Raw genomic sequence first — 144,179 nt, forward strand, 5'->3', positions numbered from 1 at the left:
GGCAAAAGCACTTTTTTGTTATATAACACAACCACTCTTGGCCTGTGGGGCCAAGGAAATGATACTGCTTTGTTAACAACAATATAGTTAACACTATAAATTTTTTATGAGTAAAAAGCATTAGTACACAATGAAATACTCTCTTTCTTCATCAAGTGTAGTGGTTCTATTCCCACTGAATCCTCTGCTCAGCTCCAGATATGATCCTTTTATCATATGTTTCTTTTCATTGTATTTTCTCCTGTACAGTTCATTCATTTCTGGAAGGTGGATGGAAAACACCAACTTCCTTTCTTCTCACTTCAGAGGTGCCTCATGCTGCTTTTCCTCTTATGCTGATCAGCTCCAGAAATAACCCTGCAGAGGCATTGCTTGGCTTTGATTCCAGAAATCCCTCTTCCTTCTCCACCCTGTCCTTTCTGGTTTCTCTACCTTCTTCTCTCCACAGACATCTGTACTAAACCAGTTTGTTTCCTTTCCTTATCTGCAGTTATTCTGATTACATAAACATCACCTTGCACTCCTTTTTTCCTTCTCAACTTTGAGATTACTTCCCCCCATCCTGTCATGAGCCAAGTTTGCAGCTTGCTTTGTTCTCCACAGTTATTGGAAGCAAATGCTCCCCTGTTGTATATTTTAGCCTGCCAGTTAAGAGTGGCTTAACACTTTTCTTTACTCATTGTTATTTAACCAAAAGTCTTAGTGAGTGATGGGAAGAAAATGGTAGGTATTTAAAATGTCTTTTATAGGCTTGACTGCTTTCCAAGACCTGCAGTTTAAAATGAGAAGCCCGTCAGAGAAGAAAAAAACTACTTCCAGAAAGTTCTTAAAAATCAAATTGTAACAGTTTTTAGAAGTTTAGTTTTGTTCATAGCAGAGATCTTTCAAAAGGTGACTATGGAAAAGCCTAAGGTTCATGTAAGCCCAAGGCATCAAGCAGAAAATACAAAGAGAAGTTTTCACACAGAAAATACAAAGAGAAGTAGAAAGCTGGAAGCACTGTATACATTAATGTTGAAGAGTTTAGTGCTTATGAGAGAAAATGGAGTGAGTATTTGATGATGCATGAATGTTGTTGATGCATGAATGTTGCTGACATAATTTCCATCAGCAACAGCTCATGAAACACAGTTGCATAGGAGTTCAGTTACCTTTCCTGTATCAGAAGATACTGGAATACAAGGAATTATTGGGTCACACAGTTCATAGGCAGACATGGACAAGCAAAAAGCAGAGAGAAAATCTGTGGCCACTTATATAAGCCCAAATATTCCCATTTTTCAAATTACTGTATAAATGAATATAATATAAATTTTGCTCACTTTAATTTATGCATTGTCTTCTATTTGCCTAATGTTTAGGCTTCACAGTGTGTTAAAAGTCATGGAATAAATTGTGGCTTGTATGTGGCAAAGAAGAGTATATTTAGTATATACATTCAAGAAAACAATAGTCACTAATGAGATGATATATAGCTGATTATTTTGTGTGTGTGAATTTAATAAAGCAGCATGAACTATGCAGATGACGAGATGTAATGTCCTTCAATATTATTCTTTTATAGCACTTGAATATTTTGTGTTCCACTGTCTGTATCTGAAAGAATCACTGCCTTCCATAATGGTGGGGAAATGCTTAACTTGACAAAACCTAATATTTGATTGACAAAACCTAAGGATTTTTCTTGAAGCCTTCTACCAGTCATGGTGCAATTAATCTATTTGACACAGATTAATCAGAAATCAGTGATTTATGTATTATTGCCTGTCTCAATGAAACCAAGTCACCTCCGTTGCTTAACAGAATCTCCTCTTCAAATTAAATGAAATGCTCAACAGGTCAAAGAAAAAAGCAACTAACAAGCCAAATCTTTGATTAAATTGGCTTATTTAGCACTGCTAAGTTATCAGTTAAAAAATTGGAAGTGGTCTATTTCAATTAGATAATTTCAAACCCAGCTGGTACAGCATAGGCACAGCTGATACAGCTTGTCTGCAAACATCCACAGGTCAAAGCACAGGGCTCTGACCCCTAAGTGGGGTCTGTTTGGCTCATTCAGGTTGTGTGTAGCTCAGTGATTTTAGGCAGCTTCTGAGGCTTACAGGAACTCTGTGGGCAGCCTGATCATCTGTGCAGGGTGTGCTGTGTGTGTGTGTCAAGCAGAGCACTCATCCTTGCAAGCACAGGTTTTTGTTTGGTTGCCCAGTGAATGAAGCTCATGGTGCTGAGTCATGTGGCAGGAGAATGAAGGCAGTGAAAGTGTGGCAGGAGAATGGAGGCAGTGAAAGTGTGGCACTGTCACCGGGATGGCTGCCAGGGAGTGATGAGGGGTGTTCCCAGCAGTCCTCCTCCAAGTACAGAGCAGGGACCAGAGCTGTGAACTCCCTCCCTGCCCCCCAGCCCTGAAGTCTGTCCCCCATCCCTCTGCAGCTGCTCAGGGAGTGACCAGAGGTGGTTGGTACCTGTGGTGCTGTAGCCTTGAGGGGAGAGGACCTTTAGGAAAGCCTCATTCCTTAGCTGTGAGATTGGACAAATCTGTAAATGTTACCATGTAGCCTATACAGCTTTATATAAACTAGACACTGGCAATTTAGCTACATACTTACACAATAAAAAAAAGGGAGATATTGTGCCTTTTATATTATTCAAGTTACTCCTTCAAGGAGATGAATAGGATGCTGGAGGGTGAAGGTCATTCACATTATAAGAAATGAAAAGCAGATTTCATTCAAGTTTCCTGGTGCAGCCAAGTTAACAGTATAGCACTCTGCTTGTTTACATTGAACAAGTTGGGAAAAAATCAAATAAAAGCTCATTTTGACAGAAGGGTTGTATGTTTTCTGGAAATGGGGAACACAGAGAAAAATCCTGCATAGAAACAGGACCTATGTCTTTTTCCTGCTTTATTACTGAATGGACACATACCAGGGAATTTGCATGAAACATGGTAAGAAGCTAAATGTCACTTGCTAGATCAATTTCAGAACAGTCTGGAATTGGAAATATACAAGACAGTGAAATATACAAGACAGAAAATATGTGGGTAATACTGTAGGGCTGAAATAAACATAACGTAGAATAGAATAATTTTACTATAGCACCAACATTTTTAATACCAATGTGGATAAAAAACCTTTGTCATTAAGGTCTGAAATTTGTGCATACTAACCCATTTATATACATGACATTAAGCTCAAGGAGAACTTCTGCCAGACTTTGATCTGTTGACTTTTTTTTCAGTATGCAAGAGAGAGGGCTGGATGAAGTCAAGCTGAAGCAAATGTCTAATAGCCACACAACAGCCAATGTCCCTGGAATGGTCTACAGTCCAATTTTGAGTCTGAGCATCCTGCAGCTGCTACTGCCTGCTCGGTTTTCAGCACAGCTCATATGGCACACCAGAGACACTGACTCAGCATGATTTTACAGACATGGGCAATATGATGTGGATGAGCTTTGCTGGACAGCGAAAGATGCTATGTGAAATAAATGCTGTGCCGAGGTATACATTTGAGTATGCTTATTACATTAACCTTGTAATTGTGCCAGCTGAAAAAAATGCATTGGATACTTCTGGATAAGATTTGGATTTGTAAATCTAGTGCACATAAATTGTGAGAACCTAATTAGGCGATAGGATTCCACTCACTGTGGGTGAGCTGCAGGTATTTTTAAAGAGCTCAGTAAAATACCCACAGATGCATGACACAGTCAGACTGTTCATTCCCCTCTAGATGGAAACGCCCTGAACTATGAAACTGCTATCACTTTCATTTTGAGGCTGTTTGGTATGAATGCCAACACAATTCACCTCTAGGAGCTTTTTCTTTATCTGCTATCTTGCCATCCCATAAAATATCATGGCAAAAGGAGAAACAAGGCATCTGACCTATGGCATCAAATACAGAATAATGAGCTGAGAAGCCCAGGGAAATCTAGTCTTTGTTCTGCCTATACCAGACTCCTCAATGATTTCATACGGAACCATCTGCCTTTTGGATTTTTCTGGCTTTTTGGATAAATATTATCTCAGTTTACCTCAGCAATATGGTATGTAGCTTAAGTTTCCCCTATTTTCAAATGCTGTCAGGGATTTGAATGCTGGTGCTGTGCAATTCAAAAGAAAGGAGAACATCATTTTGTATAGCAACTTCCAGACGGGCCATTTTCTAGAAACAATCTGATTTCTACATAAGTAAAGAAAAATAGAAAAGTTAGAGAAAATAACTATGAGAAACATGCAGAGCAACAATAACACAGTGGATTCCTGCTGAGAACGAGAGACTTTTGAAAGATTCAGGGCTATGGCTAGAGGCCCCATCCAGATGGGAGACCTCACCTGCACATCTTTTACAGAGGCTGGGGCCTGGGCGTGACCAACCTTCACTATCAGAAGCAAAACAACTAGAACTGCAAGGTTTTTAGCATATCATTACGAATTCAAACCCGGGCCTATTCTGATGGAAAATCTTCCTTAGGAATGTGAATTGTTTTGGGCAAAATAATCAGCCTTCTTTCCTGGCAGGGATACGATTTGCATCAAAAATTAGTGTCATCCGCCCACTCAGTTTCCAGCTCAAAGCCAGGCATTTCATTAGCGAAGTGAGAACAGAGATGCCTGGCTGGAGCAGCTTCGGCAAACAAACCTGCAAGTACCCCAGGAAGGTGGGACAACTGTGTGCGCCCGCCGGCACGAGGGTCGCGAGCACCACACAGGGCCAGAGGACATCTCATTCCTGCCTGGGAAAAGGAAAAACGTGCAAGGGCAAACGACCCAGCCCACACAGCGGGATGGGCCCCTCTTTCCCGGGATGGAGGCCTCGGAAGCTGCGTGCAGAGCCCGCGTGCGTTGTGTGTGCAAGAGCCGAGCGTGTTGTTGGCCTGAGTGCAGAGGTGTGTGGGGAGGAGCTGTGCCTGTGCAGCGCTGCAGCAGGCGGGCAGCGCCACGCGTGTGCCCCTGCGAGCCCGGGGAACAGGCACGAGTGGCCGGGCACCTCCAGGGCGCCCTGAGCGCCCACAGCTGCCAGCGCACAGGGCATGGGCAGGGCGAGTGTGCCGAGCCTTCACGGGCGAGCAGGCGTGAGGGGAGCTGTGCGAGCACCGGGTGTGTGCTGTGGAAAGGCAAACGCGAGGAGTGTGTGCCCACATAAGGAACAGGTGTGCGTGGAGACACGGCGCCTCAGGAGGAGCGTGTGTATGAAGGGGGCACGCGGAGAAGGGGTTCGTGTCGAGGAGGCGGTGTCTGTGTCTCTGGGTGTCTGTGTCTCTGGGTGTCTGTGTCTCTGGGTGTCTGCGTCGGGACCTCCCTGCCCTCACGCCCGCCGTCTCCCCGCGCTGGCGGCGGCCCGGGGCGGGGCCGCTGACGCACTGCGGCTGCAGCGGGCGGGCCCGGCGGGGCGGGCGGCCGGTGACCGGGGCCGTGGCTCGGCCCGCCGGTGGCTGACTGACAGCGATCCCTGCCCAGGCTCTGGAGGGGCCGGGCCGGAGCGGGGCGGGGGGAAGGAGGAGCGGTGCGAACCGCCCTGCATTGCCGCGGCTCCTACCTATTCATTCAGTCACCTAAAATGGCTGGAGTGAGGAGGTGGCGGAGCAGGAGGAGGAGGTGAGGGGGAGCCGAAGCAGTGCCCCCACCTCCTCCGCGGCCCGGCGGAGCTCCCGGCGCGGCTGCGGCCGCCCCTCGCCCTTGGCACCATGTCGGGCGGCCCGGACGAGAGCTCGGTGCGGGTGGCGGTCAGGTAAGCGGCGCTGCTGCGGGCCGGGGGCGGGCGGCGGGGCCGTTCCCAGCGCCCACCCGGCCGGGGACGGCAGCCCGGCACATCTTCCCTGCGGAGAGGGGGTCGCCTCCCCTCGGCCCCTGCGGAGCCGCTTTTTCCGCACAGCAGTAGGAGATAGCCAAAGGAGAGGGGAACCCCCCCACCATTCTGAGGTCTTTCTCAGTCATTTCTCTCTAATTTTGAGCAGTGACCCTAAAAATACTCCCAACTAATTATAGCCCGGTGCTGGTAGTGCTTACTCATGGAAGCAGAGCAGCCCCTGGACTGTGGCGATGCTGTTTGCATCACGGAGCTTTAGGAGACAGGCTGGTATTTTTAGAAGGATAAAGGCTTTTATCCCGCGGAGGCTGTGTCTAACCTCACATACCAAAGGGATGGACTCCCATAGGGCTGCTCGCACTACATAGGAATTAGGTGTATGTAGAAGTCGTGATGGGAGGGGAGCTTAAATAATTTTATAACATCAGTTAATTCAAATTGCTCTTTAGTCAGAGATAAAAATCTGCTATTCATCAGTGAGGTCTTGGCTCTTCTCGGTTTTCTACGTGAAAATACTATTTTATTGTTTGAAGAGCTTCCAATTTAGCCCGTGGATGCTTCACTTTTCAAGATGTCTTTACATGATTGAAGCATGAGGAGAAATAGATGTATATGTGCATGTATCTATGTCTGTTTATGTATAGGTACATCAATATTTGGGGTTTAATTGTGATACTGTCTGTTGATTTATTTCTTTGATTTTAAGAAGTTTCTTTATGCTGGCACACTTGAGTATTACAACACAAGAAATCAGACCTTAGGGGAAGGTCTGTTTGACTCAGTGGGTCCTTGGACAGTTTTGCATTAGAGAATTCAAGGGTTATTCGGGAAGATGAAGAAGGTGATTTATTAGCTTTGTTTTGTTTTCTCTGAAGGATGCAGAAATAAGCGATGTTACTGCGTGCTATTGTTGATACATGGAGTTGGGGGAGCGGTGCAATAACATTTTCAGTAAACAGAGAAGCACCACCCCTGCCTGGTAACGTGGTGTGTATGCTGCAGTTGTTCATTAAAGTCTGATTGCAGCAGCATTTTCTGTTGGGAGAGATGCTTTTGTGAGTGCTATCTGTTGAAGCATTTTTCACATAATGTTCAGGGAGGTACTAGTCTAAAGCATAATTAGGCTGTATTTTTAAAAAGGAAAATATGAGATAGGTGTGATCCTAAAAACAGGGTGTGTTACAGGTTTACAGACTGCTCTCTCATTTGAAGAAAGTATTAAATATGTTCTGAGCCAAAAGAAATAGTGATGTAGAAGTTCATTTACAAATGCAGAGGTTTGTTGCAGTTTGGAATTAAATAAAAAACCTACTGGTGGAGATACATTTGTAATTGGGGGTGTGTTGAATAGATTAGGAATAATATATGGTAAAGAATTTGTAGAAGTAAATTAAAGTCACCCAGCTGTAGTTTTTGACAACAAATCCCTAATGTTATAAGGTATATTTCTGCAGTATAATTGTCTAACTAAAATTTTGTGCCTGAGTGCAGTTCACCAATAATGAAGGATTGCATTTTTCGTCCTGTCTGCTTTCTTCCTTTTGGCAAATTAACTATTCATGTACAAGATTTTCCCCTCTCTGTTTAGCATTTACGAACAAAAGCATGCACAATAATTGTTTTTGCACCAGTAGCTCTTTGTAGGTGGTTTTCTTTTATTTCTGATTGTGTATTTTGTGCAGTCCTATAATTCAGCTGATTTTGCATCTCAGTGTGTATTGGTGCCATGCTGTACCATGCATTATAAGGATTATATTCTGTTTCCTTGTTGGTTTTGCTCTTCAGCTCTTTTTGGCAACTTGAGCTCAGTTCAGTAATGCTCTCCACTGTTGTGATGAATTAGTTGTTGTGTTTTGTATGTATGCTTCTGAGCAAGGCTCTCTCTACAGCTGGACCAGCTTTTAGTTTGCAACCCTCATGGTTGCAAGATATACTGCAAAGGCATGAATTTGCTTAGACTTTAAACATAGGTTACAGAGTAGACATCACTGAAATTGTTTAGCAAATTGTTTTTCCAGAACCTGGTTGTCTCACCTAATTGTATCCAACAGGAATGAAAAATACTTCATTCTTTCCAATTAGCACCAGCTTTAAGCTATCATCTTGTATGCTAATTGCTCTCCATTTTCTTCAGTGTAATCATGGGTTTGTGACTGATGAGCTCCGGTTTAGTGAAGCATGAAAGCTGGAAATAGTTTGGCAGATAATCCAGTAACTAATGTTAAATTCCCCAATTAAGAAAATATTTTTCTCTAGTCACTCACCACTGAAAGACTTGTGGACTTTGTGGATGATGGTGTGCAGCTTTGGCAAAGAGCTTTGCTCTCTGTGTGACTGTGTGTAGTGTCTGTTTTCACATAAAGTCAGAGAGCCCCCATGATCGAAGGCAGTCATCTGATTAGAGAACTTTCTTTTAAATGTGAAAAATGATCATTTTTGTAAGTCTAAAATTTGTCTTCCTTTTTAAGTGTCTTTTCAGCATATGAAGACTAACTTTTGACAAGAAGGCTATGAAATGTTATCAACATCATAAGCAACATTTTCAAGTTCACAACATGATGTAGATTATAGTTTCTAACTCTTGTCTCTTGCAACTTTAGTTGTGTCCACCAGCAAAATGCAGTGTGTAGGCTTGTGGTGTGTTGGGTAGATGAAGTTCTCACCTAAGATTCAGATCCTCAACAGCCAGTGGTCTAGCTCTGTTACTGCACTTCAGAGCTGTTGTGTGACCCATGGAAGGGGCTGGATGGGGTCACCCAAGAAGTGTGCAGTTACTTTTACCCTTTTACCAATCAGACCTGAGCTGGGTTGCAGGAATTGAAATGGCTCCAACAGTTAGTGCCTGTCCTTGCTCCATGTGCCTTGGGGCTATTTTAGGATGTTCTAGCAGTGGTGATCTAAGAAATCAAAGTTGCATTTCAGTCCTTTGCATTTTTGAATACACATTAAACAAAAGAACTTCTGGAGAACAATAATGTTTGGATAGGTCTGAGAAGAAGTCTTGTATGGAGGACTGTACCTGATAAAGCATGGAAGGGTGTCTGTTGTGTTTTCTCCATAACAGGATCCAAATAACAGTGCAGAGCATTGAAGGAAATATCTGTCTTCTAGCCCTTCAAAGGTGAAAGATGGCCTTGATCCACTGGGAGTTGGTGGAGGCCCTGGATGTACAGATAATAAGCTTCAGTGTTGATTTGTTAGGGATGCTATATTAAAACAGAAGAAGAAAATAAGTCCAGTGTGAAAAGATGAATTGCTGAACAAGCTGACCACTAGTTAAGAGAAGATGGTCACTCTGACATGCTTGGGTGACACCTCAGGGGGAGTGGGCAATAAAAGAGCTTCCACTACCGGTTGGTGAAGCTGCAGAGCTTTGGCATTGGGCATGTTCTCGTGAAAGATGGAGCCCAGTTGAAACTGTGTTAATGGGCAGAAGACAGAGAAGCTTCAGAGGATGGTGTTTTATGATCAGGCATGTTTAATATTTGTAAAGAACAGAGTAGTTAAAGTTTCCACTTCTCATCATCCTAGGTACGCTGTGTGTATCTCCCCTCTTCCCTGCTTTGGTAGGAGTGCCTCACTGGCGCTGCTTCATCTGCTGCGATTGACATCTGCTTTGTTTCATCCCTCAAATGAAGAGCAGGAGTCTTGATGCATTCCTCCTCAAGTGTGTAGAGAGGCTCTGGGATCTGGGTACCCAGTTCTGCCTTGAGATGTCTAAAAAATTTATTTTTCATACCCACCTTGGGTGTCTGCAATATGTTCTGACACTGCTTCACAAAAGTGAAATGTTGATTTGTTTGCCAAGTATGGAAACTGTGTGCAAAATGTAATGGGTCTACAGGTAAATGTTTTTAGTAACAGTAGAAGTAATAAGTGCAGCTGATGAATTAAAATCACACAGCTTCTGTTTCTGCTTTTCCAAAAGGGAGATGAAGTAAGCTGGAAAAACACATTGGTTACTAATTCAGTTTAGTGGAGAGTAGAGCTTTTTACAACTAAAGCTTACTTTATGCGGCATGGCATTAGGATACAGTGTTGACTTTTGATTACACAAGTAGAATATGTTCATCCATTGCAAATTTAGCTTCCCATTGCAAAGCTTTGGTATGAAATTCTTTTCATACCCCCAGCTGTTGAACTGTGTGATCAGTTGGTTGTCCTATGTAGGGTTTTTTCCTACTTCACTAGTTTCTGTGTGTTTTTTTCCTCCCCATATGGAATCTGCTCTTTGTTGTCATGCCTCCCTCTACCTTTTCACATTTTTGCATCATTCTTCTTTTAAAGCACTTTCTTTTTAAGCTTTTATAGTGAGGCTGTTTTCCTCTGTGCTAGGTCCAACTATTGTTAGATACACTAGGAAAGAAGGAACAGAGTGAAAGGAACCTGTCCTTTTTAGACAAGTGTGTTTTGAAGCACTTTACTGGCAGCTGAGATTGATTTTCTTTCTTGGACTGTTGTTGTGCAAGCAGTTACAGATGTGTTTAAGCTTCCCACCATGAACAGAACCTCAGATGCTAGATGAATGGATATGCATGCTGTGGTATATATTTTAAGCTCTGGAGATACTAATTTCATGCTTCCTATACAGTGCTAAGCATTCTCATAAATCATTCTGTAACTAGATAAGCAACAGCAATAGACTACAGTACTATCCCTTGGTTCCTTAGAATGGACCAAGCTTTTTATCTTAATAGACAGTAATTATTTCCCATCTGTAATCAGCTGTTAAAGTTTTTTTGGGGAAAATATGTAACTGTGTTAATGAAGTTCAGCAGTCTGTGAGTACACAAGAATGCCCCACATAATAAAAGAGAAATTGTCAGCAGCGTTAAATAGCAAGCTGTTGGGAAATAACTCTTCTGCATGGAATCTGTTAATGGAAAGTTCCTGTTTCATATCTTTTTGTTAGTTTTGATGTTTTTCTTTGCTCTCTGACTTACACAAACATCCCCTTGTCCTTCTCTGAAACTTTACCCCGTTGGTATGTTTTGCATTTTAGCTGAAGAAAAGACATGGCACCATCTGCTGCTGAATTAATTCTGGTTTCATAATATCTGACTTGATCATCCGTTACTGATATTGCTTGGGGCAGGCTGAAATCTGTGATCTTGCTTTCTAGGAAATAAACTTCCCTTTTCACCACGCGTATTGTAAACACAAACTCATTCTTGGATGGAGGGGAAAGAAATCCTACTTGGACCTTTCCCTTAGTGCCATGTATTCCTTGCCAAAAGATGGGTATCTTGAATTTAGGAAGAAGAAATAGCAGTGGTTGGTGTACCTCAGCAGTCTGCTCATGCTTTTGGATGAATTGTATTTTTAACTTGTCACTTCACAAAGTTTGTAGAAGACTTGGGAGTTTACTTTGGTTTGAAAAACCATCAAGTTAGTCACTAATTTCCATTTCATGGTGTGTTCTTTACTACTTATGATCTGTTGGCCTAGACATTCCTTTATTGCTGAACTCCAGGCTTCACGTTTTCAGGTTTACTGTGTGACATCTGTAAATTCTTCTGTAGTAGTTGAATGACCCTTGTGCATGGGATCAAGAGAGTCCCGCTCCCTCCCTCTGCTTTTTCTGCTTTCCCTTGATTTGCTTTACGCCTTTTATAGGTTGCCCTTGCTGCCCACTCAGAGATGGCTGTTGGAATTCCTGCTTTCATGTTAGGTTGCTTGACTACTGCTGCCAAAATCAAGCAACTTTCGGTGCTTTTTTTATTTAAAAAAAATACAGCAGAATACTAAATATCTGTGGTGGCTAGAGAATTTTTTGTTGTGCTAATATTATTTCCATGTAAAACACTTTTGAGAAGTGTTGAACTGTGAACAAGAAAGTTTAATTAGAAATCAAACCAAATCTGAACAAGTCTAGCAAGAGTAACTACATGAGCTGTGCCTTTTTATTATGCTCTCTTTCTCTTCTCTTGAATAGTTTTAAATTTTTTTTCATTTTCTTCCTATTCTTCCTTGTTTTGTGTGTGTGTGGTTTTTTTTGTTTTTTTTTTTTTTTTGGGGGGGGGGGGTGGGTTTTTTTTTTTTAGTTCTGTCTTAATTTCCACTTTTCCCTTGTGAAATATATCTGATCCAGTGTAAGGGGAGAAATGCTGCCTTATTTTTCAAAAATGGTCTTGTTTGATGTGTTTATTACAGCAACAAGATACACATGGAGAATATTGAAAAAATAAGGTTAGTGTCACAGTGAGTTTGATGCACAGAGAAACAAAACATTCAAAATGTATTCTAAAATGTGAAAACCTACTGATTCAGATCTCATGATTGATTAGCATAAAATATTTCCTGAATACAATCTGAATGGAAATAAAGAGTGAGGAGCGAGTGCCATCTGTTCCTTTATTCTAGTAGTAGCCTCAGCAGATTTGGTAGAGTTGGCCACTGCTGGAATAGTTATTTTTCTGTGTAAAGAAATTTTTTTTCTTTAAATCAGCTGTCAAATGGAGGTTGGGACAGTGCACCCTTTAAGCATCTTTACAACTTTAAGTCTACCTAACAAAAATGTATGACTTATCCCTTGAGCCTGTTTGCTCTGGAGCTTCAACACAGAAAGCTGAGGGCAACAGGACCTTAGTAAAAGGTTATAATTGTTTGACTATACACAGCAATTTATAGGCATTCAAATTGAACAGTGCACTTCCATTGTTGAATTTAAAAATGGACTAAAGGATTTGTTGTCTAGGTAATTTAGTGTCTCACTGTTGGCTCTTGCATTTATGCTGCTGTAGGAACTCTGCATGGTTCAGTTGGTTAGCAAATAACTGTCTCTTGGCAGGACATTTTAGATTTAATGCAATCTTTCCATAGTAGCTCTCAAATACTCCAGGTTTCCTGAACTGCTTCCTCTTGGATATTGTAGCTTTGAAGGATACTTATTTTCCTTTCCCTTTATGTTCAGCATAACTGATCCTGTAAAAGCATGAGTAAAGCAGTATTTTCAATGTGAGTGAGAGTTACAGGACTGCAGCATGCTGTAGCATTACCAGTTCAACTACCAGAGCTGGACACATGGAATGTTATTGATAATAGGACTAGAGAGAAAATGTTTCCCTTTTGTGAGACATCTCAAAGTCTGACACTTTATATTTTCTGCCATGTTCTCTTTTGATAATGGAAGAGTTTGATCAAACAAGTTTCTCTGTTTACTGGGTATAATCACATCTGGGGCCTTGAAAAAAGGTATTCCACATCTTGAGTCAATTCTCCAACCTCTTGGTTATTGTCTTTAAGTGGTGTATTTTTTCAATGAGCTGTTTTTTCCTTCCATTTATGATTATGTTAGTTATCCTTTGTCTAATACTGCTAAAACAAATTTAAGGTGATATATTAAGCTGGGAAGCTGCTTAGCTGTGAAGTACTAATGTCAGTCAAGAAACTATATTAAATACAGGATTTGTTAGCAATGTTGTTTAAGAAGTTATGCAAATCATCAATAATAGGCTCAAGGTACAAAAGAAGAGTTTATCCTCTAGAAATACATTGCAAATGATGAAATGCAGTCTTGTATAATTTTAGGGTCACTAGCAGGTTTGCTAGGAAATTTCTCATGCATAGTAAAACATCTAATATTGCATAAAATGTAGAAAGTGGCGTATCTGGGTTCCTTTAAGTATGTGGTACCATGTTGTCTGTGAGACTTCTTGGAATAAAGTGATAGAAAGGTAGACTTAAGATGTGTGTGTATATATTTTATTTAAAATACTTACCTAATTAACTTTGTTTTTCAAAGACAGTAATCCTTAGCATTCATTTTGTTGAACGTTTTTTCCTTGAGCATGGGACTAATTGGGAGATGAGTCCAGAGACCTTTTGTGTCATTCTGAGTAGCTCATTATCCCAAGGTCCTAGAGTTGCTAATCACTCTCTGTGGTATTGATTTACCAACTGCAGCAGTGCCTCTGTCTTATTTTGTCCTTGATTCTGTCGTAGGACACCCATCCCTGTGTACCCATCTCCACCTGTATGAGGATACAAGAAGGGTATGAGTGCAGATAGTAGGATTTGTCTTTTTTTTTTAATGTTCTTTTCCTGCTTTTCCTTCCCCATGCTCCCCTGGCACTTTGCTTATTGTCATCTTAGAATCATGTCATAAGATCCTCAGGCCAAAGACATAGCTTCAAAGTAAACATGATATAAATAATACATGATGTAATATCATGAGAAAACCAACTCTGCTAAAACACCTGAGTTAGACATTACCTTCTATGAAAAGTCTTACTGTTAAAAATTCTATATACGGCTTTGTTTCTCCCTTTCCTCTTCACTCATTTCTGTGAAGAGTAAAAAAAATTATGCCTGTACCAGACACTTTGATCTGGAGGAAGTAGCTGACTACTTTCTTTTTTTTTTACCTACTAAGCAAACAATATATTGCTTCAGTTGTCACTCTGCATAAGTTGCCCAAGGTAAGGTTTATTTCATTCCCTAGTCTCAAATGCATTCTTTTTGAAGTCTAATCTTTAAGGACATGTGAAATAATAATTTTTAAACTCTCTCTCTGTAATGTAAAGCCTTTGAATTTTTCCTTAAAATTATTATCCATACATATTACTTTGTAGACTATAGATGTTAATACCATCTATATATCTGTATTTATTTCTTTAGTTAAAAAATATCATGCATGTGAATTACTGGTATATTTGGGAAAGGCTGATGTCTTTAGGAGCAAGCTATTTGAAATGCATTAAAGACCAGAAAAATATTTTTGTCAGGCTAAGGATGGCTAAGTGCATATTTTCTAGAGGTGATTGAAACGAGAAGGATTCTACTTGTAAGTGTTTGAAGAGGCTGTAGATCAGAGGGAAGGCCACCTGTTCAATCTATATCACTTAGAGTGCAGCTTATGCTTCTGTCTAATCTGATCAGCCAGCCCATCACTCAGGAACAATAAAATTGCCATTCTGATCTTTACAAGCAGAACTCCTGAGTTCAGCAAAAGTGGATTGGTGTTCAGTAAACTCTAAAAATGAGATGAGAGATAGGACTGAATTGGTATTTGCAAGCAAACTATTTGACAGTTAAACCTTAGTATAATTAATGTTCTTTTTTAGTTTTTGTACTCCTAAAAGGGTTTTGTTTGAATTGGGGCTGAATTGAATTTGCTCTTGGGGGTTGTGTCTGTGGGGTTCTTTAATATTTGTTTGTTTGATTCATTGTTTCAGTTTTTTTGTTTTATGGATGTCTTTTTTATTTGTTTGCCCTCTTTCTTTCTTTGTCTTCCTCACACAGTCTTCAAAGTGATCTACATTGGCAGGTCAACCCACTGTCTTGGCTCTGCATTTTAAAATGTTGCTGTAGATCTATTTCATTGTTGTTGTTTGCAAAGCTTGTAGAAACAGATGGACTTTCATTCTCTAAATGTCAACAAGTGTAGTCCTGGTAGGCCCTGAAGAGGAGTCATAGGCTTGTCAAGGTTGGAAGGGACCTCCAAGAAACATTGCACAGCTGAGATTTTCAAATGCTGAGATTTTCAAATGCTGAGATTTTCAGATTTTCAAATTAGCTTTGTTGTGTGCTTGCAGCCCCCAGAACAGGGCTGGTCCCTGCCAGCTGGCCCCTGCTCCTGTTGATTTCCAGCTCTCAGGATGCTGAGTGTGGAAATGCCTCCTTGGGAAGAGGGAACTTGCATAGAATGTTGTTGACCTACATCTTGGAAGATACTTGATTAAAAACAAAGGGCTGATGCACTCTCTGCTGCTGGTGTAGGCAAATGTTTGAAGAATACACACATTATTCATGAGTGTGGAACAGCAGGGGTGTAGTGTAGCAAAAGAAGAAACTCAGTGTATGTAGAACCTGGAGTCTTTACAAAGGAGCTAAGAAATCATTTTTTGTTCAGTGCTGCTGATGTCTAGTGGTAGGTTCTGGGTCCTGCTGCTCACAAAAAATGTGGACTGACTAAGAGGAATTGAAAAGAGGCAGGAAAGGGCTCTTTGCCTAGAAAACATGTCTGGTTCCATGTGAGATATGAGGAGTGAAGATTTCTAAGAGTTGCATCCTAAAATACCAAGAGTCAAGTATGGAGTGGAAAGGAATAAAATGTTCTTTATGCTCAAGGTGAAGTTGATAAAACGTATTAGATTGAAATTTCAGTAAGAAAAGTAAAAGAGAGGAGAAAATATTTATCCATTGTAAGGATGGATATTGTGGAATGAACAGGGAGGGAAATAAACCTGTGCTTTGTCTATGGAGATGTGAAATTGTCCCTACAGGAAACTCTTCAAAACAGTTCAGACTGGTTACTGCCAGGATAATGATTTTGGATTAATTGGTTAATATTTAAATTAAACACTTAATTAAATATTGAATTAATTAATTGGTTAATTAATTAATACTTTAGCCCAGAAAGGTAGAGTGGGTGAATAAACTCTGACATTCCCAGGTTTTTTTCCACCCCAGTTGTCTGTAATTCTGTGAAGCTGCATGTGGGGTGCCAGGACCTGAATTCAGTACAATTGAATGATCCCATTCAAATGTCAGAATGTGTTCACAGAGGTGTGACAATGTCCACATGAACAGTAAAGCCTACTGTTGGAAGGGTAAGCCTAGATTAATCCAAGTTTGAAGGGACCTCAGGAGGTCATCTGATCCAGCCTCCCCCTCAAAGCATTGTCAAAACTAAATTCAGGTGAGGTTTTGCAAGGCTCTGTCTAAAGTCAGGTCTAGGAAAAACCTCTGAGATAGAGATGCATCAGTGTCTCTGGGCAACCAGTACTTGACTGTTCCAATTTTTGATGGTCAGATTTCCTTGCTGAGCTGGGAAATATCTTGCTTGGTTTTGTGACCAGTGCCTCTTCCCACTGTGAACCTCAGAAAGGAGCCTGGGCCTTTTGTCTTTGTAACCTTCTCTTCTGCACTGACAGAGAGGAGACAGGGCCTGGAAGCCAAGAAGACACTGAAGGGCTCTATGCCTCTGATCTGTTGGAAAGGGGAGATGTGGGGGACACCTTCAGCAAAGGGGGTGCAGCCTCTTCTCCAGCTGAGTTCTGAATATGGTAGATCAGATTCTTGGGGGACTGACAGTCATGCAGTGGTGCTGGTGATAGGGCTGCTGTTAGGAGATAATGTGTTGTAAGCATACACAGGGTGAAGTACTGGAGGCTTTTGTTGTTTGTTTGCATGGTTGCTGTACTCTTTCTGTGGAAAGTCTGTTCTTTCTCCTCATATGACCCACCACTACCTTTTTGAAGACTGTTTCATGGTAAATGTGATATTTCAGCTGTGAAAGCATTTGGAGTGTGATTCAGGTTGGGCTAACAGTCTTTTTTTCCCAGCAGGTATATATGGTACTCACCTGTCTGCATTTTCTCTGCCACAGTTTAAGCTTACTCATTATTTTGACTGAAGTGAGTGATGGGAATAATTACACTCCATCATTGTTTAATTCTTGGCTTTTCAGATGTGCTCTTCTCATAGAATAGTCTCTTTCCCTGTCCTGAGACAGTTAATGTTTCATTCTTTCAGTTCTTCTGGCTTGTTCAGACAGTATCTTCTGTATGGCAGAAAGAAATGTGTACAATAGTCAGTGATTTATCCCATGAAGCATGTGATATTGTTGTGAATACAACCCAAAGGACTGACTACCTTTCCAAATAATTTCTTTGGAAATTATTTTTAATTTGTGCATTATCAGTTTTTGTCTTGTGTATGAAGAATGGATTTTTTGACTTGATTTATTTTTAGATTTGTGTATTCATAAAATGCATGTGGAGTGCTGGGCAAAGTTCACATTCAGTTTGGTTTGTATTGCTGGATATCTGCCTAGTATGTGTAAGAGCTGTCTGGTTGAAGTTCAATCTGTTTAAAACAGAGGAATGTATTGGTAGACTGAATAAAATGTTTCAAAGCTCACATCTGTGTCTCTTGAATTTATATGCTTTTGATTTCTCAGATTGTAGCTAGGAAATGCTACTGACTTCCAAGTTTTACCAGATATGTCAAGGAAATATAACTGATTGTAGTCTAGCTGGGCAGCTAACTGCTCCTTTTATATGTGTATTCTTTAATTTATACATGCAGTTTTCACCTTAAGAAGACTTCCTTTGTTCAAGACTCTGTCCAGGGAATATCCAGTGGGACAGAATGCTTGCCATGTACTGCACTGCTGTAATAGTTGCTCTCCTGTTTTGCCACTTCCTTGGTGTAGAGTGGGATGGTCTCTCCAGCACAGCAAATGTGTATGAGGTCCTCTCCTTTGCTCGCAAGTAACTTGAATTGGCATCATGTTATTTTTCTGTTCTGATAATTAAGAAATAAAATGTAGGAGATACTTTTGTGTTCAAGGGGTCTCTCTGTGCTGCAGCTGTTACCAGTGGTGGGAATCCTCTGGATACACTCCTGTGTGTCAGGGTGGGTGCTGCCATAGAGCTTTTATGGATCCTTGCTTCTGTGTGCCAGGCTGAGCTAATCCATGGTTTGAGGACACGGGCCACTTCACTTCCAAGACTGGAAATAATTAAATCATCTGTGTGACTTGTTTTAGATATTTTTCTTCAGCACAGGGTTAAGATACACAGAGTTGGAGGTCCACTGCTGTTTATAGGGCCAGCTGTGGTGTTGGAGTAACAATGAGCCTGTGCCTGTCTTCTGAGTGTTCATTCAGTGCTGAGGAGACTCTTGTTGCTTATTGATCTGGGTATGATTGGAGCACAAGTGTATGGTATGTCTTCAGTTACTTTGGAAATAGCTGAGAAGTTCTGTTTCCAAAAGAAACAGACATTCAAAATTCTCCCTTGAGTCTTCCACAGCTAGATAGGGATGCCAAGATAGTGTAGAGCCATGGACTTCCAGTTTCATTGTGAAATAGGAAAGGTTCAAAGGCAGCCAGAAATTGTTTAATCTAATGCATAAGTCTTTCTGGATATCCTTGTTATGTGCTATTGCACACTTGATTTGCTCAGTTCAGAGTGATTGTGACTGATTCAATAATTAGAGGAGAGCTGCAGATGACACAAGGGACTGTCTTGTGGGGTGTAGGGCTTTTTCTTTTAAAAAGGAAAAAGCTATTTTTTGGCCTATTTTTTTTCACATTTGAGACTTGGTCTAGTTAGTTTAAATTGTTAGCTAAGGTAGGTAACAAAGGACTACATATACCAGATTTCATTGTGGTGTGGGTTTTTGGTTTTTTTTTGAAGCCTCAGCAAGAATTGCTAGAGGTACTGAAGTTGTTTCTGCTTTGTCAGCAAGTTTTAGGTGGAGTGTCACTGTTGGACTATTTTTCAGCTGTTGAGTCTTTGTGTTGTTCCATTTTTGCTGCTGTTGCAAGACTCCTCTGCCAACACCTCTCTGCCAACACTGCTGCTGCAGATCAGAGATAAACAACTTAATGCATTGCAATGGCTGCCAGGGAACAGAGGGCTGCAGTCTTGTTTCTCTGAACTGAAAACTCTGTGATACCTGGAGATGAGGATGGCAGTATGGGAATGATAGAAAAGATTGTATAAATTTTTTGTCCATTCTGACACTTAACGACATATTGTGTAACCCCAGTCAACTGGATTTGATTGAGAATCTAATTTTGTGTTCTGTTAAAAACATGATTGTATTCGAAATAAAAGCAGTCCTGACCTCAAATGCCAAGTCAAAGAAATTCTCTCCTTTCATTTGTACTAGGTAATCCTGCGTCCTGTCCTGGATCTTTCTCACAGTTTCAATTTATCTTGTTCCCATTCTGCAGCCACTGATCCTTAGTTCAGTGGTCTAGAAATGGTTAACTCTCATGGTGAGTTGGGAAATAAGCTATTTGTAGTTTTTTATGCCTTACTAATTATTCATGTGATTGAGCTTACGTAAGGGCTGCATTACAGTTGCACTTCATTTGATGACAGAGTTCTGTATTTCTGTGTAAACAAAAGTCAAGTGATAAGGCATGGGCAGTCAAAGTCTATAGTTGAAACCAGGGAGAAAACAAACTTTTCTGGGAGGATCTTAAGGTCATGCTATCTGCTTAGCTGTCATGTTTCTTAAAAAAAACTCCACAAACAATAACAAAAAACTTCCATAAAAACCCAGTCCTGACAGTATTTTATTTAAAAAGCTTTTTTTAAAAGCTGAAAGAGCCTTCTTTGCTATCTTTCTTGCCTTAGCCTTTCTTCAGATTCTGTGGTGAAATCCCTTAAACATACAATTAACAGTTTGGATAGCATGATGTAGCAAAATATTAAAATTTTAAACAGCACAGAGTTTTCTCTCTCTGATACAAATTGTAAAAGCAGGCTGCCTTAGAAAAAGTTTGAAGTACCTGTTTTGGAGAAACCTGTAAATTCCTGGGAAAAAAGTATTGATCTATTGACCTAAGACTTTTTTAATGCTGACACATTCTGTAGAACGCCAGTTACCTTAACAAGTTTTCAACTTTTCTTTCTAAATATCTGGTAGCATAGCATATGCTGGAGTAAATGGCCTTTTATCTCTTTTCCCCATCCTTTAAATATTGTCTGTAGTACTAAGAAAAAATTCTTTTAAGTGGAAACACTAGAGCTTTGTTACTGTGGAATGATCTTTCCCCTCTTTCCCTTTTTTGCTGTAAAAGCAGGGATGGTAAGTGGTTGAAGCTGAGTGCAGCCATGGAGTAGAAGTCAGAGGTGTGGGAGGCTGCTGCCTGATTCATAGCAGTTGGCAATGCAGAGTTTGTAGCTTGTGCTAATATCCAATCTTCTGGTGCTGGTGAGGAAAACTACCTGAAACAGCTGTAAAGTTATGGATTTTTATAGAGATATATCTGTCTGTAGCTTTTAACAAATGTGTGACCCATTATGAAAGCTTTATATAAGCCTCAGTGTAATACCCTCCCTGGCCTTGAGACACTACCAGTATGCCATTTACACACCATTTTGTATGAACTCAGAGCTTTCCATTTCCTGGTGAAGTTCCTTCTTAGCTCCTGGAAAACCTTGTGAGCACTCCCTTTGTGCACTATCCTCTTAGGTCTCATTTAAGCCAAAGAAGCTCCTCTGTTGTCTGATGTTAAGGGCTTGGAGGAATGAGATGCTTGGTCACATATTTTGTGGCAGGTCTGTAACCATCTGGTTTACAGATCAGGACTACAGTGAGACAATTACCATAAACTTAAATTTCTAAGGCAATTTGAAACAGTTAATATATGAATACTTAATTTGAAAGCATCTGTGCTACCTCCAGTGTAAGAGGGTCTATGAACTCTGATGCAGACAAACCACAAGTCATTTGCATTGATGATTTCTGAGAGCAGCTGGGAAATGCCTGATTTAGAAGTATTAGTTGCCAAGAAGAGCTAATTTAATTGAGTCAAGGCAAAAGAAGTGGGTTTTGACCTTGAAGCAGCTTGTCAGGACAGACTTTACCTTATGTCCCCAAGGAGCTGGTGCCAAGCATTCAGCAGACAGAAATGATCCCAGGATCAGGTGTTTCTGCTTTGTGTGCATTGAACCTGAGGGAGACCGGCAGGGCAGTGCCCAGGCCAGCAGCTGCACACAGCAGAGAATTGTTCCAGAAATGGAGTCAGAGCCTCCCAGGCCTGTGATGTAAAATGGAGATAGTTGCTTTCAATTTGTGTGAGCCACCTTGCTGCATGATTTTTTTTTTTTTTTTTTGGTGGTTGTTTTGTTTGTTTTTGTGAAGTTACTTTACAAATCCAACCAGAAATCCAAACTATTAATGTAATCTTATCAGGAAACCTGAGCTGTAATGAAAAATTGAGCCTACAGCTAGGACATGAAGCAGAAAGTGTTTAGCCTTGCTGTTAGGCCAGCATAGATAATGGTTGTCTAAAGCAGATAGAAGTAGGAAGGAAGTAATTGGTTCTTTATAAACTTTATTCAGAGAGTATGCCATGAGTCTTGTGCAGTTTACATTGTGCTTCATGACTGGGGTGCACTTGTTTCATGGATGTGCTCTGTCCTGGAGCTATTATTTTGGTGAAATGTACCAGTATTAATACTAGTGGTAATTCCAAACTGTAAGCTTGCTAATGCAGCAAGGTCTGCATGCCAGTAGCAATTAAACCAAGAGAATGACTGTATTTCCACAGTGATTTCCACACTGAATTTGTTTAGCCTAGGCAACAAAGAGCTCCTACCTGCCCTGGTGTGGAAGATAATCAGTTACAAAATCACACAGGCTTTTTCTATTTTATATATTTTCAAAAGTGAAGAATATGAAACCAGCCCATGCTTTTCTGATGAGGTAGCAAAGCATTCTCTTTCCCTTTCTCTTAGGTTAAAACCTCCAGTGATATATTGGATATTGTAGTCACTATTTATATAGTGTCACATAAGCCCTTCTGAACTCAATGAAAGGCTGAGCATGTGAAATGGCAGCAGCTCAGCCCTAAGCACAAGTGTTGTTGCAGGGGAGACCTCTCTTTCTTCTAGCTTTGGGATGTGAATTTTTGTGTGAAACTGGCTTTCCTGTGAGGTTCCAGTGGATTTCTTGCTCAGAGGATGTTGAATTAGGCCCTGATAGAGCAGTACCAACTCCAAACTTATTTCAACAGTCACCTGTGATAAATCCCATTCTTTTGACTTCTTGTGTTACTCAAGCTCCAATTATTTCAGCTTTCCACTGGTATTCCATATAAATGTTAAATAGTGTCTTGCTAAATTTTTTTTCCCTGTCCCCTCTCTACCACATCTGAAAGTCAGCCTGCATTTAGCTGAACAAAGGATTATGGCCTGTAGATAACCCAAAGTTTGCACCTGGTTGAAACTTCATGGAGAGTGTTGTTAAGAATGAGTACCAAGAAACTTGCAGACTTCTCAGCTTTGGTGGGGATTGAGGAAGGGTGGGGGAGAGTTTGGGGATTGACAGTTTATATTTATTAAATGCTTCATAATGCTTCAGTTTATGCCTGAAACCAGCATTGTAGTGATCAATCTGTTTGAGGCATGGCTCAGTGTGGGGAAAATGCTACCTACTGACCCTTTAGTGTAGTTTCCTGTATTGTCCTGATTCTAACTAAATGTTTCAAGCCAAGAAAGAACAGCAAGGTAGTCAGATTTAGAATACAGCTTAATACAGTGTCATTACATAGGAAGAGAAGGATGGAAAAATCATCTCTGTTTGATGCTGTTACTGCTGATGCAAATGATTTTGCAGCCTTGAAAATAGAATGAATAGACAAAAAGAAAATAATTAAATTTGAGGATTGACATTCAGACATAAAACAACATGTAGCTGAAGCAGCGTGACTGGAGAAGGTGGATAACATTGTTTCTTTCTGTTTTGCAAGTTTGAAAACAGACAGTACTAAATAAAGCTAGTGAGTTATTTTTCCTTACTCCAGAGTTAGGATTTACCAGCTCAGAGCTTTCAGTCACTGCTTGAACAGTCTACCTTCTGTTTTGTAACAGAGCAACTTCTGTTCATTAGAAACAGTCAACAACAAATATGAAGAAATTTTCTGCAGTTTGCTTTGGGACTTGGTGTATCGGGTGTTATGGATACAACGTGGGTTTTTGTGTTGATGTTGGTTTTTTTTTTTTTTTTTTGGAAGGCGTGGCAGAAAAGTCATACAGTGGTTTTTGTTCCAGGAATGTTGCTTTGAAAGTTAACAGAGTGAAGGCACTATTCAGCACAGATTATTGAAACACTGTTTTTAGCTGTCTTGTCCCATTGTTAAGTCTCTGGTTATTTTAGTAGTGTTAGCTAAGCAGTCATTTCAGTAATGATTAATGACAACTTGTAATTTTTTTTTAAACTGACCTGACCCTCCTGTTCTTTTGTTTTATTATTTAACTGTAATTACTTCTGAAGTGGGTTGTAGCTTTACCTATAGGTATGTTGGTAACTCTGTTTGTTTTGAGTTGGTGAAATGTAATTATTGGACTTGTGGCTCAGAGGTGTAAAGCAACCAGCTGCCCTAAACTTGAGAATATGCAACTGGGAAGACAGTGTTTCTGTATGGAGGGGAAAAAATGAAAACAATTTTCAGAGCTACAGTAATCTTGCCATGAACATGTAGTGATTTGTGTGCTATAGCTATAAGAGCTGGGAACATAAGTGAATATCTGTGGGTGTTTAAAAAGGAAAGGGAAATCTAGGTAAGGGAGGCAATTAAGAGTTCTTTGCTGCAGACATAGCAACCTTATAACTTCGTTTAAAAATAACAGAGTACCTATTTTTAAAAACTAGGCTGCTTGGAAGAAGTAGTGAACTTCTAGAACAAACATACATTTAACTGAAGAGTAAGAAGTTAAATGAAGCCTAGTTTTGGCATGACTGACAACATTTTTGGTCATCTGGATAGCCTTGCATTGCATCAGTTCATTACATCTATTAAAAAAATTATTTTTCTATTGTGAATAAACACTTTTCCCCCCCTTGCTTATTTCTGAATATATTTGTGGTACTTATCAATGCTTTTAAGAAATCAAGGATAAGTTGTAATGTGAGGAAATTCCCAAATGCATGTTCTTATTCTTAAAATATGTCACTTAATTGCGTTAAATAAATAACTTCAAAATACAATTATTTTACTTTGCAGATAAATCTTTTTGTATGTGAGGGTGTGCAAAAATAATGTTACTGCTCTGCAAGATGGAATTTTCAACTTTGGAACCAGAAATCCACTGTAATTTCTGTGCCTTTATGTTGGGCATTTTTGGGTCATTTGCTGATGTCATGATGCTGCTGGCAATGTTTTTGAAACCAGCTGTCTCACAGAATTGTGCTTTTAGTAAAGTTTGACTCTGGTAGTTAAACATTAGTTACAAGTGTGCTTTCTGAAAAGAGCTGACCCCAGCCCCATTTCTGTTGACTGATGCTCTTTTTACAGGTTTAGTGTATTTGTATATGTTGGGCTGATTGGTTGCTGGCATACAAGAGGTATCCAAATTATCTCAAAATCCCTGTAGCTGTATCTCAAATCCCTGAGCTGGAAATGTGACTGAATTTTGGTTTGGATGTACTCAAGACAGTGGTTTTGTGGTTTTTGTGGTTTAGTGTTGTTTGATGGTGTTGTGCATGTTTGTTGTTGAATTTTTTTGGCTTTGTTTAGGTTTTTGTTTGTTTTGTTTTTAATTCTCCCCCCTTTTTCCTGCTGGACCTAAATAAATGTTATTCTGTAGCTTGGAAGGCAGCAGCAACTACAGTGGTTTGGGTGGTTGGATACCCTAAATTCACCATGTTACTCTTGACAGTACAGTACTTTGTCAGCTGAATTCTGACACTAGCATTTCTAGAAGCAAAGTGTCTCTGAGGTTCTGGAAGCACTTGTTATCCTGGCTCAGGGATACTAGGCTGCTGGGCTATGCACTCTTCAAAAAGGCTTCCTTAAACTTCTGTTTTTTAAATTTTTTTCATCTGAATTTACTCATAATGGTATTTGTTTAGCACATGTAAGCTCTGTTAAGCATTCAGTCATGCTGTAGAAAGTTGCTACAGGAAGTGTATTCCCTTTCCTGCTGCTGCCCTTGTTACATAATTAGTACCAGGCTCTGGTAAGCTTTACCCAGCAGTGACTCAGCCACTCCTCACAGCTGGGAGCCCCAGAGCAGGAACGATGAGGCTGCTGAGTTTCATGCTAAAGCTATATTTTGGAGGGAAAAAACCTCCATAATATGCAAAAGAAATATAGGGTTTCATTTTCTTTGGTATGTAGAGTTGCTTTCTTCATGAATCCTTACCCTCAGAAGGATATGCTTGCTGTCTTAATTGGCCTCCTGTATCCATGAGGGGCATAGTTGTAGACACTGATCTGTGGACACACGAAAAGACCTTTATTTTCCCTTTTCTCTTGAATTTGTGACCTCTATGTTCTTTAAATGTTGTAATCATCAGGTACTATTGCCATAAATTTTTCATAATAGTAATCTGTACTAGTCTTCATTATTGTAAGTGCTAGTGATTGATGTGAAATTGATTGATTTCACCACCAGTGAAATGAGATGGTGTTCCATACCTCTGTGCATGAGATTTATAGTCATAAAAGCTGAAATATATTTTTCAATAGAAGCCTTTAATTTACAAGAATCAAGTGCAGTCATTGTAAGAGGGACAGATTTAATATGCAATTTAAAGGCAGTTCTGTCCTTAATGTGCTTTGTGGATATTGAACTTGGTATATAAATATATGTAGAGCACAGCCATCAAATTACAGACTGGTTGAACCCTCTGGTAAACCACAGCTTTAGTGATAAGGAGCAGCCATCCAAATCCATAGCCACAGATGGTTCTGCTTCCCTGAGTAAATGTTTTAGTTACAATTTCCCTTGATTATGTATTTGTTTTGTGGGTTCAGAAGACATTTCTTTGACTCCTGATTGGCCTTTTGGAAATGTTAGCTTCCCAGACTACCTGGGGAAACCTGTTGTTCATGTCTGAACCAAGTATTTGGGATGTCTCTGCTGTTCTGCCAACTGTGGGTGATGTCCACAAATGCAGTGTAAGGAGACAAAAAGCTGAAAGTGTACACAGGGCTTTCTAAGACTGAAAGCTGCCTCTCAAATCAAAACTGAAATGACCTAGCACCTTCTGGAGTTCCTTTTTTCCCCTCTTATTTAAAGGTGATAAGGATTCTCAGGGATTTTATTTTCAGAGTTAATCCTTAGAGGAGAGGTGGCTAGTGAGTGACCTTTATTTCAGTGTATGTCCACATGTTCTGTACAGCATGGTGACCAGAGCTTGAGCTAATGCCAGTCACACTGTAGTGCAGCTGAGTGCTGTGTTTCCTTGTGCAGCAGAAATACTTATTTTTGCTTCTTACTCTCGAGAATGAATTGTTCCTGCTCCCTGATGGGGAAAGGCAGTTGCTTGGGGCTAATCAGCTACGTGGAGATCAGGTGATTGTAGTCCCTTTCAGCACCAGAGTGCATTTGACCCTTTCAGCACCAAAGCATGTTTGACCCGTGATTGCTGTGACCGAGGTCTCTATTCTGTCACTTCATTGTATGATATGATACAGGTGTGTCTGCATTCCTGTGTGGTACAAAATTAATTTGGAGTTTTACTTTTAGGAAGGTATAACTCCTTCTTTCATTTCTTGCTCATAAACCACACATACTTCAAGTCTTAGCTCATAAGTTATACTTTGCTGCATTTGCTTAGCTCTCATTTTATCTAAGATATTGTGTTATTTTTCTTCTAACTTTTTGAGACAGGTGACACATATAACAATAGATGTTAAGAAAACCAAGGCAAGTAGCACAACAGAACAATTGAAAAAAACTGTTTGCCTTTGGAAAAGGCACTTCTGTTTGGCTTTACTCAAACTGCACTTGGATCTGGAGGTGTGCCAGTCCTGTGCTTGGCAGGCATGTGGAAGCTTATGGTAGTGCAGCTTTTCCATCAGAGATGACCTTGTCTTGGACTAGAAATAACCCAGGCCAGTGCAAACCCTGCAATACAGTTCTGCCTTCTCTCTCTCTTAAAAGCCAAATTTTTCTCAAACGTTGTGGATTTCTTTGCTCACTAGAGAGTAAATTAGTTCACAGTAAAACCGCATGAAGAAGGTTTGTGTGAATGCGTGCATTCATGTTATCAAGAAAGATGCTGGAGGTCTTCTAGGTCTTCTGGAGGATCTGCTAGCCCTGCTGTGGGGGTGGTGTGAGGAAAGAAGCATGCAGAGCAGTAGGAATTATGTGAGAGCAAGCCTGGGTGTTTCCCTTCTGCATTTTCTTTTTCTGGCAAAAGTGTGGGGCTGTGCCTGCCAGTCTGGGGATGCCATCTGTGTTGCACAGCCTGCGCGGCTGTTACAGAATTGCACAGGAATTAATCTGAAATCACACTGCTGAGCTGTGTCCTGGCCATGGTGGCTGCCTGGAGATACAGCTGTGTGGCTCTTCAGGAACCAAGGCAAGCAGCAGCCTGTGGAACTGCCTCAGCCTGGCACTGCCAATGTCATCTCCTGCATGAACAGCTAATGGCTATGGGAGCTGACCCGACCCAAGCTACTGAAAAGGGTAATTGTTTCATGAAATTAAATTTGTGTGTAAAAATAAAAAAAAATTATTGAAGAGGTAGAGTTTGAGCGTATGAGAGAAGTGGACAAATCTAATTATTGCAGTGGTATATTTCCTCAATTTAATTTTGTTCTGGTTTTCCATGTGTTGCTTTCTCATTAAATGCAAACTGGAAGTGACAGTTTGCAGCACTGGAACAAAATATTTTCTGCAGATGTTTTTGAATAGATTTTTTTTTTTTGCTTGCATTACAGTAAGTTAGCTGTTGAAAATGTTATACCTCAGAGTCATTTGGTAATTTAGTGGCTGGGTGTTTTAAGTTAAGGCTTAACTGTTGTATTTAATGGCTACACATTTTGAAGGGATGCTAATACCTTTTTATCAGTATCTTAATAGGACTTTGGAGCAAAATCTGGACCCGTGTAGATCCTGCATAAGCTTTTGTCACTGTCCTTACTGCATTTATTTAAAGTATCCTTAACTGTTCCAGGAGGTTTTATTTCTGGTATTGCCAATTGTACAGTTGCCATTGTACCGAAATGCCTTTAGACACCAAGTTTTCAGGTATATCAAGTAGGTAAGTGTTAGTGCATGTGTAAAACATCTGCCTCCCTTGTACTTGCCAGGAGGTGTTTAGGCTGAGAACACCTGGGCTCTGGGCACACAACTGCTGGCAGCCCTGGGCTCAGATGGGGCCGTGGCAGCTTTAGAGGAGCAGTGATGGGAGCAGTGCCCCAATGTTAGGTGAGAGTGATGGAGCTGCAATCACAGCGAGGCAGTGCTGCTTGCCCTGGCTGGTGACTGCTGTGTGCCTGGGCCCCTGGCACAGGGGGAACCAGCTTCCTGGGGTGAGAGATGGCCCATGGCAGGGGGAAGGACTTGGCCATGTGGAGGGTGGCTGAGCTGCTGAGCCGTGTCTCATGTGGTCACTGTAATCTGCAATTGCGTGTCCATTTTCCCATCTTGACACCAGTACATGTAATACCAGTGATTGATAGCATTACTAGGGGGTTATACCATTAGTGATGCCACTATTCAGAAACTCTATGTAGGTGACAGTTGCTGGTACAAGCCTAAAGATTTGTTCCTGCATCCTTTTTGCTGTGTTAACAGGAGATAAACCTGGAGTTTCTCATATGCCAGATCTTTTTGTATCCTTAAAGCTTGTTGAGAGATGCAGTTGAGATGAGTGCATTCAGACATTATAGTTGTGGTCTCATTTGAAAGTGTTGCAAATCGCAGAGCAAGATTCCAGTGTGTACAAGCAAAAATACTGAAAAGTTTATGCAAGCCTAAATATCACCTGTCTTAGAGATTGAAACCTGCTTAGCTTTCTTTACTCCCTGCTTGCTCTGAAGGGAATTTAATGGGAGTGATTTGATGAGTGTAACTTTAAGGGAGTAGTAAGGTGAGGGAATTCTGTTGCTGAAGTAAGAGTTGGAAGCTGTTTTCTTCTGGGTTTGGGCAGTTTTTGTCTGTTTCCCAGTTCATATTGCCTGCTATGCTTATACTAAGTACTTCATTAGCTGTTTCTGGATTTATTGTTTCATATACCCACATGTGAAACTTAATTGTGTAAAATTGAATAGGCTTAGTGTAGTAAGACAAGTATTGGACAACCTTGGGTTTGCAGGTTAACTTGTTTCCTGCTCAGCCTAGCACGTGGTTTGAATTTATGCTTTTCTGAGCAAGGTGAAAACAGCCCTTGCCCCACAGAGCCTTTTTAATGAAAAAGAGCTTTACATGGGGCTTCAGAATAATCTTTTCATTCCAACACACAGCTTCTGGACAGTCATTGCAGTCTGAAAGATTAACCTATGATTATTTTTTTCTGCTTTGCTTTCTGTAAAACAGAATAATTTGATTCTTTTCCCTTTTTAGATTAGTCATAGAAGTTCTTGTGTGCTTACTGCTATTAGAGGTGCTGAGAAGGCATATGGTAAACATTATGATTATTATGCTTTGTTAGAGCTTACAGTTCTTCTCATGGAGATGCAAATTGAAAAAATCTCTGGTCTTGTTTAGTATATGAAATAAGATTAAGGGGTGACGTGTTCATAGATGGTTAGATATTGCTTGGGTAAAATTAAATAATGGAGAGGTTTTTAAGTAAACAGGCAGAGAGGTAAAAGTGTTTAGTAGTGAAAAGGGATGTGTGTGTATGCATATATATATCCTTATATATGCATGTAGTTATTTATGTAAATAATATGTATTTATATTTAGATCACTGGGACAATTTTTCATTCCTAGAAGTAAATTTAGGATGCTTTTCAAAGAGATATTATGATATTATCTAATTTAAGCAGGAATCAATTCTGTAAAGTCTGATGTCTTGCATAACACAGGTCTGATGATGGCTGTAGTCCCTGAACTGTATTATCTGAGCCTGTTGTAGCTGACAAGACTTTTAGCAGAGACATTGTGCCTCAGCTCTACTGAGGGATTAGTTCCAGTACAATACAGTGCATTACTGTGCAACTGCTGGCTGTTTTAGCGCTCCCTAATTTGACAACTTGTCCCAGTGTGCTGAGGCAGGAGAGATTTAGGGGATTAAGTTTCATGTGTGTGGCCTGGAGGTGCTGCAAAGTACACGTAAACAAGAATTGGGTGTGTTCATGCTTTGGAAAGGAGCAGAGGGAAGGATGGAAAGCAAAATGTTGTTTGGGAAGTTGCCACATCTAAGGAGATGTGATTGGAAATAGGTAGAAAACGCCCAATTGTCTGCAATTAAGAGAGTAGCCTGAAAAACAGGTGGGGTAGGGCCATATAGAGGACAAAATGGGTGAAGTCAAATTGGTCCTGGAGAAAAATCTCAGTGGCAGACTGCCAGACCACAGGCTGGGCAAGGAGAGATGACCAGAATGAACTCTTTCACATTTTTAAAGTGTGGGCGCTGCCTGCTCTGCTGACAGAAGTGACCACATTAAGATGTGAGAGTGGAAAATGTTTGACTGTAAGCAGAAAGGAAAAAATCACTTTCCGAATTCATGTGTGGGATGGAGAAGGAGGAGATGTTCCTATAGGCAGTGCTGGAACTGAATCTGACTTGCATGAGGACTTCTGTTTGCTGGACCACACATTCAGTGTAAATAGTAAGACAGTCTTGAGGTTTGGGTGATGCACTCACATTGTTTGTAAGTGGTCAGAAATCAGGTTGCAGGGGAGGAATCTCTTGCTTACTCATTGAGAACATCACATTAGATTCATGGCAAACTGTTCTGGTTTGAAAGCAAAACCAGTGGGAGACTCCAAGTCAGAAATACAGTTTATTAGGAAAAGGGAAAAAAACCAAATACATGCAATAATACAAAAGACAAACCACTGGCAGAGTCAGAATACAGCCTGACACCCTGCTAGTTAGGGTGGTGGCAGCAGTCCAGGTGAAATGCTCTTGTTGAAGTGGTGATCCTGTGGAAACGATCTGGTAGCTCTTGTCCTCTGGAAACCAGTGGGTAAGCAGAGCCATTCCTCTGAGAAGCCAGTGGAAAGGCTGCTTGTTGTGTCCCAAATCCCAGATTATATCCAGGTGGGGATGCTTAGCTCCTCCCCCCTGGGTGGAGCATCTCACAATGGGCTGATAGAATTCTGAGTCAGTGCTGGTGGGTCCATTAAACAGAAATGGCTCTCAGAGGGAGTTATCCCTGAGTCATGTGGAAAAGGCATCCATGGGCCCATTAACAGGAGATAAGGAAAAAACAATGCTCCTCCTGGTTTCATCAGCTCTTGAGGATGGGAATAGAATACAGCTTTTTTTGTAGGACACCTACACAGGTGTCCAAGGACCTAGGACACAAACTTAGCAAGAGAGCTGTATAGATTTCAGAGCATGAAGTATCCCTTGAGGAAGACCTCAGGATGGGTGATGAAGGTTTCTTGTCTGCACATCTCTCTTGGGGGGAGATGTCATTCAAACCTGATGCAGTCATGATCTGTCTCTGCTACCTCTCAACTCCATAGCAGAGTGGGACATTGTGTAAGAGCAGTGACAGAATGAGAAGGGAGTCTGTCTTTGGTGTGAAGCTTCCCTGCTGTGGGCGAGTCTTGCTTTGTTTTTCCTTTGTGCTGCCTAAGTGCTGGTGAAATGCTGCTTCTCTCCTAGCACTGCCTTCAGATTTAGTGGCAATTTAGGGAGGAAGGACACCATCATCACTGCTGGATCTCTGAGTGTTGTGTTCCAACCAGGGGAAGTGGCTGAGCTGGTAAGAAGCTGCTAGCAGTGCCACAGATGCCCCTCAGCCCAGCTGTGGGCTGGTTGTGCTGGGCTGATGTGTGCAGTTTGCTGTTGAGCAGCAGAGCTCTGGGAGGAGCTGCCCGGCTGCAGGCAGGACCTGGCCCTGGCCAGGAGGATTCTCATGGGAAGTCTCTGCTGGGCGACAGTGAAACTGCTCGCCTTACAGTCCTGTCATCACTGGAATAAATATCATGCAAATCATTGATATTTTAGGCATGCTGTTCCTTTTCATGGTCAGTCAGCCTTTGCTTAGTTGTAGAAAGGAGAAATTTATTCGGCACCTGTCATAATTGCATCAGTTTGTCAGTGTAGAAAATTAATTTTCTTTCAAGTGTAGAATAAAAACATGAAGAAAAAACTTCTTAAAAAAAAACTTGTTGACTTCATTCTGCAAGTTGTTGCTAAAAGCCATTTTGGAACTGGGGACAAGGTGTGTTTTTGGGATGCACTAAAGCTTGCTTGATGTTGAAAATGTTTCCCATCTAGATTTCTAGAAGAGATCTTCCCAGGCTTTTTTGCTCTGGAAGGTAATGAGAGATGCCTCTGGACCTTTATGAGCCCTCAGAGTTCATTCTTGTAAGGACAATTAATGGCCTCTCTGCTAGTGCACTGGATTAGTGAAAGAATAAGAGTGCTTAGTCTGAAAAAGGAGCTTGCCCTCTGACTGACTTCACAGCAGTAGAAGAAGGCAGCAGAATAACCTACTGAGTAGGCATTTTCAAACTATTGTTTTAGACAGCAAGCTGCAGTGTTTTATTTGCTTGACCTTCCAGTTGTGTAGAATGCTTTTAGAAAAGGCATATGAATAATTTTTCTTTGAAGACTTTCTCTACTTAGAAATAAAAGCTATTTTATTACCAAAATTTCCTTAATTTAGAAGGAAGTAAATGTATTACAAGCTTCTGTACTTATTTATGAGATTCTGTGTTCAGTCAACACAGGTACAAGTGGATCAAGTTGGTTGTTATTGAAGGAGCTATGTAAATCCTGTATTACTTTTAGCATTCTTATTTCATTTAAAGAAAAAAACTAACTCCTTATGATGTTGTTAGAGAGAAAATTTGACCTATATTATATACTTTGTGTCCTTAAATGCAAGTACTAGTTGTAGAATATTTATGCCTGTTTTGCACATCATATAATCTTTTTTAATGATGTTTTTCAAAGGTTTATTTAATTTTTCACTTTACATGAGAGGGTAACCTGACAAGGGTGGTACCTCCCGATCATTAATGAAGTTTCTATACTGGAACTAATATGCACAAACCTTGAAGATAAATTAAGGTTAATCTCCAGTGTCACATGTGGGATATAATGAAACCCTCAGAATGAAAAATCTGAAAAATGCTCTTGACGGCAGTGTACATCCCTCAATGAAAAATTCAGAATCTGCAGTAAAGAGTAGACACATCATGCTCTGTGAGATTAAAAAAAAATCTTTTTTTCAAGCAGGATGTTTCTAATTTCATCTAACATGTACATAATTAGTCTGCAACAGTCCACTCATTTGTTTTGGAGACAAGCTCTCTCTGTATCAGCAGGTGCTGGCACAGGAGTAGATCAGCAGGTAGCTTTGGGCCCTTATGCTCCCATTAGAACTTGGAACAAGTTTTGTGTGTTTGGAGTTGAGCATTTTGGCTTTGTTTCCTTTGAAGGGGGTGTAAATTGTGCACACCGAAACTGCTCTGTGATCCAAACCAACATGTGATACCTAAAAATGTTGGGGAATTTGCTTCAAGGCAGCACAGCTACTCTAAATAGAGAACTAATGTCCCTTAAAACATGGAATATGAGATGAATATGTGCCTTTAAGTATACTCTCTGCATGCAGATCTTTGAGATCTTCTGTGTAAGTGAAAGTAGCCACTCTGAAGCTTTATATAATTGGAAGATGAGTATAAAACATTCCATGTTTCTGTTTGTATGTAGCTGTACTGCATCTTTTTATCACTCTTATTAGCCTTCTTTGTCGCATCTTTTTAGCTGCATGCTGCACATGTTTTGGTGTGGATTTTGTGTGTTTGGGTTTGGTTTGTGTTGGGTTTTTTTTGGTGCTGCTTTGGGAACTTGGAAATATCTTTTTGAAAAGGTAGCTTTGTAAGCAAATTATTAGTTACTTGCAGCTAAGAACAGTGTGCTAAGTGAGCCAGACTTTTTCTTCTCAATAGTTAATCATTAAGCCCATGGAATCACAAGCTTCTGCAGTCATTATTAGTTGTAAGGCCAGTGCATTAATTCAGTTTTGATGAGGCTGAAAGTGTTAAGAATGCAGAGGAATCAATAAAATGATAGAATATAAGAAGTTCAAGCTATATTCCACAAGTTGTTTTGTAAAATACGAAACTGAAAAAACTGAAATAAAAGCTGAAATTTGCCTTAGAGAGGAATAATGAGGAATGAGACACTCTTACCTTTAGAACTTGTTAAATATTGTTCTTTTTCTGTTGTCTGAAGGTATACTTCACTGAAACCAAGCATTTCAGAGAAGTGTTCTGGCTGTACAAGTTCCTTTTCTGACAAAAGGAAAGAAGCAATGTAGCCATTTCCTTGCTGCCATTGCTCTCACAGCAAGGAGGCTTTCATTTAAGATGATATCACAGAATATTCTGAATTGGTAGGGACCCATAAGGATCTTCAAGTCCAACTCTTGAGTGGATGGCCCATATAGAAACTGAAGCCACAATTTTGGCATCACTAGCACCAGGCTCTAAGCAACTGAGCTAGGTGTTGGTGGGTCCTTGCTCCCAAATTGCTATTTAAGCTGCCCTGTATTCCTTTTCCACATTTAACTTGTTTGTGAAAAAAGTCAAATGACTGTTTTTACAATGAAAGCATGCAGAAGTTTGATAAAACTGGAAAGCTTGATTTCCAAGTCTGAAACAACACAGAAAAGTGACTCTTCAGTAATGCATAATAAACATACAGAAACATTTGGGGTTCTAGGCAGGTCATCAGCTTGAAGTAGGTGAACCTTCAGAAAAGATGGTGTCATTTGCATGAGCAGTTTATGGCTGGGGTTCTGATACAGTCAGTACTGTGGCTCAGACAACCAAAATCCTTCTGGCTTGGTGAAGAAAAATTCACCCTTCTCAGTCATTGAGGAATTCTCAGATCCCTTCTTTTTATTCTGTATTCCTCCTCTTTTTGATTATGAAAATTTCTAATAGTTCTTTTTATCTCTTCCAAAACAGAATTAGACCACAGTTAGCCAAAGAGAAGATTGAAGGATGCCATATCTGTACATCTGTCACACCTGGTGAACCTCAAGTGTTCTTGGGAAAAGATAAGGCCTTCACTTTTGATTATGTCTTTAACATTGACTCACAGCAAGAAGAGATCTATGTACAGTGCATAGAAAAGCTGATTGAAGGTTGCTTTGAAGGCTATAATGCCACTGTCTTTGCTTATGGCCAGGTAAACTTCACAATGTTATTTTAAAGCATTTATTTTGGAATAAACAATTTTTTGAAACTGATTATTCTCTTAAATTAGTGCATTTCTGCATGCATTAATCTGGTTTTAGCACCTTGGGTTTATTTTCAATGAGTTACCCACTGGGAGAGTGTTGAGTTTATATAAATTCTGTTCAGACTGGCAGTTGAAACACAGAATATATATAGGCCACAGATCTGAATTTAATAGTAATACTGAAAATAGGATCAGTCCATATAATTCCTGAATTCACCTCAATGCAGCATTACAAATTATTGACCTACTGACTTGCACTATAGAGATGGGTTGTACTGAGATTCTTCTCTGAGCAACTTTTCAACCCACTGCATTTTTAGAGACTTTTGGGAATAGGAGCTTTTTAAAAATAGATCCTGGAGAACTTCAGGCCACATTGTTTGCTTGTGGGCAAATTGTAGAGATCAGATTCCAAAGTCAGAGAACTTTTCATCAAGAACACACCCTCTTAGTACACTGGGCACAAAGCTGAGCACAATGCAGACAGTGTGTTACTGTCTTCCAAATATTCCTTTACAAGTTGATTGCATAAAATGTAGTCTTGAATGCTGAATTTCTCCTGTTAGGTGTTGCATCTCAAGTTAGCCGGGTGAAGTCTATTCCTAGTCAAACAAAGCAGTTTGCAGATCCAGTTTAGCAGATTATGTTCAGCTGTGTGATCCTATCTTTGTCTTAGACTTGACCCATTAATTAAGAAAACACTACACTACCTTGACTTCTATTGGACTTCGCATTTAATTAAATTATCTTCCTAGTGAAGACAGAGCTTGTATTCTTTAGTATAAAGTGAGAACAATGGGAATATAATACCTGAGATATTCAGACATCTTAATTAAGGGAGTCATTTGATCTCTTTCAGTAAAGAATTGCAAATGCTGCTTTTACCTTCAAAATACATGTTTCAGTTAACAGCCTTGGTTGGAAACATTAACTCATCTTTTGACCTACAGGAGACAGCTCAGGGCTGATGTGAGCTGGGTAGGCAGAGTTTCTAGGGGAAGGGTTATGAAAGATTGAACTGCCCTCTGCCTGCTTGTATGTGATCTCTGGATAAACAGTAGAGTTTGTCCAATTCTTCTGTTTATCCATTTTTCAAAGTGACCTGTTGTGTGTGTTAATATTATAAAGATGGCAGGTTGAACACTAGTGAACAGTAGTGTTCAGAAACTGTACTTCTGTGATCATTTCATACTATTAACATGTTCTAGTGACTACTTCTTTTTCAAATTAGACAGGTGCTGGCAAAACATACACCATGGGCACTGGATTTGATGTCAACATAACAGAAGAGGAGCAAGGCATTATATCACGTGCTGTTAAACACCTTTTCAGATGTATTGAAGAAAAAAAACAAGGTGCTATTAAGCAAGGACTTCCACCTCCAGATTTTAAAGTGAATGCACAGTTCTTAGAGGTAAATATGATCCACATTTGTGGATGTAACTTTATGTGGATTTTCTGGTAGATTTTTTTTTTTTTTAAGAAAACCAATTAAATATTTTTTCTAGTTGCTTCCTTTAAATTTTCTTATATCCCAGGATGTTTTGAATTAATATACAAGGTTTCAAAAGGAAAATTGATGGGATTTGCTTCAACTCTTCAATTTATGAAAAAGTCTTTTTTTATCTTATCTCACTCCAATTATTTTACTGCTTCCCTTCATAGTGTTATTTTGAAGCAGAAATATTTGTTTGTCATCATTTATCCCTTTCTGATTGTAGGTCCTCTTGGTAATTCTTGACAAAACTTTAAAACAAGGAATTAGAAAGGCCCCTCTAATTGTATGGCTTCGAGTAGTAACCATGCTTTGCCTGCTTTTGTCACTTTGCCATAGATTTCTTTAGCTTTCAAAATCTGCTCCGAAGACTTTCTTTCACCAAAGAAGAAACCTAGCATGAAAATACTTCTTTCTGCAATTCCCACTGGTTTAGGATTGGTTTCAGTGTCATGGTTCCCTTCTTTCTTAGACCCAGAGTAAAAAAAAAAACCCTGATCAGTACTGTGGCAGAACTGCTCCCCTTGTACTTTCTTGTAGACACAGTTACTGGTAAGGGGCCATAACATCTGTGATCTTTGTGACCTGCAGCAGCTGTTGCTTTATGCCTTGTAGGGTTCATACTGTGCCTCCTGGCTGTGGAAGTGCTCTTTAAATGGATTGATTTGGGTGTAACGTATTTACATTTACTACCAACCTGAAAAATCTGATACTTCAGGCACACAGAGAGGCAGAATGTATTTTAGGAAGAGCAGGTGTAAATTTGTTTTGCTTACTTCAGTGTGTACAACTTTATCTACTTGGGGGTAGAAACCCCCACTTCAATATTACCCATGAGAAAAGCTATTAGTTTACTTCAGCAGCAATAAAACCAAGTCATTAGTTGGTCATTAAAAAACTAGTCATTAACAAGCTGGCATTAGTTTTGTATCAGTCTAGGTTTGTCGTTGCTACCCTTATGCAGAACCTTTTGTTGCTCTGGCTAATATTTGCCCAGAGAGAGTTGGCTTGAGCATGTGCTGTGGGAATGCTCCACTCTGTGCACCAGGGAGCTGCAGCTTTGCTTAGGCAGCTGCAACATGAGTAGCATAAGGAGCAGTAACCAGTGTGGTTTCTGAATTTATTGTGTTTTTTGACAAAACATTACAAATATGATTGAGTCCCAAAACACAGGGCAGTGATTAAATATTACGGTGAGAATGGTATGAAGAATTGCAGCCATTGCAGTGTATTTCAGCTGAAATGTACATACTGAAACATGTCTTGTTTATCTATTTAGAGAAAGGTTAAAGGATATATGTAATAATTTCTCCCTTAAAAAAAAGTCATTTTAGTTGGTAGTTTTTTTTCTTTCACTAAAACTTTCCAGAAGGAACTTTTTCTGCTTAGTTTGATATTATACACTATTCTTGTGTCAAAAAGTATCCTCTTCCTCCCATCCTGTCTACCATTAGAGCTGGGTTGCATAAACAATAATTTAGTCGTTGAGCAAGTTGAAACAAGATGGTATTTTTGGAATAACTTTGAAGTCTTACAGCTGGATAACTGTTGGGAACAGTGACTTCTGTTTGCTACTTTCTTGCCTTTCTTTAGTTGGCTGCAGTCTGCCTCCTTTAACTCCTTGCTTTCCTGCTTTTTCAAAAGACAAGCATATGCAGTCCCATCCAATTACAGGTGCATTATCAGGATCTGCTCCAAATTATGGCATCAGTTTGTTTGAATTTATGAAGGTAAAACTTTAGTAAGAAGATTGCTACATAGACTATCTATGCCTAATAATTAAATATAATTCCTTTTTTACTATGTAAAGGATTAAAAGCATCACATTCACAGATGCTGAGTTTTTTCTTCTCAGGGATGACTTTTTGCTTTTGAGAGGAGAAAGTCACTTAGTTTCAGTACTATGACAAAGTACCTTGTGTGAATACAGATCTGTTGTAGTGGTTCTTTGACTGTTGCCTAGGGATTTTGATCAGGAATTGAATTAGTCCTGGCTGAGCTTTGCTGACATGAATTAGTATAACTAAATTAGAGACACTTGATATGTTCCAGGGTACACAGGCAGAGACTTCAGCCATGAAATTCAGTGGGATAGTGTTTTTTTCTGGGTGGGTTGTCTGGATTTTTTTTCCCCTGATATCTTCAATCTAAACACTGCATAAAGTTGAGGATATTCTTATGGAGTACAAAAGCCCTGCTCAAGCAGCCATGCCATAGTATTTTTGGGCTGATGCTTGGTGTCTTTAAGAAGCAGCTTGCACAAAAACTATTATTATATGTCAAATTCCTTCCTGTCCAGGAAGATTTATCTAAATGAGAGCCATAGAAATATGAAGGTGTGAGAGAGGAGATGAGGAAAGGTGCAATGGCAGGGAGAGCAAGTGGAGTGAGTTGGAAGTGTTTGGGGCAGGGTGCAGCCAGCTGAATCCACAAAATAAAAGCCCAGGGTTAAATCTGAAGACAGCAGGTGCCTGCCACAGACACCACTCGTGTTTTGCTGGCACCAAATTCCTCCTCTTCCCTAGTCCCACCAAAGAATTTTATCTCAGATCTGGCAATGTGTAGGAATTTACGTGTCTTTGGGTGGCATAATAGAAAGTTGTGCAGGTCACCTAATTTGCAGCTGCTCTGTTACCTATTGTCCTTGTAAGTTTGGATGTTTCACATCTTTTGGGAGCTGAGACATTTGGATTTTTACAACTTTTGGTACGTGCCATGCACAGATTTGTTAGTCATTGGAGGAATTTCTGAAAATGATGTATTTTTTTGCCTTTTTCTTCTCCTCAGCTTTACAATGAAGAAATTCTTGATCTGTTTGATACCACACGTGATATTGATGCGAAGAATAAAAAATCAAATATTAAAATACATGAAGATTCAGCGGGAGGAATTTATACAGTGGGCGTTACAACCCGAACTGTGAATGGAGAATCTGAGGTGATAACTGGAAATAAATGACACTGTAACATGCCAAGTAGATTCTAAAAATGTCTGTATGCTTTGATGACTGTTTAAAAATAGAGGTCATGCTAGTTTATATCTGTCTCCTGGGCAATTAAAGTGTAAAAGCTAGCTAAAATTTTTATTTTCTTAATTCTTTTTAGACTTAAATCTGATATATTTGACACTAAGTGCATATGCCTTTCATTTAAAGCTAGGAACAGGTTTTTGTTCATAATATAGTTCTGCTGGGAGAATTTTGACATTATATTTAAATCTGATCTCCTGAATCTTATGTATGTTATTTTTTTATTTGAGAGGAAAGCATTGCATTTGGCTGATGTGAAATAAACACTATTCACGTATACTGCAAATCTGAATACAAATATTATTGTACTTTTTTTTGTACAGGTGATTGAAGATAGGTATGTTACTACTAGGGTACAGTAAAGAGGGGAATACAAAGATTTAAGTATTTTACAGAAATCACAAAAAATACTTTTAGTTTGCTTATTAAGGATCTTTGTCCTTGTGTTTTGGTTTTTTTTTTGCGTATAGGAACTGAATGCATAGCAAAGAGAGAAATTTTAGCCATAGAACATTTTTCCTTTAACCAGCAAAGGATGCAATGTGCTTGTTGCCTGTTTTCTAGATGATGCAGTGCTTGAAGCTGGGAGCTTTGTCTCGAACCACTGCCAGCACTCAGATGAACGTTCAGAGCTCACGGTCACACGCTATCTTCACCATACACTTGTGTCAGACCAGGGTCTGCCCCGCATTTAACGCCGTATGTACTTTTGCTGTTGGTAAACTTCTCTTTAGTAGCCATTTTTTCAAAATGGGGATAGTTTTGGCAGCCACTGCTATTTGAATTGGACTTAGTAAGGATGCTGTAGTCATCATAATGCTTGATGAATTTGCTAAGCATTATAATAATATGATTTAATCTGTGCATATGTAACCATCCTCTAGCCAGAGGCAACCATAAATTGCAGACTCTTACAGGAACCTACCTATTCTCCCATAGTGTTTTCTTCAGTATTTTGTTGTGACATACACAAGTGAGAAAGTTAAAATATAATTTGTCTTTAATTGGGAAAGCACGTTTAAGTGTCTTAGAAGTTAGTGGGTTTAAACTTACAGTCAGCTAACTGAAACTGCTTGGATATTTCAGATTAATTGTTGATATCCAGTAAGGTGCAAGTAGAAAAGCATTAAATTCTGAGGCTCAGTTATATATATTTTAAGTAGCTATATATTTGGGGTGCAGGTATTTTGTTAACTCTGTGCACCTGAATTCAAACTATGAATGAACATGGAGCTGTTATGTAGAATATTCTGCTTGTGACTGTTCAGCTATTAGTTGCCGTTGGGTGTATGTTGTAAAGGGGGGAGCTCTGAAGAAATCCACAATACTGAAAACTACAGTACCTTCAGGGGGACTTGAATAATTCTAAAGGTCTTTTGCATATAATTTTTAAATATTACATACTATCTGGCTAGCATCTGACTCATAATTATAACATTTTTAAGCATGTTGAACAGTGAATTGGATTTGCAGTGCTTTTTGGGAGGGTTGCTTTTATTTTTTAATACTACAAATAATCATTTACAGGCAAGATGAGGGTTCCTTCCTGATCCTTTGTGGTATGTAGACTTGCTTTATACACCTGCTAAAAACACTTCTTTCTGCTTTTCATGCTGAAACTGTGGATTTGGTGGTGTGGTCAGCTGTCTTCACTTGGGAGGGATTGGCATCACACTCCAAGCTCACACAGGGCACTTCAGTCACTGTGTGGTGACACTGTCTGCTTGGAAAGTTTTGTTGCAAACTGTCTACTGGAGACTGAGAAGTCCTGTGGGGGCCTGTTTCCTGCAGGCTGTTGGCACAGCAGTCCCCCAGTGCTGGTGCACTTGCAGCCTTCCCTGCCAGCTGAGCTGCCCCAGGGGACTGTTGCCTGGCTCTGCCTGTGTTTTTACAGAGGCTTGTGTTAGAGGAAGAGGTGGCCATCTTCTGCCTTATGTCAAACTGTTTTGTTTCAGCTTTTCTTGGGAGATACGCACAAGATAATCTGACTGTGGAACTGGCCATTTCTAAATCCTTAATTTTTTAAGACAACACCCTCTTCTTTCCCTGTATTGTTTAGGAGAGTAGAGGATAGGCCTGACACTGTCCTTTGAACGCTCCTGGAATCTAAATTAATACAAGCTATTATTGGGTGGCCAGGAGAGATGTAGCTCAAGTTTCTGCAGACAACAGTTTTGGGAGACCTTTGTTACTAGGGCAACGCGGTTTCTCCTTCTCGGGTGACAGCCGTGGCCGTGCCCCCTCTGTGCGGTGGCCCGTGCCCAGGGCTGGCAGGCAGCCAGGGCTGCAGTGCTCAGACAGGCTCCTGGGGCTCTCTGCACACCAGCCATGCTTCTGGGAAGTTTCTGGATGTGCATTTCACTTGCTAAATGAGGGAGAGTGAAAGGATGCATTAATCATGGCTCTGAGGGCTGGGAATAAGAGTGTGGCCCCCAGAGTGTAAACATCAAAAAAACAGAAATAATGATTGCTGGTCTTGTGGAGGTGGCACAGTTCCCATTCTCTTCTGTTACTGCTGCAAAAGGATGCATAAAGTATTTAACTACCATCAGAAGGGTTTGGTCTGCAGAGACCTGCATTACCCTTTGCAGTAGGGAAGGGAGCTGCAGGCTGGCTGGCCAAGGACATAAAGGTCACCGCAGAATACCTGAGGGTCTGTGTTTGGCTTTTTCATTAGACTTGGGTTTGTTTGTTTTTGTTTTTTAAGGCTTTTCTGAGTTTTCTATGCTTAATGTGATTAGAAATTCCTAATAAAGCTTGTCTGTTTGGGCTGTGAGAGTTTGTTATGAATCCAGTATATACTCAATACATGCTTATTATCTGACACCATGCCAAGTTAGTAGAAATTACCCTGCAATGGGTGTCTTACCAGTAAGGTCAAGAAGTGAGTGATTTAGGTTCTTTTCTAATTGAGTTACTTTCCTGACAATAAGTCTAACTACACTCAAAGTAAAATAGAAGTCTACAGTGAATGGTAGAATGAAACTAATTGACAGAAAAAAAGTTTGGGATTGTCTAATGAAAAAGGATAATTTTCCTGCTGTGCTTTGGGATGTGAAGTTGAAAGAGGCTGAGGCTGTGGTACCTGCCCCAGGGCAGTGTGTTCCTGGGCAGACTCCCTGCACTGACAGAGGCTTGCAGCAAGTGCCAGTCATACCTGGGGGAGCAAGGTGGAAGGGAGAAAGGAGCCTCTTCATTTTCCCTTGTTCCCTCTACTGTTCTTATTTGCTGGGGAAGTCAGAAGTGCTAGTGGAATATGGACTGCTAGGAGAAATGGTTTCCAACAATAGTTCCTAGTGTAAGTTGAAGAATCATCCCACAGGGAGCCTGGTGATGGGGTTTAGAGAGGTATAAAACCAAAATATCTTCAGCTATTTGGCAGGTTTATAAACTAGCTGGTTCTGGTGATTTTGTGGGATAATAATGTAATTAATTTTTTTTTTTTTTAAATCAGTTTCCTTTGACGACTGATTCAAGAGTGCATTTTAGGAGAGATACAAATGTGTTGCTGACCTTGCTGGAGACTTGTATATTTTAATAGGTGTTTCCCCTCATTTCTTCATCAAGAAGCAATGGTAGCTTGTATTTACAGTAATTTGTAATCACATGCATCTAGAGCTAGGTTTTCAAGAATGATGTGTTAGTACATACGATAAAAATGGAGATAGTATGTTTCAAAATACAGTTGTTATAAAACAAAGAGTAAGGAGATGGTCATAGTAAAGAGGTAGTATTGTAAATAATTGTTGATTGAACTTTGCAAATGTTAATGTGAAAGACCTCACCAAGCCTTGTGGGTTCTTCTTTGCTTCAGGATAATGCCACTGATAACAGGATAATATCTGAGTCTTCTGAGATGAACGAATATGAAACTCTTACTGCCAAGTTTCACTTTGTTGATCTGGCGGGATCTGAAAGGTTAAAGCGAACAGGAGCTACAGGAGAAAGGGCCAAGGAAGGCATTTCCATCAACTGTGGACTAGTAAGACTATACAACTATACAACATAATGTAAAACAAACCCAGGCAGGACACTTAGAAATGAAATGTATAGCTTATAGCTTAATTTTTTTGTCTGTGTACTGGTTATTTTTAATTAACTGTATTAAATGAAGTAATTTTTAAATTAACTGTATTTAATGTTTTTGTTAATGCTGAACTGCACTGAAAAGTAGAGCTGGTGATTATCAGTGGAGATTGTAGTTTCATGTCTTTGTTTTGTGCACCATGGCTATGTGAAGACTCTTTTAAAGTCTTTTAACTGTTTTAAAAAAGACACAGAAATACATGTCTGTTCTATATGTGAAAATGTATCTCGTTTTTTCTGGGCTATTGTGCAGTACCAGTTTTCTGGGATATTGTTCGATTAGAATTTTCTCAGTGATTCTCTTGCCATCATGACATTGGTTATTTTCTGTAGTTTTTCTGGTTATATTATATGGAAGAGAAAGAATATTCAGTTCAATTTCTTCATTGACATAAGCACAAAGCCAGCAGGATTTGGGTGATCTAGATGACATAGTTGTGTCCTAACAAAGAACACATAAAGTGCGTGAAGGTGAAAATCAGTGTGATGTAACTAATAGAAACTTTTATTTACAGTGAGGTCCAGCCCTCAGTTTTGTGGAAAAGATTGAAAGTGATTATTCTTCAAAGGGTGTGTGCAGTTCTTCATCTTCTGGTGGCAGCTGCAGCATTTCCAAAGCAAGACCTTGCAGTACAGGGCGCCACCTAAAGCAAAATCCTTCAGTTTGACTGAAGTGTGTGTGGTTCCACATAAAAATGATTTCACAGCTAAATGTTTAATTGTTTATAAACAAGCATTAGATCCTTTTAGTAATGGAACAGGATAGCTATGGACTACAAGCCTTCAATTTCAAGTCTTAAATGCTGAAATCATTATCAGACTTTTTTGCTTTATAACTGTAGAAGAACTAAATTCTGATGTTTTTTCCTTCATATAAATACCCCATATTTTATTCTAAATGCAGCATAAAGCAGATTGATAAAATTAATTTTAAAGAAATTATAGCTACTGTTAGAGGTAGAGATCAACTTTAATTGTCATCCGAAGCAAATATTTTTTAGATTAAGTAGTACCAACTTGAGTTTGTGACTGACATGAGATACTAATAGTGCATGTGAAAATGAATTGTGCTAAGCACTTTGGCACTTCCAGGTGCCAGACTGTAAGTCATCCAATGCACTGTTGATAACACAAGAATTCCTAAATGTAAAATACAGAAATCTTCAGAAATATTTTTATGCTACCTGTCATGAGTATATTAATTTTCTCACAATATGCTGACTCCAATTTATAGTGTTTTAATATAAAACTACACAGGAGCTGATTCTGACTTGTGTGTTATGTGATTTGGTGTTTTATAGCTTGCACTTGGCAATGTAATTAGTGCACTGGGAGATAAAAGCAAGAAGGCAACTCATGTACCATACAGAGATTCAAAGCTTACAAGGCTGCTTCAAGACTCTCTTGGGGGAAACAGGTATGAAAATTGGAACATTTTATGTATTTCATTGTGAATGAGCATGAATGAGAACATAATCTGCAGAAAGTAAAATGAATATTAAATGACAATAAAAGTCTTGTTCAAGGAAGATTCTGGAGATAAATTCTCGTGCAAATAATGCTGTCAATGGAAGAGAAAGATTTTAACAAGGATTTTTGTGTTATTCTTTCCAGTGCTATTGTTATTTTACTTGACATGAAGCTTCAGGTTACTTAGAAGTTACCATTTTCAGGCAAATTCTTCCCATGAAAATATCTGTAGATTGTAGATAGTACAAATGGTAGATGTAGATTTTGTTTACAGCATATTTTAAAGCTGTGATGAGTTTCTCCCTTAGAGGTTGTTTTTTTTTTTTTTTTTTTGTTGTTGTCCTTGCTTTATTCTTTAAATGTCAGTGAATTGTTTGCTCTGACTGCCATGCACAGGAGCTTGGAGTCAGTTTACCACCCACAGTCACTTCCATCTTTTTAAAGATTATGTATCTCAGCCTATGATGCACCTGTTCAATTACCTGATGCTGGATTGCAGCCTAATAAAAACAAAGTAGTCTTTCACCAGGGTTTGTATACATTCTGAGCATACAGTGAAGGGAAGCTTTGACCTCTGAAGGCTTTATATAAGCAAATATTAACAAATTTATTAAAATAAGTCAGATTTTGTTTTTGTAATGCTAACATGTACAAATATAAGAGGGACCAAAGCTGAGTATATTTTAGTAAGGTAATATTCTTGGTTTTTTATGTGATTCAATACACCTGGCTCCTGTGTCTGGGAGGGTAGGAAGTTTTTACCCAAAGGAGTAGGGAGAAGGGGAGGAAAATTCTCAAACTGTTGTGATGCTCTTCAGAGAGTTATAGCTTTAGTAACAAGCTGAAGCGCTGCAGTGTGAGAGAAAGAGCCTGAACAACAAGTAAAATAAGGGCTAGAAACTTTCAAAAGTGCAAAAGGGAGGAAGAAACTCCAGAAATACAAACAAATCAGCAGAAATCCAACAGCATAGTTCTGCTAAGCTCTCTGTAAATAAATGCAAAAAGCACTTAATTAATTTTTTTATTAAATACACCAGCTACTGAGCATGTTTTTTTCAAACTCTTCTAAAATCGGCCTTTTGTAGAAATACTATTTTGACTCTGAAATATTTTCGCGTCCGACAGCTCCACGGCTCCCCCCCGTGTTCTTCAGGAGCAGTCCCGGAGTTTATTAAGCGTGCGAGGGGGTGGCTGCCGAGCCCCGCACGGACACTCCCTCCCTGCCCCGGGAGACAATCACAAGGGAGAAAAGTCAGGGTTTGACATAAGGACACTTTGTTAGCTAAAGCAAAGTCGCATATGCACGCAAAGCAAAGGAAATCATTCACTCCCCATGGGCTGGCAGGTGTTCAGCCATTCCCAGGAAAGCAGGTCTCAGACCCTCATGCCTTACAGTGACTTGGGAAGACAAATGCTGTCACTCTGGATATCCCCCCTTTTGTCTCATTACCCCAGCTTCATGTGCTGAGCACGATTCCATGTGGGATGGAATATCCCTTGGGTCAGGTGGGCTCAGCTGTCTTGGCTGTGTCCCCTCCCAGCCCCTTGTGCACCCACTGGTGGGGCAGCCTGAGGAGCAGAAAAGGCCCTGACTCTGTGAAAGCCCTGCTCAGCAGCAGCTCAAACATATCTGCATCGTGGACCCATAGCAGGTGTTTCCAGCACAAATCCAAACCAACTGCTGTGAAGAAAATGAACTCTATCCCAGCCAAAACCAGCACAAATGTGCAGATGGCAAATGCTGCCCCAGAATGTTTGTAATAGTACTTGTATGTATTCCTTCTGTCTTTTTTCTGATTGATGAGTCTTGTGTGGATGCCTTCCTTCCCCCCAGTTTTTTGTAAGTGACATATATGCAGAGACATCTCAAATCAGCATGTTGCTGTTAAGGAAGATTTTTTTCATATATATTTATATATAAAATCCTCACATTTTTAATGGTTTCTTGTCTGGGCTTTGGCAATCAAAATACTTTGGAAAGCTAAATTTTAGCAAATATTGCAGTTTTTTTCTTCTGGACAATCAGATTTAGATTTCTTTATGCCTTTTCTGTAGCCCTCCAACTTCCACTCTAGGTATAACCGTCCACATTATTGTTTCTCTCTTAACAAATACTTACAGAAATTTACTAGTAAGGATTTGGATTAGGTTGTAGTAAATCCTGAGTTAACAGTGATGAAAACATTGTATCACTGTACTATTCTGACAATAATCCTTATTTTAAGTATAATGCTGTAACAGTTCTGAAGCAGCACTTAAATATTAATGTTTCTTGAATTATTAAAATAAAAATATGGAGCATTGGTGTTATAAAGGGGATGTTAAATGTATAATATGAAAAATTAAAACCTTCCTAACTTCAGGAGCAGGGGGAGCGATTTAAAGAATGGTGACATAAAGGAGGTAGAACAGCGTCAAAAAACCCTGGTCCATTTTACAGTTCAGATAGAAAACTGGAGTTCAAGTTGAGCACAAGGCAGAACCAGTCTTCTGAGATTTAGAAAAGTAAGCACATTCTCAATGTCAGGATTAAAAAATTTGTTCCCAATCTTGCATGGCCTTATCTTGAGGACTAAAGAGTTTGGAGAACTGGCACAAAGATACAGGTGAGGACTGAGGAAGAGTTTCTGAAAGTGAATATTTTTTGGTAGACCCAGGCTAGTTACTCTTTCTAGCTTAGCTTCCCAGTGTGTATGGTGAATATGATTGTTTGCCTCACAGAGTTGTTGCAGGGATTCATTTGTTTGTTTTAGTCTGAAATTATAGAAAGTGAAGATCAGAATCCAGCCTGCCTGATGCAGATAACGCTCCTTTGCCCCAGAGACAGTTCACTCTTCCTAACTTAACTATCCAAGTTGTGACATACAATGGAGAAGCAAATTCCTTTAAAACTTGCAGGAGTGTACTCAATCCATCAAATGCAGGTGTTTTGCCCTTTTTGTTGAGAATTTAGGCAATGTATGCAACTTCAGAGTGATCTGCAGCTGGAATTCTGGTTCAGACCTTCTAGGCTGCTTTTACCTGACATGAAATGAGTGTGCTCGAGGAACTGAGGAAGGAACCTGTTGAATGATGGTTGGACTGAAAATGATTTTGGTTTTTTTTCTGCATTTGTCCTACTGATTCCTGCTGGTCTATCTGCTTTATCTTTCATTGGGAGCACGGAATGTGTTCTCATCCTGCAACAATATCCCGTGATGGGGTGGCTAGGGGATGTTGTAGGAAGCTGAAAGAAGCATGGTTGTTCATAGCCGTCTTGGGCCCAGAGCTCTGGTCCTGCTGCTTTTTGTTGCAGAAAGTTGCTCTAGGCAGTAGTGTTATGAAATGTATACAAATACAGTTATAGACACAGAGTGCTAAGGGTAAGCCCTAGTTTTGGGCTTCTGTTGGAGAACAGGAGGTAATTTGCAGGTGGAGAACTCGCCAGTTTGGAATAGATAGAGAACAGGTGCATTAGACATGTCTGGACAGGTAAGATGAGCATTTGGGCATCTTTCAGATGAAGTAGCTAAGCAACTCAGGGATCAGTCCTGACAGCTGCATGATCCAAATCACTGTTGAGGAATTTAGGTTGACTATAAATTCCTTAATCTAAGTTTATGTATGATTAGGCAAACTGATTGTAATTTGAGAAACATTTCTGGAAACACTCATTAATTGCTTTTACAATTTCATGTGTGGAACAAGTAATGATCTAGGATCTCCTACCCTAGGGAGATAAAAGACATAGCACCTGTAGCACCGGCTGACCTTTGTGGTTCATGGTTTGGAGTGAGCTAGAAATATTTTCACAAAAAATATAAAGTCAAGTAAAATACTATGAAGCTGCTACTCTTGTTTCACCTTGTGCCTGAGGACCTGTTAGCTGCTCTCTGCTCTTTTTCCCCTTGGTGTCTGATGCTGACCTGTGTTTCTGGCTTGCAGTCAAACGCTCATGATAGCGTGTGTGAGCCCTTCAGATCGAGACTTCATGGAAACTTTGAACACATTGAAGTACGCCAACCGGGCACGGAACATCAAGAACAAGGTGATGGTTAATCAGGACAGGGCCAGCCAACAAATAAATGCTTTGCGCAGTGAGATTGCACGGCTACAGATGGAGCTCATGGAATACAAAACTGTAAGTCTGTCCTCTTAGGATTTCTTCTGCTTTAAAATGCTTATAATTCCACAGTTGTTTTTTTTCCCCTGTTGACTATTTCCACTTCATATGCTAAAAACTTTGGAAAAGCAGCCCTGACATAAACAACACTTAATTCCAGTGATTACCAGATATTTTTAGAAAATGTAGATCGTATCCCCAAAAAAAGAGATGTCAGCAAATGTCAGTGATAATTACTGATGATGCATGCTGTTTGCTTTTTGAAAGGCAATGAGAGAGTCACTTCCAAATCAAAAATGACCAAATCACAACTTAGATTGATGCATAAGTGAATGTGTACAGTTACTGTGTATTGCTTTTGGAAACTTCCTAGATGGCTAAAACAGTTCGTTTTAAAAATCTAGTCTCACGTATATAAGACAAATACTCATGCCTGTTTCTTCCTGAATTTTATTCAGTGTTTTGAGCAATAAAGGTCATAACCAAACAGGATCACCTTTTGCTCTTGAGCTACTGTTCTGATTTGATAAAGAGTTATCTTCTCATTTTTTAACCTCTTCAAGAACTTGTATTTCAGACTAAAGGGAATTACATGAAACCCAGATGCTAAGGTGTTGGCCCAGACATCAGTCTTTTGAAAACTATTCCTTTATCATTGTTTTAAACTCTTTGAGGGATTGTCTTGTGCTACGAATGTCTGCTTGGAATTCTAAGTTATGTGTGGATTGCATTTACTAACTTAGAATTTTAAGTGTAGGTCAGCCTTGACTAGTAATAAAATATTTTTACTTTCTTGAAGGGTAAAAGGATTATAGATGAAGAAGGCGTTGAAAGCATCAATGACATGTTCCATGAGAATGCAATGCTGCAAACAGAAAACAACAACCTGCGTGTTAGAATTAAAGCAATGCAAGAGACTATTGATGCTCTTAGAGCCAGAATAACACAGCTTATGAGTGATCAGGCCAACCAAGTGCTAGCCAGGACAGGTATGCTGTGAATGTGCAGAAACTGCTTCATAAATTCATGAACTTTCATTGTATTTCCTTGCTTCATTGATCCCTTGAAATAAAATGATGCCTTTATATTAGCAATGTAGGACCTGCTTTGGCAGGGATAGGCCCCCATATGATTATTTCTTCTGTTTCTGGAGTCTTTTTTTAATAATAGGAATAGTTTGGTACTCTGATTTGACCATCCATTTAGAAATGTGAACAAGAGGAAACATGAAATAATGTTTTTGAATAGGAATTATTTGTATGCTTAGCCCCTGTGGTGGTTTAACAACCAGACCAAGTTAATTTGACTCCAAATTAAACTCCAGATAAGTAATTTTGATTTAAGCATTGTTAAAATGCACTAATATGGAAAACAAGTTACGTATGATGATCACATGAGAGAGGAACAAAAAATGTAACTCAATTTAAGAAGAAAAGCTACTTTACAAATAAGTTAAGATTTACATGTGTAGCCCATGTAACTGTTTCCCTTTGCTGGTACCTTGTGCCTAGTAGCTATATTCAGATATTTATACTGTTACCACCCTTTCTCAATGTTTCCCTTCCCTCATTCCCCTTTTCCCTCTCTTTCAAAGGGGAAGGAAATGAAGAAATTAGCAACATGATTCATAACTATATCAAGGAAATTGAAGATCTCAGGTATTTGCATTATATGTGTTCAGACAATTTTTATTGAAAAAATAATAGAAGTGTTAGCAATACTTCAGCTGTTTTCCTATGTGGGGATTACTTTAGGAGAGTGGTCTTTAGTAGAGCTTCTAAGACCATCTGCTGTTGCTCTTGGACACAAAAATGTAAAATGTTAGAGATCAAACTGACAATAGAAATGAGAGTAGAATGTTGCCTAAATTATGGTGATAACTTAATATTGTTGCACCAAGGACAGTAAAACTTAGAACGATTCTTTTATACCTTTATAACCTCATATAAAAATGACAGCACTGAGAAATTACTTGTTTAAAAAATTTTTTTTTAAAGAAGTACTTCCTTTTAAAATTCAAAAACTCTTAAATATGTTAGATGCTTTTATCTGTGTCTTAGATATGTACCATGCAAAAAATTATTGGGCCTATTCTCAGTTTACATTTAGAGCTTTTGTGTAGTTTTCATATACTATCTATATTCATAAAGCATGTGTGTGTATATATATATATGGAAATTAAAGGAATTTACTACATTGTATTTTTTAGACTTCACCTTGTTTTCTAGTTTCTTTTTAGACAGAATGAAGTGCATTGAAGTTACAGAGGCAAAAGAGTGTGCACCTCATGTACTGGAAAGAGTTGTAATTAATGGTCTACAATTCTTCCTTGTTTTGTTTCTTATTAAGAGCAAAATTATTAGAAAGTGAAGCAGTGAATGAAAATCTTCGGCGCAGCTTGTCAAGAGCCTCATCGAGAGCCACGTACTTTGGTGGACCATCAGCATTTTCTGCTTCTGTGCTTTCCTCAGAGAAAGAGACAATGGAAATTCTAGATATAGCCAAGAAAGATCTAGAAAAGCTGAAAAAAAAAGAAAGGAAAAAGAAAAAGAGGTGGTGTATGAATTATGATGCTATTTGTTTTCTCTTTCTTAGTAAAAAGGCCTATTTTTTTAATTACTGAGACTTAAAAAGGCTTTTTGTGTGGGTTTGGACCCTAAACTGCTATTCCTTCAAACCCTTTTACATGCTGAAATGACAGTTTTTTCTTTTGCATCTTTTCTTCCAGTGAAGTGTGCAGTACCTGTAGATTGAGTGTCTCCTTTGTAATGAACTTTTCTATGTAATTATACACAATGATAAAAGCACAGGTGCTCTCTCTAAATTTTGATGTTTTTAAAAATTTCTTTTAAAATGCACCTGAAATTTAAGAGAAGTTTAAAAAACTTATACATTTCTTATGTAAAAACTGAAACAGCTTTCTGAAGAAGAGATATTCTGAATAGCTGGGGATTCTTTGGTAGCTGTTGAAATGGCTTCTTTTGCTTTATCTTTTGCTTCTATGAATGTTTTTTAATTTGAGGTTTCCTAACTCTCTGCAACATCCTGCTTTGCTGGTTTTTTTTGCAGTCCAACTTCTCATCTACTAAAATCCTCATAGAAATTGACAGATAGCAGTTAGCACAGCAAGGCGTTGTGTACTCAGAGACTTTGCATCCATTAGAAATCTCTCAGTTTTAGTTGAAATTTTCCATGCTTCTAATCTGTTACTCTTTTTGATAATGGTCCTTCAGACTTCTACAAGTTCAAAGTAAAGCAATAACAGTTTAAGCTTGAAAAAGTCAAAGTATAAAGTAGATGAGGATCAGTCATATCTTTAATTTTAGGTCCTGTATCTATAAATCCATTCACCACACAAATGTCTGATGCATTTAGAGAACAGTCATTTTAAGTACAACTAGATTCTTTGCATATATCATTTTTCAGGAAACTCAAGACTTTTAGGGGGATTGTGATAGATTTTGTCTCATTTTTATAGGAACTTGAGGGTAAGATGGAAGTATTAAATAAAATCAGCAGAATGTTCTGTCCTCTCTTCAGCCAAGCATTTCAGTATGCCCTTTAACTGTAAATGCAGGAACAAAGATATTTGATTTTGTATTTTTTAACACATTTTAAAAGCAAGCATGCGTTTAACTGCATGCTTAGATAGAGCCTCAGTTGTTAGGTTGTGGTTTTGTGGTTTGTTTTGTTTTGTTTTTTTTTTTGAAAGCCAGTCATACTTTCTCACACCAAGAAAATAATATTGTGATGGGATGGCCAAGTAGTCTGATCCGAAAGTAGGGACTACTTAGCATAAATTGTTTTTGAGGTCAGTTTTTAATCCTAGCATTATAGAATTAGAGAGCTGTAGAAAAATAAAGTTGAAAGTGGCCTCTTGATGGCTTCATCTTAAAGTGGACCTTGTGTTCTATAAATTGGGGTCATACTCTTCAAAGTGCTGCTAAGATTTGAATCTAACTACTGGCCTATCTGCAGAGTGCTTTGTAATAAATACTTAGAAATTTCTAAGGTGCATGTGTTGGGAGGAAAATTCCTTAGATGCTGAGAAATGTTAGAATTTAAAGGGATTATACACTGTCATTCTTGCTATCTGCAGAGTGCTTCTGTCCAATTAGTGAAAAGTCTGTGTTAAGGCTATATCACGGAAATAATTAAAATAAAATAATTTTAATAAATTTCAATATTAATTGAACAATTAATGACAATAATAATAATTTTAATAAATTTCAATATTAACTGAACAATTAATAACAATTCCTGAAATTTCAATTTTAATAAAATTGAAATTTCAGGAATTGGCAGTGTGCACATTAATATAATGCACAAGATACTTTGCCATGCAGTTTGATGGGGATTCTTTGTTATAATTCTGTCTTCTGTAGGCACTTAGTTACATTTATTCTACTATTTCTCTTTAGTGTCGCCCTTCCTTTCAAGTTGTCTAACTAGCATTTTTCCATTAAAATGGGGTTGGTAAGCCTGGCTACTAGTTCTGCCCCATCTGCTGCCTTTCTTGGTCTTTTGTTTCCTGGGTATGACAGTATGACAAAAGGTGCATAATTTTAAATACATACAACTTATTTAAATTGCTGTGAGGTAGCCTGAAGGTCTAAGAGCAAGGTTCTGAATGAGCAGCAGGTCTGTAGTGTTAAATATCTGTAGCTTTAATAAGCACCTGTCATGAAGTTTATTTGAAACAGTTTACACAGTTTACTGCAGTTTACACAGCAGTAATATTTTGCCTACTGTTTGGAGTATCCCACAGTGTGACTTAATGTGATTTACCCACTAGAAGGCCTTGAGCAAATCTTCCACATTGCTTTCAGTGGTTAGTTAACCCTGTACCATACCTGGTAACCATTTCTGACTGTTTTCTTTTGACTCCCCTAACCTTAAACTAGTGATGAAAGTTACTAATGGGGTTCAGCTTGCTAGCTCCTAGCTAACACCAAAGGAAGGTGGTAGGCAGCTTAAAGTGAAAAGGTAGTAAAAGCTCTTGCTTAAAACTTTGTCATAATGGGAAATGAGGAATTTCAGTAGTTGATGAATTTTAAGCCATCTCTATTCTTATATATGTCATACAGACTTTTTTTACTGATAAATCCACGTTTATTCAAGAGGAAAAAGTGCAGACAGAATACTAACAGTTTTTCCATCTCATTGCTTCTGGTGCATGTTTTTTTTTAATTTATTAAAAAATAACAAGAAATTATTCACATGTACTTTCTGAATCCCAGAAAAATAAGCTGCAGTTTTCTACTTTTTATTTAAAAACATACAACAAAACCCAAACAAAAACATGAATGCAGTTTGAAGATTTTTTTGTATTGATTATATTCAGAATATATTATTTAGAATATTAATAAGGTAATGATTAAAAAGTTTTCTTTTTCCTACTTTATATTACAATATGTTATCAGCATATATAAAACTAGTGCATTGTTTTTTTTTCCTGATATGTTCCTGAGAATATATGACTTTGGGTCTGTGGGAGTATTTGCAATTTTCAGTATTTTACCAGCCAGTTTTAAGTGGAGAAAGAGGAGAAATCTTTTTCTAGAATTTTCTAGATATTTTCTTAATACATTATTAGAAATAATTTGCAAAGTTAAATATATTGTCTAAAATTTCTTCCTTAGTGTAACTTGAATTTACTTGTTATCAGTGGCAAATTAGTTAACCTACACATGCTTCTTTTTTGTTTTCTGTTTACTTTCCAACTGTCCAGGATGTATTGCCTTTTTACTACTTGTTGTCTCTTGATGGTATCTTTTAAAATTTCATTTTAATCTCCGCAAGCTCATATATATCATTTTTTTACCTTCTTATCACTTTTGCTTTTCACTGTCTGGTTTGTCCTTCATTGGCTTGGCCTTCCAATACTGTACCTCGTGCTTTTGAAGGCTACAGAAACTTGAGGAAAGCAGTCAAGAAGAAAGAAGGTTGGAATATTTCCCAGGTTTTTAATTACCTGTCATTTCAATTAACTGGTTGTCATACATGAAAAGAAGTTGGGTAGATTCAGAGGTACTGCAGGAGTAGTTAATTTTCAGGATTCTTTCTGGGTTTTCACTTCCAGCTAGTGCTTTAACTGGAAGAAATCTCTCTTGTGGAATTGAGGTTGACTCTGGAGTTACACAGGGTTGAGCAAGCTTTTTTGTGGAGGTGGCACCTTTGGGAATTAGTTTTTTTCTTTCTTGCATGGCCTAAGTGAAATGAAAGGCAGGAGGAAGGTGCAGTAGCACATATAGTATGAAATGTCTAGCAGGCAGTATATGACAATAATAATTTTGGCATGTGAGATCAGGAGTGTCTTGGACCATCACAGCTCAGTCAAGTCTCCTGCTTTGGTGTCTGAAAACATGTGACGAAAGCCTTGATCATTCCTCCCATTCTGTTTCAGCCAAACCAGTCGATGAATAGTCATTCACAGACAGCAGTTAAGCTGAGGGCTCTAAAAAGAGAACTATATTATGATTAAAAGTGAAACTAAAGGAGTTTTTATTTTTCTGCTGTCTATTTTGATTCAAATAAAACACCCACTGAATTGATGCAGCTGCTGTGAATCCACAGACCAGTAGCACACACATTAAGCAGTACAGTTCTATGTGGGAGAACTGCTGGCTCTCCTTCTTCTGTCTCTCTCCCCTTTGTTAGGCAGAACACAAATTCTCTGTAGTGGTTAGTTCTGTACTGAGTGGAAGGGAAACTGGGGGTTTGTCTCAATTTGCATGAGGATTGCAGCTAAGATCCATTATCCTTTCAGCTTAATAACCTGTTCTGGTTTGAGGGAGATGAGAATCTGTGGAAATGAGAATGTGTGACACAGTGTTCCCTGTCAGGCATTTTTTGTGTACAAATCTGGTTAGATTTTTAAATTCCAGCATCCCCAGCTGCTGCATGGATTCAGATGATCCAAACAAAAGCTTTTGCTTTGTGCGTGGTCAGCTCATAACTGGTAATGACTGGGGCAGAAGGGAATCAGTTAGCATTGAACAGATTAAAAAGTAATACAACAGAAAATCACATGTACACAGCACTATGCTACTCAACAGGCACTTTTTAGATTCAAGCTCTGTTTTAAAGGTGTCACTTACCAAATCATAGTGTCTCAAGTCTACTGTATATTTCTTGTCCCTGCACTGAGTATTGGATTTGCCCCAAGAGTTTGATCTTGAATCTGAGCTCCTCTTGGTATCAGTGGAGGAAGATGTGCATTTCTAGTTTCTGTGCCTGATCAGTGACAGCACAACTTGCCAAACTTTTATTCAGCTGATGTTAGTTGAGGTGGATTCCACACTATGCAGTCCTACCCACATTTTTTCATTAGTACCCCCTATGGTGTCTGGCCCTGTTCTGTCATAACTTGCCATCCATTAGAACTTTGGATTTTGTATATGTAGCACTAGAGGGACTGATACCTGGTCTGGGAAAATTTGCAGAGTGCCACTGATTTTTTTTGTTTTCTATTTGCATGTGATGTCTTAAATGTGCACTTAAAAATGTTAAAACTTGCCCTAATGAGTAATACACCAAACATTTGGAACTAAACAAAACAAAAAAAACCCCTGCTGTAAACCCTATTTATTGTTGTATCAGTGACTGTTTTGAGCATTCCTTTTATGTCAAAGTAGATAACTAATCAAAAGCGTGGTTATAGTACAATAAATTAGGATATTGTTTAAGGTTTATACATAATATTAAGACTATTCTAAGTAGAGTAGGCTCTGTTATAGCTTGAAAGTGTAGGAATACCTGTAATGTATGTTGTACTTGCACACAATGTTATTTTATTGTTTTGTAAAAGCTACTCTGGGTACACTGCAACTTCCATGCCAAAATGAGTACTGCTGTAGTATATGGAGATGTATATTCTGATTGTCCCAGTTGTGCAGTATGCTGGAACAATGTGCTAATCATTACTATTACCTTGCAAACCAAGATTAAGAGTAATTGGACATTATTTTATTATCTGCAGAGTTTGGAAGTTGTGTTTTACCCATGCCCAACCCCTTTACATTTTTCTAACTACACTTTGTTTTTCATCTTTATTTGGAATTACACCTTTGGGTGTTTGGGGGATGGGAAACAACCTGCCATTTCAGTTTGTGAATAATTTGTGTCTGCCTCTTCTACTAGTGTTAAGGAGGATAACACAGATAATGAGCAGGAGAAAAGAGATGAAAAAGGCACTTCAGAGAGAGAGAATAATGAATTGGAAGGAGTAAGTATTTAGAAGAATTTGTTTATTTGTTCATTGTCTGTTTAAAGATTTACAAGGTTATAGAAAGAAAATTAGGAATGTGCTAGGTAAATACTGCAGCTTCACAGTGATAGTCAAAAATTATTGAGGCATGGAAAAGTGTGGAGTGCTTTAATGTCTGTATGTTTTGTAGGAGGAAATTCAGGAAGTCAGTGATCATGATGATGAAGAAGAGGAAGATGATGAGGATGAAGATGATATGGAAGTTGTTGAAAGCTCAGATGAATCAGATTCTGACTCTGATGAAAAAGGTGATGTCAGTACAATATTCTGTAGAGTTTTGCAAATAATATCTGTCAAACCTCAGATCTTGGTAGGCAATAAAGTATGTTGTCAACTGGCTGTCTGAAGAGTATGTTCTGTGAGTTATTTTTTTGGTTATGCTGCTAAAACATGTAATAGACAGCTGATCGAGTGTTCCTGTATGGGTTTTGAAATTGACCAGAGGCCAGGTTCATTGTGATTTGTGTGGAATCCTCCCATGCACAATATGTATTTACAGTGACCTTAAGATTGCAGGGTTTATCTGTGTTCACGTGGTCCTTGCTTTACTTTAACAGAAATCTTTCTATTTTAGAAAATTATCAAGCTGACTTGGCAAATATCACCTGTGAAATAGCCATTAAGCAGAAACTGATAGATGAGCTAGAAAACAGCCAGCGAAGGTTGCAAACACTGAAAAAACAGTATGAAGAGAAACTAATGATGCTACAACATAAAATTCGAGATACTCAGCTTGAAAGAGATCAGGTTCTTCAAAACTTGGGTAAGAAGTACAAAATCATTGATCTTGTACAAGCTGTTGAAGTTGAACCATTTTCTACTTCTCTCATTTTCTTTTTCAAATTTGATGAGAAATTGCAGAAGACAGAAGTATGGTTTGTACCCATAATGCCAGTGAATGATTCTTTAATCATTCTAGTTTCTATCAGAATTGAGAGAAGAATTTTTTTGAAATGTATTGCTACTGACAGGTATTTGATTTGGGTGAATAAGCGTTTTCAGTTTTCTAAGAGCTCTCATAATCCTGGAGATAGAACACAAAAAAAACCGTTAAATCAGGAACTTTCTTCCCCACTTTCTTTTATTTGCATGAGAATAAGAACAAGGAACAGTGAAACACAGCTTTTAGAGTTGTTTACTGACCAAACCTTTTTGAATATGTATTAGTATTGAGATGGCAAACTACCTATGACTCCAGAGTACCAAGTCACAAGTAACTGCACTTTGGGAGTGCTTTGGAAAACATTTTGTTTGTTTTTCTTTTTTAAACATATATATGCTTTATGGTTATATAGTGTCTAAGCTGTTTGCTGTTCCCCTGTTATTCCTTAGACCTTCCCCATTGATCAGTGTCAGAAGAGAAATACTAGGCTTGATGGCTTTTAGGAGTGTTGTTATATTCCTGTGCACATATGTGTGAATGTGTGTATTTGTGCTTTCAGGTGCTCAGATTAGTTACAAAGAAATCAGAGGAAAGTATTAATAGTTGATCTCTTACCCCAGAATGCATACAAGGTGGAAAGTTCAAAGCAGTGCAGGTGGCAAGAACTAGAGAGAAATTAGGTTGTTTTCAAGGTATTGCAGAGCAATGCTATAGCAGTGCTAGAGCAGAGGAGGTAGTTATCTGCTGTGGCTGGCAAATTAGAAGTACCCTGAACAAAAGCAGATTAAGAATTCCCTTTTACTCTAGGTTCTGTAGAGACCTATTCAGAAGAAAAGGCAAAAAAAATCAAGTCAGAATATGAAAAGAAACTCCAAGCCATGAATAAAGAACTGCAGAGACTTCAAACAGCGCAAAAGGAACATGCACGTTTGCTTAAAAATCAGTCTCAATATGAAAAGCAGCTGAAGAAACTGCAGCAGGAGGTGACAGAGATGAAGAAAACCAAGGTATATTTCAGTAAATGGAAGTGTTGAACAATGAATGTTTACTGAAAATTAGGTTGAAATCTCCTGTGCATCCATCTATCTGATAACTCTGTTCTTGCTGTTATCTGCTTGAAAGTCTGAAAATAGAAGAGATGCAAGCATCAGGCTGTTCCTGGGGGAGAGGGGCAGCTTTTAGGTTTAATGAACAGAAATTAAGGTATCAAACATGCATCAACTTGCACAGCTTATTAGCTGTTATTCAGCACTGAGTGAAGACGACATTAGATGGAAGACGTAAATGGCTAAAAGTATGTAATATAGTGGAAAATGGGAGTTTGAAGAGAAAACTCTCTATGGTTGGGGGCAGGGAGCAGCACTTGAGTGTGAACACCTTTTCTAAGTGATGACTTCTTTACAGGTTCGCTTGATGAAACAAATGAAAGAAGAGCAGGAGAAAGCTAGAATGACTGAATCTAGAAGAAACAGAGAGATTGCACAGCTTAAAAAGGAGCAACGCAAACGAGAGGTGATTTGAAGATAAAGAACTTTCATTTGGAATAAGCACATGTCATTATGATGTGCCTCTGTTTGCAGGCACACACTGTGTATGTGCATTTACTGAGGCAGGCACGTACCTGTGTATTTTCAGCATGAAAATGCACAAAATTTGGTTTCACTTCCATGCAAACACAGTTCCTAGCTTCAGGTGATAAGTCTTCTATGTCTTGTTGTACTTATTGAGTACGTATATCAATGTTATCAGTGAATTAGTGATTAGTGAATCTTCACAAAGTTGTTCACATGGAATTACTGGTTTTGATAGAATTGACAGTGAAACATTTGGTTTTGTTCTGCACTAGGAAGATCAAAAAAACAATCATGACTTGAGTCTTCATGTCACAGCAATTTTGCAGATTTGTATTAATGTGTAGAGGTCTATTTTTTTGTTTCTACAATGCAGTCCTTGTGAGAGGGAATGGAAAAAATATCGTGCCATTTCTATTTTTTTCACAGCATCAGCTCAAGCTTCTGGAAGCTCAGAAAAGAAACCAAGAAGTTATCTTACGTCGCAAAACTGAAGAGGTACTGTGGTAAAACAGCAATGCATCTTTGAAAACAGAATGATGTTGTATTGCTGAAACTTAGAACTCAGTTTTGGGAGAGTTACTCGTGTCTTTGCACCGTGTTTCAGGTCACAGCCCTTCGTCGGCAAGTCAGGCCTCTGTCTGATAAAGTGGCAGGAAAAGTGAGTCGGAAGCTGAGCCTGCCTGAGCATTCCATGCAAGAATCAAGTTCTAGTTTGTCAGGAGAGCATGATGGCTCCAGAACAGCAGCACAGCAGAAGATGAGAATTCCTGTTGCAAGGGTTCAAGCATTATCTGTAACTGCAACAAATGGAACAGGGTAAGGGTTAAAACTTTTTAGGACTCTCTTACAAGAACTGAAATTCTTGTAATTTCAGTTACAAGACTTGCTAGCAGGTGCTGTTGCAGGAGCTGTTAGTTTTCAAACTGTTGTCATGTAATGCTCATTAAATTGGCATTTTAGCATTATCAAATGCAATTTCAGTTTTCTGGGTTTAAGACAATAATATAATAATAAATGGCATTAAATGGCATGTCACATAAACTGATTTTGCAGTCTTGAGGGTTTTTAAATCTGCTCTTCAAGAGAAATTACCTCGGTGGTCCAATGCCATCAGTGTTAAGTTAATGGAAAAACTTGTTGGAAAATGGAGCTCAGTGTATCAAGTTGATTTGTGCTTTTCCACTGTGATTTGAAGCAGATCTTCTTGTTAAATAGGGAACAACACCTACATGGCATTTGAACTCAATAGTGTGTCATGAAAGATACTGCAGTGTTTGAAACCTGTTTTTCAAGTGCAGCATGTTAGAGTGCAGTAGAGTTTGGGGCTGGGTAGAGGTGGCTGTCTGGTGCTGTGAAAACCTACAACAACTTCTGCATGACATCCTTAAGTTGTTTGTGAAAAATATTCCAGCCTGATCATTTCCACATTCAAATTTGTCAGTGGGCTACTTCAGACTTAGCTGTGTATTTCTCTTCAACGTGCCACAGGAGGAAGTACCAGCGGAAAGCAGTGACAAGCAGGGTTTACTCCTCAAGGGCAGCCAGAATGAAGTGGCAGCTGCTGGAACGCAGAGTGACTGACATTATTATGCAGAGGATGACTATTTCCAACATGGAGGCAGATATGAACAGGCTGCTTACGGTGGGTGATCTGCTGTGCACTGTTGGCTGTATCATTGTATGAAATAGGGAGCACTGCAAGTATGTTTGCTGTCAATTAACTGCTGTTATTGCAGCATTGGCAAAGTGGGTGGAATCTACTGTAATCAGTGAAGACACTTTTGGCTCCAGTAAACATTTGAACAATGGGGTTGCTGTGCTTAGTACATTAATGGCATCATGTGCGAATAGATTTCTGTATTCCCCTGTGTAACTTCTTCCCATGGAAATCATGATATGTTTGTTAAACTGTACCAAAGGAAGGAAAACAAAAAGGCACTTCAGTGTTCTAAGGGCTTACTAATTCCTTTTTCTGTAATATTATGTCTTTGTGGAAAATAGCAACGTGAAGAACTCACCAAAAGAAGAGATAAGCTTTCAAAGAAAAGGGAGAAGCTCATCAAGGGTGGGGGTGGCAGTGAAGCAGATAGAAATGTCCAAAACATAAATGAGGAGATGGAATCAGTAACTGCAAATATAGACTACATCAACGACAGCATTTCTGACTGCCAAGCAAACATCATGCAGATGGAAGAAGCAAAGGTAGGTCAAATGTTATTGCAAAAATGGTAAAATGGGGACAGGAAACCACAACTGTGTTAGCACTGAAAATGTTCTCATTTAGAAATTAGTTTTTGTTTGTCTGTGTAATTGTTGAGCCAGGAAGTTAAAATTGGTGAAAACTTGTATGTGAATTTTGAGATGAAGACTTATACAATTGATACATGAGTTTTAGTGTCAGTAGTGTAATGCCAGTTAAGATTGCAAAGCATTTAAATGTCAAAGCTGATCCTTTCCATTATCCTGGCAATAACTTATTTTAATTCTTGGGACTTTTTCACAATCTGACTGGGTTTATTCTTGCACACATAGGAAGAAGGAGAGACCTTGGATGTAACAGCAGTGATTAACGCTTGCACTTTGACAGAAGCTCGATATTTGCTTGATCACTTCCTTATGATGGGTATCAATAAGGTAATGTGTTAAGTGAAGTATGTGTGTGCCAGGACTATGGCATGTGCCAGGGGCAGATATGTTGTGCTGACATAAAGACATGACTAATGTGTGTTAAACAAAGCAAAGCTGCTCAGCATTACTGAGTCATGCTGATTCTCAGTGTGAAGGCCCTTGAGATCTGTTGTCCTCTTCAGCTTACTGCCTGTTTCTCAACCCCCAGTAGAGCCTTCTTCACTGTATTTAATTAGATCATGTTGTTCTTACTAGAGCACTAGCTTTTTGTAATCAAATAAATCTCGGTGTTTTTCAACAAACTCCTAAAGAGAGCTCGAGATCTTTTTTTTAAAAGACTGGCTCAGTCATCTTTGTACAGATATGATCCTCAAAAAATTTAAGTTATATGTTGATGTATGATATACTTCAGTCTGAGTAGAGCCACAGGGATTCTTCTGAAGGTGTTGGGGAAATATGTTTTCTCTCATATTTTCAAAATAAGTATTTGGCAGTTTATAACCCTGTGCACATATGTATCTGTGCTCTTGTTGCTACTTTTCTTTCTGTCTCATTGAGTCAAATGGAAAATTTCAATCATACTGAAACTGACCTGTTCTCTGGAGTTTCTTTTGCATTTTTGATTCGTCACTATGCAGGTAATCCAAAAAGTTTGTGGAAAAATAAAGGGTAAAGAAAATTCCCACAATCATATTGGCTTCTAGAAAAGTCAATCTTCTAATATTTTTTCAGCCCTTGGATGTGTTTGAATGGTTCTTGTAACAGAGTTAATGTGAGAAAAGTGCCTCTGACTCACTCTGTTAACAATTTCTCTTTATTACGATTAAAAGCTCCATTATGTAAAGGCTTCTATCATCTTTTTGTTCAGTAATTATCACATAAAAAAGCTGAAGGGATATTTTTTTTGCAAAATTGATCATGCCTACCGTCTATTCTATTGTTTGTTTTCACCTGCAGAATGTGTCTATTGATATGTACCTTTAGTTCTGTCAAAATGTAGGATGTAAATTCATAGGGCTACTTGTTACTCCAGCACTAGCACTCAAAGTCTGCTGTTGCCCTACAAGCCTTTGAGAAGATGTGTTGTACCTTCATTTTTCCATACTGCTTATTTTGGAATTTGGAAATCTATTTGGAAACCATTCTGTAAATTATCTCTGGCTATATTTTCTACAACTAAAAAATTCCCACAAATCTGTGGATCTAGGGAAGTTCTCTTAGAATGAATTCTGTCATAAGTTGGGCCATAAGATCTTTCATTAGAAGCTGAAAGTTCACTCAGTGATTGGGTAGGAAAGATTACAGTTCTGTGTCCCACCCTGTCCCACTTCCACCTCCCCCTGTTCTTGTCGTAGAGTACCGTAGGTAATAATTTTTTAAAAAGTAGTTATTTGGGAAAAGTGGAGGTGTTGATCTTTCAGATGCTTGCTACTCTTAAAAAATGCCGACTCTGAATTGCACTTGGGAGTCATGTCCCACTTAGCCACTAGATGCATATTTGCAAGGCAGTCTGAGGAATGCAAGTTAAAGGAATGCTTAATGAATCTCTTTAAAAGGTGAAGGAAAGAAAAAGATCCTTTGTTGACACCTGATCTTCAGGATGTGAGAAGGCAGCTGCAATGTACACATTTTTTTTGTGTTTGTGGTTTTTAAAAAAATTTGACAATTTTAATTTTGTAAAACAAGGATTTTGATAAAACATATGTTATCTTTCTTTCTCCTAGGGTCTCCAAGCAGCTCAGAAAGAAGCTCAGATCAAAGTTCTTGAGGGACGCCTTAAGCAGACAGAAATTACTAGTGCTACTCAAAACCAACTGCTGTTTCATATGCTAAAAGAAAAAGCTGAATTAAATCCTGAACTTGATGCTTTTCTGGGTCATGCTTTGCAAGGTAGTTTTTTCATCTTGTTTTCTGAGTAGTCAGCTGCATGTCATGTTTGCCTTTTGTGCATGCTGTACTGGGCATTCTAGACTATTTCTTTTCTGAATAGATGCTGTATTGTAACATATACTTCACAATTGACATGCATGTATGGCATTTTTAAGTAGACCCTCTCAGCAGTGAAATGTAGGAAACAAAGTTTTGTTATTATTGAGATTTTTTAAAATTCAAATAATCTGCTTGTTATTTTTACAATCTGGAATTGTTTAAACTTCTGAATGGGAAGTTGAAAAATTCAATCCCGTTCAGTCATCATATGCTAGGGATTTTGGATTGGCATTTTATGTCGTTACGGCATCTATTCTACTTCTCATGAGATGATACTAAGAAAAATTTAGAATACATTTGCGTACTTTTGTTTTATTTCTTTTTATAAATGGATATGTTTTGATTGGAATGTTGCTTTTTTTTCCTTGTTGCTGTATTTACACAGACCTAGATAGCATACCACTGGGTAAGTATGTTTAGCTTTCTGTGTACTGTACAGCTGCATGAGTTACTAATTCATTCATGTTCACTAACTGATGCATCTTAGAATTTGTGAGTGTGTGAAATTTGCATGAATATTCTGTAAATGTACTCATTATCATGAGCTTAAAGAGCACTTCTTCCTTTCTGAAACCACCCCTAGCTCTTGTGGCAGTAGCCCTTGTGGTATTTGAAAGTGAAGACAGTAAGCAGAGCTGTATTTCAAATTTATAACTTGGTGCTTGCGAGCCCAAAGTATGTTCAGACTACATAAAACTATTTTGTGATATACTACTGTTGTGACAAATTCTGCTCATTTTAGGTTTGAAAAAAAGGCAATTCTTAATTTCCAGGTCACTTTTAACCTTTTGGAAATAGGTCATTTTGTAATGTAAATATTGTACAGAATGCAGAATGATATCCCACTTTTTCAATTGGGTTTAAGTTACTGACTTCACTGATTTTGAGATAAGTCTCTTGTTGCTGTTGCTTTAGAGTTATTCCCAAATGAATTAAGCTTATTTTTTTCCCTCCAAAGAATTGACTATATTTGGAACTGGAGAAAAATAATCCTGTTACCAGTGATAATTCCTTTGTGTCTTGTGCTACTTTTAATTGCGTTTTGCTGTCCTGTGCTAGTTTGCACAGCATTTCAAAGCACAAAACTACATGGAAGTGTAGACTACATAGAACTACATAGATCATAATGTAGAGATGATGAGAACTTGGCCAGTTTCCTGTCAGGTGACACCTGAAGATGTGTCAGGGGATGTTGCTGCATGCAGCCAGTTATTTATTCAGGAACCTCAGTGGTTTGTAGCATCATAGTGTCTCTAGAACAGGCCTTTAATGTGTGTGCATGTTCACCCCTGTTGGTGCATTGTTTCTCCTGACAGCATTGCATTTTCTTTAGCTCTGGACAGGTTTTTACTTATTAACAATATCTGAAGCAATGAAAAGCCACTTGCTAAATGTATTGAAACAGCTCTGTAATCAAATTTTTTGTAGAGTGTTATCTTATTAAAGAAGCTTTTTAACACTTTGCAAGCATGATCTGAGGCTTTTAGAGTATCTAAGCCACTCAGGACTCTGCTCACACTTTATGGGAAGGAAATGCAGCTGAGTATGCTGCACTTATCTAGGTCCAAGACTGTTGGCACTCTGTGTTTTGTGGACCTTTTAGCTGCAGGGAGTTCAGACACCTCTGTAGTGAGGCTTTGCTTCTGGGATTGCTGGCTGGTTCACAGGGACGCTGATGGTGCAGGGCCTGACACAGCTCCTGCAGGTAGGAGTGTGGGTGGCAGCAGATCCTGAGATCAATCTCACCAGGATGCCTGACATCTCAGTGGTAGAGCAAAATTATCCCAAGCAAAGGGATTGCACTTCCATGGTATTTGTGATTCGCCTTCTTGATGCTTACTTTTAGGTCTACTGTCTTCAAAAGTTCTTATCCATTTGAATACACTTGGTTCAGCAAAGCTTGAACATTCCCCAGTGTAGTTGTGCACTTGCATTCAGCTGTAGACAAGAAGTTTTAGTGTGCAGAAAAGTACATCACAGGCTCAGGCTTTGACTTGAATGGACATTCAGTGCACATCCACCTTGGTGGATGAACCAGCTGCCCTTCTCTATCCCATCTCTCTTGTGAAGAGTTAAAATGACCATGAAATTGAGTTCTGAATGCTGCTTCTCTTTGAGGAGTTGTGGAAGCTGCTTTTACTTCCCACCTGTGATGTATGGACATCAATGGATGTGGGTCACAATGATCTATGTGCAGATTTTGAGAGGGTTGGTCAGATGTCATTTCCTCTGGGTGAACTGTGCTGGTGTATGGCTTTATTCTGGTACCATTCAGTTGCCACTGCATGAGGATGGATGAAGATGAATAATCAGGAAGTTCTCCACCTGTTCTGCAAGCAGTGGTTTGCTAGCAGCTATCCCTGCAAACATTACTGTCTTTACTAACTTCATTTCTCCTTTCATCTCTTCTCACTCTCACAGAATCTTGCTCTTTCTATCTGTTTGTTGATTCTGTGCACTGGTTTCTATCTTGGGGCTTTGGGCAGTCTCCTATGTTGAATTGCAGGCAAACTGAAGATACTCATCAGGTCACATGAGAGTGAGCCTACAAATAAAATCTCACCTTTTGTTGTCATTCCACAGTTTCTACTTAGTCACTTGTAAAAAGAGATCATAAGTTCTTTATGAGTAGGGGATGAAGTAACATAATTCTAATAGGAATCCTATATTTTATTAAAATGCATTTGTTTTAGGGATGCTGCTTTTGTCTTACTGAAAGGAGCAGTACTCTAAATCCCCACTTTTGCAGAAAGCATATAATAATAATAGCAATAATAACAACACTAATGACAATAATAAGCATTGAAAGATTTTAATATGGCCTCAAATCCATGATGGAGAAAAAAGAAACCTGAAAATTCAGAGTGCTATTCCTGTGACCCTGCTTTCTTTAGAATATTGTTGTATTTCTGATAATTAAGATTACATTGTTAAAATTAATTAATCAGTTGGGTAACTCTGAAGTGCATTATTGGTGTTGGTTCTAGGTTGATGGTGTTAACTTTTTCAGGGAACATGTTTTCAGGGAACATGCAGCATACACAAATGGCAGTATTTTCCTTCTCTTTTTTCCATTCTTTCTCAAAATTCAGCTGAAAGCTGCATATCTTTCCTCCCTTTCTACAAAACATAAACTTAAAGATATATACATGGTCAAACCTGTTTCAATAGGGGTTACAAATATATTTGTTCTATGCATTGCAAATGGTATCTGCTTTTTGACAGAAATTAAGTAAAGAAACTCAGTGTCTCTTCTAGTAAAGAGGAGGTGTAATGGAATGTCATTACAAGGTTTTTAATCCTTAATATTTCACAAGTATGTTCAGAAATAAGGGACTTTGCTTGCAAAAATGTGTTACCTATGTCCTTGATCTATGCCTAAAATGTATTATTAGAATAACACACAATTCAGAGGATTTGCTTTCCCAGCAGTTTGGAGCTGATTGTACATGTGCCCTTGACTGATTGTGTCAGCTTAATATTTTGCACCATTTGCATGCAGACGTGTTACTTGGATGTTTGACAGTGTTAGTGTGTGGCATGCATGCTGGTTTTGTCTTCTGTGGACAGGTTTGTGCACCCATTTTTGCTTCAGGAACATTTTTACTGAGCAACTTCGTTAGAAATTAGGCTCTTTTTAGAAAGCCATTCTACAGTATTAAGTGGTAGCATCATCCTCTTTTGAAATGAATCCTTATATACTAATAAAGTGCTTGCTTCTTTTGCTTCTTGTTAGCTCAAATACTTGGTGGCATTCTTTATCAGAGGAGACTGAGCCTCAGCTCACTAGCTAGTTAAAAATATAATTTTCTTTTTCATTATAGCCAGACTGATTCTGTCTTGGAGCAAGAAGGTGAAAAAAAGAGGAGAAAGAGACATTCTTACTGTCCATTGATTTACATCCCATATCTTCCATGTCTTGCAGATAATTTTATTTGCTTTATCTGCTCTCTTACAGATTTCCTTCTAGAATTTCTGTTTTTCGATCATCTCTTCCTCTACTACAGTAGACAGAGGACCACGTTTGGCACAGTAGGCCTAGATGAATGATGTATTTAGATTGTATGAAAAGAATTACTTTAGGTGTCAGGAAAATTCAGTGGGGGCTGGATAGAAAATAGTCAAGAAATTTTGAAAATCCCTATCTTTAGTACTCTGTTCATCTACATTCAACATTGTCTGAGTTGCTTTGTACAGCACTTAAAGCCTTCACATCCTGTTGTAGAGGAACAGACTAATGTTATTCTTCTGGAAATTTTCTAGAAAATTTGGAAGATAGTACTGATGAGGATGCCCCATTGCATAGTCCTGGAACAGAAGGAAGGTGAGGAAATCTTTACTATCCGTTCTAGAAAAATTACTGCAATTTTCTCCTTTTGTAATGCAGAATCATGTATCCTTTTGAAAGTATCTCTAACATTGTTTCATTATACTTTGTCCACGATTTCAGTAGAAAGACTAATAAAATAAAAATACACACCTGCAAATCTGCCAAAAGTATGACTTTCTAACTGTGATGCAATTTTTCTTTTAGTTCATTATCTTCAGATCTCTTGAAGCTTTGTGGTGATGTCAAACCCAAAAGCAAGGTAGGATGTACAATGATGATGATGATAATTCTTCTGCATGTCTTTTAAGTGATTCTATGATTCTATAATAATTCATAATTTAATGATACCTTCTAGAGAATGCTCTTGCTTTGCTCAAGAGACTTTAATGAATGAAGACTTGCAAAAGGTGAACTTATGTACTTTACATATGATTTGTGTGCAATATGATTTTGTGTGACACTCCACTCTGAGAAGCAATGATAAAAATAATACTTCTTCAGTATTTTGGGATTAAGTTATTAAAATTCCAGGAAGAGATATGTTCTTCCAGTTACTTGCACTCCAAACTGGTGTAGTTTTGCAGATTCATATTAGTTAGGCTACAGTTCATTGCTATTGCCACTGGAAACTGTGAACATGCATATTGTTTGTAATTTGTCACAGGAATCTTGAAGTTTATGAAACACAAGTTTGACCTCCAGGGTCTTAATTACAGTTGACAATGGAGGACTATATCTAGGCTGACTACAGTTTAATATTAATGGCAGTGGGAACTGGAAATGTGTACTGATGGCAATTTTGCTTCTGTGCTCACAGGAGCATAAACCAAGTTTGCAAAGTAAATAGAAGCTTAGCCTCCACTTTTCCAACTGCAATTGGCTTTGGAAGAAACCATCTATGTTGGCTGTTGAATTATTTGGTAACATTCCTTGGTGTGCAGCTTTTTGGGCTGTTTAACTGAGTTTGGTCTGAAAATGTAATGAAATAAGCATGTCATTTTTGTAATGGCTCTTTTCAGACTGGATCTTTGTCTTCCCTATTGGTCTTTCTTTCACTGAGGAATAGATCTTAATTTCACTCTAAAATGACACCAAACATGTATGATCCATTTTTTACAAATTACTGTGTTGCACAAAGCATAGCTCCTTTGTGAGTTTTTCTGTTGTTTTCAAATCGTTGAAATGCTGAATGAATTTTAATTCATGTGGACTTTTGAGGTGACTTAAACTAAGGAAGAAGCAGAGTTTGTATATGTTAGAAGTCACACCAGTATAATTGTAGGTATTTAAATTGACACTTTGCTTTATTCCTCTCTGCTTTATAACATTTCATTTGTATAAAATGTAGGTGAGTAAAATTGTACTCATGTAATATTGGCAGGCAGCTGGTTGAAAGGATATCCTTGGAAACCAGTTCTCAAATCAGTGTTTCATGCCATTGAATTTGAATTGCCTCCTCTGAAATCATTGCCCAAAAGCAGAGATGAGTTCTTCGATTTAGTTTCCAAAGGCAGTTGCCAAGTGTTTGAGGGGGATGCTAATTGCCAGCTAATGCTGAGTTGAGTGTGGGACTCTTGGCACACACCTTTGCAGGCTGAAGTGGCAGTTTGTTTTTGTTTTTGTGGTTTTGCCTGCAGGCCCGCCGCAGGACCACCACGCAGATGGAGCTGCTGTACGCGGCCAGCAGCGACCTGGGCTCCGACAGCAGCGCCGCCGACGCTGCCCCGGCTGGCTCTGCTGCAGCAGCTGCAGAAACCCAGGAAAGTGGGGTGGCTGCTGACACACATGACACTTCTGCTAGGGACAGAGAGTTTATACCCCCACCATCTGGCTTACCTTCTAAGATAGGCAGCATGTAAGTTTGGCCATGCTGTACTAATTATCCTTTGCTTTTAAAAATTGCATGTTGCCAGTTTCATGTAATCTATTATTTTAACTTTACAACTGAGGTTGATATACTTGATGCTTACTAAATAATACTGACAAAGCTCTTTCCTTTCTACCATCACCACTCTAGAGAGTATAAATGCAGTCTTGTAGGTACTGTGGTTCTCATTGAAGATGTAAGTTCTGTTAAGCTGCTTTGTTATTGTAACCATGCTCTATGTAGAGGGGAAAACCCCTCTAGTACCTTGAACAGTTTGCTGTATTAGTGCTATGGGAAATGCACATTCTAGGGAGATAGTGAGAATCTAATTAGAACAGCAGAGAGATTTAAAAAAATCCAACAAAACACAACCCAAAAACTTTATAATGGTATTTGTATATGGTCCAAATTATTAGGAAAAGTCTTTCAGTGAGTTGTCATGTATGGACCATGCATAAAATGAAGAAGTCTATGCAACAATAGAGTATTCAAGTAAAAAGTTGAACACTTTGAAAGGAAAATGTTAGATATTATGAATCTTCAAAATCCTTTCTGTTTGCAGGTTGCACTTACCTGCAGAACAGTTTTACTAATTGAAAGTATCTCTTGATTCTAAACAGAACTGAAAATCATTGTCTTTTTACTTTGGGACCAGCAGGTGTCTCTCACACACACTTTTTTTATTTTCACTTGCTCTTGCTGTTCATTTTATATCTACAATATCACTGCTGGTGATTGGCCATTCACTGCTAGAGACCCTTTTCTTGGCTTTTTTAGGTACTACCTCCTGTGTTGCACAAGCTCATGTGTAAATTCGATGCACTTCCCACATTCAATGATGTGTCCACATTCAGTGTCCCGTAGCTATCTTCACATTACAGGTTCCAGAGTTAAGCATCTTTTAATATTCACCTGTCCTATTTGCATAATATTTTTACAGCAGTCTCTACCTAATGCACATTTGCAATTTGTATTTTTTACTATGTATTTCTGGCATGTGCTTGAGGTGGCAATTGTGAACAGTAAAACACTGCTGACAGCAATTATTAACCCATGCTGATGGCTTCAGTGCAAATAGAATCTGCTTGGAAAGAATGCTGTTGAGGGTGAGCATAGGTGGAGAAAACCCACTTATTTCAGCAGTTAGCATGAGATCAGTAGAGACTTTTGAAGCTTCAAGATCTAAAACATCAAGTGTTATGACCTGACATCCAAGACTCAGGTAATGCCAACTTTTGCCTCACTCTATCTTCTAGAATGTATCCATTTATGAAAGTGAACCACAAAAAGGCAAACAAGGATTTTCCCAAAACTATGTTCTGCAAGAATTTGAGAGTTGCATACTGTCACAAAGTCAATTCAGTCAGCAATAGGCCTCACATACTGAATTGGCATTGATCATGTTTCTGTAGATAAGTGATCAAAAATGCCCACAATCAATCTGCAGTGACCTTCTCACTGCAAGTGTGTATGTTTTTTCAAAACTAGAACTCTTGCTGGTTTATCTGGTCATAGTTGAAGAAATCTTGTCTTTATGACCCATCTGGCCTTCCCTTATAGACCTGTGGTGCCAGCATATCTCTTGTAATAAAATATATTATTTGGGAGGAGACTTGGACCTTACCTGCAATAAATGTTTTCTCCCTTGTGCCACTTACTTGAAACTAGGTGATCTATAAGTCCCTTGCAATCCAGACCATTGTGTGATTCTGTTACATAAATACATATGGCCAGCAGTTAATTTAACTGGAATTCTGTTTACAAAGTTGGTTAGTGCTGTTGTCCTTTGATATGTTCAACTCATCTACAGCAGCTTTTTCAGAGGATAGTTGTCTTCTGTAGGACTTGTGTCAGCTCTGTTCAGATGTCTGTCCTGGCAGATATAAAAGGGCTCTGGAAACCTGGAAGTAGGTATGTGTCCTGTTCCTTTTCTGTTAGGTCATTGCCATCATGCACCTGGTTTTTACACCTGTGCTTAGGAAGTTCATTCCAGCAAGATAGCTGTATTTTTATAATACCTGCATTCCCAGGCTTTCAAGAAGAATTCAGAAAATGATGATGCTATTTACACCCTCTTCTGAGGATATTCCAGTGTGGAGTCAAAGATGGAAGACTCAAGGGCAGGTAGAGAGAGAGCAAGTGAAAGTTGTCTCTGTGTCTGAGTATGCAGGATGCCAGTGTGAGGCAGAGGAGCTTGGGTTCCAGTTTCTGCTTTGGTTTATTTAATCGAGCAGCTGCTCAGTAGACATGTAAGCAACCCTGGCAATAGACACTATAGCCTGTTTGTCATCCTTGCTGGAAGGCCTGTCAACCTGATTCATAGAATTTGCCTTGTGACCTCAGGATTTTTGCATTCCTAAATGCATACTAGTCCAGCATAAAGATAGGGAAGGGAGTGTGTCCTGTTCCACCTTTTTTGGTGTCCTTTGCACAGTATGCCTAGAGGTAAGGGAGCCCTACATAGAAATGAGTGCTCTGGCCTTGAGGGAATTGGACCCACTTTCTCCCCTTTTTTATGACTTAATTGCTAGGCTTCCGTGCAAAACCAGGCAGGTTATCACTTGTCCTCCTTTTCGTGTCTCTTGAAGACCCTGGGGAGCTCTAGGGTTGAGATGCAGTTCTTGGCACCTGGTCCTACAGGTCCCTCACATTCCAGTTAGGGTTTGTGATCACCCGAGACTGTCTCTTCTGCTTGGGTCAGGTAGCTGTTTGTGGTTGTGCTGTCCATGTTAAATCATGTTCTTCTGTATTCCAGTCTCCAGGTGGATTTTATATAGCACAAACTTCCTCTTAAGGGAAACATTTAGAAAAGTTGAAGCTATGCATATTCAGAACCTGTAGGGCTCTGAGATTGATGGTCATAACCATGTCAGGCAGGTGGCCTGCCAAATGAGCTTTATCTGATTAATGGAGTTGTGTGGAACAAAACCACTTTCAGAATCTGCTTTCTTGCTTTAATGAGTGTTTCATATTCATAGGAAAAATCCTTCTAAATACAAAGAAATAGGAAAAACAAAACAAATATTGCTTTTGTGATTGCTCAACTAGTGAGAAATGGAAGTTCAGAAGAATGGAGACCGCTTAGATTCCTTTCTTTTTTCTTTTGTCTGACTATGGTGAAATGAAAACATTTGGGTGTCCGCTTTAATACTGTCCTCTTGATATTCTTGCTAATTTTAATGGGGAATAAAAGGTTGGGACAGGAGTAAGAGGTTCCAATTCACAGTGACTATGAATTGGAATTGTTTCAGAGCAGGAACTGGAGAGACAAATGAGGGATGGAAAGCAAGGGAGAAGGGAAGTGGGGGACAAAGAGAAACCATGTTATAATAGCTTGTCAGTGGGAAGTACCTCTTCTCACTTCCTAATTAACATTAATACGTTACTGCAAAGTTTCATTTGTGTATAAGAATCGTTGTGATGTCTCTGTTGTTCATATCTGTAAATGGCCGATTGTAGATACACATGTGGAATCTGAAATTTAAGGACTTCCATGATGTTAATTTGGGATGCATACTCCATTGTATTTCTTTTAGTGAGTCTCTTTTATTATTGAATTAGCATATCTCCTTTAACTATTCAGTATCTGACGCTATATTTTGATCAATTTTCAACATTAATAACTTACTATATTTTTATATTCAAGTGTGAGAACAAGTTTATCATGCTTAAATTCGAGAGACAACAATAGATTAAGTATGTTCTAAAATTTGAAATCACACTGAAAGAATGACAGGTAATGTTCTGTGAAGGGCCTTGGAGTGAGATAATGATTGCTCTTGTTTTAGTTCAAGACAACCATCTCTTCCAGAGAAGAAAATACCTGAGCCTTCACCTTTAGCAAAGAGAAAAGCCTATGAGAAAACAGTGGAAAAGACAAAGACAAAAGAACAAAAACTGTAAGATTATTTTAAATTTATTTCTGCTGACGTAATTTGAACTTTGAATTTTCTTGAAAAATAAATCTGTATTTTTCTATTTCTTTTCTTCCAGGATAGTTTGTATTGTTTCATTGTTGATATTATTGCTCAGCTCATGTGTGGTTGTTTGTGGTTTTTTCCAGGTTGTTTTTCTGTACAAAATAGCTCAGGGGCAGAGCCCTGAGAAAATGCCCTTTGGAGCATTTGCAAATTTACTTTTTTTTTTTTTTAAATCAAAGTCAACAGTATCTCTAAGAGCCTTCAATTTTATAAGAATTTCTTCATTTTACATTTGTGTTTTCTGCCTATAGCTTTCACTTTTACCACTTAATCTTTGAACATTGTGCCATCTTGCACTCTGCAGCCTTAAGCTTTTTGCCTTCTCTGAGAAATATCTGTATTACAATCCTAATCATTTGCTTAAGAGAAGAGCATCTAACGTTTGAGGCATGTTGCATCTAACTTTTCTAACCATTCATAACCTGTTAAAGAAGATGTTCTTTTTTTTTTTGTAGCTCAGATTCTGGAGCCCCAGAGGCTAGTCTGTCACCTCCTACTTCCCCACCAAGCCGGCCCCGTAATGAAATGAATGTTTTTAGTCGTCTTACTGTTTCTCAGGGAAACACATCAGTTCAGCAGGATAAGTAAGTCACAAAGGGAAGCCTCAGCCCCCAACCAGGGAAATGTAAAGTGTGCTCAAGTTTTCAGTGTAGTGTCTGGTAGAAATTTTGCCCTTCTGCAAGACAGGAGGAGATATTTCTCATGTTTTTGTGTAGTTTTCAAAGGAAATATTTTAAACTATCATGGAACCACTCTAAAAATTTGAGAAGAGAAATTTCCTGCTGAACCTTGTTTCCTGTTTTCTAGGCTATGTCTGGTATTTGTAGTTTTAAACCCAAAATAGAAAATGGTAGAATTCTTAGATGTTTGTGTATTTGTGTGTGTGTTTACACTCAAAAATAGATTTTAGGTGATGATTTAGGAAATAGTGCTTTTGGCAGTTACTCAGTTGCTCCAGTGTTGCTCAGAGTGCTCTCACAACAGCACCTCAGAGGATGGGACATTGAAATAGCTAGAACACAGTTGTTTAGATATTATCCAAATTATTGAACTGACTGACTTTAGAAGGTGATCTGCAGGAGTAGATGATATTCATATCTTGTTTAGAAGAAGTAGAACAGATTTTTCTCACATTAGGCATCTGTTTAGGAACCTTTCTCCAAATGGCAGTGGACTTTATGTGACTAGAATCTCTATTACAGGTTTCAGTACTGATACAAATACCATGCAGTGCTTATGAACTGCAACTCAGATTTAAAATAAACCTTTATTTGTAACTCTAGCAGGATAAGAAATTGCTTTTGTCCGTTGGCACTATTTTTTGAATAAAATGGGGTTTTTTTCAGAGGTCTACAGCCACCACATACCAGGCAGTGGCTTGCAAGGCTTTCAGTAACTGTGCTTGTGACTTCCTTATCTTAGCTTACCGTTCTTATTGCTAACTCCCACCAAACCCTTTTCGTTTTCTCTGACCTGACTTTGAAGTCAAGTAGAAACTGCTGAATCTGTCTGAGTTGAAAATGGGCATCTTAAGATGTACTGAAAATCATCATGTCTTGGGAAAATATTGTCTTGTATGTTTTCTTGGTTTTTATTTTTAAACATTTTTCGAAATGAGAGGTGAAGGTTTTTGAACTCAGCATGGCTTGCAAATCGCTGTATTTATTTGAGTTATCATATTTAACATTTATATGTCTTTTACTAATATTTTGCATGTCTCTTCTACACTTAGCAGGCATTGATGTTCAAAGTATTTTTTTTCTTTTGATATTCTCAACAAGCATCTTATGGAGGTTAACCTGTGCATCTATCTTCTCCTTTTAAGTTTTTGTCTTCTCTAAGAAAATGTTGGGGAAATAAGAAATGGCTCAGCTGCTGTTACTCATCTTCTGGAGCTGAAACAGTCTACTGTAACTTACTGCTGAGAGTGATATTTTAAGATAATTATTTTCCCCCCCCCTACCCCCCATATCATCATTGGTTTGAGATATACCTTGAGCAATGCTGCATAATGTTTGTGGATTTGCATTGCTTTTCTGAATTGGCCATGCTGTTGTGTGTTCTTCTCATGTGGAGGCGTTCTTTTGCTGATACCTATATTCTTTCTCCTCACAATTCCACCACTGTTGATTGTAGGTCTGATGAAAGTGATTCCTCTCTGTCGGAGGTACAAAGGTACTCTCTCTTTCTCTTTTCTGTTTTCTTGGCATCTCACATCAAAGTTATTCCAGTTCTTAAGGCATTTCATTCTGTTGCATGATTTTTCCTGATACCTGTGCATTGTTTCTCTTGCCTTTGCTGGAACATGAAATATCTGAGATTTGGGTCAAGCATGTCTCCCCCTCTCCTTTTTTAGGGTATTCTTTTATCATTGTTGAGCATGTCAGGTGTTTTAATTATAACTGAAGTATGGTGTAAACATTTCCTGAGGCACATTGTTTCTCTCTTTGTTTTCTTAAAAAAAAATAGGAGCAGACATTTTATTATGTTTTATTTACTTATTTCCTTATTTTTGTTTTTCTTTTTCCGTTGTATGCTTTGATCACTAAAAACGAAATCCTAGTGTAAATAAAAATGAGTAGTTTTTATTACTTCTTTCTGAGACAATGCACAGTGGCTTAAGAGATCAAAGAAATGTTGCTACTTGTGTCCCTGTGGGTTAGGATTTTGGTACTCAATGAAATATTTGTTTATCTACAGAAGGGCAGTCAAATAACTGTTAATAATGTAATGGTGGCTTTGGCTGGTCATTGTAGCACTTGTAGTGTTTTTTTTTGTCTGTAGATTTTAGAACACTGCATATAGGTAGATAAATAGCTCCAGGACATGTATTTTACGTGGCTTTCTCCTGGGTGAGAAGAGCAGGAGGAATAACTCAGTTCAGAGGCAGCATGATCCAACAGGGACTACTACAGAGAAAATCATGTTAGTTTAGTGTGATGCTGGAAAACAAAAGCAGAGAGACCTAAATTAATTAAAAAGCAAATTGTTCCTGTTTTCTTGAAAACACAGAATGGTGCAGATGAAAGGTGAATGCCTTTCCAAAATGAGGACGATAATGTTACACAATTTAAGATGCTATTAATATTAGTAAAATCTAAAGAAGGATTGCTGAGGAGTTATGAATTATATGAGTGAAGATGTCCTGAACTGTAAAAATGTTTAAAATCATAATTTTAATGTACTAGATAAACTAACCAGCTGTCACAAAGTTAGCTTGTATCATAAAGGACTTTTTCCTTTCTATAGCAAACTTCTGGACAATATTACTAATTTTTTAGATTTTCCTAAAGGATCTGATACTTTTTGTTTTGTTTTGATGAGATAGGGCTATGGTTTAGTTCCTTTTCATCACAGTTATGTGTGTGATTCCCAAAAGAGCATGACAGTGAGTCTTAACTGCAAGCTGGCCAGATCACAGTGTTGCATGTTTTGGGCATCACCTTGAGGCTTTTCTACACTTCACAGAAATAAAGGGGTCTGTATGCGTGCAATTGTATGCATGGGATTTTAGACAGCTAGTAATTTTTGTTTGGTAAAGAATTGTGAGGTGTTTATTTCAGGCAAGTTTTGGCATCACCACAGAATTAGCTGAAAGTGCCCAGGAAGGTTCCTCTGGGGTGTCAGCATTCCAGTCGTCCTCCCTTTTAGCCATTTGAGCCGTGAGCATGTTGTTGGGTACAGGGTGCAGTGGGAGCCTTTTCAGACACAGAAGTTATCTGCAGTTCTTTGTGTCTGCCCATAGAAATCAGATGATGTGAAATGCATGCTGAGTTTGGAATTGGCACTGCTCCATTTTTCAGAGCTGTTTATGCTGTTTAGATGGTTGATCTTGGGCATACAGAAGCTTTAAGTGTCCTGGTTTGTTCAGCATTATGCAGACTTTGCCATGTACCCAGCATTTAGCATCTTGTTGTCTTTTCATTTGTTTGTTTTTTATGTGATTTTCTTTAACTGATAGGCCAGAGTTGACGTGTGTTGAGGCTAAATAGTAAAAGTCCTTACATAGTTTATGAAAGGCATTCAGCTGTTCTGCCCTCACATCTAAGAACTAGGTTAATTTTTTTCCCTACATGCAAGTAAATTAGCTTTATCTGTGTCTGTTACTGTGCCCAACTCACATTCCTTTTTTTTCTTTAGGGGGATAATTAACCCATTCCCTGCTTCAAAAGGCATCCGATCGTCCCCACTTCAGTGTATCTACACAGCTGAGGGACATATCAAGGCTGTGCTTTGTGTTGATGCAACTGATGATCTTCTCTTCACTGGATCTAAAGGTTGGGCAAGCTCTTTGTACGTCTGCTGTCTACAGAGGCTGCTTTGACAACTTGGGGTGTTGTGAAATTCTTAATTTGTGCTTAGTGCTGTAAACACAGTGGAAAATTCTAAGGGTCTGTTTCTCAACATAAGCTGAAGATGGATTTACGGTAATTATCTACAGGTTTCTAACTCCAATGTGTAGTATTTGGCTGCTTATTTGTAGTGGAAAACTACAAAAAGCAGTAACATTAACACTTGTTGAGTGATAAGATGGAAGCAGTCATGGTAGCATGCAAACACATGACATGCAATGCAAATAGCTTCAGGTAAGGGTGGAGGTGGGAATTCGGACATGTTTGGCTCTACTGCACAGAGTTTGAATACCCTTCATGCCATAGTTGGTTTTTTGAGCTATCTTCATCTGAGGGTGTCTTCTGCTTCCTCTGTGCATCTCGTTTCCTGTCCTTTGTTGTTATGAGAACTGCATGGCAGTTGTGGGAGGGCCTGGAATTTTAGTAACCTCTAAGTTCCTTACTGGATGGTGCAGTTGCTCTATAGGCTTCTCAAACTGATAGAAGCAGTGTTTTGAAGAGAACATTTTCCTCCTGTCTGTAGTGAATTTCCAGTATCATTGCTCAGTTTGGCCTAAAGATACCACCAGAGGCCACCAGAGCTCAATGATTTCTTTTCACAAACACCTATTTTAATATAAAAGACTTGCTATATTCTTAGTTGTGCAGCTGAAACTATAGCAGACTCTTTTTTTTTTTTCTGAAAGTATCAACGCTAACAGGAATTAGAGTGGCTGGGAAGGAATTAACACCTCTTGACAAGGAGACTCTCCTTTTAACTAGTTCATATAATGAATAAACCTTGAAATTTCAGGACATCCCTTTTATCCCAGTATTAGCATAGTTGACAACCCCATCAGATGCAAGTCTTCCACTGCTAATATTCAGTTATGGATTCCATAGCTATTCTACTAGCTGGCTGTTAAAAATACCAAATCACACACTTTGAGTGAGTTGGCAAACTTTTGATCTTGCAGGTTTTAAGCCAACATTTTAACATTTGTACAAGAATACACAGTTGCAAAAAAGGACATTGATTTAGATTTTGTAAATAATACTTAGTTAATTTCTGTTGAGATTTTAAATTTAGTGGCTATGTGAGGGAAAAATGGCATGTTTTATAATTTTATTTTACATCTAGATTTGTATTCTAAAGATTTAGTTGTTTGGTTTTTTTTAATGGATGTTTGCAGATGTTGCAAATGTTTACCTTTTTGAAGTCATATCCTGGCTTCTTAAACTTATGGGAAAATTTTTTCTCTATATATTTTTGAGGGGAGTTTACCAAGTATGCTTTTACTCAAGAGTGTAGACAGTTGTTTAATTAAATAAAGTTAAATCTTTTGGAAATGGTTGCTGAAGCAGAAAGTCTCAGCTCACTGACATCAGATTCAGAAAAACTGACTTGCAGACAAATTCAGAAATGCCAGTAAGCTCTCATGTGCACAGCAGATCTTTGATCTTGGTAGTTGGTGTTTTAAAGTGGCAGACAGGTCTTGCTATACTTACCTTCATGCTATCATAACTGGAGTCTATACATGGAGCTTTCTCTTCATCCTTCCAGTACTTATTTCAGTATAAATGTATATCTAAAATACCTGGAGTGATACAGACATGCTGCAGCAGGGAGAGTTTCCTGTTCTTGCCAGTAGTGTTGAAGATTTCTTGAAAACTTCTGTGCATTTGGGATTTTAATAGATAAAAGGTTGCAGTATTTAAATTCCTTTGCTATGGAATCAAAACAGTGACTAAAGCACTCTCTGCTGGGACTTTCAGAGGCCCCCAAAACACTGAAGGGTTTGGGTCCCTTCTCACGTTTGTAGTTGTGTTGTGGCAGACAGAACTCAGCCATACTAAGTCTCAAAACTCATCCTGAACTATGTTTTTATTAATGAATTATTGAATTAAAAATTGGATTCTTCTTTTCATCTATGATCATCCACACTTTACAGCCTCTAAATTGTCTGCATTTTCACTTCCCTTTAGATTTTAATACCTTTTAAAATGCTTTGGGAGCTAATATGCAGATCTTGAAAGCACATTTAATGATCAACCTTGCTTGGTTTTGATAATAATAGATGGATGCCTATGAGTATTTCTAAAGAACTACTTATTTTAGCTGTGTTTCTGCAGGTGTCTACAGAAATGGAGGAAAATATATGAGTGCAAATGAATGAATGTAATTTTTTAAAAATTAACTGAGTTTAGGAAAAGCATGAGATTTTTCAGTTTTTTTTTTTTTTATTGTTAATATTTTTCCCGTTTTTGTTTGTCTTTATTTAGATCGTACCTGTAAAGTCTGGAATCTGGTAACTGGACAGGAGATTATGTCTTTAGGGGGTCACCCAAATAATGTGGTTTCTGTTAAATATTGCAACTACACAAGCCTGGTCTTCACAGTTTCAACCTCCTATATCAAGGTGTGGGACATCAGAGATTCTGCCAAGTGCATTCGGACCTTGACGTGAGTATGCTGAACCTCAGATGCCAAGCATTCAAATGAGTCTTGATTTTAGATACATTTTATTATATTTAATTCAGTATTGCAGTACAGTGTAATATAAGTACACTGTTGGCAATGTTTCTTTACATGTTCAGGCTAAGTCAGTATGGGACACCAGTAATATATGAGAACACAAAACAATTTGCATATAGAGTTTTATCAGATGTTTAGTATTCATAATTGGCTTATAACCTTTTTTGCTCAGTGAAATTAGTTTGTTTCTAGAGAGTATACAAAGTATGGCAAACTAACTGTAGAATTTGGGTTTTTTCTTTTTTTTTTTCCCCCTTTTTTTCCTTCTTTGTACTCAGGTCTTCAGGCCAAGCTATGCCTGCTGATGTGTGTTCAGGAAGTACTAACAGAACAGTTGCTATCCCAGCTGGAGAGAACCAGATCAATCAAATTGCACTAAATCCAACTGGCACATTCCTCTATGCAGCTGCTGGAAACTCAGTGAGGATGTGGGACCTGAAAAGGTACAGAACACCAGCCAAAGAGAATGTTTTTAGGTGGTTACATGTGCATAGGCAGCAAAGTTGTGCATATGAAACAGTCAGTGTAGTATTTCTTCTATATGGTAGTGTCCACATCTGGGCAAAATATGGTATCAGTTACACATCAGCTAATCCATCTGTTGTGGTTACTGAGATAATGATTTTCTCATGTGTTAAGGTTGTGATGAATCATTTCAGTAAAAATGACTGGAAAAACACAAGGTTTTGTTTGACAGGCACTACAAAACACACTTTTGTAGAGGTGAGGATGGGAATCCTGACTAGTAATTGTTGATGAGATGATGGAAGCCAGTGGAATATAATATGGGGTTATGATAGCTGCACTATAATTACACTTTTCCAAACAGAACCTGCTCCCAAAGAGTGCATTCAAAATACAGAAAATACTTACGAGGGGACTGATTAATCTTTACTTTAAATGTTTTAATTCCTATTTTAAGTATTTAATTCCTATATTAAGTAGAGGGGTTTTGTTGTGTTTAATGTAGATTTAATAATTATCCATGCGTATGAACAATAGAGTATAGGTAAACAATAGGATGAGTACTGAAGACATAGGGAAAATGAAACGATCCATTTGTCACAAGCTGTGCTATGGACTCATTTGGATATGTGAAAAATTAACAAATCCTCATTTCTTCTCTTATCCTTAAAGATTTCAGTCTACAGGAAAGCTAACTGGTCACCAGGGTCCTGTTATGTGCCTTACTGTCGATCAGATCTCCAATGGACAAGATCTTATTATCACTGGTTCAAAGGATCATTATATAAAGGTAACTTGGCATATCAGCAAGTCTGCATCATGGGATGCAGGCTTCAGCAGAAGTGGCTTACATCTACACATTCAAAATGTGATAGCCAAAATGAAAATTATTTCACCAGTCATGGATCATGAATAATATTCAGTCATAATACTTACTACTTCAATGCCTTTTTTGTTTTACTAAGGAAGATGGATGCATGGTTGTCTCCAGTTTAGTTTTTTTCTTAATCCCCATTACATTGGATGTCAGGTGTACAAAGTCTTGGAGAAATATTCGTAACACCTGCTTTTAGGTAACATTTAGCTCTTCATCTTAAGTCAGTGCCTCTGTTTTGGAGTGCAGACCTAATTGTTTCAGCAGAGACAACCCTGTGTGTTCCTCACGTAAGAGAGTCCAGGGTTTAGCCCAGGCTCCTTCTGAAGTGGGGAAGACAGCAAGGTCAGCACTTCTCAGGCAAGGTGGCCAATATACTTTTCTGTTTCTTGGAGTTGTGATTAATTCACTCTAGGATGTGGAATCTGTTTTTTTGGGATGAGGGGTCTTTTTTTGTTTGGTTTTTTTTTTTTTTTGTCTCACCTCAGCCAGTGGCTATTCAAACCCACAAGCTCCTGTTTCTCAGGGCTACACCCAAATCACCAGACTTAATAAATTGTAGATCATCATGTAAAGGTGACCTTCACACTGCAAAGAATGTGTGATGCATGAGGCCAAAGAGAATGGGCAGGAAACCCTAGCTTGTTATGAGGGGATACTCTTTGTTCTGTTCTTCTCACACACTGTAGAGAGTGTATGAACACAGCTGGGGGTGGAGCAGGATCCAGAGTCTTTGTGAGCTTTCTCACTGAGCTAGGCTTTCATTTTTTCATATTATTCTGCAATTCTTGGATGCTTGGCTGGGCACTGTGCCAGATGCAAAAAACTGCCAGGGAGGTTGGTGCACAGTTGGACAGTTTGGGCTGTGGATTTGAATCCTATCAGCAGTGTCCCTATGGTTAGAGGCCAGGGGATTCTTAGGCAATGGGGAGACAGAGGCAGACACTCTGAGAATTACTTCTCTGCACAGTTCAGAATATTGGTTTAGTTATGAGCTGCCATCCTGGCACAGGTAATGAGGGAGGGACCTCAGTGGGAACAACAGGGTGGCATCATGTAATGCAAGTTTGTCTTGCTGTGAGCTCCTGTGAAAAGCAAGGATGTGGGAGGGCTTTTGGAAAACAAAGCTGTCAACAGGCAGAGAAGTTTATCTGTCCTTCCTTTCTGTGGCCAGGCTACATAAATCCTCCTAAGTCTGCCTGTCTCTTGACTTACGCCACTACAATGTCCAGGGATATTTCAGCCATTTCTGTGTGCTTCAGAGTAGTGTGTGTTCTCCAAAGTGAATGCCTCCAGAATTCTCAAGCCACTTTGGATAGTATAAATGATCTATATGTGCAGCTGTCTATGAATTCTCAAGGCTTCCATTCAGCATGGAAAAGAGGAGGTTATGTGGAGACCTCATAACTTTCCATTATCAGAAGGGGGCTTACAGGGAAGCTAGAGAGGGACTCTTCATCAGGAACTGTAGTGACAGAACAAGGAGTAATGGGCACAGATGGAAAAAGGGGAAATTTAGGTTATGATATTAACATTAAATTCTTCACTGTGTAGGTGGTGAGACACTGAAACAGGTTGCCCAGTGAGGTTGTGGTTGCCCCAATGCTGGCAGTAATCAAAGCCAGGCTGGATAAGGCCTTGAGCAGCCTGGTATAGTGGGAGGTGTCCCTAGTACCGAAGAGGGTTTGGGAGTACATGATCTTTAAGGTCCATTTTAACCCCTTAACAATCTGTGGTTTTCTGTTGGGCTACCAGGCCTGGTGACAGATACTGTCATGTCACAGGAAACTACTGTCTTGTCTACTGAGTCAGTAATATTAGTCATCTCTAGGTACCTGATTTTTCTGGTTTATCACGGAATTTTTTGTTACAGTTGGAACTGATGCATGTTAATTGAATGTGGTAACGTATTTTAACACACCTTTAGCTCACAAGGTATTATTTTACACTACCAAGCTCCCCCTTTTCTACTGTCAAGCTTATTCATTCTAAAAGGCCAATAAAGAGCAAATAATAGAGGATAAAGTTTGACATTTTCTTGTGAAACAGAGCTGGTGGTTTAAAAAGTTACAGCTCATCTGTTCTTTCAGCTCAGTCTCACTGGGTGAGTTCTGGTTCCCTACAATGCAAAATGAATCAGATTTGCTTACACTGCAGCTCTAGCAACAAAGACCTGATGGGATTGATTATGGCTTAAATTGTTAAAGCAACCTTTCTTAAAGAGTTTAACACCCCATTCTTGGAGCACAGACAAGGAGAGAGGTGTGTCTAGTACATGAAAAGCATCAGTGTGTAATAGTATGTAACCCTTACCAAAACAACTTGTCCAGAAAAACATATTAATGCCTCTTTCTGAAGCGACTTAGCTGTGCAATTCTCCCAGAGTGAGTTATGTTTCCCAAACTCACCCATGAGCTTTGTTTCTCTAGCCCACCACACAGGGTACATATGGGCCCTTCCTGTGAAGCTGCTGTGTATATGATATTCAAGTAGTAGTAATTCTTCCCAGAGCAGTCTTCTCTGAAGTCAGTGGAGTATTTCCACTTCAGGCAAGAGGTGGAAGGGGAGAAAGGAGTGGTTCTGGTAGATAAATTCTGTCAAATATACATCATGATATTGTGGCCTGTAATAAGACTGTAAAAAGTTTTTTCCCTGAAGTTGTTTGCTGCATGACTTTCAAGCAGGTTAGATGGCAGAAAATTTCATATAACATATTGTATTATTTATTTTAGATGTTTGATGTGACTGAAGGGGCTCTTGGAAGCGTGAGTCCTACACACAATTTTGAACCTCCTCATTATGATGGCATTGAAGCACTTGCTATTATGGGAGATAACCTTTTTAGTGGCTCAAGAGATAATGGAATTAAGAAATGGGATTTGTCTCAAAAAGATCTTCTTCAGGTAATGAAAAAATCATGCAGCTGCTGTGACAGTCACGCTGTAGAACTGTTTTCAGGCTCTATAAATGTTCAGGCTCATACAATGACTATTCACATAGACACTGGTGCTTTTAATAGGGAAGGCATAGAGCACTGACTAAGAAAGAAATCAATAATGTACTTGATCTTTACATGCAGTTGCTTTTCTCTTCTGTAATGTAGCATCAGGAAATTCTGGTGAAGTGGTTATCCTGTTTTAGCTCTGAGTACATGGGGGTTGTTTTTCTGCTTCAGAATAAAAGCAGCATTTGCCTCATCTGTGACTGGAATCACTGGATACTTGTCTTTGACAAGTTAGTAAAGTTTGGATTGGGAACTCATTAATGAAAAACAATATTTTAGATCAGGCTACAAAATATTTTCTTGTGAAGAGGTTTTACAGCCTATCTCACTCCACCCAGTCTTAGACCTTAGATCATCTCCTTAAACAGTGCAGGTGTTATGATCTGTATACAACACACTCACAATAACACTTGCTGTCAGAACACATTTGCTGTATGTTTTTACTTATGTAAAAAGGTAAAAAAGGGAGTGGGTGTAAAAGGACCTCAAGTCCAGGGAAATTGCAATTTGTTTGGCATGAAGAACTTTGCTTTTTGCCTACCTGCTATAAGCTGGTCTGTTCTTCTAGGGCTTATGAGAGGTTCTTGAGATATAGTTGTGATTATTTAACTTGAGACTGACCAAGAACTGGAAGGCAGAAAAACAAATACCAGAAGAGAGTGCTGGTTTTGCAGTAAGTTTTACAGAAAGGAGGAGCATGCATTTAATATGCAGACTGATAGCAAGGAAACAAATAAAATTTTAAAGTATTGGGACATGAGAAAATAATGGACTAGCTACTTTAAAAAGAAAATATATATATGGGCATAATTAGTATTCCATAAATATATAAACTTTCTTGACCTTCATTCAAAATCGTCCAGTTCAGTGCCAGTTCCTTTTCAGAATACTACAAAGACTTTGCAGTTAAAATAAAGATTCATAAATTTGGCATCTTACAGAAAATCTTCACTTGCCTGTATTGGGACATCTGCCCTCACATCTCTCTGTCCAGAAAAATATGCTAAGGATCTTGTACCAAAATCATAGGCACTGGAAAGATTTTGTTTTCTCAGAGTGACTTCATTGAAATTTTAAGGAGTGTCTTCACTCTTGCATTTTAGGCTCATTAAAAAATTATGCAATATGCATTTTTGCTATTGCAATTAATTTAACATCAGAAAGAATACAGGATCAGGGGTGAATAAGTATGTAAATTGGACTAGTTATATCACTTTCCTTGTTTTCCTTTTGGTATATGGACATGATTCTCTACCTTGCCTTCCCCTGTTTGTTGGTTTGAAAATTAGAACTTGAAAAGAATAATCTCACACTTCTTTCTTTTCATTTCTATAAAATGCTGAATGTTTTTCAATGAGGCAAGACTGAAGCATTTGACAGAATAGAAGTAATTTTTATTCATTGTCTTTTATAGGGAATGAGAAATGCTGTTGCTTTGCTAATCATGTGATAATTCAGAGTGGAAGGGCCCACTGGAGGTCACACAATGTAAAGTTGTCCTGCTGGTTCAAGCAAGGCCAACTTCATAGTTAGGTCTGGTTTCTCAAGGCCTTGCCCAGCTGAGTTTTCAAAACCTCCAAGGTTGCAGACTGAACAGCTGCTCTCCTTTATCTACCCAGCAACCAAAACCTGAAACAGAGCCAAGCTGCTTTACAGCAGAAATGCTAATGTTGCATCAGAGGTTCTGGTTTGGCATACACATGTTGACCAGGTTTGATCCTCTGTAATTAATGAAAATCCCTTAACAAGCATGCTATTCAAAAGAATTTGGAGATCATCTGCTTCACTTGGTGTTGCACATCCCAAGTCACAAAACCCTGCTGTGACAGAATTGGGATTTATAAGAACCACAATCACCCCACCCCCCTGCCATTCCCAGTTTCATGGAGTGCTGCAGACTCAGAATACCAGTGCTGTTGTAGTTGTGTATGTTATAAATGAAATACCAAGGTAAGTTCCTAGAAAGCTGAATGTACTCCATTATGAGCAATGCAGCAAGCAAAGCAATTCTTACCTAACTGAACTAGAGAAAAGCTACATTTGGTATCCCCAAAAGACAGCAAATTTTGGCTATTATTTCCCCATATTTTTGTTTTTCCCCGTGTATTTATTTGTGAGAACAACAAAAGGATGTGGTTCTCATCTGATCTGTGCAGCATTTTGCTTTCTGAATGAGAACTAAAATGCTAGTGCTCTTCCTCAATAAAGAATTAATGTGTTTCTGTGAAGTGCAACATCACAAAATCAATGTATAATGTGTAGTAGGAAAAGAGGAAAGAAAGAAGGCAAACACAGCTTCTGTCTTCCTGGTGTATTTTTGTGCAGTTCTTTGGATTTTCTTTTTATGTGTTTTATAGCAGTTATAGAGACTTGAAACATATACAGAGACCATATGTTCAAAAATGCATTCAAATATGCATTAGAAAACATGCAGACTTTGCATTATCCTAAACTGATTTCTGTTCTACATTAGGTCAATTGTACATATTAGATTTTCTTCTTGTTTTGCAGTATTATTTCACAAAAACAAACACTCTTGGAAGTTAGCACTGTCCTTGCTCTAAAGGTGCAGAATCCACCCAGAGCCACGTAGCAAAACTGCTGCAGGACAAGGAATCAGGCTTACAACTTGGGATTTTTCCACTTCTGTGCTTGTTCCTCTGGAATGTTCTGCAGCCCTGTGAGACTTGTGTGCCTTCTCTCTTTCAGCAAATCCCCAATGCTCATAAGGACTGGGTTTGTGCTCTTGGCCTGGTGCCCGGGGTGCCGGTTCTGCTCAGCGGCTGCAGGGGAGGCACCCTCAAGCTCTGGAACGTGGACACCTTTGCACCCATTGGGGAGATGAAGGGACATGACAGCCCAATAAATGCCATCTGCACCAACTCCAGCCAGATTTTTACAGCTGCAGAGTGAGTTCTTCTCCATGCATCTTTCTTTTCTGTGTCTCCTGCTAGAATTCTGTCCACGCACATGTGTTTAGGACATGTGTAACGCACTTCATAGAAAGCATCAGGAGACCTTGTCCAGTCCATGCCCCTCAGTGCTTATATCTATCACAGCCATCCCCAAAGTGGGGTGCTTGCACCCCAGAGAATGCACAACATGATCCACTGGGGTGCTGGAATAAATGATCAGAACTCAGTAGTATGTGTATATAATTAATAAATATACACAGCAGTGTGGGCTTAAAAAAATTTAGTGGTAGAGGTGCATGATCAAAACAAGTTTGGAGACCACTGATCTACAGGATGGCAGGGAGAATTTGGCAGTCCTTGAGAACTTGATAAGCTTGTCTCTGCAGTTGGACTATTTCCTGGTAAAACTCATTCCTTACCTGTGCAAATTCTCCTAAAAGCCATGGCACATGGCTGTTGGTTTGTGCTTGGTTTAAATGCTGGCATACAGCAGAAGCTTTGCAAGCCATCCTACTGTCCTGTAAACACCTCGATTTGAATATTTGTTTGCTCAGTAAAAGTGAGCAAATTGAGGACCTGAAACTCAGGGGAATTGACCAAGAAAAGTACCTTGTTATGGAAAATATGCAGGAGATGGCAACAGAGCTCTTTGTGGTGTAGTCTGAGCACAGGAGCTGTGAAAGAGGATGTGTTGCATTCTTGTGCCAATTGTGGAAGCTTCTGGCCTTCTGAATTACAAGCAGGTCTTTCTGAATCATAGCAGGATTTCAAAATTGCCAAGTTTTCATATTTGGTGGTCAGGTTTTATGTTTAATCACTAATAGGTAGGGGTGGAGAAATCAAAGCTCATGTTTCTGTTTGCCTAAAACTTATTAATCCATTTAGAACATACATGCATCTGAAATTCTTTTTTTTTTTTTTTTGTCATTAAAAAATGTCAGTCTTTTGGTATTTCTAGCAGTGGGCTTAAGGTCGAAAAAATTTAGATGGTTCCTAACAATTTACAGTGAAATGAAGGCACAGAAAACACTTTTAACTGTCACAACTCTGCTCAGCCTGCTGGTTTCTTTGAGGGGGTTGTGAGGAATATATGAATCAGTGTTGGCTAGTCATTCAAGTTAATGTTTATGAGAAATTCATAACTTCCCTTTCATGGAATAAATTGCTATTTAACAAGACTAACTCTTTATTTTACTTCCAAATTATAACAGCGTTTTGTAATACATTTTATGTGATATTTTATTTACACATACTTTAAATTTGTGTAAATAGTGATTTTTTTCCAAAAGTACATAACTACAGTCTGGGCTTCTAAACATCAGCTCACTGGTATGTGCTATCTAGCACCTTGCAAATGGGTTTGGGTTTGTTGGGTATTTTTTGTTGGGGAGTTTGTTGGGGAGTTAGGACTTCAAATTGTCTTGTAGTTTTGTGCTTTTTTTACTTATGACAGACTGACACCTCTTTACTTTTCTTAGGCATAAAGTCTTTATACATTCTTAGATGGCTAAAGGTCATAGCCAGTGCTGTGATAAGGTTAGGGAATCTTCAGTGTTGTACGTGTTAAATTGCGAAGTCTCCTAGAGGTGGAATAACCCTTGCATGTCCATTAAAGAGCTGGTATTTTGCCAACAATACCTTTCTGAATAAGGCACTCAAGCTTTTAAGGAAGTGTCCCTGGCCCCCCCTTGGCCCTCTCTCCCTCCCCAGTGTAATCACAGTGCTCTAATAGTGCTTTGTTTTGGTTTTCAGTGATCGCACTGTGAGGATCTGGAAAGCTCGGAATATAATAGATGGACAGATCTCAGATACAGGAGATGCAAATGAAGATCTTGCCAGTAATTGAAATTACAGGGGATAAAGGAATACATTGATCAATTTGAGGTGCACTCTATGCAGTTTGCTGCATGTCCTAGTAGTTAAACACTGATGACTGGAATGGACTGAAAATGCGTGAACTGTTCCACTAGACCTGCTGTCCTTAAAATATGTACTGTATTTAATAACCTCTTGGTAACATGCTTGAGTCTCAACAGTCACGTGTATCTCTATATATTATGGCTGAATTTGTGTGCATATGTAATACTTGCAGTTTAAATTAACTGGAATTCAATCTTCTCTAATGACCATCTCAAAATTATAACCCGAAATATATAACAAAAGTGCTCTGCTGTATTTCACTCACAAGTATGATCAGCTGTTTTGCATTTTAGGGTAACAGGGGAAGGAACGTGTCCCAGGAATAAACCTTTGATCATGAGAGGCAGTTTGAAGATTTTAAAGGTCACTTACACTGTTGTTAGGAAAGTGGAGTGAATAATAGATGGGAAGAAGCTGTTAACGGTACATCTACCTGACATGGCTGTATCCCGCTAACAGCAAATGCCATATGATTTGTGTGTTGATAGCATATAATCTGTGTTGACCAAAGTTGTGCAGCTGTGTATACTCTGTGCTCAGGACTAGAACTCAAATGCCCACAAATGGCTGTGTTTTATTTGTGTTTTGCCTATGTTCTGCAATGACTAGATGTTCATAATGTCATGATAAATATATCTTAATCTATTTTTCTTACGGATTTGTTTCTATCATCTCACATTTTCTTTTTTTTAAGCAAATTGTCTTTCCTTTTTATCTAATTTTATATGCTGCTAAATGTATTTTAAATACACTGTTTTGCAAACCTTGGCAGTTACTTTGAGAACTGAACCACGTTTATTGGGAAAAGCTATGTAAATAGATGGTTGTATAAAGAAAATATCTTATCTTGTGCCTGTATGACTTCTAAAGCTCTTGGAACCTGGATATTGAGGGAGGATGTATAATTTACCCAACTGCTCTGAATATTAATTTGTAAATTCTGCAAATTTTAAAATTTTATGTAGATTAAGAAACAGTGTTTGGATATTGAGGTTTTTTTGGTTGTTTTGTTTTTATTTTTCAGAAAATATCAGTCTGTAAATTATAGCTTGTGTAGGTAACAAATAAAGATGTGAATGTGAACTGCTTTTTTGCCTTGTCCATCATGCTTCCTCATAAAAAATTTACTTCCTTTGCAAAGGTGTTGAATTTAAACCCACAGTTTTACACAGTGCAGTAGAGTAGCTTGGTGAGCACCATAGCCCATATATCCCATTGTATCCCATGTCCCTGTTCTCCTTGGCCATTATTTGTGTTTTTACAGTACTTAGGAACCCTAGGGGGATTCCATCACACTTAGTGTAGTGCAGACATACAATGAAGCAGGTGACTCCTGTTCCTATGAGATGACACCTCTCTTCCCTTATTGCATGGAAACATGGAAAAGTGCTGATGCCTCTTACTGATCTTGGAGGAATTACTTCCTTCTCTGCTCAGCTTGAAAGGAGATGAAAATACTGCTTGCAATTTAAGGTTACCAATGTGTTCCAAGTTTTGATAGAGACGGGCAATGAATTATATATATTGGTTAAAAACAATGTATAAATTAGTTAAAATAAGCAGCAGCACTACCACTTAGTGTTTGTCTATCATGCTTTTTAGCTACTCAAAGGGTATAGACACAAATTATTTGGGACTATGGGACAACCTTGAGCAAATTCCAGTGGAGAGTGGATTTACATACAACTCACCTGAGAGGCTTTTTGTGCCTGGTGGAGGGTTCCTGTTCCCCTTGGCCAGCAGGTGTTGTGCCAAGCTACACAAATGATACCAACAGCTTGGCGACCCCTGTTTTTGGGGCTGGACACTCATGGCTGTCTGGGCAATATTCATGTGAATATTGTGTTCTGCAGCTGCAGGACAGAAGCCCTTGCAGCCCTGGGAAAAGCCTGCCCTCTGTCCAGCTGCTCGACTCTGAGCACATGGGGCTGTGTGGCCCTGGCCTGAGCTGCAGATGTTCCTCTCCAGTGATGCCTGGCAGAGCATATATTTAGTTTGGCTTATTTCCTGATAGGCACTAATGTTACTTAATGTATTCATAAAAAATATTTAGTTTTAATTTTTTTTTCTTCCAGAAAGATATTCCACCTAAACCAGGTTTTTCCATAGAACAAAGCTTTCACACTTTTGCTCTGAAAGTTCTTGCCATCAAGTAATTGGAAGAAAAATGTCATTTTGTAAAGGTCACAGTATCACTGTCTTGTTTTAATGGAGAATTCTTTGTTTGTTTTTCTCCAAACTTCATCTGTGCTGTAAACCCATACATGTGACAAAAGATAATATGAAATCAGAAAAAGGTAAGCACTGGACTCTCACTGTCTGAACATATTTGTGTCAAAAAAACCAAAGATGGTCTCTGAAAAAGAGAAGAAGTCATGGAAAAATCACATTTTCCTCTCAAAGTTGGAATTCAGAAGTTGAGCAAAGTGTGTGGAAAAATTAGACTGTATCTCATCATATCTGCTCAGATACAGGCAAGGTCATGTGTTACAAATAATCTCATTAAAGATATGAATGCTGAGAACATATTTGCAATGCTTCAGATTGTGTATCAGAACAAGTGCTTATCGTGCCCCTGCCTTGTATAAAAGGCTTCAGACTGCCTGCACAAGTCCTCCTTCAACCATGGCAAGGATGAGGAGCCTGTGTTTCTTGGCTGTTGTGCTTGCAGGTAAGTACACCACATTTTTATTTTGTCCTAGGCTTCATAAGCAAAATATAAAAGTGCTAACAATAGAAGAGCTGTTTAAAGAAATTACTGTTTTCCATGGAAAAGGAGAGAACAGGCATGGCACTGACTCCACCTGAGGTGACTGTGGGAGGACAGCAGAGCTGACTTTAGAAATATGCCCCAGTCCTACAGTGCATTCAGCACTTGGGCACCAGCATAGTCAAAAGGGAATCAGTGGGATCGTTCAGCTCTGAAGTTACCTATTGCTTTGTTAGTTTTTTTTTTCTGTAATTTTTACTCCAGCATACCAGAGGTTAATTTGGTCCAGAGCATAGGAAAGGGAGAATACATATTATTTTGTTGCTTGAGAATGGAAACTCTGCAGAAAATGCCTTTGAAATCTACAGATGAACCTAAAATGTAAATAGTAATACCATTAAATGCAAAACTGTGTGGTAATACTTCAATTTCTTTCTTATGCCTTAATTTTAATCCAATTTTTCAAAATTAAAGTGAAGATTTTTAAAAATCAATGAGGATTATTTTTCACCTATATCTTTCTAACTGCCTTGCTTTAGCTTCTGTTCCCATGGAAATTATCATGGAAAAGCAGCAAGTAGCCATAGCTGTTGCTATATATTCAACTGCTTGTTTGGATTTAGTCTTTGTATGTTTACAGACATGGGCTGTAAATACAGTGAAAATCATGGTTTTTAAATTATTTTTAAAAGTAGGGAAGGAAAATTGTATCTTCCCACTTGCTGCTATCCTGTTTGTACTACAATAGAAGTAAATCCAGGAACAAGGGATGAACAAGGTTGCAGCCTTATTCAGCTGCTCACACCTCCAAATCTTTGTTTTTAAAATTTGCTGGAAAATGTAAGCTTTGCATTAATGGGAGAAAAAATGGAAGAAATTTCTTGGCTCCTACTGGGGAATTGTTTTTTTTTCCCTGTGAACTAGGTTAGTCATTCACAATCTTGTTCATAAGAAGTATTTTGAAAGTATTTTACAATAAAAATTAGTTCATAAAAGTCTCCCACAAACCTATCCTGTATAAAATGACACTACATTAATCATCTGCTGTAGTGTGTTCAGTCATACTCTTCTTGATTTCAGCAATGAAAACACTAATGCTGCATTTGACTCTCACTAGAAAACACAATCCAGACCAAAATTAAATGTGATGGGTTTTGTTTATTTTGTTCTCCAAGAAGAAATAATTGCAGGATTGCAGAAGGATGCTCATATTCCTATTATGCTTTGGATGAAAAAGAGGATAAGAATTTATAGCTTTTCTATGTGATGTATCATGAGGGGTGAATGCTGGACAGAGAGCAGTCAGCCTGTGGGACCTGACTCTCTGCCCCAGCAAACAGAGGTGGAAACCAATCCTGCCTGCCCAGCAGCTGGTGAAGGTTAACAGCCAGATAATTCCTGTTAATTCCAGCCTCCAGAAGATGATCATGAGGCTCTGTGGCAGCGAGCAGTGAGCTCTGCTGAGCAGCCTGGGAGCATCAGACCTGAGTGTCAGATGTTCCTGTCTAAAAGGGGCATGAGAGTTTTCTCAAAAAAAAATGTAGGTGGCACTCCTGCTTTTCTGTCTTCATATCCCCCACTTGGAAATCAACTCTGGCATTGCAGCATGATGGCATTCTCTAGCAAAAATCTAGTATTTCATTCTGTAAATTTTCCTAGTACACATAATAACTGCTCGTGCACATTTGCTTGTAGAATTCTTTCTGTGGAGAAGCCCAGACTACATCAGCAATGATATTTTAGGCTTTCAAGCACACAACAGTCCACATGAAAAAAAAAAAAAAAAAGAAAGCAGAGGTATTAGTCATTTTGTAGAAAAGGGCAATTATCGTTCAAGTGGATTTAATCTTGGAATATTGCTGTAATGACTAAAATGACATAAATTAACTTCAGAATAAGTATGCTGCCTGTGATATGCCTGCTCTCTCTGAGAATATTTACCAACAGCAGTTTGTCAGCACAGCAGGGAGCTGGTCTTGTGGTCCCCCTGCTCTTCGGAGGCTCCCAACCAGAGGGCTTGACTTGTAAAAAGGGGAAATTTAGCACCTTACTAACAGGTTTTTTTCATGATGCTTCTGTGAATTACTAATATATGCCTTTTCTTTTACTGCTGGCATCTTCCCTTTACCCATAACCATACGTATATTAACACAAAGTACAAATACTATGTAGATACAGTTGCCATATAATACAGAAAAGAAACCCAATACAAACATACTATTTTTCTATTTATATCATACAAGTGCATGCTGCTTGTCACATATTTGTATCTCTATAGATACAAATAGATAGAAAACATCTGTGAATAACATAATTTACAGAAAATTTAACATTTTAATATTGATAGCAGTCCTTATTGAAGACTCCCTCCTGTTCTGCCAGCCTGCACTGTTGCTCTCATGCCTCACCAGCAGCTTCATTACGCTGCTATTTAACTTTGTATGAGTATTTCAAGCAAGTCGTGCTTCAGCTGAGCACAGGCAGCTCTGAGTGCAGCTAATGCAGACCCAGTGCCTCGGCTTGTAAAAGAAAGTGGTTGCTGCTCTGCTCCGGTATGAGCAGGCAGCTGCTCAGGCTGTCATCTTAGTCCAAGGGATAACGGGTACCAGCCCTAAGATGGGGAGAAAGCACATCCAAAACAAAGAATAACTGAGGTTGCGGTGCTGTGGGGTTTTTAACGCGGTTCCCTGCTGCTCTGACGGCTTTTCCCCCACAGCCCTAGGCGGGTGCCTGGGCGAGGAGCAGGACGCGCAGTGCCCAGGCGGCATCGCGGTGCAGAAGCGCATTGACTGCCACCCGCAGCCCGGCGCTTCCCAGGAGGCCTGCGAGGCCCGGGGCTGCACCTGGTGCTCCAGCGATGTGCCCAACGCGCCCTGGTGCTTCTTCCCGGAGAACAGTCCCTACGGCTACGCCCGCAGCGGCAACGCCGAGCAGACCGCCAAGGGCTGGAGGTGAGTGAGTGCGTGAGGCTCCCCGGGCCGCTGCAGGCCGGCACTGCCCCACGGCCAGCGCTGCCGCCCCGGGCGCTCTCCCGAACACATTCCCCCGAAAACTTCCCTTCCCCAAGGAGGAAAGGGACACCTTTCCCTGTGCATTGCCGTAGAACTGGGGCTTGTGCTCTCACCACACCTCAGGTGAGGAAACCAGGTGCAGGCACGGAGTGGTCCCTCCCACCCTGGCAGCTGTGTTCCAGGAAACTATGAGGTCTCCTTTCTTTGGTGGCCTCTGTTTTATCCATTAACATCAGGGAAGGCCTAAACTGACCTCAGGCTTATTTGAGACTTATTTGTCTCAGTAAGTCAATGATTTATTTTTAAAGAGCTGCCACAGAGTAGCTGGGTTCCCCTGGCCTGCCCGAGGGTGGTCTCAGCCAGTGGTCAGTGGTGGTCACCAGCATGTGTTGGCACTGCAGAGTCACGCTGAACAAGCGCCAGGCCTTGTCCCTCTTTGGAAATGACATTTCCCCGATCGTCTTGGAAGTGGAGTTCCAAACCGAGGACAGACTCCGGTTCAGGGTGAGTGTTTGGGGGGTTGGAATCATTAACCAAAGTGACACCTGCTAAGGAGTGAGCTGACCTGCCCCCTCTCGCCTCGCTCTAGCTCTACGACCCCAACGCGCAGCGGTTTGAAGTCCCACTGAAGATCGATGGCCCCGGAGTCACCGCTGAAGAAGCCAACTATGAGGTGGAGTTCTCAGATGATTCCACGCACTTCACGATCAAGAGGAAGAGCACTGGCACCGTGCTGTGAGTACTACACATGATTTAGATTCCTTTTTGTAAAAGTTAGGTGTGATGGGGTGAGCACTCTTTCCCTATACCCTGTTGCTTCGGTCTGTGGGACAAGGGGTCAAAGGATGTGGTGTAAATGCAGATTTGTGCCTTGTCCCTGAAGGACTTTCATTATTAATGGGGGTATGTGCCCGTGTAACAGACAGTTATCTATGTGCATATATAAAAGTTTATGCAGTAAGTCAAAAAACTTCTGAGGCTACAATTTCATGGCTTGGGATGCTGGTAAACTCAACTCATCAAAGCACTGAGCTAAGATTTCTGAAATTTGAGGTGTCAGGAACTAAGCGCCAGATCTCCTGACACTTTCCAGCAGGAAGGTCTAGGAAGTTCAAAGCAGTGGAGGCTGGAAGCCTCTAATTTCCACTGATGTCACTGAATGGCACTGGCTCTAGTTTGTTCCTCTGCAAAAATACCATCTGTTTTCTCAAGCTAGTACTATAAGTTTAACTTCAGCAAAAGCTCCTCTCACTAACAAATGTCACCAGGTGTCATAATTTCCCTTTTCTTGACTTCATCAACATATCTCTAGTGCATACTGCTGCTTAGAAAGAGAGTCCCAATCAAGGTGCATTCCTGCCAGCTGCTTTTGGGAATGCAGCAGTGAACAATTTAAGGATGGCTTAACATGAGTGATGCAAATAAGACAATACAGCCTCTAGAATGGTCTCCAGATGGAACCATCATGCTGGGTTTTTAATGAGCTGACCATCCTTTTGAACTACAGTCTCATGGCATCTCTTCATACATGCCACAGTCAATTCTGTAAAGTCTTATTTATGCAGACTATTTTAAATGCATGCATTATGCATTACTCTAATAAAAATAATTTAATTTCTCATTAGACTTAACAGCTCTGTGTAAACAGTGGGCTTTTGTTAAAGGCCCAGTTTTTCTTCTTCTTCCTGTAAAGGCTTATTAATTGGAATGCTGATGTAAGGGGTGAATGCATAGCAAGTGCCTAGCTCATGGCCCATTCCCATTCAGCCCTCCCCACCTTCACACAGACCCCAGGGCTTTAGCCTGTGTTGATCAAACTTGAGATGTCCCAGCTAAGGGGAGGGACTGCCATGGAGCAGATGCAGGGTCTGCCAAAGGCACAGCTCCAGTGACAGGCAGAGGAACACAACCCCACTGAGCAGGGTTCCAGGAGGGCACGTTCAGTGCCCTGCTGTGGGCCTGGGGAAGCCTCCTGAATTCCCCTCCATCTCTTTGTGCACCAAGGCCCGTGCCCAGCAGCAGCAGCAGAGGTGTGGGTGCAGCTGTGCTGTGCTGCAGAGCCCAGGGAGGCAGAGGGCAGCCTTGGTTTGCAGCACCAGCACGGCAGCAGCAGTGATGCTCTGCTCTCCAGCATCCCCGTGGGAAATTGTGCACTGCCTCCAGGCAGGTAAGGGAGTGCACCTGAAACCCAGCCAAGCCCAAAAAGAGGAAATTGTGATTGAATATAATGCACAAATAATGGACTTCTATCCTGCAAGCAGTGGCAAGGCTGCTCCCAAAATATTGTCACCAGCAGAGACACAGGATTTTGTGTACGGGAAGGGAAATTGTATGTTCCTGGGAATTCTTGTTTCATGTGAAATGGCACAGCCAGTACTGTAGTCTAAAGGATCCTGTCAGGGAGCCATATTCCTCTCACAGCTGAATGATATTTAGTTTAGTTGTATTCCCTGTGTGAGGAGCAAAAATGCTTCCCCTTCATTTGTTTGCCTGTCCATCCTGTCAGAGTGAGGAAATGCGGGTGCTCAGAGATAGCTCCACAGCCTGTCTTAGAGGGATTTTCAATCTCCTTAGCTACCAAAAGAGCTGTGCAGATGGAATCTTTCAAAACAGGAAAGCAGGTTATATATCCTGGCCTAAAATCTATGGTTGGCTGCATTTACTTTACTGGGAAGGATGACCCCTCAGCAATCAGCATTATAGGAACATTCCCATCAGTGGCTGCACTTGACTGCCTGGGTCCAGGGGTGCACTGGTGGCATCTGGCAGGTTAAGTAGATTTTCATGTTATTTCAACCTGCCCAAAGGCAGGTTTGAATGCTAAAAACCAAATCTTTTCCTTTGGGTTCCCTCCAGAAGTGGGAGCAGCTGCTCCAGGGCACCGAGGCACCAAGCTGCACAGGTGGTGGTGTCTGTGCCTGGGCCAGGTTAGGGCAGGCTGTGTGTCCCTGAGAAACAGACAAGTGCCTGACACCTGGAGGGACTTCAGCCTCCTATTTTAAGATGTGAAGAGCCATGGCCTTACTGTCTCAATGAACAGCTGAATCAATTGTTGATTTCTATATGCACAAAACCACTGCTCAGAACAGTTGATGTGGGCAAATAAAACCTCTTCAACAGGTGCTGCAGTTGCACTCCCCAGGTGTGGGTGGATAATAACTTGTGTCTGCAACAAACCAGATCAGGGTTCTCTCCTGGACCTTTTAAATATCTCGGAGGAAAACTTCCCCATAGTAAAGCAATTCCAGATCCTCAGAAATCTGCTTTTCCTTATGCTCCTTATCCCTTGCTAACAGAGCCATGCTGCTGGATGACCTACCCCCCAAGAAAGCCTAAATTCCCTCATGATGCCCAGCATGCTCTGGCACAGCTGACAGTCCACCTGGGAAGGAAGCAGCCTGTCCCAAGCAGACACAGTGTAGGTTTGGGTTGCTGTTTCAAAGCCCACAGCTGTATTTCCCTACCCTCCTTTCCAAGCTGCAGTCCATCCTGCCATCTGTGACTTTGTGCTGGGAAGCAATGGGGTGTCAGACTCCTGTCTGTCTGCTTGATAGAAAACCCCATCCCCACTCTGGCACTCCTGTGCACAAAGCCTCCTCCTTGTGAGGAATGATTTCATTCCACATTAGAAATGCTGCAGGGGAGAGGCAGAGGAGGCTTTGAGTGTGCTTTAAGGGCATTTCTCACACTCACTGCATGCAGGGAGACGTAGCTGAGCTACCCAAGGCGGGCAGGACAAACTCAGGGCTCCATGTAATCACAATAACAGGGGAAAGGAATAAACTGTGTGCGGGGAGAGACATTAACAGCTGATTGCAAACCTCAAGCAGAGCCAGGAGCAAGAATAAAAGGCCAAGTCCTGCTACATTTTCAGCTTGCTCCCAGCTAATCAGTTGACAGCTGCTGCTTTGCCTGTATGGGGTGAAAATTAGACAGAGTCATGTAGGGAGATGATCCAGGCCCTGCTGGGGGCTGCTGACACCAGGAGCTCTTGGGCTGCCTCCCTTTGTCCTCCCAGAAATGCCTCTTGGCTTACTCCCTCTTACTTTTCTCCTTCTCATCCACTGCTGTCCTGTTCTCTGTCCCATCCCGTCCTGCCTCCTTCTGCTCTGCTTTCCTCCCTCTCCACTTGCCACTAGCCAGGGAAGGTCCTTTTCTGTGCCAGTAGCTATCCAAAGGTGGGGGTAAAGAGGTGCCATGTCCACACATTCACTAGGGAGATGCCAAGGGGATCAGATGAGACAGCAAAGCTTCTGCTCCCATCCAGAAGTCAGGTGCTTTCTGTTTTGCACAAGAAAACTAGAAACCTGCATCTGATTTAAGGCTGCAAGTCACAGTTCTGAACCATGAGGGACAGGGACTAGTGCATGAATCTCCTGTCCCAGAGGAGAAGCTCCCAAACTGCCATCATTGTCAGGCAGTGGAGACTGCAGGGAGCCTCTTTTTACTCCCATCATGATTGGAAAATAACTGTTTTGGCAAAATTGGTGTGGTCAGTGGAAAAATGTTATGTCAATAGATTGGCTTTAGTTTAGTAAATCTTTGCTTTGGATATCCTGGTTGATCTTGCAGCTCTTATGGGAAACTGTCCTCTCGTTGGCCAGGACCCTACATTAGTGAAAACAGGAGAGAAAATCCTGTGTTGTAATAAGGCAGGTGAGCAAGCTAAAGAGCCTGTGGGTTGTTTTGTGGCACCTACACTCAAGTTAAGCACTGTTCTCCTTGCTGCTCCTGCCACACTGACAACAGCAACCACTGGAGGAGGTAGAATCAACTGAGAGCATGAAGGCTCCGAGAAAGCACAGATTTTCTCAAGAACAGAGAGTAAAAGGCTGGGAACTGTGTGCTTTAAGACAGTGATAAATAACAAACACATGCTTGTTTTGCAGTGTGTGATTACTCTGTGGGACTCATTGCCCCAGGGCAGCACTGGCACAGGAGGCCTAGCAGGATACACATTCAGGCATAATAAAAAAATCATCTGTAGGAAAATAAAACCCCCAAATACTTCTGTCTCCATGCTTCACAACATCAGTTAATTCTATGAAAACAGCCAGAAACTTCCTCCATAAGCAGATTATTGCAAGACTGGCTCTGAGTGACATCTTATGCCTTCCTTTGTGATATCTGTCCTGGGCCATTGCTGGAGACAGGCTGCAGAGGGATGGACTACTGATTTGATTCTCCACTTTAATATCCTGGCTTTTCCTTCATGATGTCACACAAATAATGGAAGGCAGAACATTTTTTTTGCAAGCCAGATAGGGACTACTTTCTATTAAGCATTTGGAATACCTCGTTTGCTATTGCACTTGGGCATATACTACACAAATAACCAAAACCTAATCAAGATTTTCCCTAATTTCCAAAAAGGCTGCTGTAGAGTTCAGCTGCCTTTTTTTATTTTTAGCACAGACACCACTTACCACGAAGGTGTTTTACATAGGCAAGGCTATTAGAATGATTTATAATGCTATTGTCATAACTGCAGTTTTGCTGGAAGCAAGGGGAGGAAATTGTATGCATCATGAATAGAATGGGCTTGTTCCTAATTTGTAGGAGCCATTATTTTAGTCTTCTAGTCATTAAGATTTATGTTACCTAGGCAAGAAATATTGTAGGTATATATCACTTCCCAAGTGTTTTTCAGAGCAAAAATTAAACATTTTATATCCAGTGAGGTATAGGACATTTCCTGATATCACAACAATGAATACAGTAGAAGTAGAGCAGAAGTGTGTCAATAACTGTAAATATACTCTGCACTTCTTATTTTTTATAAATGTCATGTTTGTTGAAAATCTGTTGATTACTGCTGCTGATTTTCTCCACCTACTTGACAAATCACCTTTAAAGTAAGATAAACATATAAAAATTCAGTCTTGGTGGACCTTCTGCACTCCAGTGGTGTCCCAAGAGTTACAGCTAATAAGGAGTACAGCTGTTATGAAACACTGTTATGGTTTAACCCCAGCCAGCTGCCAAGCACCACACAGCTGCTTCCTCACTCCTGACTGAAAGATGGAGAGAATCAGAAGGGTAAAAGTGAGAAAACTCATGGGCTGAGACAAGAACAGTTTAATAACAGGAAAAAAAAGTAAAATCAGTAGTAGCAATAATACTAATAACAACAATAATAATAGTAATAATAATAATGATAATAATAATGTAATTAAAAGGAAAAGAACAGAGATAAAACCCAAGAAAGAAAAGTGATGCAAATGGCAACAATTACTCACCACCATCTGACTGATGCCTTCCAGTCCCTGAGCAGCAGTCTCCCAGCCAACCTTCCTGCTTGGTTTAATGCTCAGCATGAAGCCATATAGTATGGGATATCCCTTGAGGCCAGCTATCCCAGCTGTGTCCCCCTCCCTGCTACTTGTGCAGCCTCCTTGCTGGTGGGGCAGTGTAAGGAACAGCAAAGCCCTGTTGTGCTCTGTTAAGAATTGCTCAGTAATTAAAACATCCCTGAATTATCAACAGTTTCCAGCACAAATCCAAAACATCACCCTATACCAGCTGCTATGAAGAAGGTTAACTCCAGCCAAAACCAGCAGTCAGTGGAAGTATTTTTAGCAATCTGAGACCTGGGCTCCTTAGGTGATGCTCCTCAGCATCTCCAGTGTGTTGAGTCAATCAGTTTATTTGAGGTTCATTTGAAAATAGAGTGTGTACTCTTCACTCCCTAGGGTGCTTTAGCACTTTATGGGCAGCCTGTGCATACTATGGTAGCCCAGGTCCTCTAGAAGGGTGTGCCCAAGCTTTTCCAGGAGGCTTAGACTCCCTTTTTGGGTAGCTGTGGGAAGTTACAACTAGATTTGCACCCAGATAATATACAGGGTGGTCTGGAGGTCAAGAAAAGCAGATGTTAGAGAGGATGTTTTCTCCAAGTGACTGAGTGGACCAGTTGTTTGCAACTTCAAATAATGAGCTCAGTTCTCCAGGATTCATTGCAACAGGAAGGAAAAAAAAAAGACCAAACCTCTCCTAACTTAAAATTATTTTTGAATGTCCAGATAATGCACAGTGCCAGTCCTAATGATGTATCATATCTGTGTCCCAAGTCTCCTCATTCTGGAGGATTTGTCAGGCCACCTTTAGAAGTGCCACCAGCTGGTTGCTCATGGCAGGTGAATCAGTGCTTTGAGCCACTGCACACACTGCAGCCATTGGCCTCCAATAAACCTCAACAGAGTATTGTTCAGAGAGGTAAATCATCGTGTCCAGTTCACATTGCAAAGGACTGATGATTGCACTGCTGAAAACCATCTTGTACAGCCTTTTAGTCATCCCCCTCAACATTGTGACAATGTTAGTCATGAACTTCAACATGAGCAGGATGTTTTATCTATCTGCTTACTCACCTTCCTTTTAATACTGCTTCCTTGGTCCACTCCAGTTATGCTTCATCCTGATGGCCAGTGACTTCACTGCTGCTGTGAGACTAGTTCCCTTGCTGGCCAAAAATGTTAATTTTTACAGAGACTTTTTCAATCTGAGTCATTCTTTTTTTTTCCTGATAAGAGGTTAAAAATTAGAGAGGTTTACTGTTTAGTGTAGTGCACTGTGTATGGAAGAAAAGAGCAGCTTTTATCAGTCAGACTCCTTGGACAGGCAGCAGCTGACTGTTCAAAGACAATGGGCCAGGCAGATGTGTGGGGAGGCTGGTCTGTATTTCCATGGTCAGGAGTGCTCCTGCCACAGACACACTAACAGCTTAAGACTTTCAGCAGTAAATGTGACTGCAGCTATTACCTCTTGTGCAAAAAAGAAGGGTTCTTGTCCTCACAGACTTTTCCTTGTCTAACTTCTAGCAGGGGTTGCATTTTTGACAGTGAGCAACTGTTCAGCTGTGTTTTTACATTTTTAAGACCCCTTCTATTGTCCATCACAGTGGTTTTATGGTTCATAGGACTCTTGAAGGAGAGCCATGCAAATTCCTGCAAACATGATGTCATTTTATACTCCCTCCTGTTTTGTTCTTTCTATCTGCTTTAAACCAGCAGGAGGGAAGGTGGGAGAAATATGATATTTTCTTTTATTGTATTCAAGGTTTTAAGGAATGTCACATTTTTTTTTCATTTAAATGATTGCTCCTTGCCAACACTACATGAGCAAACACATAAAGTAGCACAACAGCTACCATGGTGTGCTGGAGAGCACAAGGACTCAGGAAGCTGCTTGGAGTGAAGGCAGAGAATAGTGCCAGGGGAAAACCTGTTCATGCTTTCCTTCAGATGGAGATGACATAATGATGCCCAGAAAAATAGGAGAGTCATTACCAGCCTTTTTATGTCATGGTTAATGCTATATTTAGTGCATAGCTATGCCAGCATGCAGAGGTCTAGGGAAAGACAAGGCTGATGGGGAGCTGTGCTGGTGGGGTGGCAGCCCCCAGGGAGCTGAGCCATGGAGGGGTGCAGAGCAGGGCACTGTTATGGCAATGTCATGCAGAGGTAGAGTTGCCTGAAGGAATGCATGAGTCATAAACCAGTTTCTCCACAGCATGTAAAGATATGGTGGGGCAGAAGGCTTGTTCCTAGGGTTGTCATTTGCACCACCCCAGTGACCCTCCTGGTCAGGAAGGGGACTTGCTGAGCTGCAGTAATACTTTAATGAAGTAATACTTTAATGCCATGGTAACACTGAGAGTTCTCATGATAGGAAATGTCCATGCTATAATGTGGGTACCACAAATATACAAAGCCTCATGTCCTCTGAACAGACATCATGGAGCTCAGTGACTTAGATATTTAAACTTTTCAAAAGCATTTCTCCTCTGGCATAGTTTGAGGTTTTCTTATCCCTCTGGTTTGCTCAGAGCAGTGACTCTTCCTGTCTTGGCACAGAGCAGAGCTGTGTGACAGTTTTCCTTTGGGCAGGAATATAGCTCCAGAGCCCATCCCTATTCTTGCACAGCAACTGCTTCTTGCAGAAAGGCCTTTATTTGTAAGGACTAGATCTAATTCTCAGGGATGTTTTGCATGCATAACCCTTCTAAAAGAAAATAATTTTATTCAGTACTGCATGTAGGTGGAGATAATGGAAAGGAGGAGAGAGGGGTTCCTGCTGGCAAAAAACCAAATCAAGAGTTATATACAAATTCTTACTTCTTCTCCTTGTAGGAAAGGACAAATAGACTTTGAAAAAAACACACAGACCCTTTAGTACTACGTGTGACTTTGGATTTGTCTAGGAAAATTTTGGGATAGTTTGTGCCTGAGTTTTGCATGGAGAGGCAAGGCAGTGCCTCAAGCATGCCTATGAGCAGCTGTCCTTGCAGCCTTGTGGGGAGAGCCTGCCAGTGTGGTGGGAGCAGTGGTGTGCTCCCAGTCCTCCCAGCAGCAGGGACTTGTCCCCAGGAAGGGGTGCTGTGGCACAGGGGGCAGACCACTCACCAGAGTGCTCTCCTTGTGAGGGTAGAGCTGCTCCCCACCAACACAACCTATCTCCCATTTCTCTGATTTACCAGTCAATTTGATCAACCATTTAATTTTGTCAAAATCATTGACAGAAGAACACTAAAAGGAGAGTTATGCCACTTCTGTGCTCTATGGCTTGGGCTCATTTATTTTAATTAGCTGTAACAAATTCATGGTTAAACAAGGCTCGAGAGGATGCTATCTAAATGAGCTACTCATGGCATACACATGACCATTAGTAAAACACTTCTCCACAGCTTGACTATGTTATCCCCCATCTAACTTGCAGCTCATTATAGCTCTAGAGATAGGAAACAGAATGTAGCACCTAATTAAAATGTGAGCCTGTGTCCACAGATGATTCAATAGAAATAAATGCATTAAGCTGGTCAGAGAAGCAGGAGAGTCATCACAATAAAAACATCTTGTTCAAGCAGAGTCTGGAGAAACCTATACCTCTATTTTAGACACCTGCATGAAGTTGGGGGTATTTGGGTCCTGATACAGCAAAACATTAAAAAAAGCTGATAAAATGTCTGTTGTTCTCATTAAGTATTCTGAACTCCACTGTGTAATAACAATTTTTAGCCTTTCACGTTGGTTGTCATAGAAATAGCATAAGTAACCACTTATTTTGATAATAGATTTATAGTCTGTCTTCTGTTGTTTTAGTTGCTCTTTTCAAAAATTATATTGGTGCATTCTTTTTGCATAAGTAGATGCGATATCTTCAACCATTGCAAGATGAATTTAATGTGTTAGGTTAAGCCCTTTAGACGCATGCATAGAATTTAATGAATTTTTAATACTGTTATTCTCCAAAATACATAAAAAGTATAAATAGCCAGACATGAACCTAAAATAATACCTTCCAAAGAAAAACAAACTAATCCTGTCTTGCTCTGTTTGTCACAGGTGGGACAGTCCCTTGATTGATCTGTTTTTCTCCAACCAGTTCCTTCAGATCACCACCACTGTGCCATCCACTTCTGTATATGGGTTTGGTGAACACGAGCACCCGACTTTCAAGCACAACATGAACTTTGTTACCTATGGCATGTACGCCAGGGACCAGGCACCAACGGTAATTCACTCTGCAACACTTTGTCCTAGCTTGTGTCATCAAAAGGAGGTGGCAAACACGGAATGTTACAAGCTTCGCAGGAATCATCAGTTTTAATTAAAGACGAAGCCATGAATGTCTTGAGGGAACTTAGAAACCTTTTATCAGAACCTTTCTCACAGTGCAGTTTTCAGGAAAAAGTATATTGTGTGCCAAGATCCTTGTTCAGGAGAGCTTTGCATTTTATGCTTGGATCAATCCCTGTTCAACCAAACAAGCTGGACTCCAGCAGGACTCATTAGGTATTTGGCTGAACTGGAGTCAGTGGCTGAGTCTGTTTTAACTAAAAAAAGTGATTCTTACTCATGCCATTTTGAAGGATTTCGCAGAATATCAAAGGTTTAACTGGGAAAGACTAAAAAAATCCACTGTGATAAGGCAGGAAAAAAATAACTCTTTTCTGTCAATTTGACTTCGCACCAATTTAGATGAAAAAATCCCCAACCTTTCAAAATAAGTCTCTAACTATGAATGAATTTATTTCTTTGTCTGTGCATGTGTATCTACCTGACAAAAGCTATGAAAAATAGCAAAGTCAAGTGATACTTCATGTGTTCTTTATGTTTCAGTCATTTGCCAACCTCTATGGAGTTCACCCTTTCTACATGTGCGTAGAACCAGATGCCAATGCCCACGGTGTTCTCCTTCTGAACTCCAATGCACAAGGTAAAAAGATATATGGATTCCCTAGATGGACTGCATAGAGAAATATGATAGATTAGTAAGTATAAAATACTGTTTTACTGACTGCTTTTTAATGTGATACAAATATGAGTGACTGTGTGGCTAACTAAGCTTCCAGGACTAATAGATCTTTCCAAAGATTTTTTAAAGGGATTTCAGTAGAATGAATTTTTAACAAGGAATTGGACATTTTTAGGTATTTTCAGGGAAAATACATTCCTAACTTTTTATGAAAATAGATGCAAATAGAGGGAAAGAAGAAGGTGGAAGAAATTTCCTCTGAGATTGGCATAACAAAATCAAATCAGTTTAGGTTAGTCCTATATTCTGTCTTTGGAGAATAGTTTTGTATGTTGCCATGGTCACCTTACTGCATTAATCTAGTGGTATAATTCCAGAAAAGGAGAATCTTCACTTAGTCTATAAAATCAGTTTCCCCTGGCAGACAATGGCTTTCAATAAGATTAAAATAGCATAGAGGAACCCTAAACACAAACTTGTTGATCCTTTGTATAAATATGAAACTGAGACAAATGGATCTGTGCAATCCACGCTGTGTGGGTTTCTGTGATTTATTGCTGCACCATGCCAATCTGAAAGCAGAGATTACAGAAACACTGGGCCTGCCTACCTTCAGGCCCTATTTGCTCATCCAGTCATACCCACAAGGTGCACGCAAGTGCCCAGGGTGCACACACCTAGGATGGATGGGATAGGATAGAATATTTCAGTTGGAATGGACATGAAACATACTTGTAGTACAACTGCCTGAACACTTCAAGGCTGATGGAAAGCTAAACATGTTGTTAAGGCATTGTCCAAATGATCTTATACACTGACAGGCTCAGGGCATCAACAACATCTCTAGGAAGCCAGTTCCAGCATTTGCCCACCCTCAGTACAGAAATGCCTCCTAATGCTGAGTCTCAACCTCCCCTGATGCATTCTTGACCTATTCCCATGTATAGTGCAGAGTTGGTTTGTGCTGAGGGCCTTTTTTTCCCTTTTAGATGTTACTCTGTCTCCAAACCCATCTTTGACTTTCCGCACTATTGGAGGGATCCTCGACTTCTATCTCTTCATGGGACCAACTCCTGAGAACGTGGTTCAGCAGTACACTGAGGTCAGTAGAAAAGTGCTCATGGCTCATGGAGCAGTGCCTTGTAACACAGTCCTGTCAGTATCTGGTAGTATCAGTGGGTAGTGCAGGCAGAGCTTTCTCCTGATCCATTTGTACAAAGCCGCAGCTTCAGATCCATGGGAAAGCTGGAGTGTGCCTGAGCATCTGTGAGTCTGTCTGAGTGTCACAGGCAGGCTGGCCGTTCAGTGCACACTCCAGCCTCTCCTGCAATATGTCAGGATGGGATGCACCAAAGGGATGCAGTGATTAGAAAGATATCTGTCTAAGCTTACTCCTCTCTGGGCTGTCACAGTTTTACAGTTTTTGCTATATGACATGACTGCATTTTAATGCTGCAGGCCAAGAAAACAAACTAGGCAGAGCACAGATGGGAATGTTTGGGAACTTTGCATATGCTGGATTTCAGAGATATTGAATGGACTTTGAAGTCTTCAAGCCTTTATTTGCCAGTGGAATTGCTTGCTGATTTTGGAGCCATCAGGGTGGTTTCTACTAATGAAAACCCATATAATTGCATTGGAGAGCATGGATGTATAACACTGCATTTACTGCTGTCTCACAGAGTGTAACTACTTGCCATCCAATTGCCCAATGTTTTCCAGAGAACTGGGAGTACACAAGCCAATGGCTGATTTGGAAGTGTACATGCAATTCTTATTTAGTGAGGACTGTGCAGAAAAAAGTAGCAGTTAATATGTTTTTCCTGGTCACCAAATGATGCTTCAGCTGGGCCTTTCGACAGAAAATTGCCACCTCAGATGCAAGCTGTGTATGTAAAAAATCAGTGTCAAACCTAAAGAGTGTGGAGCAAAGCTGGAGTAAGCATGTTACTGTGAGAAGGGGGGCTCACTGTGCAGACCCTGAGGATTAGGCTGCAATTAGCCTTCCCTGAGGAAGGCTGAACAGCTTGGGGCATCCCAGAGCCAGGCACTCAGAGCTCACAGCAAGATGTGCATGTGCTCTGCCTTTCCCCGTGCCACCCATCAAAGGGGCCTGAGCAAACATTTTGTCTTTCTTGGATTTTTAAAGCCTCCATGTCCTATGCTTGACTTCTTTTAAAGTGCCTGTATGGGAACAGAAGTACTGTGGTTTAGAGCAAGGGAAAAAGAGGATTTAACCCAGAAGGAAGGTATTTCTGGGTTCTGTTTTGGTGAAGGGAGGGATAAGACTTGCTCATGCTGCTGTTTTGGGAAGGCTGGAGCTTCTCTGGGGGGGTGGGCTCTGCTAGACCTTTCTTTACCAAGGAGAGATTCAGGTGCTACTTCCCAGAGAGCTGGGAGGCTGATGGTGCTCCTCCATGTCCTGGAGAAGGAGCAGCTGCTCCCTTCCTTCCTGGAGAAGGAGCAGTTGCTTGGAGGTTTCCAGCACCCTCTGCAAATCATCCCCACCCTTTGTCTGTCATGGTTTAACCCCAGCTGGCAGCTCAGCCCCACACAGCCACTCACTCACGCCCCCCCAGTGGGGTGGGGGAGAGAATCCAAAGGGTAAAAGTGAGAAAATTCGTGGGTTGAGATAAAGACAGTTTAATGGGTAAAGCAAAACTGTGCACACAAGCAAAGCAAAACAAGGAATTCATTCACCAGTTCCCAGCAGGAGGGTGTTTAGACACCCCCAGGAATCGGGGGAATGGCTGAACATGTGACTGTTACTGGGAAAGACAAATGCCATCACTCTGAATATCCAGCTCCCCCTTCCTCTTCCCCCAGATTTATGTGCTGAGTATGAAGCCATTTGATATGGGATATCCATTGGGTCAGTTGGGCTCAGCTGTCCTGGCTATGTCCCCTCCCAACTCTTTGTGTACCCCCAGCCTCCTCACTGGTGGTGTGGAGTAAGGGGCAGAGAAGGCCTTGACTCTGTGTAAGCACTGCTCAGCAAAATCAAATATATCCCTCAATTATTGTCACTATTTTCAGCACAAATCCAAAACACAGCCCATTCCTGTTACTATAAAGAAAATTAACTATATCCCAGCCCAAACCAGCACACACTCTCTCTGATGCCACTGCCACAGACCAGCAAGCAAGCTGGGATTTTACACGTGGGGGGGAAGGGGGGAAAAAGTAAAGCAACTCTCCCCCAGGCTGGAGCTTTGATCCCCATTTCAAGGGAGTTAGTGCAGCAGTACGATGGAAATTAGAGCCACGCCTGTTCCTTTTCAAAGTCTTTTACTGGTGTTTGAAGGCAGCATTTCTGTGGCTTAGCATCTGAAAATAAAATGAGAGAGTTCTCACTCTCCAGCTGATGGGTAGTGGCAGCTCACTTTCCACCCCTGTCTCTGGAAATGGAGCTGGAGCAAAGAAAACAAAGTAAAGGAGAGCAGTGGGTGTCTCCTAATGAGACATGTCACATGCCAGGACAAAAAAATCCTGTTCTGTATTCTCTGAGCTTGTGCTCAACTCTCTAGGGAATCTTAAAGAATGGATGTTAGTAATTTCAATGTGAAATAATAACTTCTTCAGTAAACATCCTGAAATTCCAAGGTCAAAAATGTTACACTTACCATATTATTAGTCTCTAGGGTAATAATTTGGCTTTTATGTACAAGATATGTGGGAAGGTGAAGGAGACAGAAAAGACTTTATTTTTCAATTGTCTTTTCTGTCACACTGAGAGGATTTTCCCTGCGCAGTCATTGCCATGCTGTAGAGAAAGAAAAGGGCTAGAAAGGAGAAGTGTGACTGATGTCTGCAGAGCACTGCTCAGCAGCATGGCTCGGCTCTCTGAGCTGTTTGCATGGGTCTCCTCTGCAAATTGGTGTTTTGGGAGCTCCTGGCTGCAGGGGCCCCTGGTGGGACCAGGCTGCACTGCTGCAGAGCTTCTCGGTGGAATAGCACCTGCCTCCCTCCTGAGCAAGTCTGCCCCAGCCACTGCTTTTTGCAAGGACCTCTCAAAAATGGCCCCACTGGTGTGGCAGGGTGGCCAGGTGCCAGCAGGTGCACAGCTGGTGAGAACAAGGGAGAAGTTTCTAGAGCAAATTGCTTTGCACTTTTCTCAAATGTTTTGTGCCATTGCCTTCAGTGCCACTTCAGTATCTGAGCCTCCTCTCTGCCCCTGCTATGCTTTTTTCTGTGAGAGGTTTAGGAGCTTACTCTGCTCTGGGCTTTCATGTGGCTCCCTCCAAACCAGTGAGTTAGGACATCTTTGTAACAAAGCTCTTTATTTGGCCTCTGGAGAATGCAGGATTTCCCCACACACCTCTCCAGGTTGTCACCAGCACGCAGGGTGACCACAGACTCTTGGCCAGAGCTGCTGGGTCCGGGCTATGCCAAGAGCAGGGCTCTTGGCTCTCTGTGTGGTGATCAGGGTTGATTGGAGCTGCTCTGCCAGAGTCACCAGCCTCTCTGCATCCTTGGAGTGAGGACAGATAACAGCAAAAGCTGTGATGGTCCTGGATGCCAGCCTGGGCAAGCATAATCTGCTTTAAATGGGCTCCAAGAGTGAGGCAAGGTGTGAGAAGGGAGCAGAGGGTGAATGCTGGTACCTCTGTCCCTCTGCTGTGTGCTGCATGGAGCAGAGGTGAGCTGCAGCTATGGGGTCTGTGCTGGCCATGGTCCCATGGGAAGGAGCAGCCTCCAGCCCAATTCTTCTGCTCCCTCCTGTCCCTGAGCCCAGCTGTGTGGGGTGTTACTCCTGCCACATCTAAGACATCTGAGATTGTCCTGTACAGCTCTCTCTCTATGACAGTGATCACATTTTTCTCCTGCTGCAGAAGAGATCTGGTGTGCAGAACAGTTATGTAACGCAAATCTCACTTTTAACAGCAAACACCTCCATTTGCAGGAGGGTTAGAAAAAGCAGTAACAAGCTAAAGAGTTCAGGCACTCACCTAAGCCTGGCTGAGGCTCTGCAGTCACACTTAATACAGGCCAACATTGCCAAGGCCACTGGTGGTGGCCTTACAGAACAGACCAACAGAGCACAGCAGTAGTGTGTGAGCTCCATAACAAGATGCTCAGGAAGGTCGGGGTTCAAAAAACAGATATTTTATAGCTCTTGAGTAAAGGCCCTGAATTTGTTATTTTATCCCAAATTATCCAATAACAAGCTGTAAGTGAGCATACTGTAAGTCTCCTGATTCTGTTTGGAGAGAAAATTACTGGTTTGCTTCCTCCTTACAGAAGTGTGGGCTAGTTACAGGTGTAAGGGACCTCAGAGGTCTCTAGTCCACTCTCCTATTGGAGGGGTAACATGGGGAACCTGCTTGTACATTGATCTTATCACAGATGATTCAGTGGGTCTTGCAGCTGAATTCTCCAAGGAGGAATAAACAACTGATAATTGTTTTGTGCAGAAAAAACCCAATATTTTAAGACCTTGGCATTGAAAATCCTTAAAATTTTATATTCCTGAGGTTGTGAGCATCTTCTTTATGGTTCAGCAGCTGCAGGGCCTTTCTTTTTGCTCTCCTAAATCAAAGCTTAGCTTCTGTTAGCAGACTTTGAGTGAAGGTTGCCCTCTAACTGACTGGGTGCCCACAGCACTCAGCTGCTTGTCTTAGTCATAGCAGATGAGCTGGATACAGATATGTGGGCCATGGGAGCACCTGTGGAATTTAGCCATACAGAAGCACTAAACCCAGTGCATTAGCCCACTTGGGTTTTACAGTTTCCTCCTATAACTCTTCTTTGAAGAAAGGGAGTTGAAGCAAATATCAAGCTTCAGAAATAATTTTATGTGGCTAATTAGGGTGTGAGATTAGCAATATGCATTGCAGGACATGTTAGCTCCTTTGTGAGCGCAGGAAAGAGAACCTCTCTCCAGCCTCTGTTATATATGGGCATAACTCTGCATCTGTCTCTCTCTCTCATCAAAGTCTTTGGTCATAGTGTTAACAGAATAGGATCCTGATTTACTCTATAGAATTTATAACCTAGTACATATCATTGATGTTAATATTAATAACATTATTTCTCCAATAATCCAACACAGAGAAAATGAGTACAGATCACCTGCTCCCTAGACATTTTATCTGTTAGATATACTCGTTTCCACTGAACTTCATTCTTACCACAAAATGCTTCCAGGGTACCTCCTCAACACATCAGCTCTCAGGTGGCTCTGAAAAAAGTGAAAAAAAATACACATAATGCTAAATTATGTAAACATGCAAAAACTAACAGTGACTTTATTAAACACCAGGAGTTATTTAAGAAGCAAGTGCAGGAAGAATTCTGGAACAGAAAATAGGATCTTTTGTTTTTACTGGTTCTGCACTACCATATCTTTGTGCTTTTCCCCCCCGCCCTTCATTTTGGATACTCCATATGTTTGCTGTTTGTATGTTTTCCTTCCTCAGTTGTCCTGCCATACCCCATCTACCTTTTCTGATTCTATGTGAGTCAGTTTTGCCAAGCAGGCTTTCTCTGGCTGCTGCACTTTCTGATCATTTGTATGCAGAATGCAATCTGTATGAATTAAGTAGATCCTAAATATATATCAAATCCAACTTGAGTCTTCAGGTTTGCAAAATTACATTCCTGCCTCTGCTGATCCATCTGTGAGTGGGTACCATATGTCAGTTACTTTATCAGGAAGCTTCAGGGGGATCCATTAGAGAGAGTCCACAGCATAATTAGAAAAAAGAACATTTGTTTTCCCAGCTGCCCTGTTTTCATCCTTCCTCTTCAAATGTTCTGTTGGTTTCAATTAAGCTCACCATAGATGCACCAGCCTGGTGAACCTAGAGAACTAATTGCTTTAAAAGCTTAATATCTTCCTTGCAAGGTAGATATTTTTCTGTTGGTTCAGCTGTAATCCCAAGCTCCTCAAGGGATGCTGTCACAAAATACTGTCTCACTCTGTGGTCCAGAATGACACAGCACCATCCCATAGGGGTGAGCAGGTGAACCCCAGCAAGCCCCAGTGCCCCAGTGCTGGGGACATGCCCTTTTGGAAGGGCTCTGACTGAAACACCAGGGGCCACAGCTCCACCTCCAGCCCCCCTTTTCTCCACCTGCATGCTTGACAGGACATGGGGAAGAAGCCAATCCCCATCCAACTCTTGAAATGCACTGTATTGGCAATGTCCCAGGCTGTCCTCCCCAGGTAGGAGTGACCTGGGGTATCACAGGACCCAGGGCAGAGCTGCTCAGCAGCTCCCACTGCCTCTGCCCAGGCTGGTTCCCCCTCTCCCATTTCCCAGCCTGCTTGGGAAGAGGCAGCAGATGCCATGCAGACATCCTGCCAGGGCACAGGGCTCTGCATTGAACTGCAAGATTAATATTTATCAGCCAGTTTTCCCTATTTCTCTTGTCCAAGATGAGAAGCCTGTGCACAAAGCATTTTATTTCATTAGGGAGTTCTTTTGTTTTGGTCTGTTTTTTTTAACCTTGTTTGTAGAGGTCATTCTCTGTTTCCAGTAGAGAAAGCAAGGGCAAAATATGCATCTGCTTTAGGAGCACAAAATGGTGGGTTCACAAAGCTCATCCTGCAGCCTTTGCTGGTCTCAAACAAGCTCTGCTGCCTCCTCAGATGAATTTATCCTTAACATGGTGAGTGTGGATGTGCCAGAGAAGAAGACTTCTTGCCCTGAGGTTTGCCATGCTGTGTTGGACACCTTGGTGCTGGCTCACAAGGTGTCTGGGAGATTGTCCTGAGCCATCACACCCCATTCAGCTCTCCATGGAAAACCCCAGCAGAGCTTGAAAGATGGTCTGGGTGATCAGATGTGTCCAGAAAAAAAACTGGTGACATGTGCAAGGAGATGGGATAGCTCCAGGGCAGTTATGGCATGTCTGCCCATTGGCCTCCCCCTACATGGTAGGCACCACCTTTTTCTGTTCAGGGCCTGCCCTGGCAAGGGCACAGCAGTGTGCAGTGGAAGCTGAGTGCCTCTGTGGCAGGAACACACTGCTGAGAGCTGCTCTCACTTCTTCTAATTACCCCAGCCTCCAGCTGAATTGGAGAAGTAGATGTTGAGGAGGATCAGGAAAGTTAAGTCTGGTTGGACAGGACAAGCAGCAGGTGTATGGGGCAACTGTGCTGATCAGCTGGAGTGTCCCTCCTGGAGACACCCAAAGCATTAACCTCACCAGTGGTTATGGCCTCTTTATGTTTCTGCTTATGTGAAACAGCAGCATCCCAACAAGTGAAGGCACACTGTAGCCAAATTTGTAATGTTTGGCTGTGTGTTCCCAAGCATTTCTTGTTTGGAAGCAATTTACCCTGTGTGTTTCCCAGCTCAGGGGCATTAAGAGCATCCTCAGCTTTTCTCTGCCTCTCTCCCACATGTGGTTTTCTGTCTGATGCACTTTGTACATCTGTGTACTGATGCTCTAGCTTGTGATGTATTTTAGAGCAATTTCAAGCTCAGCCTTGCTTTCCCAGGTCATACTTCCTAGAGAAAATCCCATAGGAAGGTGTGCCTTCATGCAATGCATGTCCAGAGAGCTTAGCAATGCAATAGATACAGGCTGCCAGAAGTCCCTATTTTATTTATTTGAAGTAGATGGGGTTTAGCTGCCAATATGCAAGTTTTGTTGTTTTCACTTTTCAGCATAATTACCTAACTATGGAGATACACAAGGAAATAAGGGGGGGACCATTATTTAGCCAAAGGGGGACAATAGCTGCAGCTGATTAATAAGTCATAGGTGCTTACTAGCTACTAGATTTTCATGTATTGCCTGCAAAGGTGTTGGAAATATAAATCAAAGGTTAGTGTCATTGGATTTAACTGAAGTAAGGATTTCAGAAGATGTGCCCCAGAAAACACTGGTGTGTACTTATGAGACAAAGCCAGACTTCAGCTTATTTGTACAACAGACACATTCTAATTGCCCACTGCTCATCCCAGGTTACCACAGCAGCGCTCACCGGGGAAGCAGAGCGGGATGCCTTGCTTCCCTGTGCTCTCAATTGAGTTTCCTCATGCCATTTACAGATGGATTACATTCAGACAGTGGAAATCAAATATTTATAAATCATATTTAACTCATTACCTTGTGTTTCAGTTGAGAATTTCAGGACCAAACAGTAAGTCTGGCCTTGAAGAGGGTTGTCAGTGCCTGGCAACACAAGGATGTGGGCCAGCAGTAACAGTAGTCAGCCATAAGTAACTGAGTTTCATCAGATTGGTGTGTAAATATGATTAAAACTTCAGAGAGCTCAAATAAAGATCGGACTCTTGATAAGTTAGTTCAGCTGGATGTGGCAAGAGAAGTTTGCGAAGCTTATGTTGCTGTGTGTGGTTGGAGATTTGCCTTCTGTTGGCCAAGGAGTTTGTGGACTTGTTGTGGATCAGGTGGCATGAGGCTCCACACTGGATTTCTGCTGGCATGTGCCCTGCAAGTGAGGGTACATGCTGCTGGGCAGAGGCTGAGACCACGTTTGACATCAGCCTGGCTTTTATACACTGTCTCCTCCACCGGGGTGTCCTTAGAAGTGATGCTCAGTGCTGGTGTTGTTGGAGTCTCTCTGAAGGGCAAGGATCCACCAGGAGAAGTGCCAAGAGCCACTCAGAGAAAGGAATGGGTATTTAATGGGGATGTGATGCCTGTGCTCTGGCCTTTGTGCTTTAAGTGATCTGGAAGCCTCTCCTGGCGTTTCAGAGTAACTTCTTTTCCTCTCACCCTTGTGTTTCTGTGTTCCTCACTGCTGCTGCAGGCCATTGGACGCCCACACATGCCAGCCTACTGGGCTCTGGGATTCCAGCTCTCCCGCTGGGGCTATAACAGCCTTGATGTTCTCAAGGAAACTGTCGACCGCATGAAGCGCTATGACATCCCATATGTGAGTATGAATCTTTCACTGTGGGTGCTAACCTTGCACTCTGAAGTGAATAAAATTATAATGGAGGAAAAGTAATTATCTTACAGAGAGAATTGTAGAATAAAAGGACATTCATAATCTTCTGTAGTGGGTTTGCATGAAATATCTTCGTAATGCTGAAAAGAACATTTAAAGTGGGCTGTGAACATGATGTTTAAGTGCTGCTCTTGGCTGCATAGCAGGTGATTTTGGTGTGGATTTGCTGTTTTGCAGTATGAGGTGCTAGCATTTTAAAAACAAATAATGGAAAACAAACTTCTGATGCAGATCACTGCAAAATAGTTGCTAAACTAGGGCTTCTACATTTTTTGTAGTCCACTGCTAGGATTACAATTACAGTCTCTTAGGTTTCATTACATACATTAGTTGCCTTTCAGAAATACCATTGCATGCATTCTAATTTCTGTATCAAATACTTCAGTTATAGAATCATAGAATACTTGGAGTTGGAAGAGACCATTAAAGGCCATCTAATCCTGCAATGAGCAGGAGCATCTTCAACTAAATCAGGTTGCTCAGAATCCCCTCCAACTTAATATTCAATGTTTCTAGGGATGGGGCATTCACCATCTACCTGGGGTGCAACCACCTCATTGTAAAAAACTCCTTCCTTATATCTAGTCTGAATCTACCCTCCTTTAGTTTGCAACCACCACCCCTTGTCCTATTGCTACAGACCCTACAAAAAAGTCTGACTCCATCTTTCTTATAAGCCCCTCTAGGTATTTAAAGGCTTCAGTAAGTTCTCCCTGGAGCCTTCCCTTCTCCAGGCTGAACAGCCCTCTCTGTCTCAGCCTGTCCTCATAGCAGAGGTGCTCCAGCCCCTGTGATCATTTTTGTGGCCCTCCTCTAGACTTGCTCCAACAGATCCATGTCTTCCCTGTCTGAGAACTCCAGAGCTGGAAGAAGTAATAATGTAATTTTTTACTTGAAAAATGTTTAGGATGTCCAACATTATGATATTGACTACATGGAGCGTCGCCTGGACTTTACCTATGATAAAGTGAATTTTGCTGGTCTGCCAGAGTTCATAAAGGAGATGAAGAAGAACGGAAAGCACAACGTTTTGATTCTGGTAAATTAACAATGTTGCTAATTATTTCTCCATTTATAAGAACTATTCCCAACATAGTGTTCATAGCAATACCTAGATGCTAACACAGTGTAGCAGATTTTCCATTTTCTCATATGTTGAGAAGAGCTGAAGAAAAAGTTCTCACAGATTTAATTTTTAGAAGTGTTGTCTTTATTCAATATCTCTCTACCAGTATAATCTCTATATCAAAACATTAATTCTCTGTCACTTTTTCCCCACTCAGTTATGAGAAATTTTGCCTCTGAGTTGACATTGCTTTCATATAATTCTTTCCCTGAAATGAACAAATTATTTTAATACATATACAAAAATAGCTGAATAGTGGAAAAAAAATCTATTCCTAATCACTCTGGAATATACTAACTACAATTCATGTTTCTTTGTACTTTCTTTTTATCTATGTTAATGTGAGAGATGATTACTTGTCTGCAAATATGTGGAAAATGTATGTTGAACCTCTGACCAAAACTGGCACAGAATGAATTAATTTGGATACAAGTGAAAATTGGAGTTTTCCATCTTCCCCAGTAAATTTTTCCAACAAAATTTGCTGTTTCTCTCCAGCACTTCCCTGTACGTGTCCTTGTGCCAAAATGACTCTGTCACAATAGCTAAGTGAGCACCAATGGCAGGAAGGACACTGGAGACCAATTTAATCAAAATTTAAGTAAAGGTGAAAATAAATTAGGAAATCAAATAAAATCTATTTATAATTTCACGAGATCTTGCTCTCCAGTGTCCCCCAGCAGCTTAGCAGTAGGAGGGCTGCACTCCCCAGAGCAGGCTGCAATTTGCTCTCCATAACCACTGGGGGCAGGATAAGAGGAAAAGCATTTTAAACTGCAGCAGGACAGATTCAGGGTAAACGTTAGGGTAAAGCTGCCTGTCAGCAAGGTGAGCTGAGCAACAGACAGCTGCTGGGGCCAGGGTCCCTCCCCGGGTGGGTGCTGTGAACAGACCCTGCAGATGGATCAGGCATGGCTCAGGCATGGCTGAGCTGACCTGCAGCCACAGGGTGAGGAGGAGGAGACAATCCCACAGGGCTCCTCTCAGTGCTTTTTGCTGTAACTGTAGATTTGTAATATGTTTTCCACCTAAATGGTGAGTTTATATCTTTCATTTGGATACTACATTCATTTGGCTACTACTTATTTGTCTTTACCTCCAACTGCCAGTCTCTCACCCTTCTATTTTCTTTCTTTATAGACTGATTGAATAAGTGTATTCTCCCTCAGCCTTTCTCTGCTAGGCTAAACAAACACATTTACCTGCAATTATATTGATGGCTCATGCTTTAAAGGAGACTGGGATTCAGTTAATCCAACTGAATCATGATAGACAGGTCCCCTTGTTTGGATCCTAAGTCAAACCAGTCCTTTTAAAATAAGGCTTGTAGAAATAAAGACTGAACTGCAGAGTCCTGAATTGTGGTACAGCTGCTCTTTCACAAATACACTTGCTGGTTTATCTGGAGTCAAGATAAACAAGAGCTACTGCAGTTTTCTCATCTAAAAATCACATTATCTTGTTAAATAGATAGATAAAGGCAGAAGTGTCTCCCTCCTGTCCTTATTTTCTTCTCACAGTTTGTTTTGAAGTTTAAAACATTACTGAGGATGGTGGATTAGTCAGCACCACAGATAGCTATATCAGTGTTTTCTTTTTAATTGTGAGTTTTCTGATAGTTTCTTTAAACATACCTTTTATTATTTGCCTAATCTTTGCTTTGGTGTACTGTAGTTCCATTTACTACTAGGACTCTCAAACAAAACCATGCAGCCCAAGTGATCAATTTCATATTGATAATGGAAACAGCAGTATGCATACAGTGAATGCTGCTTGCATACAGCAGTATGCATACAGTGAATGCTGCTTGCTAGCCCTTTGTCCCTAAAGATGCCTTCCCCTGAAGGTTCCATTCTGAGAAGCTCGGGGGTGCAGCAGTGAAATCAGTTTTCATCAGTGAAGGTTCGAGGCACAGCGTTTAAATAGTAACAGATTACTAAGTCACTTTGATGGAAAGAAACTTTAAGACAAAAATAGACCCAAATTAAATGGATACATCATTGTAAATAACTAAGGAGTAGTGAGCACATGTGCTGTCAGGACTGATTGCTCTTTCTAACTGTTAGGCAGTTTAGGCTCTCTGTAACCTCAATACTGCTCTAAAAATGATCTAATCTCTTAGAGCTGTAACATTAAATACCACATGCCTATTTATTGGTTTATCTCAAAATAGTTTGCAAAACATTAATATAGGAGCAAAATACCAGGAGTTTGGGGTAGCTCTTCCTATGCACTCTTGCCCTTCAGAAAATACATGGTAGTCATCTCTTTTTCATCACTGTTGGGATGTCTCCAGTTGTTTTGCACTTGCTACTGGATATGAAGCTACAGGCAAGCAGCTGTGGTTCAGTGGCTGAGCTACCTTCTTCCTTATGAGTTTGACTTCAACAACATTTTTAAAGCCCTTTCAGTTTCTCAGGTGGCACATTCTGCAGCAGTGCAGGGAGGTGTTGCTGTATCAATTCAGCTGTTAGACAGATACAAGAACATAGCAACTCTTAATTCATGCAATGAGCTAATGGGAATCCAGATAGGAAGCCTTTCTTTCATCCTTCCACTAACCTGTAACTGAGGTCTGTCTTCTGCTCTAGTTCTTTAGCCAAGCTTGTGGAAAAAGAACAAAAGCTGAGCCAGTCTGTCCTTCATTGTTTAAAAGTTAATGAGAAGTATAGGTTGCACTGGTACTGAGGTTTTCTATTTTCACTTTATTACAGTTGCTGATATCTCTGTCAAAATTTGTCTGTTAGGATTCTTTAGTGATGTAAAGTATTCCCCTAAGTTGAGTTGGGAGCTGGAGCAGTGTGAAGGGTTTCATTCCCAAGTCACAGTGGGTGCAATCAAGGCAAGTGTTATCCATTTGGATACCGAAAAAACAATTTTCTATTTAGATTCCCTTTGGGTAGTGACAGGAATTGGTGAGTTCTCCAAATATAGCAGATTGTTGCCTCTCTCATGATGATTTCAGGAAATGGGCTCTGACAGCCAGTTAGTGTCATGGAAAAACTCTGGTAAATGGATTTAGGGAATGGGTTCAATCTATCATCTCAAGACCACTTTGGTCACAAGCAAAGCGCAGATCCTGACAGCCAGCAGTACTGACACTGGCACCCTGCCTGAGGATGGGACCCTGATCTCAGTTGTGCCACCATCGCTGTGCTTGCTGGTGCCACACCAGCAGGAGGTCTGCTCCCCATGCTTGCACCCTGTGCTGAGAGCCCTCTGTGACTATGGTCCCCTTGAGAGTAGCATGGCTCCATTACTGGAGCCTCTAATGCAGCCCTTCAGCTCTTCTCTCTCCTAATCTCTTTCATAGGCCACCTCTACTTAGGGGAAATTGTGACTTTGCATGTCAGCACCTGGTCATCATCATTGCACTAAATAATTGTGCATGTTTCAGCCATGTCAGAACAAATATATTCTTTAGAAACAAAGATGTTTCTAAAGTAACAATGAGTACATTGAAAAATTATAAACAGTTTTACTAAAGATGATCTTTAATGAAACACCTTGTATACTGTCTATTAAGTCATATTAAAAATAGAAACAGCTAGGAATGACATAAGTGACTAAATACTTGAAAGTCAAGAGCAACATGCTCATGATTCAAAATAATGCTCGATATCTTTAACATTTTAAAGTCCAATTGTGTGAGCTATAGAGCCAAAAATTTCCAGAGATGAGTTTTTATGGATGTGCATCAAAATATATGATTGGGATGGGGCCGCAGGAGGAAGTGCATCAGTCTGGGTATGTGCTGGGGGCTCACAGGTCTTCAGGCAGTCAGCTGGAGTTAAGGATGCTCAGCACTTCTTCCCTTAAATGCTAAAACGATGAGTGAAGATTTAACAGGCATGAAACTCCTTCCTCACAAACAACCCTTGCAGGCACGGACAGCTTTTGTTTTCTTTAGGGCAATACTAAACCTGCATAATGTATTCGATTTATGCTCTGGAACAACCTTTCAGCTGAAGGAAACCATAAGTTTGCATTAGGAGTAGCTAATTAGGCTGACTTTTTTTTAGCCTTCATGTCCCTTGAGAGACATCTTTACCACAATTATAAGATAATTATTGCAGATGGTCAGTTTTCTCTTTTGCAAAGTTGGACTATTGAACAAGTTAAAAATGTAATGGACACTTACAGTCCTTATGGAGGTGACACTAGAGCTAGATAAACAAAATTTCGGACTTAAAGTAGGGATTTAGCCGTAGCTTTTGTTGTTGAGGCATGGAGAATATACTTCCCTCACCAGGGCTATGCTTATCAGAGAGCTCACAAGTAAATCAGGCAATTAATTCACATATTTAAATGAGATTTAAAATAAGCCTTTAAAGCAACTTACCATTTGGGGTCTGATACTTTTTTCTTTTTAAGACATTTACTAGTTAGACTTCTATCACATTTTGATTCAAGTTCACTTAAATTATTGCAGAAGCTACAACTGAGTGGAAGAATTGTTTCAATGTTGTTTTTCTCCATTGTGTTTCATAACTGAAAGGTTTTGCCTAGAGCAGAACCTGAGACAGTAAGATTTTCTAAGGAGAAAGTAAAGAATTCCCTACTAAAATGGCTGCAGTCTTTATGTGTTCTAAAAAACACAAAGCAGATAGTTGCTTCCAATTAGGGATGTATTGCAAAGTGCACTTACCTCCTTTTGGTTGCAGCTGAATGCCATGGGCAGAGTAGCAAAGTACCTCTTCATTCACTGGCATCTCAAAGTATTCTTAATTTTATTACTTCCAGGATGGTAGGTGGGCCTCTGTGGTTCCCCAGGAGCTGATCAGGCTCTCTTTGTACCCGCTTGGTGGCTACTGATGGTCATCCTGAGGCAGAGGAGTTGTTGGTATCGATATCAGGGGCAGCAGTGGGAGGTGGTGACCACCCCAAGCAGTGGGAAGGGGCAGGAACAAGCTGTGGGGTGTAAAATGCTGTGCTCTTGGTGCCTGGGGAGAGCAGAGGTGTAAGGCCCCACAGGCAGGTGTGAATTGGGCTCTCTGCGAAAGACTGGCATAACACATCCTTGTCCAACATTGGTTTGGAATGGAGGGCCAAGGAGGCCCTTTTGAGGTTGGATGTGCCCAGCTTCAAGCTCCTTGAAAAGTTTTAGTTATTCCAGCATTGAGCTGTTGGTGCTGAGGCAGCTGGAATATGGATTGCCTTGGAGGAAACCCAGAGGTGCTCAAGTGTGGGAATGTCCAGCACAGCACCCAGCCACAGCAGAGACCTTGGTGCAGGGGGAGTAAAAGTCTAGTGCCTCTCTTAAAATAATTTGAACATAGAAAGTCTCATAAAAGATAAAAGTGAGGGTATTTAGTAATTTCACATTGCTTTTGCCTTACACAAGAAATACTCATGACATAGCCTTAATGACTTTTTCTAAATTATGTGCTCTCAACTCCTATTAAATTTTAATGCTGTTTTCTTCCAATATTTTTGCAATCAGCATTAAGAAAACATAACACAAATTTTTATAAAATATAAAATAGAAGATTAATTGTTACCTCTGGGATTTCAATAAAGGAAGTGTGATCACTCTTTTCAGGACCCTTTCATAGCCAAGGATGAGGAGCCAGGCACTTACAGACCTTATGAACTCGGCCAGGAAATGGGAGTGTGGGTGAACAACTCTGATGGCGTGACTCCTGCTGTTGGGCAGGTGGGTTTTTTAGTTTTGTGATGCATTTTGTCTAGTGCTGCTTCAAAACAATAAAGCAGCAGTGTAATAGAAATGGGAAAATAACCAGGATTTACATTTGTAACCCCTAGGCCTGGCCTCCTGGAGATTGTGTGTTTCCTGACTACAGCAACCCCAGGACAGTGGAATGGTGGACCCAGTTGTGTCTGGAGTTCAAGGATGTCCTTGACTACGATGGCATCTGGATTGTATGTCCCATTATATCTGCCCTTCCTTCTTATAAAAAAGAAAATGAAGATTTTCATGTGTCTTACTCTCTTTATTAAAGGATATGAACGAACCATCCAATTTCATGAGAGGCCAGATACCTGGATGTGCTGATACTGAAATCAACAACCCTCCTTACATTCCTAGTAAGTACAATTTCATTGCCATGAATTATTTATTAATATTATATTTTTATTCCTATTTTATATTATATTATATTTTAGAATAACATTAATATTATAATTTCATTGCTGGTTTTTTGTTTCTTTGGTTTTCTTGTTTGTTTTGTTTTAAACCTGTATAGGCTATATTTTAGGAGAAAAAAAAATTCTATTCTGTGATTTTCCATCTTTCCCTGTCTGTTCTGTAAGTTCAATTACATATTTGTTTAAGGCTCCAGTGGCTCAGTTTTCTTGGAGTATCAAAAACAATCACTTTCCTCTGTCCAAGGTTCTGCCTCATAACAGGACTAGAAAAATTACCTTTCTTGCCATTCTCTGGGCAACTGGTCCACATCAGAAAAAGGGCAAGATACCTATATACGATAACTCAGCTACAGACTTATGAAGTAACCCTTGCCATTGCTAGTCTCAGAGATGGCCTTCTCACAAACTTTGACAAGGGAGATGGTGCCTTAGTTCATTATATTTCCTTTCTCTTTGGAAAGAAATTTTCACTGTGTTACTAGAAACAGGCTAAAAATAAGTTTTAAAACATCTAAGACCATGGGAAACTTACAGGAATGGAAAATTCTCTTCCAGGAGCTGAGTTAATGATATACTCATTCTTCCCCAGGAGGCCACGAGTACCTATGATTATTGCCAGTGGTGTGGTAGTTAATCCAGCCAACATTTCCCCAGGAAAGCCCAGCTGCCTGAGAAATGTTAATATGCAGTAGGAAGCTGATACATGAGGGTTGGAGTATTGGCAGTGGAGTATTGGAAATGTCCCCTTTTCCCCTTCAGGTTTTTGTAGTCTCATGAGAATTCTAAATTTTCTTTATTAAATGGCAATTCTTTTTTTTTTTTTATTTTATTTTGAATATGAGAGAAACATAAACATATCAAAAACATGACAAAATATTAGAAAGAGATTGTGAATTTTTGAAAGCAGGAGAGCTTTTAATGATGATTTTGGTGTTTGCTCTCTTTGTTGCGTAACCACTGCATACTTACCCTGTGGGTCTTGACCAAAGCCCAGGAACTGATGAGAATTTCCCCCTTTGCCTTAAATTACCTTCATTTTTTTGTCGGCCTTCAGAGCTGCATAAAAGATGTGAGACAGTGGGTAAACTGGGCAAAAGAGCAGAGCTCCCTTTACATCACAAATAGAGGATTGAGAGTAAGCCCATGCAGCTGAGCCATGCAGCTGCAGCCGAGCTTTGTGAAGATTAGCATTGATGTCTGAGCCACCAGGCTCAGACCTAGAGGCCTGCATGACATATAAGGACACTGAGAGATACTGAAGACAGGAGTGTTTTGAGCCCAGTTTCTCTGCCTTGACTCATGCACATATGCCCCTGCTTCTGCTAGTGACTAGCAGTGTTAGAATAATATAATGGAATCGTAGATGGGTTTGTGTTAGAAGAGACCTTCAAACCAATCTTGTCCAGCCCCTCCTAGCATGGGCAGGGACACCAGACCAGCTTTCTCAAAACCCTATCCATCCTGGCCTTGAACACTTCCAGGCATGGGGCATCCGCAGCTTCTCTGGGCAGCCTGTTTCAGTGTTTCACCACCCTCACAGGAAAGAATTTCTTCCTTGTATCTAATATAAACCTGCTCTCTTGAAACCATTACCCTCTGTCCTATCACTCCATGCCCTTTTAAAAAGTCCCTCTCCAGGTTTCTTGTAGATCCTGTTCAGGAAGGCTGCTCTAAGGTCTTCCTAGAGACTTTCCTGGTATTGATCTTCCTTCTGCAGCCAGGAGCCCTAGGTATTACATTCTAACATGTAGGGAACCTATTTTAAACCAGTTTTTAAGGGCTTTCTTTTCTGTTTCACTTTCTAGAATAGGTGCCTGTTCATAGCTGTCCAAGCCCTTGACTTATGTAGGTATGAGAGGTGCCCTAAGCTGTTTAGTCCAGTAAGATATTAGGACCTTCCTGGGCTTAGCAGAATTTTGGGAGCTCACTATTGTCTTAGGTGATTTCATCTGCGCAAGTCCCAGTCTCAGAACCTCAGGCTTTTTGTCAGTGTAGTATTCAACCTCCTTATCTAAATTTTATAACCATGATTACATGGTTTGAAATTCTGGTTTAAGCCAGATGTCCTTCAAATCAATTTTCTGTAAAACATTTTATACTGAAGATTAATATGCAATTGTAAAATAATCAGTATTACTGAGGCAGAATACAAAATACTCGGAATAAGAATGAAGCATGAACCTATGATTCATGTGGTAGCATTTTCTCTCCTATCCCACCTTAAATTTATAGGGCTAATAATCAAGAACCACTGGGACATTAAGTGTGACTTTCCTCGGAAGCTTAGTGTCTTCTTCAAAGACATATAGGTCAAAGTTACTTTTTAGGAAGGCAATAGGAAATTACCTATAAATTAAGTTTTTTCTGATGTAGATCAGCGACACTGGAGTCTTTGTGTCTAAAGATCCAAACACAAGGATTGTAGCTGTAGTGGCACAGCAGGGCTGAGAGGCTAATGGGGTTTCAGGTACAGAGAAATTTTGATAATAACTGCAACCATCCAGGAAGTGCAATTAGGCAGGGAGATTGCTTGTTCATGGAGAAATATTTACAATAGTGCGTGCACCTAATTAAGCATGAAAAAAAAATTTTTGAGAATTTATTTTTTATTTTGAGAGACTTTTATAATATTTGCAACTCCATCTCTAAAAACAAATACAATGTTGTCTCGCTTTGAAAGACAGGTGTCTCCTAAGGAAGGCAGGAGCCTCCCTTGGAATGGAAAATGTAAACCCCTTCCCTCCAAATTATTATAAGTTTGAAATTAAGGGGCTCTTAGGCAAAGATATGAGAATAGCAATAACAGTTCCTTACTAGTATGTCTAACAAGCCAAACAAAACAACAGCAGCTACAGCATTAACAATGAACAGAGCCTAGAACCCACTAAGAGCCTGCAGTTCCGGGCACGGCCAGCAGGGGCGCTGCTGGCTGCCGGCAGGCGGGGCGGGTGCGGTGACTCCCCCGCGGCTGCAGGGGCGCTGTGGCGCGGGCTCGGGCAGCACGTGGTGGTGAGGGAAGGGATGGACGAGAGGCTTTGCCTCCCCAACCCTGGGGCAGCCGCTCCCATTGCCCCAGCAGGACTCTCGGAAGCAGCAAGATGGGCTGGCAGGATGTCTCAGCAGGCAGGGAGTGAAGGGCTACAGTGCAGCAAAAACTTAGCGCAGTGCTGGAAGAAGCAGCAGGGGCAGGGCAGCGGCGGCCCAGCTTCCCAGCAGGACAGGGAGAGGCGAGCTCTGGATCCTGGACAGATGGGGACAGGTCCTTCTTTTAGTGAGGTGGGTGTTAATAAGGTCCCAGTTCCGTGGCTGCTCTCATGAGCAGAGGCTCACGCCACGGCAGGAGAAGCAGCTCTGGGCTGGGCTCCAGCAGCAGCAGCGAATTCCCTTCCCCAAGCAGCAGCTCCAGCCATCCTTCTCCGAAGCCGAGAGGAAAAGCGCCAGCAGCTGCCCCAGCCCCGTCCTTTACCTGCCCAATTCCTGTGGTATCTCTCCCCTCGCAGAGAAACTCCAGATAAGAGATGTGCAACCAGATGTCCTCCTCCCCTGAGCTTGGCCACTCCTGTTTTTCTTAGGTACCTAATAATTAGTGTTTCCTAGCAGCTTTCGGGAAAAAATTCCCTAAAAGGAACAAAAGGAAGGAAACCTAACCCTCAACAAATGTATAAACATCTGACCTGCCCATTTCCTGCTGAGCTTCATGAGGCATTTTCAGATGGAAATTTTTTTTGCACCAAATGGGCTTTGCCAGCATCTCTGTGATATGGGATCAAAGACCAGGCAGCATCTAAACGATATTTTTGCTGTTAACTAAAATTTGTCATTGTGTAAAATAATATATTCTTAATTCAGCAAAGCAGAAATTTTCTTTCTTACTTACTGAATACATGACACCTGTACAGATATTTTGGATTATTGGACATAGAACTTGAAATTAATTATCGGTGTTTGCTCAGTCATCTCCCCTCTGCAAGGACACATGCCTGTGTGCAAACAATTATTTGTGGCTATGTGCTAACCTCAAATCAGTGCAGGTACAGCACTTCAGCTTTTCCTCTTCCCAAATATTTTGGTGTTTTCACCCCTAAATGTGTAGAAATATGAAGAGACTTGAATTGTGATATATATGATTTTACTGCGGTTTGTATCATTCCCAGGCATCTCTGATCGTTCCCTGGCGGAAAAGACACTGTGCCCTGACTCCAAGACTTACCTTGGGGACCACTACAACACACACTCTCTCTTTGGCTGGTCCCAGACAGAACCAACTTTCAAGTAAGTTTTCAAAATATTTCTCATTAGATTCCAGGTGATTAAAATGCATTTTGAAAGCCATTGATGTTACTTGGAAAATCTGTAATAGTATTTAATAAGAAACAGACCCATGTCTTGTTTCATTGTTTGCCATTTAGTAAGAAGTTTCAAGAAGAAAGAACCTTGGAACAAGGAACAGAATCCTTTCTAATTTTACTTTTCTCATCTAAATCAGGGTGTATGTATAGGGCCTAACTTTACAGCTGCTGCTTCTGTATATCTAGAACAAGATGCTCCTATGCTCTGTTAGAGCTTCTCATGAGCACTGGCAGCAGAAGCAGCCTTGTGTGGTGTCAGGGGTATTTATCTGTCCTTCACTATTGTGGTAGAGGAGCTTCTGTCACTGTCAGTGGAGAATCCAAACTGTGTAGGTCCCCTGGCTGCTTGTGGAGTTGCCTCTGGTTCCTGGCAGGCAGCATTTTGCAGATTGGCTTGGGGCTCAGTTGGTTCAGGAGGTTAGAGCTGCATTGCAGCACAGTTACTGTCAGCTATTGTAAAACTCATTTTGCAGCTGGGAAGCACTCAAAGCCAGCTTACGCAGGCAGGGCTGTTGCTGTGGAAAGCTGGCTGTGGATTAAATGAAATTTGCAGATCATGGCTTTTCCAGCAGGGATTGAGCTAAAACACTGGGAAATTTCATACCACAATGGAAGAGCCAAAGCAGGGGTCCAGTTGTGGCCTGTTTCAGCATTTAGCACTCATTTTCAGAAGCTGGATTCTGATAGCATCCAGAGGGCATGGTTAAGTGAGCCTAATTCTGGTGTTGATGCGTTTGTATTTTATATGCCAAGTCGAGGGCAAGGGAAGCCCTGGGAAAAAACAGAAGTAGTTTGCCAGCTCTTATGGGCCTGGCTGAAGCACATTCCTGCTTTGAGAGAAAGAACAGGAAGCCCTTGAACCCTGGACTTCTTAACATGGTTTTTGGGCCCCTATTCCCAGTCTTTGAAGAGATCCTCCCAACAAACTTATTTTGCTTGGCCAAATGTGGAGAAGACTACCAAAAGTATATGCAGGAGTTGATTTTGCTGCAAAGCTGGGAGACTTTGCTGAAGTATTTTTTGTACGTATTCATTTGGGTTTCTCAAATAGATTTCCTTTCAAGGCTGGTTGTATATCCTTTCTGCATTCACTCTTCACAAAGAATATATTAAATGAAATTACTGACAGGAATATTTAGCACCCAGCATCAATTGCAGGGTATTGGATGAAAATGAATGACAATTTCATAATCATATAAAAACACAATTCTAAGAATTATTCTAAAGCAGACAGAGAATAGGAGATGTGTCATCTGGCCTCTGTCAAATGGTTTGAATTTGAATACATAAACTAGCAGCAATCAGTTTGTGCATAGCTTAATGCCAAGAGTTATTTTCACATGATATTCTGTAAATAATTTAAATCAACAAATGCATTTGACAACATTAGGACCTGCTCTGCAATGGTTTGTGAAAGACTGAAATTATTCAATAAATTACTTGTTACAAATTGTTTTTGCAGCTCTGGATCATAGTTGAGTTGATCTGATATTGCCCTTATTAGCACCTGTATTTGCAAATGGAGCCAAAGGCAGCCAGAGGAGAGCACTCCTGCTCAAGACATCCATGAAAAGCTCCAAAATAACATTTATATGAAGCACATGGAGTCTTGTGCAGTTATTGGCCCAACAGTGCACCTGCAAACCGGAACCAGCAGGTCCCTCACAGTTAAAGAACTGCACTTCTTGCTGCATATGGCCCCTAAGGTCAATACATTCAGCTTTCTTCCATGAAAGCTGCTGGGTGTTTTTGCTTCAGAAGCAAGTGTTGAAACACTAAAATCTCTGTGCCATTACAGAGCCAAGAGCAAACACTGGGCCATGATGAATACAGGTGAAAGAACTCTTGATGAAATCTCATTAAGAAAAGGGAGAAAGAAGCAGATAGTGAACAACATGATTAATATTTCATGCTAGAATTTCCAAGAGAATCTAAATTGTGTTGCCCAAATCATATTAAAGAAGAGTTGAATTTGAGTTCCTGCAATATAAAATACTGCAATTTACAATTATGTACAAAGAGTGTCCTATTCTGAGGAATTTTGTAATAGATTTGTTTGTAAGGCACATCCTCTTGATTTTCTGGTGACACAGCAAAATTATTTTCAAAAAGCAAAGATAAATTCATTGTACTACTAAATCTGTAATGAAACATCATATATCAAAAAAGACAGGAAACCAGAGAAAACACTACAAGGATGGGGTGGCATTTTGAATGATTACAGGTTTGTTTTCTATATTGGTTGCTTATTTTTTATAAGATGTTTAGATATACTTTTGATATTTTATTGTGGTTTTGGTTTTTTGGTTTTTAATTCCTGGATATTGGAACTTTATTTACCAATACAAATCTCTAAATAAATCCTGTTGAAAAAAATACATATTATATTCTCTTTTAGGAACTAATTGGACACTTAAGTAAATATACTAGTATAGAAAGGAAATTATGGTTTGAATTTTCATTTTGAGACACTGCTGAGAATAAATTAAACACAAATTATTATTTAGGAAGATTAAAATACCTGAGAGAAATTGTTTAGTGAATCAGATAGATTTTTGTTTGTTGTTTGTTTTGTTTTGGCCACTGTGTAAATCTTCCTTTTATTTGCAGTTTTGCAGCCACATTTGCATGTGAGTAGGGATCACAATAATAATTGTTTCATGGTGATACCCTTTCAGATAAAATTGTGCCTGAACGCCCAGGCTGATTTGAAGATGTTTTGGTTGCCATTCCTGTTTTTGATGATCTTGTTGCGTTTCTCTGCAGTGTTGTCAAGCAGGCTACTGGAAAGCGGCCGTTCGTCTTGAGCCGGTCCACGTTCGTTGGCAGTGGCAAGCACACCGCTCACTGGCTTGGTGACAACTTCTCTCTGTGGAAGGACCTGCGCCGCTCCGTCATTGGAATCATGGAATTCAACCTCTTTGGCATTCCCTATGTAAGTCTGGCATCCTCTAGGCAGGTGCTGGCTTATACACTGTATCACTTCAAATTAGCTCAAATGTTCTCTGAAACAAGCTGCTTGAGATGGCCAGCAGTAACAGCCCCCACAGCCTAAGGAACTGCAGATTAAAAGGCTAAATGTCAGTCTTGGCTGCTGAAGGGAAACAAAAACAGCACTGCACGATTCAGACTGACTTAATGTATGCCATCCAAAACTGATCTTTTTGTATTATGTACTCTAGGATTTCAAATTATGTACTCTAGGAGTAGGGCTCCTTTATATATTTCTGGGTTTGCAAGTTGGGATGGAGAATTTGTAGAATTATTGAAATACAGTCAGATCTTCCACAGTGAACTTAGTGCTCTAGGAGACAGTAAACCTCAGTCACAGAAAAATTTGTATCATTATAGAGCATTCTTGTAAAATAGTTAGAAACACGGATTTATTTCCAAAAATTGTTTTTATTAGCAAATTTCTGTAGTCTCTCTTTTGGGGCCTCCGTCATAAACACAATTTAATTTTCACAAACACAATCACAAACACAATTTAATTTTTCCTTAGATTGGTGCTGATATCTGTGGGTTTAACTACAACACTACCTATGAACTCTGCCTGCGCTGGATGCAGCTTGGCTCTTTCTATCCATTTTCCCGAAACCACAATTCAGAGGGAAACATGGTAAGTAAACAAAGTTACATAAAAGCTGTAGCCTATGATTACAATTATGTGGACAGTGATTTGTGTTGCTTTCACCAAAATTAACCTGCCATTCTTGGGTAAACTGGAGCAGTAGGTGAAAAAGAGTGCGGCACTGAGAGCAGGAATTAACAGTGAAATGTAATTTTTTCCCATCCATAATATAAAGATAACATAAAAACACCGGTCTTCTCACGCTGTTGGTAAAATTAATCTGTTTCATTTTTACCTACTGAAACCCAGGTTTTATTTAAGAGCCAGTGAGTGTTGGGATATCTTCTTACTCCCTTGATTGCTGCAACTTTTGTTTCAATACTTCTGTAATTATAGTAAGTATTGCAGGGAGGGGAGAGAGATTATTATACACCATGCTTGCTGTTTAAAAGCAAGTTACAAACATGTGAGAATTCCAGGGAGAGGCACCAACAGTGACATCATTATCAGCCAAGCAGCAGCCAAGACCAGAAAAGGCTAATGAGCCATGAGATGAATGAAAAAGTGCAGCCTTAGTCCAGTTCCATGCCCTGGTTTCAACACCATAAAAGTCCTTTAAAGACTTGTTGCAAACAGAAAGAAGTATCAGGTCATTTCTAGCTATGAAGTTTGAAGGTCTTGCAGCCTTTGTAATTATTCTGTATTTATCTGCAACCATGATGAAATGGTTCTGCTTGTTCAAGAAGTATTTGGGTTTTTTTACTTCTGTAAACTGATCTGTGCAATGCTGGAGCTCAGGTTATTTGCTAACCTTCAGTTTCTTTGAAGTTGCATCATCAAAATGCTGCAACATTTACACTCCCAGGGAGACCTTTGTCTCTCCATGAAAGTATTATGGATGTTCAGCACCTGGGCAAATGCAGGAATAATAAACCGTAGTACTATCATTAAGAGGCTCAGGAATTAGCCTGTAGATCCCTGAGGTATTTCTTTGTAGGAGAAGAAATGTCTGTGAGGCATTATCTGTTGATGTTGAGAAATATTTTCCATTTGCCTCTCCACTAAAGTTAGAGGTGTACATATATATATGTATATGTGTGTGTGTGTGTGTGTGTGTGTGTGTGTGTATATTTATATGGTTGCTTGGCCCTTTGAGCATGCAAACAGAGTCTGACCTGGGTGAGTGGATATATCAATCTCATATGTACAGTTTAATAAACAAGAAGAGAGCAATGGGTGTATATGATGGGTGCTGCAACTGAGAGATATATTTGGTTTTATTGGATTACTTAGATCCATTTAAAATATTGTGTTCACGGAAAGAGATGAACAGGCATTTTGGGTGACTCAACATCACCTAAGAAGTCTGACTGGTTTTTTGTGAAATTAAGCAGTGTTTGTACAGTGTCAGAACACTGGTAAAAATATAGTGCAATTTTTGAAATAATAGATGGATGCTCTGAAGCTCAGAGCCAGCAGGGAGTATTCTTAGTGAGTAATTCTGATATAAACATAATAATGGTGAAATTTTACTTAAATATTGAATTTAATTAACATTAGGTTAGTGTTAACATAAAATCTTAAATACCCACTTTACCTAATTCATTGGGTATTTCAAACAGGTGAATTAATATTTTTCTTGTCTGAAAAGCACTAGATAATATAAACAGCTTTGTTACTTCTGTTACTTTTGCATTTCATTGTCCTTGGAATTCATCATATAGTCTTCAGCTTCAATGAGAAAATTGAGTACTCTGGGAAGATTTCATGAAGGAGAAAGGGAGCCATGTGATTTGTAAGCTGGCTGTTTAGCACTGGAGAGGTTGACAGGAGAAATTAAAGGAGATGTAGCTCTTTCCCATATCAGCACGCCCTTGGCTGCATGCTCTGCCTGCTGTCCCATGGGAGAGTCAAGGTTGTGCTGGAGTAGGACCACAACCAGCCAGTGAACACAGACAGGCTGCTCCAACCTGCCCCCTTGATGGTGGCACCGAGTGCGTGCCCTGTCCCACAGCAGAGCATTGCTGGCACTGAGGAGCTGAGGGGCACTGCTGATGTGGGGGTGCACTGTCAGTCAGGGCATCCTAAAATGGGGCACACAGGAGGAGAAGTCAAGCTTCTTGAATGGATGAAATGTTTTCTGTACCACACACAGTGACTTTGGTCACCTGTTGGCTTCAGCAGGGTTATGAGTTTATTCTTTTACCTAGACTTGCCTTTATATTTGTGGCCAATGTAATTAGGCTTTTGACTTTGATCTGCAGATTATCAGTCTTCCCTTTTTTGTGTGTTTCATCTCCTTTGTCTGAGAGGGCTTGCATCTCCAGGATAAATTAATTTCTAGATGCCGGGTATCTGTTCCTGAGCACAGGCATGGAGCCCCAGCTTCCCTCTCCTCACAAGCTTAGGGGTGGTTGCAGAGGGCTCACATACATTGTGGTGGGGCCTGATCTTTTAGAACTCACTGGAATTTTTCAAGTTAAGAATTTTATACAAATGTTGGTTCGGGAATAATGAATGTTGTTCTTAATATATCTTGCAGTTTGCAAATGAGTGCTTTTTCTTATTTAAACAGTCGCTTCCATAGCATCATGCTAGCCACAGCTCTCCTTATGCTGCACACAGCTTCTCTGCTGAGTTTGTTTCAATGCTTAGTACAAATCTAAGCTTTTCCTGGACAGGAACAAGACCCAGCCGTGTTTGGAGATGAATTTGCCAAGATATCTCGTGCTACTCTTCGGATCAGATACTCCCTGCTGCCGTACTTGTACACCCTGTTCTACGAGTCTCACGTTCACGGAGGCACCGTGGTGCGCTCACTGATGCACGAGTGAGTTTGGAGTCTCTTTTTCGTTCTAATTTGCTCACAAAGTCGTTGAGCTCTTATGTATGCAATGGCTGATATCCTTAGAGAATATTCACAGTATTATTATTGCATACTCTCTTTTAAAAGAACAGTTGAACAGTTAATCAAGTTATATGCACAAAGATAACTCTTAATATATGTAATTAATTTCCATTAATATATAACCTGTATTTGTTTCCAGTGGGGTGAAAAAGACAAACTTAAGAAAGAAGAGTTCTGAAAATTTTTAGTCTTAGGCAAATATATAGTTCTTTTTTATTTCAAAAATGAGAGTCTCATACCTGTATTTACTGTATTTGAATGAAATCAATGAAATCTGTATTCTGATCCAGAATGCTAAAAGGCCTCATACGGAGAGACCAATGATCCATAGCATTTGGGGTTTTTTTTCCAATTTAGCATTTGGATCTGCATGCTATCTATGCAACCCACATCTGTGTCCACAAATTACACAGAGAAAACAGAGATAGAGATGTTGGAGTGTAGAAGCAGGTGCAAAACTGAGATTAATAAATGCAGACTGAAAAGCCACTTTGAAAATTAAACTCAGATTTTTGGAACAACTAATTTTTTCTTTTTTGTAAGAAGCAGGAATCCAGCTGAGGTTTAGTTTCCCTGTCCTAATCTTCTAATCAGTTTTATACCTGCTTTTGGTTAGTTTTCTACTTCAGAATGCTTTATGCAAAGACTTGAGCAAAAGGAGTGTAAACAATACATATGAAAGCCTGAAGCTCTGCCACAATTTCATTTCATTGGTGCAGGCTATGTCATAGACTGTGTAATGTTCTTTTCTTTCCACTTTAGCTTAAAAACATTCTGGTTAAAGGGTAAGGCATTTTTTTCAAATTAAACTGAGGTTACACCAAAGTGCAGACCATTCAAGTATGGAAAGGATACTTGAAAAATATCTGTTTTGCTTACTCAGCATAATGGTTAACTGATAAATTTTAAAAGAAGTATCCTTCCTCTTTCTACTTGGCAATGTCATTTTACTGGATAAAATTAGGGAGCATTTTATAGGTACTCATAATTTGCCATTGGTAATACGCTATTTAAAGTATTTATTTTAGGTCTTTTTTCATATATGGTTTCATATAATGTAGTTTGTGTTAATATTGGAAATGCCCAAGTTAGTTTTGGCATTAATGTTAGCTAATCTCTGCTAATACAGAATCGCTCTAGTGTCATTAAAGCTGCCTTTCTGACCATTACCAGCATACCTGTAGTCTATGTGGGCCATGTCCACATTGGCAGATTTCCAAATTTGCTTTGATTAGAGTTATAAATCAGTCTCAGATGCACCAGCAGAGGCTTTTGTCAGATGAAACTGAGCTGAGAGGTTCACTACAGACACTGATGGGAGCTCAGTCAGCAGGACCAGAGTTTACTGGATTACTAGGAAATAAAACCTCTCAAATGCATGTAAGTAGGGTAGGCATCAGGAGATGTTTCCCTCCTCAGTGCCCCTGCTGGCATCCTAGCCCCATCACTTGTTAATGTTGCTATAGCTAGATCCTAAAATGAGTTAAAAGTGATTCTTACTACCAGTAGTTAATTCTGGTTACTATTATTCACTGCTATTACTTAATGTGTATTGCTTACTATTTCTAAGTAATATTAAGTGGTTTAGTAGTAGGTTTGCCCAAGCAGAGAAAGTGACCCAGATGCTAACAGGAGGAGAAATGTGGGGTTTTGAGAAGGAGAACTGAAACAGAATTTTCAGTGTATGGATGATGGAAGTTTACATCACCCTTGCCTCTTACTTGTAAAAAATACAAAGAAAAACGAAAACCTCCTGCATTAGTGAAGTTCTTATGAGTTCAGAGTCCTCACCATGAAAACAACTATACCTAGGCAGGGAGTCTCCAAGCAATAGCTGGTTCATGTGGACATTTCATTCCATTTGGAAAATTTAGGGGCTCGTTTCAAGTAACAAACAAGAACAACATCCCAGTAGATTCTATTAAATGTACTCGATGCCTCGGAGGCTTTAACTCCATAAAGCAGAGGTATTGATACCTCAGGTGTCCAAAAAGGACTGTGAGATGGTAATCCATTAGTGAAGGGAAAGATGTGTTTAATGGCTAACCAGGGGGGAAATATGACAGAAAAGAGGCCAGCATCTAACCAGAAGAAGCAGTAGATGGAATTCAAAACCTTTCCTAGATGACAGCATGCTTTAATGGCTTATAGTTTCAAAATAGGAAAGTTTATTTTTTTGCTGAATTTGTGCTAGTGGTTGCTATAATTGCAAGAGAAAATTGTGCTGAGTTAAAGGGTGAGAATCATCTTTCCATGTGATGGAAAATATGATTGATTCTTCTTTATTCATAATTTCTTGATCAGCTTTTTGTCCTGCAATCTCCCACAACAAAATGTATTTTATTACTATTACAATTTTATTACAGTTGAATTGAAAATACAGAGAGCCTATTGAGATGACAAGAAAAACTCATGTTTTATATTTCAAAAACTTTAAGACAAGGTAATTCATCAAAAACCATAATCTGCTTTAAACATTTAAAAGTATTATGTCACAATGCAATAATGACCAAGATTAAGGTGTCCAAAAGAGCTACTGTTCTGGACAGAAAAAAAATTCTGAACAAATTGAGGTTTCTTTCAAGCAGAGCCCAAGACATGCCTTCAAGAGCATTTTTTCTTAAGTTCCATGTACTCCCCTAAGTTTGCAATATTTTAGAAATCTGAGCACTCAATAGGTGTCTTTTTATTGCCAAGTTATCTTTACTTATTTGGGGGGATTTCTGTAAGCCTGGGCTGGGTGCAGTGTGTGCCTTTGCCTCGAGCAGGCAGGGTGTGGAGCAGGGCACTGACACTGAACCACTCTGCTCCAGCCAGTGTTCAACAGAGACCTGGCTTTAGACAGGGGCAGCTGCAAAGCCCATGAAACAGACACAGTAAAGGAATTTTTAAACAGAGAGTTTATACATCCTTAGAGAAGAATATGTAAATATGCAATAGGCAGTGTGAATTTGTCAAAAATGCGTGAAAAGCAGACCAGTTACCATCTCTGACAAGGCAGCAGGGCTGTTGGAGGGGCAGAGAGGCAGAGGAGTAGTAGAAGTCAGGAAGTAGAAGGTACTTTGATTTTAGGAGGATTTGAGAGGTGGATTTTTTGTGTATGTGATGTTCTTACAAGAACTGGGATCCATTAATTATTTCCTCAGGAAGAGACTTACAGCTGATTGAAAACCTATTTAAATTGTCAAGGATTTTATGCTGGAGGAAAGGAGGTTCCTGAGTTGGGAAGGATCTGTCTTCTTTGCCAGGTGCTATTCAATATTTTCATTAGCTAATGCACAGTGGAATAGAGATCTCTTCCCAAGAGAAGGCAAGTGATGCCAGGCAAACAGGACTGTGAGCATTCTGGAGAACAGGATCAGAATCCAAAACAAGTTTAGTGCATTGAATAAAATGGACTGAATTCCATAGGTTTTCCATCCATTCAGGAGAGGCAGCTGAAACACAATATGTACAGTATGTACAATATGTATGAGTGTTGCTCTGTGTTTGTCTTGCAAACAATTTCAAATGTAAATCTGTGAAAGCTGTGGGAGGCCAAATCCAAGGATTTTCACAAATGCTTTAGATCCCAGAGCACAATGTTTTTCCTCTGTGTTCCCTCTCCTGGGCCTGGCCCCTGTCCTGCTCATTGGCTCCTACAATGAAGTCTCAGCCCACTGAACAGAAGTGAGTTGTTTTCCCACTGTTGCTGTTCTGAAAAGAAATCAGCTTCATCATTTTGTGAGAGTCCTGGTCTGCTCTGGGATGGTAGCTACTACTGAAATATCTGAATCTCTGTCCAGTTTTTGGCATTCCTTCAATCAGAAAAAATATTTGGCTGTGTTGAAGGATACTTTGAGGAAGCAGATTTCTTGTTGCAGTGAGTAATATCAAAATATTTGGCAAATTCTAACAACTATGAATTAACATTGTGTATTTAACTTTCAAAACAGATTTACCTCTGATCCGGAGACTCATGGAATAGATACTGCCTTCCTTTGGGGATCTGCCTTTATGATTGCTCCTGTTCTTGACGAGGCAAGTACTGTAATTAAAAATGCCATCACACTGGAATAAAAGAAATGAGTGGTGCTTAGGGCATTGGATGATATTCAGAGCATGTTTGCTCATATCCATCCCTTTCTACTCTCTTCTGTCAAAGCTTCAGAACACATTTCTGAGCAGCACAGGCAGTACAGAGCTTCTCAGTACTCAAAGTGGGAGGATGAAAGTGAGGGCACAGCCTTTCCCTTTTACTCCAAGTGAGTAAAAGGGAAAGTGATGTAAAGAGGCTGGATGCTGCCCCTCACGTGCTCCTGTTATTGTGCTGGCAGCAGTCTCCAAGGACACACACAGAGCAGTAATTGTTGAGCTAGGAAGAAGCACACAGATATGAAAGCACACTGGTTTCCATATTACTGCTCACCTACAGTGTTTTGGAACTGCAGCCCTCAGGGGCTGTGGTAGGAGTTTCCCAGCATCACAGGCAAAGGCAGTCATTATGGAAACGATAATGATAACGTGAGCTGCTAACAGGACAGGTTTTAAAAAGCAGCATTTTCCTCTGCTGTGCTGGGCACATGGCTCTCCCTGCTTGGCTGGAGCAAGGGTGTGTTTCTCTCCTTGCCCACCACTGACTGCTGGCAGCACAAGAGAGCTATGTCTGAGCAGAGCTAAGTATTTGCATGGGATGTATCCCAGTGCTGTTTGCAATCAGCATGCCAGAGTAGCTGAGGTATTTCTAGATGTTGCTGATGATCAAACATTTAAACAGGACACTGTTACCTTGTTTTTTAACCAACCCTTTTGTCTCTGTGAGTTTAGTATAAATTAAATTCTAAAACCATTCTGACCCCACTGAGGCACTTCATTCATCAGTCCTTTATCTTCAGACTCCCACAGGTTTCTAATAGCTGAAGAATAGAAAGAAGATTTCACAGGGTCTCAGACCAGCAGGATGATAAAGGATGGGGAAAAAACCCTTCCCATGAAGAGGAAGGGACAAACCAGGGGAGGCTTCCTGCAAAGAATTGAATAAAAGAGGACATTATAAGGATAAATGAAATGATAGGGGGTCTAGATAAGGAGTTCTTTATGTTTTTTGAAGAACTGCAGCACAAAATGAAGGCTGCCTGTGGCGTGATGAGGGAAGCAGAACTTGGAAGGCAGCACATTGCAGGGTCTTGCAGTGTGATAGCTGGCAGCCAGGGCTGGGCCAGTTGGCCAGGCAGGGGTAGAGGTGAGCAGTAACCTCCTCACTGTGGCAGTGCAGGCCAGCAGTGACTGTGTCAAACTGCAGCTTGACATCTGCTTGTGTAGGGAAGATGAGTCAGGGATGACTTGACCTTCACTCCTTGAGTCCTAGGATGAGAGCAAGTGCAACATCAAAAAAAATTAGAATGGAGAACTGCCTTGCACACTGGTTTGTTATTTAGGGAGTCATGAAGGTGAGGCTCATGGAATCATGGAGTCATAGAATAGTTTGTGTGGAAAGGGACCTTAAAGATCATCTCAAGTTCCAATTCCCCCTGCCATGGGCAGGGACACCTCCCACTAGGCCAAGTTGCTCAAAGCCCTATCCAACCTGGCCCTGAAATCATCATGACTCAGATGATGATTACACACTTTTCTGTAGACCAGAATATCCAGGGTTGTCATAATACTGAGAAGAGATGGAGAGGGGAGCATCTTGCCTTTATAGGGTTTTTCATACATCTAAAATCCCTAAAATGTCAAATGGTAACTTTGCCTTAACTCTTCTCTTCCACCTTTACTTTTCTTGCTCCACAAGACTCCTGGGGTAGTCCTTGGGGCTAATCCATAATTCTGCAAAGGGACAGACATCTACACTGATAGTAAAAATTAATCTGTTTGTGAGAATAAGCAACTTGTAACAAAAATGGAACTATGTTTTGATCCCAACTGTTCCTGGAGTTATTAATACAAAGTGCCTTTAGCATGGTTACATCCCTGCAGCGATCTGACACGACACATGCTGCAAAATGAAGTACAGTAATTGTGCAATTAGCAAAACATTTATTATTTATTATTACTTATCTGCAACTTTAAATTGTTTACAAGAAGAGAAGGAACTGCATCCTCTGTGTGCTAGAGCTCATTCTCTGCCTGTTTCTGGGACAGGAATGGTGCAAGGGGCACTGAGCAGCGGTGTCCTCCCCCTTCAGAGGTGAAGCCCTGTCTTGGAAAGGCTGCCATAGCCATCACTAGGGCTGCTTAGATGTTGGAGGAGTGCACCTAGGCCAGTTGCATTTGCAAGACATAGAGCTATGTACTAGAATAAAATAATAATGTAACATTGACTCATCCCAGGCTATGGCAATAAAAGCCCCCAAATAGGATGGGCTTGTCTGTTTAGTACTATAGATTAGCCAGCACTAGTCCACTGCTATGACAATAACTCAGCCACAATATCCAAAATTTGATGTTATTAGAATATTCAGCATACATCTATCTCTCCATGCACAAATATAATAAAGCTAATGTAATATCAGAAATACAAAAAGAAAATGACTAATCTCTTTATAACAATTACAGGGAGCAAGAACTGTGGATGTATACTTCCCTGATGCACAGTGGTTTGACTACTATACGGTATGTATTTTTAAGATTAATTTTCTTACTTTTTTTCCTAATAATTTAAAATGGTACAATTCGAGCAAAATAACTTCTAGCAATCTTCAGCAGTATTTTTACTTCAGCATCTGTAGATAAAGAAAACTAGAGAAAAAAAAGTCTGTATCAGGCTAGCTGGGAGAATAAATGACACGGCTTTCAGTAACAATTTGTTTTCTATTTTTGCCATGTAAAACTCTAAGACACAGCAAACAGAATTTTCAAGAGCAGCCTAGACATGCATGAAAATGCCAGGATTTCATTCTTTGCCCTCCACTTTTAATTCTCATTCTGATACACTTCCATGCACACAGACAGAGGCAGAAACCTAAGCCACACTCCTGAGAGCATGCCACAAACCCTCCTGTGCATGTACTTTTGCACATGCATCACTTTTGACAGAAGGCATATTTGGAAGAGCTGCAGAACAATCTGCTCTGTGGGACATGCCAGTCCCTTCTCTTCAGGGCCTTGACCCTTCCAACGCCATCCCCAGGACCGCATTTCCAGAAGGGCTCTGCTGCAATCTGCAGGCTAAGCCCAGCTTGGCTTCAATGGGAGCAGTTGAGCTGATGCTAAGAGCTTTCAGAAATGAGCCCAGGATCATCAGGCTGTTGTTAAGTCTCCTGAGTGTCCCTGGCACAGGAGCAGGCAGGGCAGAACTGCTCTCAGAGGAGATGCAGACTTTTTTTAAAATAAGTTTGGTCCTTTTCAGTATTTGGCTGGTGTCCTCAGATGGATGTTCATCTATCCTTTCCTTTTTCCCTTTTCATGAGACTGTTATGCTGTGAAGTCCAGCATTTAATTCAGCTCTCCTCATGGTTCCCTCTGAACACCTTTGCTGGGCTGGGCACAGGGACAGTGGCCTTTGTCCCTTGCCCTGCCTTTGTGCCTGCCCCTGGCATTGCCCACCTCCCAGTATTTGGCACTTGTCATGCACATGGTGCTTATCCAAACCAAAGTTGGATAAAAATAATAAATCATAATTATATGATTTCTAAATTATATAATTATCACAAATCATCATTACCATTTACAGAGGGCAAGAGCAAAGCCTTCCTGTTATTTTCTCTGTACATAAGTCTTTTCTTGAGATTTTGAGGCATTAAACCAGAAAAGGATGATGCAGAGAACTTAATGCTGGTTGTCTATACACACACAAATTTCACTCTCTGAATGCTGTAATTACTTCTTGAAAGGGGAAGAATTGTTCTTAAAAGAGAAGAAAATCTACAGTTTACATTCCCAAATGACTATGAATCACTTACCTTAAACTGAATTGTGACAGGCTCCGTATGTATAAAAAGAGGAAGCAAAAGTTTTTTTTTCTTTTTGCTCAGTGTCTTGATGAGTGGGGGTTTTTTATCAGTATATGGGATAATGATACCATTTTTAAAGACCATTTGCTGTCTTGCAGTCATGATGCTTCTATCTCAGGCAGATGGATAA

General features: G+C 40.0%; 3 protein-coding genes across 6 annotated transcripts in view; all 3 read left to right on the top strand.

The window, feature by feature from the left end:
- The first annotated feature begins 5,418 nt into the window (after positions 1-5,418).
- Positions 5,419-92,234, top strand: KIF21A (kinesin family member 21A). Of its 4 annotated transcripts, XM_036401815.2 has the most exons (37): positions 5,419-5,735; positions 35,129-35,351; positions 36,637-36,819; positions 39,688-39,837; positions 40,493-40,627; positions 43,743-43,910; positions 45,316-45,431; positions 49,409-49,604; positions 50,386-50,575; positions 51,181-51,244; positions 51,936-52,139; positions 55,493-55,531; positions 57,729-57,813; positions 57,986-58,103; positions 58,430-58,618; positions 59,546-59,745; positions 60,143-60,250; positions 60,739-60,807; positions 60,917-61,128; positions 61,801-61,954; positions 62,314-62,514; positions 62,845-62,946; positions 64,665-64,830; positions 65,315-65,335; positions 69,193-69,253; positions 69,464-69,518; positions 70,897-71,114; positions 74,915-75,025; positions 75,562-75,690; positions 77,243-77,281; positions 79,247-79,383; positions 81,721-81,901; positions 82,252-82,416; positions 83,111-83,228; positions 86,045-86,215; positions 89,026-89,225; positions 90,984-92,234. In XM_036401815.2, exons 1-37 carry the CDS (start codon positions 5,692-5,694, stop codon positions 91,075-91,077), a joined length of 5,016 nt encoding a protein of 1,671 aa, XP_036257708.1. In that variant the 5' UTR covers positions 5,419-5,691; the 3' UTR covers positions 91,078-92,234. The 4 variants fall into 4 exon arrangements, with proteins under 4 accessions (XP_036257708.1, XP_036257710.1, XP_036257709.1 ...); XM_036401817.2 differs by lacking the exon at positions 75,562-75,690 and having other exon boundaries at positions 5,420-5,735; XM_036401816.2 differs by lacking the exon at positions 55,493-55,531 and having other exon boundaries at positions 5,420-5,735.
- Positions 92,235-97,655: 5,421 nt separating this feature from the next.
- LOC118697739 (sucrase-isomaltase, intestinal-like) lies at positions 97,656-140,174 on the top strand. Its single transcript, XM_054514844.1, has 14 exons — positions 97,656-97,660; positions 107,213-107,381; positions 107,990-108,086; positions 109,115-109,227; positions 117,853-117,978; positions 118,961-119,092; positions 124,722-124,835; positions 124,946-125,062; positions 125,143-125,227; positions 129,442-129,559; positions 132,403-132,571; positions 133,139-133,255; positions 135,889-136,037; positions 140,051-140,174. The coding sequence occupies exons 1-14, from the start codon at positions 97,656-97,658 to the stop codon at positions 140,172-140,174; spliced, it is 1,635 nt and encodes a 544-aa protein (XP_054370819.1).
- Positions 140,175-141,538: 1,364 nt separating this feature from the next.
- LOC129046702 (sucrase-isomaltase, intestinal-like) overlaps positions 141,539-144,179 on the top strand; it is a 13,839-nt gene continuing 11,198 nt past the window's right edge. Inside the window, exons 1-2 of the mRNA XM_054514845.1 lie at positions 141,539-141,544; positions 142,653-142,709. Coding sequence (XP_054370820.1) covers positions 141,539-141,544; positions 142,653-142,709 — 63 coding nt within the window. The remainder of the gene's footprint in view (positions 141,545-142,652; positions 142,710-144,179) is intronic.

This window comes from Molothrus ater, chromosome 5 (genome assembly GCF_012460135.2).
Source record: "Molothrus ater isolate BHLD 08-10-18 breed brown headed cowbird chromosome 5, BPBGC_Mater_1.1, whole genome shotgun sequence".
In the NCBI taxonomy this organism is placed as follows: Eukaryota; Metazoa; Chordata; class Aves; order Passeriformes; family Icteridae; genus Molothrus; species Molothrus ater.

Bases quoted from the DNA above. Each gene is read 5' to 3' on its own strand.
- KIF21A (XM_036401815.2), top strand. From the start codon at position 5,692: ATGTCGGGCGGCCCGGACGAGAGCTCGGTGCGGGTGGCGGTCAG. The intron at 39,838-40,492 runs GTGATAACTGGA...CCTGTTTTCTAG, and splicing joins CTGTGAATGGAGAATCTGAG to ATGATGCAGTGCTTGAAGCT. The intron at 51,245-51,935 runs GTATTTGCATTA...TTTCTTATTAAG, and splicing joins AAGGAAATTGAAGATCTCAG to AGCAAAATTATTAGAAAGTG.
- LOC118697739 (XM_054514844.1), top strand. The intron at 107,382-107,989 runs GTAATTCACTCT...TTTATGTTTCAG, and splicing joins CCAGGGACCAGGCACCAACG to TCATTTGCCAACCTCTATGG. The intron at 133,256-135,888 runs GTAAGTAAACAA...TTTCCTGGACAG, and splicing joins ACAATTCAGAGGGAAACATG to GAACAAGACCCAGCCGTGTT.